This window comes from Budorcas taxicolor, chromosome 11, assembly GCF_023091745.1.
Source record: "Budorcas taxicolor isolate Tak-1 chromosome 11, Takin1.1, whole genome shotgun sequence".
In the NCBI taxonomy this organism is placed as follows: Eukaryota; Metazoa; Chordata; class Mammalia; order Artiodactyla; family Bovidae; genus Budorcas; species Budorcas taxicolor.
This window is the reverse complement of record NC_068920.1, coordinates 158,299,165-158,438,771: the sequence shown is the minus strand read 5'-3', so window position 1 is coordinate 158,438,771 and position 139,607 is coordinate 158,299,165. Positions and strand designations below refer to the sequence as shown.

Below are 139,607 nucleotides of genomic sequence, written 5' to 3'. Positions count from 1 at the left end.
CCAGGAGATTTGAGAAGCATTGGCTAAGACTGACCCGTAACCTACCCCAACCACTTTGAAATCTCTGTAGGGCCTGAGCTGACCAGCCTGAGGGCAGGGTGCTTAGGAGAAGTCCACAAGTCCTGTCCCACCCCAGGCATCCCTTAGCTCCTAGAAGGCAGTGTGGTGCCTCTTTGACACAAAGAGGCTGCAGTGAACATCACTCCCACCACCAACCCAGAGGCTTAGTGTGAGTGGGAAGGCTGTCCAGGGTTCAGGATGACACCTGGCAGCAGTTTTCAAGGGCCAGATGGAGTTGGATAGAGACTGGAGGTCTGAGGACGAGGGGTGGTTCCCAGCACTGCACTGGGACCTGCCCCTGCAGGATGTGGAGCCCCTGTACTTGGGCAAAGCACAGCTGCCCTCGCCCTGCCTAGACCTGCCCAGATCCTGCTAGGTCAGGATCTCTGGGTGAACCTCACGTGCAACCAGTTTGGGGACCACCAGTAGACTCAGGGGAAGAAAAAGGCCTGGGTGGGCAGGGAAACAGTGAAGGACTATGTTGATGAAAAAGAACAGAAGGTTCTGGGGGTCAGGCCTGAGCTGATTCAGGGAAGCTCCTAACCACAGATGCCCTGGTGCTGAGACGTAGGAAGGAGGCCTGGGGAGGTCGGAGGGGGAGGACAGGGGGCTGAAGGCCTTCGTGGCCACAAGTACCATTTTCTGGGTACCCCAAACACGCCGGCCACTCTGCCAGCCACTTGGCACACATCATCTCATTCAGTGTCAGCAGGATGGTTAACATTTGCCAACAAATCCAGCAGCCTGATCAGCTGAAAGGAGCTGGCTGAGCCCACCCCAGTGCAAGCCCACCCTCCAATCCTCTTTCTCCCATTGTCTCCAGCAAGGTTATTGAGCACTGCAGTAACTTTAAAGAGGAGAACATGGACACGTCCAGATAAGGCCTCCGCCCCCATGGCCCGCCACTGCTCTGGACCACGAGGTCGAGAGGAAGCGCGCTCAAGCCGCCCAGCTGGCAGATCCCTACACCCCGGGGAGCCTCCCACTGGACGAAGGGACACAGGGGAACTTTTGCACAGCCGACGCTTTTCCTTAACATTAGTGAGATATATATATTATATATATATATATATATTATTTTTTTTTGGTTAGGAAGTGTGAAGTTTTGTGTGTATGATTTCTGTACAAAAACAAAAGAAATAACCCCCTGAGTCCTTGCAGCTTCCCTGGCCATCCTCAAGCCCCTACTTTCAAAGCCTTCATCGCTGCCACACTCACTTCCACCCCTGCCAGACTAAATGCCTCTAACATTGTGAGTGTCTGGTCCGTGCCCTGTAATCTCCGACCCTGGCCTCGCTTCCCATTCAGAGAGGCAGTGGGGCCCCCAAGAGCCCACTCCAGCCTCCTAATCCGCCCACTGAAGCCTGAGAACGCCGTCTAGGTTCCTCAGTGCAGCTGATGGGGTTTGGGGATTAAAAACTAACCCCACTGGGTCTCCCCAATGCCTTGGTGCTCCTGGCTGTGGGCCTCTGGGGTAAGGAAGTGAGCCGTACCTGCCTCGGTCCAGGCAGTCCCAGCCCCAGAGGGCCTTCAAGGCGCCCAGTGGCTCTGCTGCCCTCTGGCCAGGCCTGCCTGAGGCCACGCTGCTATGGAGGCTGCGTCCTAGTCTCCCACCAGGCCCCAGGTTGTGGAAGGCCCCAGCCCAGGGCTGGTCAGAACCCGGGCAGACACCACTGCCCCTTCCGCCAAACATACCCGGAACCTGCGCACCCCACCACCCGCCTCCTGCCCTGGAAGCCAACAGCTCCAGGGGCCAGGGGCTCGTTCTCTCCCCACCCCTCATCGGCCTGCAGCCCCCACGGTGCCCAGGCACCCCACCAGCAGAACTGAGCCTGCCTCACTCGCCCCTGCCTGCCCCGTGGCCCAGAGGAGCCCACACCTTTTCTGCGGGCAGGGGGGCTCCCCACGCCAGCCTGGCGGCCACAGGCAGACACCTCCAAACCAGCATCCACCCCCTCCCGCCTTGTCCCAAGGCTTCCCCTTAGAAACCTTTGTGTTGGGTTTCGGAGAAGTGTGTGAGACACACAAATGTATCTCAAAAACACCTTGTGGTCCTCCCTTGACATCACTCCGAGTTGCTTCTCACAGCACCGACAGCGGGGAGGAGGCCCCGTCTGGAACAAGGGGCCAGGGAGCAGAGCCAACTGCAGGTGGCCCTTAGGGGGTGGCTTTTCGTCCCTCCTTCCCTGGGCCTGTGCTTTCGATTCTCCTGGCGTTCCTGCCTCCAGACAGAACAGGCAGGATGAGCAGCCCAGGGGAGAGAGAGGCACCCGGTCTTCTTCCCCTGGGGTCTTCCCCCCACACCCCAGCCCTGGGAAAGGCCAGCTGCCCTGTGGCCCCTCCGCTCAGCACACGGGCCCCATCTGCCCTCCCTTCCATGCTCACGTGGCCTGCGCCAGACCCCAGGCAGAGCTCACATCGCATCGCTTTACCAGCCGGGGCCCGGGTAAATGTCTGTACTTTGGGATGTCACAGAAATACATTTTTGTGCAAAGTGGAGAAGAGCAGAGTGTCTCTTTTTTTTGTGTGGAAGGGATGGGGCCATGGAGAAGAGGCCTGGGCCGGCTTGGGCGGTGGGCCTGGAGTGCAAGAGCAGTGGCGGGAGGGTGCGTTGGGTCAGTTTGTGGGCCCAGCCCAAGGGGACAGGTGGCAGTTTGGTCAGTTCAGTTGCTTAGTCATGTCCAACTCTGCGACCCCGTGGACTGCAGCACGCCAGGCCTCCCTGTCCATCACCAACTCCCGGATTTTACTCAAACTCATGTCCATTGAGTTGGTGACGGCCAAACAACCATCTCATCCTCTGTCATCCCTGTCTGCTCCTGCCTTCAGTCTTTCCCAGCATCAGGGTCTTTTCAAATGAGTCAGTTCTTCATATCAGGTGGCCAAAGTATTGGAGTTTCAGCTTCAGCATCAGTCCTTCCAATGAATATTCAGGACTGATTTCCTTTAGGATGGACTGGTTGGATCTCCTTGCAGTCCAAAGGGCTCTCAAGAGCTTCTCCCAACACCACAGTTCAAAAGCATCCATTCTTCGACAGTGGCAGATGGGGCTGGAACACTTGCTTTTCCTCTGCAGTCTCTCCACACCCCGTGCCCAGACACTGAGGGTCCAGCTGGCCACAGACCAACAGGATCCCTGCCTCCAATGGCTGTCTGATGGTAGAGACAAATGTTAAATACAAGATGATGACGGTGTGTGAGGAGCGGGGAGAAGGGAACGCAGAGCAGGCCTCTCGGGTGGGCCAGCAGGACTACAGGCAAGGGACGGTGTCCCAGTGCAGGCAGGGGAGGCTTCTCACAAGGGGAGACCTTCAAGCTGAATCCAGCAAGAAGACAGGGCTGCCACGCCTGGCTGTAGAGGGCCAGGAAAAGGGGGCTCCTAGACAGAGGGGCTCTGCCAGGAGAAGGGCCTTTCAGGGAGAACCGTGAAGCAGCCCCCGTGGCTGCAGCAGAGGGAAGGATCGGGCGCCAACGGAGGGAACGAAGGAGCCGGGGCCAAATCGTGAGGTGACTGGGCTTTGCCCAGCAGAGTCTGCGTTTACACCGGCTGTTTGTCCCAGAGTAACTCTCAGCAGTGCTCCCCATGCCCCCGAGGTAGTACTGAGGCCGCACCCAACGGTGGAGAGCTCTTCCCCAAGACTAGTCCAGGCACTGGTCCCAGATTAGGTGGACCTGTTCCCACACGTGCCAGGTGGGTGTGTCCCCAGCGCCCAGTGAGAGATTCTCTGCTAGACCAGACTGGAGCCAGCTCCATGCCCTCTTCTCCACCAGGCCTCAACCTCGGCCTATGAAAACTACGAACTCTTCAGCTCCAGGGATTTCATCCACTCCCTCCTCTGACTTCACACCTAGTTTCTAACAGCCCTGGGTCACACCTGGAAGATGACCCTACCTGACACCCCCCATTAAAGCGCCTGCCCGAGAAACCTCCAGGCTGCCAAAAGAATTTACCGTTAGGGGCGTCTCTTGTGATTCAGTGGTAAAGAATCCGCCTGCCAATGCAGGAGACACAGGATCGATCCCTGATCCAGGAAGATCCCACGTGCCACAGAGCAACTAAGCCCGCACAACTACTGGGCCCACGTGCCACAATGACTGAAGTCCATGCTCCAGAGCCTGTGCTCGGCAACAAGAGAAGCCACCACGATGAGAAGCCTGCACACCGCAACTAGAGAGAATAGCCTCTGCTTACCACAACTAGAGAAAAGTCCATGCAGCAACCAAGACCCAGCGTAGCCAAAAATTAAACAAATAAAATTATATTAAAAAAAAGAATTTGTTGTTTAACATCTGGACAGCCTTTCTTAGAGCATGTACTAAAAACAGCTTAAAGTTGTGAATGCTTCCTCTGTCCCTCTGCGGTGTACCTGTACCTCCTATAACTCAGCAGCATCTTTCTCAAGGACCTGAAAGCCATCCCTTTAAAATGTAATCATCAGGAAGGATCAGGCCTCTGTCTCCCAGTCTCCGAGGGAGGACAGAAACCTAACTTCAGTTGCTGCCAGCTAGCAGACACAGTTGGCATTAATGAGCATTTACCCTGACCTGCTCTTTGTAAGTCTTCACTTCCCTGAGTCATCAAGCCCCTGCCCTTCCCCATCTCTACTCCCTCATTCTCCCGTTAAAATACCCAATCACCTCTGTACAAATCAAAGTTACATTCAGTTCTTGTTGGATCCTCTTCCCTACCGCAATAGTATATTACTGAGTAAACTCTGTCCTTACAACTTTAACTAATGTCAAAACTTATTTTAATCTTTGACACCAGCATAGCAGCTGACTCGTGGAATCCTCAGGATTCTTTCTTTTTTAAAATGTATTTATTTTTGCTTGTGCTGGGTCTTCATGCTGTGTGTGGGCTTCCTCTTTCTCACTGTAGTTGCAACTCTTTGTTGCCACGTGTGGGCTGCGGAGCATGGCTCTGTGGCATGCAGGCTTCACTAGTTGCAACGTGCGGGCTCAGTAGTTGTGGGTCTCGGGCTCTAGAGCACAGGCTTAGTAGTTATGTCTCACGGGCTCAGCTGCTTCAAGGCATGTGGGATCTCCTTGGACCAGGGATCAAACCAGTGTCCCCTGCATTGGCAGGCAGATTCTTTAGCACTGAGCCACCAGGGAAGTCTCATAATTAGTAGAAGTCCCCACTTGGCACACTAAGCCACGCAACCATTGCGGTAATTAAGACAGCTGCAAGTGACAGACACTCAAACACTTACCTAAGTTAGTCAAAGGTAGGAGGAATTTCATTCATTAATGCAACTGGGAATCTAGTGTTAAGATCAGCTTTAGTAACAGTTGGATCGAGGGGCTCAGACCATGTTTTTAAGACTATCTCTCCAGACTTTCCTGGTGGTCAAGTGGCTAAGACTCTGCACTACCAGTGAAGGGGGCCTGAGCTCAATCCCCTGCCAATGCAGGGAACACTGGGTTGAACCCTGGTCTGAGAAGATCCCACATGGGGTCAGGGAACTAGACCCCACATGCCACAACTAAGAGTTCATATGCTGCAACTACAAATGCCTCATGTTGCAACTAAAGATCCTCCATGCCACAACTAAGACCTGGCACACCCAAATAAATAAATATCTTAAAAAAAAAAAAAAAGACTGTTTCTCACTCCCTACTTCAGTGCTGGTTATCTCTGCATCTCTTTATAGTCGGCCTCCTCTTCTGCCAGAGTCTCTCACCACAGAGCATAAAACCGGCTGCCAATTGCCATTATATCCTATTTCTCATGCTTGAGATCCAAAAGAATGCCCCTTTTTCTCTCAGCATCTATAGTATACTCGCATGGAATGATTCTGATTGACCCTGCCAAGTCACATGCCCACCACTTAGGTCCAATCACTGGGAATAATGAGATGAGGACCATGTTTGCCTTCTAGTCACATGCCCACAGTCTCTCTCCCACCACCCTCTAAGTGAGGGACATAGTTCTTTCAGATCCACACAGAATGGAGTCAGTTCTCCAACAGAAAAGGGGATGCTGAGCTGACAAAAGCAACAAATGTCATAAGAGTATACTGCGGAGCCAGGAGGGCACTAATCTGATGGAGGGAGGTGGATGTTGGTATCAGTGGGAGGAAAAGAAGGAAAGGCAGGGCTGGATGGGAAAGGAATGTAAGCAGTGAATGACTAGGCTTTATGGTAAATTAGCCTGAAACCCTAGGTGAGGCAAGTCATTGGGTGTAGGTGCTGGTTTAGAGCTGAGGTGACAAGTCAGTCCTGTACTAGACACTATTTCCAATATTTAGTCCTCCAGCCACCTGAAGAGGAGTACTATTATCATCTCCATCATATAGACAGAGACAGAACTCCGCGTGGTTTTGTAACTTGCCCAAGAGCACACAGGTAGGAAGGGGCAGTGCTGGGATTTCCGGCTCTGACCCAGTCGGGCCCCTCATAGCCAGAATCTGCTACCACGTACCTCCACTCTGCTCTCACCCCGTCTGCAAAATCTGAAAATGAATAGACGGAGGTAAAGTTATCACCCCGGCGTCACTTTGGGCTAGTCCTGCCTCTCTTGAGCCTTCGAGCATCTCATCTCCGAACCGAGCGCAATTCTGCCACCTGGAGTCACAACACTTGGATCTTCCTGGACGCATGCGTGAGGCTGTGGCCTGGGGGCGGGTGGTGGAACTCCAGCGGGACTGGATCGGGACTCGCAACGGGAGCTAGATTTTTGAAAGTTACCTGGATGCTCAGGTCGGGTGGGGTGGGGGATGGAGCTGGGGGAGTTACCGGCTGCGCGCGCGCCGGCCCCGCCCTCAGCTTCTTCAGGCACCTGTTGGCTCGAGGGCCTACTAAGCCGCAGCTGTCGCCCAATAGGCGGCCTCCCTGGCCCAATCCGGCCACGCCCACAACCCGTATCCGCCAATCCCCGGGTGGCCGCGAGCCCTGCTCCTCGGAGGGCCCGCCCCTCTGAGCGCTTCTTCCGGGTGGGGCCCGGGGCCGAGGCGATGGCGCCCTGGGTGCTCCTCACCCCTGGGGTCCTGGTGCGGACTGGGCATACTGTGCTGACCTGGGGGATCACGTTGGTACTCTTCCTGCATGATACTGGTGAGCCGGAACCCTCTCGACCCCGGACCCACCCGATCCCGCGTGATTCCTCAGATGTTTAGGTCTCACTGAGTCCCTTGGCGAACCCCCCGGAGATCCTGGGATTTCCCCGACTCCTCCCGCGCCAGAGGCCCTCTCCCCACCTCTCATTCCAAGAGCCACCTGCTTTCCGCCTAATACCCAGTTGAGCCCTAATTAATCCCAGAAGCTTCCTGATCCCTGCCAGATACCCTTGTCTGTCCCAGGACCCACCCGGTGCCCACCGGTCGTCGGTGCTGATTCGACGACCAGCTCGAGCCCCCATCTTCCCTGATCCTGGGACCCGCCCGACACTTTCCAGGAACTGACTCCCAAGATTCCGAGGATCAGCTAGATGAAGGGATGGCATCCCTCCCACCCCATCCCTGCGTGGCCCTAGCTGCCCCAAGTCCGGTCCCCCCACCTTCAGGCAAGAGGACACGGCATAGGGGAGCAGCCTGTCCCTCCTTTTTTCATCCCTGTGAGCGCTCATTCATTCCACCCATCCACTTCCATCCGTTCCCCTCTTTACCTGCCACAGGCCACCTCCAGCACAGGCTTTAGCCCTTCCTCACTACCACCACCACAAGCCCCACCCCTTCCTCCTCCCTGCAGCCTAACCTCCTGGACCAGGAGCATTCTCACTTTCTTCCCAAGACCTGAGTCTCCACTGGCTTCACCCCTTAGCCTAAAAACCTGCTCAGTCTCCCCATCGGAAAGAAATCCCCCACTGCAACCTCCTTTTCTTCTCCACTCCCTTTTACAGTCAAGGGGCACCTGAGTTGTCCACACTCTGGCTGGCTGGCTGTCTCTGCCTCTCCCTCCTCAGCCCTCCACCCCCTTCCCCCAAACCTTCAGTCACCTCCATGGGCTGGACCCTGGAGGTGGCCTGGGCTCCCCTACAGCATTCCAACCTGCCAGCCACACCCTTCTCTATCTGTTTCTTGTGCATCTCTGACCTGGCCAGCCTCTTCCCTTCTCAGAGCCAGAGTCCTCCTCCTTGTCCCCCATATCCAGCCAAGTCTGGTCCCATCACCCCTTACCTCCAATCTGGCCAACCCCCTGCCATTACCCTTGCCCAGACACACTCCTCTCTGTGTCCTGGATAGCCTCCCCTCTGATTCATCTTTACTTTAGCACTAAGAAGGCTTTCAGAAACATGCATGCTAAGTCGGTTCAGTCATGTCTGACTGTGCAACCCTATGGGCTGTAACCCACCAGGCTCCTCTGTCCATGGGATTCTCCAGGCAAGAATACTGGAGTGGATTGCCATTCCCTCCTCCAGGGGATCTTCCCCACCCAAGGATGGAACTCGAGTCTTTTATGTCTCCTGCATTGGCAGGAGGGTTCTTTATTGTTAGCGCCACCTGGGAAGCAGTTCAGAAATATATCTGACCCTGTAACCTTCCATGGTTCCCTACTGCCCTCCAGAGATAGTGTGGATTAATTGCTTTTTTTCTCTTCTCCCAAACCTGAACGTCTCCCTCCTACACCCTATGTAGTGGCCACACCCGACCATTCATCAAACCCCATTTCCAGGCCTTTGTTCAGCCAGGGACACATTTCCCACCTCCAGTTGCACCCTCCCCCGCCACGCCCGTTCCACAGTCCTGGCCTCACTCTCCCGCTCTGGCCTCTCCAGCACTTCGGCAGTGGGAAGAGCAGGGGGAGCTGCTCCTGCCCCTCACCTTCCTGCTGCTTGTGCTGGGCTCCCTGCTGCTTTACCTGACCGTGTCACTCATGGACCCGGGCTACGTGAATGTCCTGCCTCAGCCCCAGGTAACTAGGAGGCCCAAAGCCCTCCTCCCTCCACAGGGAACTCAAGACTCCAGGGAGTCTCATGCTAGACTCAGCTGAGAGCTTTCCTAGGGAATCCCAGGGAATCATCTTGCCAGACCTAGGGCCCTGTCCTACAATGAGAAAATTGCCAAGGTCCAGAGGGGAAGTAACTGGCCAAAGTCACACAACCTTGCAGTCCAGGGCACCCTGCCCCACTCTACCACCTCGATGACGCATGTGATGGGCCCCCAAATGTGCACACCCAGAGCTAAGCTGGCCCCCAAGGGAGACAACCACAAATCTCATCTGCCTCCCAAGGGACCCCCATCTCACCCTCTGTCCCCCGTTTTTCAGGAGGAGGCCAAGGAAGAGCAGACAGCCATGGTTCCTCAGGCCATCCCCCTTCGGCGCTGCAGATACTGCATGGTGCTGGTGGGTGATGCGGGGACCTCCGTGGGAGGACTCGGGCAAGGCCGAGACTCCTTGGCCTCACCCCCCTCCTCCAGGAAGCCCTCCCAGATGCCAGCCCTGACCTCCCACCCTCATTGCTGGGCCTAGAGGGGAGCCAGTGTTGAGGCCCAACTCCCTCTGTGCCCACAGCAACCCCTGCGGGCTCGGCACTGCCGTGAGTGCCGCCGCTGTGTCCGCCGCTACGACCACCACTGCCCCTGGATGGAGAACTGTGTGGGCGAGCGCAACCACCCTCTCTTCGTAGCCTACCTGGCGCTGCAACTGGCGGTGCTTCTGTGGGCCCTGTACCTGGCATGGTGGGTTTCCCTGGTGCCCTGGGTGTGGGGGAGGACCAGCACCCCCCAGGCTCCCTCTTCAGGGGCCTTGGACCCTCTCCCAAACTGCTGTCCCCTCGGGCGACCCCGTCCTTGTCAGAGAGACAGCTCTGGGTCCTTGTTGCTCTCCTTCCCTTGCAGGTCTGGCCTCCGCTTCTTCCAGCCCTGGGGGCTCTGGCTGCGTTCCAGCGGGCTCCTGTTCGCCACCTTCCTGCTGTTGTCGCTCTTCTCCCTGGTGGCCAGCCTGCTCCTGGCCTCGCACCTCTACCTGGTGGCCAGCAACACCACCACCTGGGAGTTCATCTCCTCCCACCGCATCGCCTACCTCCGCCAGCGCCCTGGCAACCCCTTCGACCGTGGCCTGACCCGCAACCTGGCCCACTTCTTCTGTGGATGGCCCTCGGGGTCCTGGGAGACCCTCTGGGCCGAGGACGAGGAGGAGGAAGGCAGTAGCCAAGCTGTTTAGGGTCGCTGGAAGCCGGGGCCACCATCTTGTGCCTGAAAACCAGAGAGGCTGAACCCAGAGGGGTCGACCCTTCAAGGGCCTGGGGCTCCTCACTCCTGCCCACTCCTTCCAGGGCTCAGAGTGGAGCCGAGGGACTGTACCCTGCCTCGGTGGGCAGCTCTGCCCTCCCCAGGCAGAAGAAAAGGAAGAGGACCCATGGTGGAGGCTCAGGCACAAATAGAGACCTGGGCTTCAGGAACCTCCATCCCACCCCCAAGCCAGGCTGCGTCCAGTGCACAGTTTTATAAATTTAATGAACCATAAAGCAAGTCAAGTATTAAAAAAAAAAAAACCATTCCTCACTGCGCCATGCTTTCTGGTCTAGGTCTCACAGCGGGCAGGGGAGAGGAGGTTGGGAGAAGGGGGCGGGCAGCACTCGCCCGGTGACTGAGCAGTGCCCACAACAGCAGCCCATGTCCACCACCTTGAGCCCCAAGGGCCCATCAATCCCAGGGTGCCCAAGTGGGCAAAGCAGAGGCTCAAACCGTCCAGGGTGGGGGAGTGGGCAGGGGGTGGAGAGGCCGGGAGGCCTCAGGGCTCCAGGAATCTCTCAGACACGAAGTCGAAGTCCCGGAAGGCAGCCTGCTGGCGGGCGGTGAGGGGGCTGCGGGGGTCGGGTGGGGTCAGGGCAGGCGGCAGCCCCGTGAACTCCCCCTCGAAGTAGCGCAGGTCTGTGGGGCCGCAGAGGGTGGGCACAAAAGGAGGCTGGACGGCGCGGGCGAGCAGAGCCTGCCAGTCGGTGGTCTGGGGGCAAAGGTGTACCTCAGATGATGGGAACAGCAGCCCCCATGGGCCTCGACCCCTCCCTCTGCACCAGGCACCGGGACCACCGTGGCCACAGCCGCTCACCCTGAAGAAAGGCTGGGTCTTGATTTCCTCAGCATCTCGCTCACCCGCCCCCAGGCGCTTCTCGGGGCACTTCTGGAGGAGCTAGGGGCGAGGACAGGGGTTCATTCAGGGCAGTCAGCCCCAGGCACTGCCCGCCTGCCCCCAGCATCTCGGGTAGGGAGCCCGGAGAGCCACGAGTAGCCCTCTGGCCCAGCCTGGGACCCGGCAGCAATTACCTTCTGAATAAGCTCGAGGCCTTGCACCGACAGAAAGCGGGGGTATGGGGCTTCTGCATTGACGATGCAGTCAAACACCTCCTCCTCGGTGTCCCCTGGAAACGGGCACTGCGGGGAGGGGGCTCAGCAGGGAGCACCAGCCCCCGACCTCCACCCGACCTGGGGGCCCCAGCAGCTCTCCCCATCCAACACTCACCTCGCCCACCAGCATCTCATAGAGCAGCACGCCCAGCCCCCACCAGTCCACAGCCCGCGTGTAGGCCTCCTGAGTCAGCACCTCGGGGGCCAGGAACTCTGGGGTGCCGCAGAAGGTGCTTGTCCGGTCCCCGAAGCCAATCCCTGCCAACCAACACCCACACTGATGCCAGCGTGCTGTGGCAGCCACAAGAAACCTCTGATTGTAAGAATCAACTACCAACCCTTAGGACCCCATGCAAGGAACCTCATGCTGAGCCCTGCCCCAACATCCTTGGAGATGGGAACGGTTTTTATGCCACCTGATAGATGAGTCTCAGCAAAGCCTGTGTGTCAGCCATGCAGAAAGCAGAACCCAGTGCCCTCTCCCAGCCTAGGCTCTCCCTCTGGCCGAGGGCAAGGGGGTCTTTCCAAGTTTTTAGGGCAGGGAAGGACAAGCCAATGCGTCTAGCTGGTCCCTGGAAGGAGAGCTGGGATGCACATTTCCTGGAAGATGCCACTTGCTCGCCACCCTGCTGGCCTCGGTGGAGCGAGCAAGGCAGAAGGACACAACTCTTAAATGGGAGGCACCCACCTTCCTTACAAAGCCCAAAGTCCGCAATCTTCAGGAAACCCTGGGCGTCCAGGAGAAGATTATCCAACTTAAGGTCTCTGAGGGCAAGGCAGGGCAGACCCCGAAGGAGCTGAGAAGCGCTGAGGCCCAGGGAACAGCGGCCCCGCCTCATAGCAGCCCAGGAGGAGGGCAGCCCCTGACCCCCTTGCCTACTCCCCCAGAATCCCGGGGCAAGTTACCTGTAAATGATCTTCTGCTCGTGTAAGAACTGCAGCCCCAGCACCACACAGGCCAGATAGAACCTGGAGGGTTGGTGCAGGGGGGAGTTCAGGCCCAGGACTGCTGGGGGCAGGGCAGGAAGGCACCAAGACGGCCATGGCCTGGAGACCCCCGATGTCCCTGCCAGAGTCAGATGTGGGCGAGAGGCTGGGAGGAGCCTCATGGGGCAGGGGTGGGGCTCCTCCTGATAACAGCCTACCCTTCCCAGGCCCTTAGCTTGTGCCAGGAATGACACCAAGTGTCTACATGCCCATCCTGGCATCCTCCTGGCAGCCTCCGTTGGTGCCCTCATGCCTATTTTTTTTTAATTTTTAAAAAATGTTATGTATATTTTTTTGACTGTGCTGGGTCTTCGTTGCTGTGCATGGACTTCCTCTAGTTGCGGTGAGCAGGGGCTATTCTTCATTGTGGTGCATGGGTTTCTCATTGCAGTGAATTGGGGATAATGATAACTGTTTCATAGGTTTAGCTACAGAGCATGGGCTCGAGGTGTGTGGGGTTCAGTAGTTGCAGCCCTTGGGCTCAGTAGTTGCTCTGAGACATATGAGATCTTCCTGGACCAGGAATCGAACCTGTGTCCCCTGCACTCGCAGGCGGGTTCTTAAGCAGTAGACCAACCAGGGAAGCCTCATCATGACTGTTTTTTTAAAAGGATCTGAGGCTCCTGGTAAACAACCCACCCTGGGTCACAGAGCTAGTGGTAGGGCTAACACGTGAATCTGGGCTCCAGAGTCCACACTCTGGTGGGCAAGACATAACAATGCCATCTGTCAGTCCCTTACTGCTCACCAGTCCCTAGGCTCTGCAATTTTAAATGTTATGTCCACCAATGCACCAAGCCTATGAAGCAGTTATCATTATCCCCAATTCACCGCCATATACACTAAGGTCTGAGGTCACAAAGGCTGTGAGGGTTTGATAACCAGGATGTGAACCCAGACCTCCCTGACTGCATGTGCTCTTTGGCTGATGAGCACCCTGGAGGAAGCAGGATGAAGGGGCCGCCAGGGACAGGGGACCCAGGGAAGGCTGGCGGAAGAGGTGAGAGGGGGACCCACCGGGCCTGGGGCTCAGGGAAGACGTCCTCATGGATCTGCATCATGAGGTCACCGCCGGGTGCAAACTCGGTCACGAAGCAGGCGTGGCTGGAGGTCTGGAAGCAGGCGAGGAGGGGAAGCAGGAACGGATGCCCTGTGCAGCCCACGGCCTCGAGGATTCGCTTCTCACAGTACAGGCTGCAAGAGGAGGGCGTGGGTTTTATAGGCAAAGAGGGAACCCAAAAGGGAACTAAGACCTCCCGTGGCTGTGCCCTGTCACCCACACAACTCCCCTGGGTCACTGGCTCTTAAAACTGCCAGGCAGGTAGAGTGACGGTTCATATGTACCCGGGGCTGGCACAGGTCTCGAACTTGTACCCCCACCCGTTCTCATTTCACAGATGAGGAACCTGAGGTGCACAGAGAGGAGACCTGCCCAAGGGCACACAGCTCACAACTGCAGTTGCTAATAAAAGAGCCCAGGCCTGGCTGGCCCCATAGGGTCACTTCTTCGAAGCCCCAGCAGCATTCAGCTGCCTTCTGGAGCCACCAGTGAGCCCCCCAACCTCAACACACACCTCTCAATCTCGTCCCGGCTCAGCACCTCCTGCTTCTTCAGTGCTTTGATGGCATAGTATTGCCCCGTCCCCTTGAACTGGACCAAGAGGACCTGGGGACCAGAGAGAGGTTTGGGCTCCAGGTGGGCAGTACAGGAGTCTGCTTCCCCTGCCCACTGCCCCCCAGAGCCCAGAGCCCTCTAGCAAATGTTCTGGGGCCTGCCCACTCCCTTAGCCCCTTACCTTCCCAAAGTGGCCCCGGCCCAGCACGGCCAAGCAGCGGAAGTCCTGAAGCCGGGGGGGTTTCCTGCAAGAGAGAGGGTACAGGAAGCCCCCAGGACAACGAAGGGCTGGGCCTCCACCAGGAGTCGCTCCAAACCCCCTGTGTTCAATCCTGGGTGGTCCCCCTCTAGTGGGGAGCTGCAGAGCCCGGGGTGGGGCAGGGTTCCCGGGACTGCAGTTTCCTGGGGTCTGGCAGGCAGGCTGAGCTCAATAATGTGGGTTCAGCGAGTGAGAACCTGAGAGCAAGCCAAGGAGCCTGGGGTGAGATGTGAACATCTGACATGCAAAAACCCAGATGAGTGGATAAAATGTCTCAAACACCGAGGTGAGCCCGCTGGGGTACCTGGTAGCCGGGGCTGGCAGAGGCGGCTTGTGTCGAATCCTGGGCTCCATGTGGGGGCGTTTGGTGCGCTGCGAGGGGAGAGGGTCTCAAGGCAGAGCAGGGCTTCCTTCCCTCGAGCCCTGCCACCCGACCTGGGCAGCACCCAGGGTGACCAACCCTGCCCTGCTGCCCCTCACCGGCATCTCTTCGGGGGTTGGCTCCTGGGCCAGGTAGAGGCGAGGGGGCTTGGGTGGGGGTTGGATCTCTTCTCGCAAGGGCGTCTTCTTGGGTGGGAAGTTACTGTGGGGTAGAAGCAGACATATACCGGGCACAGACAGCTGGAACAGTGGCGGGCAGGGAGGGCGGGGGTAGACACACAGCCCACGCGGGACAGAAAGACAGGTCAAAGGGTGAGCCATGGGGCAGGCACCATCTGCGTCTGGAGAGAGGTGACTCCGCAGAGAAACAGGCAGCCTGGGGTGAGCAAGGCCCCTCACCTGGGCGAGTCGGGATCGGTGGCCCGCTGGGGTGTGGCTGGGGTCTGGGAGCATGTTTTCGGAGGGCTGATGGTGCTTGGGGAGCTGCAGGGGGGCAGCAGGCTCATGACCAGGCGCCCCCAGGCCGCCATGCTGAGGTTCATCTGGGAAGCCCTCAGGAAGTCCTGACCTGGGGCAAAAGCGGGCTCAGTCTCGAGGTTTCCGGAGGGGCCCAGCCCTGCTCCCTGCTTGCCAGCCTTCCATACCTCTGCGTTTTGAGAAAATGCGTTTCTGCCTCTGCAGTCGGGGCCTCCTCTCAATGACGGGGTCACAGAAGGTCACCTGTGGAGGCAGGGGGCAGGGCTGAAGACCAGTCCCCTCCCACCTGCCGACCTGTCCCGGGAACCTCCTCGGCCTCCAGGATCCCAGCCTAAGCCCGTTGTCAACAGATGCGAGAGCTACAGGGACTCAGAGAGAACAGATTCGGCATCTTCACTGGTACCGGGGGGAAACTGAGACCTGGAGAAAAAGGGACTTGTCCAGGGTCGTGCATGCGGTGGGTCGGTCAGGACAAGGAGAGGCCGTTCCTCTCCTGTGAAGTCCTCAGAGAGCGGCTGGGAATCTTTCACCCCTGGAGAGCTCCTCCCTCAGGGCCTCAATTTCCACTCCTAGCTGTAGGTTGGTTGGGGGGCACAGTCTCCAAGGCCTCTCTCGCGCTAACAGAGCCAGGGGCCCGTGAGGTCAGAGGGCAGGGGCGGGAGGCACCTGGGCGAAGAGCAGTCCCTGTGGTACCAGGCTGAGGGACAGCTGGTGACAGGCATTGTCCAGGAAGTCCTCCAGCCTCAGGAAGGCCACACCGCACAGCTGCCTCCAGTCCCGCCAGTGGACCCCAATCTCCAGCTCCCGGGCCTACACAGGGAGGCCAAATTGAGTCAGGGGGAGCCTGGCACCAGCTACTACCCATCCAGCTTTCCACCCCGCTGCCCACGATCACCCCAGTCCACACAAGGGCAGCCTCACCCGCTCCAGGGCGATAACAAAGGTCTGGTCCCAGGACTGCTTGGCCACAGGCCCCCAGCCCGTCTGGCCCACAACGCGATTGTCCACCTTCAGCACAGCGAGCACCTCACCTGCAAGGCCAGAAGTGGGGCTCAGGGCAGGCCAGCAGTGGTGGGGGGACCTTCACGCACCCCAGCTCCCCGGGGCCCCTACTCACTAGCTAGCTCGCCTCCACCACGCTGCTGCTTGGCTCTGCTCCGAAGCCAGCCTTGGGAGGGGCTCCCAGCCAGCGCGGCCGCGGGGGAACGTCCAGGCACCGCTATCAGCAGCTGCTCACAGCCCAGGAGGCGGACCTGCAGCGTCCCTGTCGGGGAGCGTGGTGAGGAGCCATCATCGGACACCATCCTCCAAGGGGTCGCTGGGACCCCAGGAATGCTGCCTTCTCATGGAGGTAGCAAACTCAGAGCCTGCTCACCTTAGGCCTCGGCAGCCACCTGGGGGCCACCCTGCGGGCCGACCAACTGATCCTCCCCCTCCTGCCAGCCCTCTACATGTGGGAAGAAGCAGGGACACAGAGGCAGAGGAGTCAGACTCAGACCTCAGTCTGCATGCTGCCCAGGGCTCTGGACCTAGGGAGCACCATGCCAGGGACGAAAGCCCCAGAGGAGCAGGGTGCCTGGCCAGCCACCTCTTCCCAGGGCCTGCTTCCCCGTCCATACAGTGGGAAGGAGTGCCAACTCAGCCCCACTTCCTGCCGTGGGTACCACTGTGTTTTGCCAATCAAGTGGGTTCATTTTGAAGATCAGTAGAGATTTGTCCCTCCAAGGGTAGAGGAAGCAGTAGGACTCTAGCAGCTCTTGAAGCCATCATACATGGGGCCAAAGAGCCCCATTTTGGGAGTCAGGGCCTGGAGGGTTATACTCCGATAGACTTTATAAAACGAGGCAGTGCTCAGGATGGGAAGGTCATCCTAGAAAGAATGACTGGAGGAATGTGGGTGTTTAGCTGGAAGACAGCTTATGGGGTGGCTTCAAGTACCTGAATTTTAGGCCTTTTAACAAGCCCTACAGATGGTTGGATAGCATCACCAATTCAACAGCCACGAACTTGGAGAAACTCCGGGAAATAGTGAGGGACAGGGAGGCTTGGCGCGCTGCAGTCCATGCAAAGACTCAGACACGACTTGGCGAGGGAACAACAAACAAGACCTTGCCCTCACCTTTCCCAACTTGTTGACTTGGTCAACTCCCATAAGCCCTTCAAGGACATGCCTCCCCCTCCAGGAAGCATTCCTTGGTTCCCCAAGGCCAGGTGAGGGGGCCCATGCAGTCCCTGTACTTTTCCCCTTCAGCTCTGCTCACAATGGGATGATTGTGTATCTATTTATTGTGTATCATCTATCTATCATCTATCTATTCTGTACCAGCTCTGTGCAGGCAGGGGCTGGGCCCTTTAGTTGGCACTGGGTCCCAGGTGGGAAGCTCAGGGCTTCCATAATGTCAGATCCACTTGGGATAAGGAAGAACTTTCTAATAGTGAAAACTGCCCAGAACTGGGTACGAAGGTCTCCAGGGCTGTGAGCTCCCTAACACTGGCAAGTCCAGCCTAACACTCTCATGGTTCCTCATTGAAACACGCTGGGGAAGAATTTTGGAGATTTTCAATCCTGGCTTCACCATCCCTTAGCTGTGTGACCTTGGGCGACTGACACGCCCTCTCCAGACCTCAGTTTATCACTCTGTCAAATGGGAGTGATAACATCACCTATTTCCTAGGGTTGGTGTGAAAACTCGAGCACTTCACATGCAACAATTCACTGAATTGTCACACCAGTCCTATGAAGTAGGTGCTGTTATCACCCCCATTTGACAGAGTGATAAACTGAGGTCTGGAGAGGGGGTGTCAGTTCCAGGCTCCTCCCTGGAAGGGAAGGAGAGCTCTGAAGTAGGATGGGCTCCCAGGTACCTGTCATGGCGGTGGGCTTCACGAGTGTCCCTGAAGCCTGTGGGTTCCCAGACGCAGCAGTCCTCAGCTCCCGGGCCACTCTGCCGCGCAGAGGGTGGGCAGGAGGCAGTCTCTCCAGCAGCTGCTCCAAGGCCAGCCGCAGAAGGTCCAGTTTCTGGCAGGACTCCTGGAGCTGGGCCTGAGCCTGCAGGAGGGAGATGGGCAGGGGATACAGGGCCCTGGGGTAACGGCGGGGGCAGCGGCTCAGGCCACCCAGAGGCACCCTGGATGAGGTCTAGACTAGTGGTCCCCAATCTTTTTGACACCTGGGACTGGTTTTGTGGAAGACAATTTTTCCACGGACTGGAGGTGGGAGGGATGGTTTCAGGACAATTCAAGTGCATTACATTTTTGTGAAGCTAAAGCTCCAATACTTTGGCCACCCGATGCAAAGAGCCAAATCATTAGAAAAGACTCTGATGCTGGGAAAGACTGAGGGCAGGAGGAGAAGGGGACGACAGAGGACAAGATGGTTGGACGGCATCACTGACTCGATGGACATGAGTTTGAGCGAGCTCCAGGAGACGGTGAAGGACAGGGTAGCCTGACGTGCTGCAGTCCATGGGGTCGCTAAGAGTCAGACAGGACTGGGCAGCTAAACAACATTTTTGTGCACTTTACTTCTGATCTAATGCTGCCGCTGAGCTGACAGGAGGTACTGGTCCGTGGCCTGGAAGTTGGAGACCCCTGATCTAGACAAGAATGTGTCTTCTGGGCTTCCCCGGAGGCTGAGTGGTAAAGAATCTGACTGCCAGTGCAGGAGACATGGGTTCGATCCCTGGTCTGGGAAGATTCCACATGCCCTGGGGCAACTAAGCCACGCACAATTATAGAGCCTGTGCTCCAGAGCCGGACAGCCACAACTACTGAGCCCTGAATCCCTGTGCCCTGCAGCCTGTGCGCTGCAACAAGAGAAGCCACCACAGTGAGAAGCCTACGAACCACAACTAGAGAGTAGCCCCTGCTCACCACTACAGAAGAGCCCGAGCAGCAACAAAGGCTCAGCAGAGCCAAAAAGAAAAAAGAAGGAAAATTATATACATATACATAAGCTGCCTCCTGTTTCCTCACGGCCATTGCTCATGGCCCGGTGAGCACTATCACGGCCACTACAGAGGGTGGTACCGGTCAGACACAAGCAATGGGAGGGGCCCACGGTCTGACCTCGGCCAGCACCTTGCGGTCCTGCGTTCGCCGGCTACCGAGCAGTTTCACCACGTTCTTGGCGCCCTCGGCCACAGCAGCCTCGATGCGTAGACGGTGCCGTAGCTCCTCTACCATCAGCTCAGGACCTGGGAGGAGGAGGGGTCAGCCTCAGGGCCCTGCCCTGCTCCGCCCTGCCCAGCCCCCTTGGTCTGGCCTCACCTGGCTCGGGTGACCCGCTGGCCTCCAGGCTACTGATCTTCATTCGCAGCAGGGCCACCTTCAGCTGGCTGTCCTGGAGCATCTGCTGGGCGGCCGCCAGCAGCTTCCTCTCCTATAGGGTTGCGACACATACCCCATCAGGCCAGGACTAGGCCAGAGCCTTCCTGGTCAGACTGGGGACTGGACCAAGCCTCCTCCATCAGTCTGAGTTGAAGCTAAGCCTCCCTCAGTAGACCAGATAACTACAGCCAGTTCAGCTCGGTTCAGTCGCTCAGTCCAGTCGCTCAGTCGTGTCCAACTCTTTGCGACTCCATGGACTGCAACACTCCAGGCCTCCCTGTCCATCACCAACTCCCGGAGTTTACACAAACTCCTGTCCATTGAATCGGTGATGCCATCCAAACATCTCATCCTCTGTTGTCCCCTTCTCCTCCCGCCGTCAATCTTTCCCAGCATCAGGGTCTTTTCCAATGAGTCAGTTCTTCACATCAGGTGGCCAAAATATTGGAGTTTCAGCTTCAGCATCAGTCCTTCCAATGAATATTCAGGCTTGGTTTCCTTTAAGATGGACTGGTTGGATCTCCTTGCAGTCCAAGGGACTCTCAAGAGTCTTCTCCAACACCACAGTTCAAAAGCATCAATTCTTCAGTGTTCAGCTTTCTTTATAGTCCAACTCTCACATCCATACCTGACTACTGGAAAAACCATAGCCTTGACTAGACAGACCTTTGTTGGCAAAGTAAGGTCTCTGCTTTTTGATATCCTTTATATTTTATTTTTTTAATTATTTATTTATTATTATTTTGGGGGGCCCAGGCCACATGGCATGTGAACATCTTAGTTCCCTGACTAGGGATCAAACCCACACCCTTTGCATTAGAAGTGCAGTCTTAACCAGGAAGCTTCCAAATCTTCCTTTTTAGACCTACACTGCAACAGAGCCTCCCCCATCAGACTAGACAAGGAAGGGCTCAGGTCAAGCCTCCATTATGAGATCAGGGCGAGCTTCCACATCATGCTGGGAGTTGGGACAGGAGCTGGGACTTCCCTACTAGACTTGGGGTTGGGCTGGGATTTCCCATCACCCTGGTGTTTTGCCTTCTTTGTTAGACAATCGATTGGAGCCAAGATGAGATTTGGGGCCTGCCTCCCCCATCAGACTAAGGGTAGAGTGTCTCCCTTACAGGATCAATCGCTAGGCTGTATTTCCCTATCTGATTAGGGGCTGGATCACTACCTTCTGGAATAATCTGAGAACACAATCTCTTCCCCCCAGGGGGCCTTACCTTGGGAGTGCCGCTGGCATAGGTGTGGGTCATGTTCTCAGCCCCCTGCTTGACCTTCAGCTCCACCTGCAGCTGCCTCTGTAGAGCTTCCAGGTGCCGGGCCCTTGCCTGCTCGGCCAGTGGCCGAGGTCCTGAGGCCGCAGGCTCTGAGTGCAAACAGTGTGGGGCACGTGAATGCCTCCCCCAGAGCCGACAGCCCCGCCTCCCTCAATGCCTCGCTCACTCCTCTCCAACCCTCTTGGGCGGGGTTCTCTCAGGAGAAGCCAAGATCAAGGAGCTGGGTCAACCTGTCACTTCCCGTCCCGAGGGCCTCCTCACACTCCTCACTCACCAGCCGGGCCCAGCCCAGGCCCGGGCAGCAGGATTCGGGCGTGAAGCTCCCGCAGCTCCCCATGCAGCTGCTCCAGGCGGCGGTTGGAGGACCGCAGCAGCTGCTGCACGTGACCCAGGTGGCGGCGGTCTGTGGCCACCCGCCGCAGGTTTTCCACACCCTCCTTGATCTTCAGTTCCTTCTGGATGGCCCGGCGGATCATCTCTTTCTCATCCTCCAGGGGCCGATGGCCTGCCCCAGGCTGTGGGAAGGCAGAGGGATCAGGCCTCTGGGACACCACTTCCAAAGCCTCTGCTCATCACAGAAGGAGGGCGGGGAGAGAGGCAGGTGTGGATGGCACCCAGGACTGACTGACCCACAGGGTCCCTCTCTGACCTCAGAGTGGGTATCCCTAAGCCAGATGGATGCCCCAAGGCTATTTATCCAGCCTATGCCATCAGAGAGAAGAGGAAGAGGAAAAAAAAAAACTGTTAACATTTATAGGGTGTTCTAAGACCTGTGCAGACATGAACCTGTCGAAACTGAGAGCAGCCCCGTGAGGTAGGTGCAGTTATCAGCCCCATTTTACAGATGAGGAAACTGAGACACGGAGAGGTGACATAATTGCTCAAGGCCGCAACACAGCGACGGAGAGGCACTGTCTCTTGGGCCCCAGTCTTTCCCTGCTAGCCACATGTAATCAGGCTGCTCTCAAGCCTAGGATCCACACTAAGGTCTGACGGCCAGAAAAGAGACCCGGGGGACTTTCCTGGTAGTCCAGGTTAAGAATCCGCCTTCCAATGCAGGTGACTCAGGTTCGATCCCTGGTCACAGAACTGAGATCCCATATGCTGCAGGGCAAATTAGCCCGCACGCCATGACTAGAGAGCTCGCAACAAGAGAAAAACCCGTGTGCCACAACAAAGATCCAGAACAACCAACATTTTTAAAATAACTTTGAAAAAGAAAGGGGGGGCTCAGCACTGAGAAGGGACCCCCCGAGGTCAGACAGACAGGGCAGTCTGTAGCCTGAGTAGAAGAAGCCAGGGCTGCTTCCTTGAGGGTCTGACCCCTCAGGTGGCAAAGCAGAGGCCCAGTGGGGCTGAGGAGGTCTCCAGGGGCCCACTCCCAGCACAGCTCAGCTCTTGGGAGGAGGTGGAAGGCTCTCTCACCACTTCACCCCAAGTGGGAGCAAGAAAAGGAAACCTCTTTCCCAGAGGCCGTTTCAAACCAACCAGTGCCAAAGCTGACTTCAGCCCAGGGTAACTCATGACACCCTCACCCCAAGGACTCTCTGAGATCTTCCACCTTACCTCTCCGAACTCCATCTCCTGCGCCCAGTGGAAGGGGTGGCCACCCCAGTCTCAAGGACCCCCACCCCAGGCCTCCTCTTGCCCGCTGGCCCGGCTGTCAGAGGGCAGGGGCGGGCCTCAGGAAATCCTTTGAGGGCCCTAGGCCAGAGGGCCAGAGCCAAAGGCCTGAGCAAACAAAGATCTCATGGAGCTGGGGGCCCGGCACCGGGGTCCTGAGTCACCCAGCTGCCGCTGCTGGGCGGAGATTAACAGGAAATCGGAAAATGTGTACAAGCCACGGCGGGAACAGGCCGAGGGACCTCCGGAGGAAGGGGGAGGGAGAGAGGGGGCAGACGCAGTCCTGAGTTGCCCAAGGGGTGGGGGCACTCAAGGAGTCTTCTGGAGAACACTTCACCCGTGAGCCGAGCGGAGCCCGCGGTCCTTCAGGCTCTGGGCTGGAATCCCGCCAAGTGCGCACACACCTCTCCTTTTCCGCTGGGCGTCTGGGGCCCGATCTTGTTGTACACAGACGTCCCCATCCCCGTTTACTGAGGGCTAGCACTTCTCCTCGCCACCTCCCCCCTACCCCCACTCCGCCGGCCCCAATAACGAGACACACAGCCTTAGTTCCAGGGCCCACGGGAACCTACTACTGGAACCCCGCCCCCTCGCCATTTGGGCTGCAAGCCTCCGTGCACCCGGAGGTTCCCGCCCGGGCCGCTGGACTATGCCCCTCCCCCGGGGGTCCCGCCAGCCCCGCCTGTGTGCTCCGGGAGGAACCCCACAAACTACGCGGGGTCGGCGTCCTCCGCCTGCTGATCACATGCTTCTCTTCCCCTCTCCCCCAGAAGTGGTCCCCGTGTGCCTGCACCCGCCCCCTTTGAGGTCCCAGCGGGTGCTCATCGACCTTAGAGTCCTACCTGGAAGAATAGATTTTAAGGAAACTCTCGGGCCCACCCTTGGTGGCCCTGAATGCAGATTCAGATGTGCTCATGGGCTGGCCCGACGGAGGCTCTGAGTCACTGGGAGGTGATTTGGGGACATTTCCGGGGGGGCAGAAACCACTTACACAACCACCCCAAACCCCCCAGGGCTCAGATCTGCTCTGCGGAGGTGTAGGGGGCCCAGGGCAGGGGACTGGGAACGGATACGGGAAGGGGTCTGGGGGGCACGGCCGGAGCCGGGGCAGTTAACGAGCGCCCCCCCCCCAATCTCCCCCATCCTGGCCCACGCCCGCACCCCGGGCGCCGTTCACCTGCCGCTGCGCCCCCTCCTCCATGGCGCCGCTCCGGCTGCTCGGCCCCTCCTCTCGACCACTCCGGTTCCGGAAGCCCCGGCCCCCACCGCCAGGGCTTTCCAACTTGAAACTTCCCGGGAAGTCGCGCCGGAGACGCGGGATCCGGCGCCCCCTCCCGAGCTCCGCTGGCCCTGGCGGGAGCCGGGAATCAGCGCCGCCCCTCGGCAGCGCGGGATCGAGCCCCACTGCAGACCCCGAGGCCCCGGATCCGACGTCCCCGCGGAATTTGGAACCCAGGGCGCCTCATCTGAGGCCGAGGTTCCCGCTCCCGTGCGACACTGGGCCCCGCCCCGGGATACAAGGCCAGAAAGGTACATTTCCCGGGCCGGGGGTTCTCCAGTCGCCGCCGGGTCGCTGCAGCCAGAGGGGCAGGCCCAGGTGCGGACAGCGCCGCCTGCCGGCCTCGGGGCAAGGCCTGTGTGGCCGGTCCACTCCGGGCCGGATCAGCCTCCTCTTCCTCGGAACCCCGCTACGACCTGACTCCCTCCCGCCCGAAGAAATCTCTCCTTCTCTCCCATGTCATTGGTGTAAAATGGGCTAATATATCTGTCGCCCCCTAAGAAGTCTTGGCCCTGTCTGTAGACACTGTAAAAATGTATGTGTGGGAAAACAAAGCCTTACCCAAATGATACCAAATTAGGAATGAATCCAAAATCTCTCAGGACCTCCCCCCCACCCCCTCCATCATTTGACTAGACTGGAACTCTGGTTCAGCCAGTGCTGTTCATTCAGCCTTTGCTCCAAAGCACTCATCTAAACAGAATACACATTTAAACCTTGAGGAGAAAAAAGAAAAAAAAAAAAAAAAAAACCATCTCAGGAAATTAGGCTGAGCTAGGTATTCCGGCAATGGCTTTCTAGGGGACCCTGGTTCTTTATTGCCCACTAGTCTAGGATTGTCTGGAGAAGGGAATGGCAACCCACTCCAGTATTCTTACCTGGAAAAACCCCATGGACAGAGGAGCCTGACAGGCTACAGTTTGGAGGAGGTAGAGGTTTAATCACTAAGCCGGGCTACAGTCTATGGGGTCACAAAGAGCCAGACAGCCAGACTGAGCAACACTAGGGTTGTAGCTCCAATACTTTGGCCACCTGACAGGAAGAGCTGACTCAATGGTAAAGACCCTGATGCTGGGAAAGATTGAAAGCAAAAGGAAAGGAGGGCAGCAGAGGATAAAATGGTTAGATAGCATTACTGACTCAATTTAAGCAAACTCCAGGAGATAGTGAAGGACAGGGAAGCGTGGAGTGCTACAGTCCATGGGGTCACAGGGAGTGGGACACAACTGAGGGACTGAGTAACACAGGGTTGTTCAGCCAATCCATCATCCTATGCTCACCAGCACCTTTTGCCATGACTTCACTGGAAGGAGCCTCCTCCACGGGGCCAGAAGTGAATAAGGGTCAAATACTGAAGGTGGCTTATTTGCTGACTTTGAAGAGGTACCCTCCAATGCTTTCATAGCAGAAACCATGTCAGTTCCTCTTTGACCAATTCCTTCAGTGAATGAAAAGTGAAATGTGGCATAATGTGGGCAATCCTGGGATAGTCCTGCAATGGGAAATCAATCAAATTACACCAACATATGCAAAGGCAACATGGTTCAGAAGGGGAAATGACTTCATAATCAGAGACAAGGGACACTTTTACATATATACAAACCAGAATTGTTTAAGGCTAGACAAATATTTAACACCTAGTAAGCTAGAAGGCACATGGTACTCTTTCAGGTGGGGTTTATTGAGGTGCCCTTAGCTGAATGTTGATGCTAACAAATAACTGAGAGGTTACGATAGCACCTGAATTATGTAGAACTCAATGATTTTTAGTTTGTGTTCAAGTGTTTCATTGCTTTGTGGCTACTAAGGGAAAAAAGGGTTCCAAAGTAGAATGCATCCACCTTTCCTAAAGAACCCCAGGCTGGACAAACCTACAGCCTTCAGCTGATGGCTAAGTATGAAGAGAGAAGTGCATCTTACGTAGATGTCTGATGGGTGATGGTGTTTCCTAAAATCGTTAATACTTAGGAAAACTGAAATTCACATTTTTAACATCCAGAGGATAGTGAACAGCCCAAACCAACTCTGGCTAATGAACTATTAAAGTTGTGTAACATCAACTTGAAAAGAACTGTCCCAGCAGGCTCCATGAGTGAACAGCTACCCCTCTCTGGATCTTTTTCCTTCTGGGTATGGCAGACATCACTCCATCTACATTTAGATTTGCCTCCCTTAGATTTGTATCTGAGTATGCAATGTCTCTAACTAATCAAGTTGGCACACACCCTCCACTTCCTATTCTTCTCATCACAAAACTGTAGTTGCTTTCCCAAGATTCATTAAAAGTATAACTGGTAAATCTCCATTAAATACAGCCATGCATATAAAAGGGAATAGACTTTTGCTATGGTGAGGGATAGACTTTTCAAAATGAGCTGTTGTCCTTTAAACAACTGAAGTAATTTGTTATTTATTCACCTCCTAAAGAGTTTGTCTCAATCTTCAAGAAATCCTGAACCATCTTCATTTCCCCCCGCCAAAGAATTCCATTCTTGCAATAACTACAAACGGTTTATAGCAAAATCTAACAAAAAAGGCAGAAAAACCAAATCTGTTTATGAGCTCAAGTGAAACCATGAAACCAGATGTTATCAAACAGTAATGATAAAGATTACTAAATTAATTCACAAACACAAATTATACATTCATCCAAAGCCTGCAAACAGCTAACAGTTGTGAAGCAGGCCAGATGTTAAAGCAAATTTGTCAGCCCAAGACATTTAGGTTAGGGTTACAAACTGCATATCAGAGTCACTTGCTTGAAATCCTAAGTACCTGTTATGGCGGTCAGACCACCTTGACTGCAGAGAATCCTTGAAATTTTTAAATGTAAAACACATAAGCTACTATCCTCTATGTCCCAATTTACGTACTCAGCTCTTCTCATAAGCAGAGTATGGCACAGCTTGGCAAGTAGATGCCCCAGAGAAACTACCACAACAGGCACTATTCCCTTGTTTAGATGTCCTGGTACCGAAGGAGCTTTAAGCCACTCACCTGGTAGTTTTAGAAACATACCCAAGGGCCTGCCCAAAAACTCTTCTTGCAGTTGGGAACAATGCAGACTACTTTGTGGCCTTAGTTTTTCCAGTAAACTAAGTCTGCCCCTTCTGCCTTCTCACAGCCTAGTACTCCTTCATTGGGAATAAGGGAATCTAAAGGGTAGTCTCAGTAAATTGGGATGAAATTCCCTTTAAGGGGTCCTATCTTTTGAGCACATCCCCCAGAAACAGCACCAGCATACAAAAAAACAAATGGTTGTCACTTTGTGAAACATAAATCAGTTATTACTTCATGAATATTGTTTCAAGTGACAATTTTCTTTTCTCTAGCAAAAAGCCCTTCAAATGTTGAGACCTCAAAATTGAAGACTGAATCCCCTCAGGAATTGACATTTCAAATAAGTTCATTTGTCCACAACTTCCAAACATACCTTTCCATGTAGTTGTATGGACCTATGCTATACCTACTGAACTACTTGAAGGGGCAGTTCTCCAAATTTCCCAGTCACAATGAACACAAATAAAAACAAAGCAGAAAAACTAGCTTATCATCTAAATCCAAAAGTAAGTAGCAACATTTCTCTATGAAACAAGGAGAATGACCCCAGTCAAAAAAAATATTTATGTTCATTTATTGGAGCAAGATTCCTGACCGGTATACAGTGATGTATTTGCTACAGAAACCTGTGCAGAAATTACACACTATCCATCTAGACAGGTTTTTGTTACACTTTGCCTACTGATGGAGTAGTTCCATTTATAAAGTTTTATACAACAAAAAGCTTTGAATTTGACCCGGCTGTCCATTAATTCATCTCTGAAAAAGCTAAGTGGCATTTAATTTTAGCTACTGTATTTTACAGCATTAAAAAGCTTATGCATTAGGTAGCTTCTCAAAATGTGATTTATGCACAATGGCATTTAGCAGAGCAGTCCATCACTTCCTTCGGATTCACACAGACAGGTCTCACTCGAGAGCTATATGCTAAAAAGCTGGTACTTTGAGATAAAAGTACTCCTAACCTGAGTTTCTTACCACCAACACGGACTTTTTACTCTGAAAGCCTGTCTTCTCCGCCACATCTTACAGTGCCAGGGAAGACATGCGAACAATTGCCCTGTGTTAACTCGGCAGAGGAGCACCAGATCTGTCTGATGGTGGTGGCAGGCACTATTAATATCTAAGTAAATAAAAGCCCGTATTTTGAAATGATGATTTGAGATACAAACCAAAGGTACAACACATTCAGAACTGAGTTTTCAGCAATCTGGTATCCCCAATGATGTGAAAAATTTCAGAAACTAATGGCAAATTGTACCCATGATGGGTTCCCAGCTATGGAGACATTAATAGATTGATTCAAATCCCTTTACTCAATCAATATAGCCCTGAGGTCATCCTGCAAAGTGCGTTATCAAAAAATACGAAGATAGGGTGACAAAAAGTTTGACAATAACGTTACACAAGTCAAACTTGGAAAGTCATATTAAGTTTATCTGAGAGAAAAGCATCAAATCCTTTGTGTACACATTTAGTTTTATTGTAACAAAGCAACTTGTACACTTTTAACGTTTAAAACTGAGCATCATCTTTCCTTTCCAGTGAAACAAAAAGAAAAATTTAAAAATAAACAGGAACAAAATTACAATAGAGAATGTCAATTGCAAATAAGATCCTACAGGTTCTGCTGATTCTCCCATCGAGTGGCAGGGCTCAAGTCATCATTAGGAGAGAATTTTATTTTAAAAGTGTCATCTTAAACTGCAAGGATGTCCGTTAAACATCACAATTAAACATGCCAAAGGAGAAGCCATGTTGTCAAAATGCCCACTTAACCCACCCAAACATCTCAAACCCACCCTTTGCTGACCTTCTATAACCCCATTTTTTTAAGTTTTTTTTTCTTTTTTTAAACAAGAGAAAGTAGACAGATACATGTTGGTAAATGCTAACTGTCCATATTCACATAGAGACACAGTGTAATCTCTGAGCCCAATATACAGAGAAAGGAGGAAAAAAGCTAGAATTCTATGCACTACTACACAGGGGCCTAGCACCCTCCAGCTTCCAGCAGAGCTAAGGGAGCAGAAGGTTTTTCTTTTTTTCCCACAGAGCATGGTGGTGTTGATTCCATAGTTTTTGTTGAGACAGGAAGGGATAAAAATGAATTTGGAACAGAAAGGGGTAGAGATTCTTGTCCCACTGAATTCTGCTCAAGGTATTTCCCCCCCCCCAAAATAAGTTGTGAACCATGGTATAAAGGAGAAAAAAGACCTCAAAAACAGGGCGACTGAGCACAAGAGGAGGAAAAAAAAAAAATAAAGACTGCAACTTGCTCCCAGGGACTGGAGAAAATTAAAAATGGTTGGAATCCATCAGTGTTCCATTAGTCATCTTCTCCTTCATCTTCCTGTAAGAAAAAAAAGCAGGCAGTTGGTTAATCTTTAGGATTAATTCTAAGGTCAGTCCCCAATATTCATATGGACCATGATGGACCCCACAGAACATAATCAAATGCCAGCAGTAATGAATTTTATGAACCCCCACAGTGGTCCCTTGGTATGTGTGAGGGATGGTTCAGAACCTCCTCCACAGACAAAAATCCTCAGGGATACTTCCCTGGTAGTTCAATGGTTAAGACTCCATGCGTCCACTGCAAGAAGCAGAGGTTCAATCCCTAGTTGGGGAGCTCAGATCCCACATACAGCTCAGCACAGCCAATACAAATTTTCAAAACAAAACAGAACACAACCCTCTGAATGCTCAAGTCCCTTAAATAAAAGTACATAGTACTTTCATGCAACCTACTCACATTCTCCCATTTACTTTATCCCAGATTAGTTGTAACAGTACACTGTAAATAGTTGTGAATACAATGTAAATAGTTGCTAACACTCAGCAAATTCAAGTTCTGCTTTTTGAAACTTTTGAGAATTAAAAGAAAAGAGTCAGCTGTTGGTTCAATCTGAAGAACAGGAAGGGACAGATACAACTGATATCAAGGGCCAACTATACACCAGTCTGCAGCAACTACTTTTTCCCCCTCAGGCCACGTAGCTCACAGGATCTGTTTCTTGACCTGGGATCAAACCCGCACCCTAGCAGTGCGAGGGCTGAATCCTACCCACTGGACCAGAGAACTTCCCAATCTGATTCTTGAAAGACCTGGTGATGTTTCAGATGTATTAACTTCCAGTACTAATCAAATCAGACATCTTTCAGACCAAGTAATCAAACCAAAACCTAATCTATCTCAATCTGACTCAAAGAATTTTATAACAGCTTGTCCAAAACATGCCTATTTTTGTTATTTGGGAGATTTGTCAGAATTTGGGCAGTTGCAATGTCCACAGTGCTTACACTGAGTACTGGCTAGGGAATGACATAACTGACTAGCCATAAAAACTAACCACAAAAGTAGAACTAATTAAATCAATGATATAATAAACTTATCAAAATTTCCTTAAATCCTGGACAAAACAGCCTATCCTTTCTACAAATCTTCCCACAACTAGTACAATATACGTAATCTCCAAAGTAACACAGTGAATATTTTGGTTATCTGTTTGGACTTAACCAAATCTTTTTACCTCTCCTTCCTCCCCCTCATCATCATCTTCATCTTCTTCACCTTCATCCTCATCCCCTTCTTCATCAATGTCTTCCAATCCTTCTTCCTCTTCGTCGTCGTCGTCATCCTCTTCTCCTTCCCCTTCCTCATCATCCATGTCAGGAACCTAGAGAAAAACCAAGACCGAAGGTTACCTTAAAAACTCACTTTCAAACAAATGGAACAAGTACAACCTTAAATAAAAGAACATTCTCAACTCACCAAGTAGTACTGTAATGGATTTGGCCAAATATCATCTTTGATGACCTCTCCTAACTCATCTGCACCTGCATCAGAATGATCAGTAAACCAGGTGAAGAAGCTTTCTGGTTCCTCATGCTGTCTCTTCCTGCTGGCTTTATTCTGTGTTTGACTTGATCGTTTCGTCAAATCCTAAATGAAGATGGAAGAAGTTATGATATATAGGCTCTCTACACCTCGTCTCTACATCTTAAATAAGGTTTTTAACCCAAAAGCAGAGCAAAATCTGGACATTCTATTATTCACACTATTATTCTTATCTGAAATTATGAAAAGTACAGTTAATAAAGAGAAGAAACCTTAGGATTTTATGTCTGCAAAGAATGCTATCAAATTTGTATGCCACCTTTTCTTGAAAGTTACTGTCTAGATTTGGTTTTTTAATACATATAAAATTAGTTCTACTTCAACAAACCAGTATCTTGAGACAGTATAATTTAAAATATTTATGTTTACTACTTAAATGCAGACAGAAATAGGTTTTCGGAAACAAAGCCACCAATGTAAAATTCAAAATGATTTAAGTCCATATCTACAAAAACTTGCTCCATAAACTATTGTATTTGGCCTTAACACAGATCTTTTTTAAGGATCTGCATTTAACACATCACCAAAACACCAAGAATTAGTTCAATGGTTCAACTAAATCAAACTATACAAAATATTAATGCACAAGTCCTCAAATACCTTTCCCGATTTCCATTTGATTTCAGTGGACTTTGAAGATGGATCACCACTCTCATTCAGATGAAATTCTTTGGAGAGAATTTTATTTTCGAAGTAAGGGTTTTCATCAAAATACTACAATAAACAATAAGAGAATCAGAAGTCAATACAAATAGCCCTTCTAAGCAAAGCTCAAGTTAATTTCCATAGTGACAAATGAGTTACAGATACTTACAAAATCTATTCTGTAACCTGATTTAATGTCTTCAAATTCTGTCACTTCAACTCTTGTCAAATAATGCAGCGCCTCTTCATCCTCCTCCCCAAGCAGTGCAGACACTAGACCCGAAAGGAGACCAAGTGATTATACAAACGTACAACTCAGTGATCCCTTTTTAAGATTTGTCCAAATTTGGTTTCATAAATCCACTATTAACTGAATAACCAAATGGCTCAGAGTCAGAGCTACCATCATTTTATCAAGTAATTAAACACAACTGTACATTAGCATGTGCTCTCTTCTAAACAGAAGGCATTAACTGCAAGCCTCTCCCTGTTTGAACCTCTGCAGGTAACCAACATGCAGAATCAAGTCCTCAACCAAGATCCCTCCCCTTTACAACAAGTGGACATCCCATATCCTTCAATAATGCCCTGCCATCACATACCTTGTGGATGGTTAACAAATGTTGTTACCCAAAAATTTGGGATTTTGGCGATCAATTCTGACCTCTTCTGAAAAAATGGTTGGCGGAGTTTGTTATATTTCTGTTCTACTTTCAAAATCTCCTCACTGGCTTGTTCATTAAGTCTGAAGCAAATGAAGAGACACATTGACCAACGATGGTACTTAAATACAAAAACAGCTGAGATTAAAATTATTGACTCTTGTTAGCCTTAGAACAATGCAAAGTACCTACTTGTAATAACCAAATCACCTAAATTTTTGCAGTCAGAGACTCAACTCAAAATTGAGATGGCAATCTAATCAGCTTTGCCAACAGGCACTCAATAACTGACAGTTCTTATTAAAGTGCCAAAACAGCATTTTGGTAACATTTTATACTTTATCTAACTCCATTACTAGGCTAACCTCAATTGTTTCTCTCAAGAAAAAGCTGCCAATCACGTAACAAAGTTATTAGGCAAGTCAGAGCAACACTAACGCTGTAATACTACACTATCAGAAGTCCACACACTGCAACAATTCCCCACCCTATGAAAGGAATCCCAATCTTTATACAAGGTCAATGTACTTTCATTAGCAACTTTTTGGTGACCTACAAATATACCACAGAAAAAATAACACTGAATCCTAATATTTCCAAGTTATAGTCATCTCCACTTAGCCAGTAGATACAGATTTACTTGGCCATAGTTTCAATGATTACCAAAACATAATCAGGTCAGAAACTTCAAAGTAAACTGAGAAAAATTTTACCTGTCTATTTCATTTTGTACTTCATCAATATGTTCAATTGCTTCTTGCTGTTCTTTTTCTGCAAGAAAAGGGTGCATGAAGAAGACTCAATACTAAATTTGAAGATAAATTTAACTAGTTTTCCTTCTTGATGTTAACAGACTGTGACGTGAATTATATCAATAAAGCTCTTTTAAAAAAAACCTGCCTACTACTACAAGACATGCTCTCCACGTGTTCATGCATGCAGTTGACAAACTACTTTTCAATTAGAAGAGTGCTCACAAATCATGCTGTTAAGACTACGGAAGAGTAGCTAGAATAGGGAAACCCACAACAATATCAAAAATTAGGACACCACCTATCTCCATGTTGGAAGCACCTTTTATAATATTGAAAATATTGCTCAATATCGATTACTGTTAAGACATCAGACATGCCTACAAGACGGGGAAGGCCTTAAAACTACCCCAACACTGTAAACACTCCAATTTACCTTCCAACCCAATTTTCAGGCGGGCTGATCTCAGAGGCAGCCCCACATGACTTTGGAGCACACTTACAACGAGCAAGCATGCAGTCAGAAACTGAGCCAAAGAACCGAGAGAAGCAAAGTGGGGGGTGGGGGGTGTGCTAAGGGAAAGGTGCCCTTTTGTCGGGTGAAGACCGCAAAACCTACAAAGCTAAGTGGGCGTGAAGGGGCCGGATCGCGCGGTTCATTTCCGGCAACCAGCCCGGGTTGGTGTAGCCCCCCTGCCGAGAAAAGCCTTCACGGACAAGGCCAGGAGGTTTTGCCAACGAGCCATTGTAAAGACCCTCCTCCGACACCCCAGGGCCGCCGCGCCGGGTTTCTCAGCGCGCTGCCGCCACGGGGTTGGCCACCCCACGTGGGGGACGGCCCGAGGCCGGCCAGAGCATCCTCCGAGCGGCCCCGGGTCCGCGGTGCCGCCGGCCGCGTGCTTCCCCGCGCCCCTACCCCGCCCCAGCTCGAGGCCGAGGGCCGCGCCGGGGCCGGCCTCCGGGATGGGGGTGCGGGGGGCGCCGCCCGCGGGGCCGGGCGCGGAGGGGCCGGCGGGGTGGCGGGGGATAGCCGCGCGAAGGCCCGGGCGCGGGGCCGCGTCCGGCCGCACCATGTGGCGGCGGCGGCGGCGGCTGATGGGAGCGAGGCATCATGGCGGAGCACAATAAAGAGAGGCTTCTCGGGAGGGAGGGAGGGGGAGGAGAGCGAGGGAGGGGGGGGGAGAGGAAGGGGGGGTCTCCTCCGCCCGCGCCGAGCAGGCCGCAGCGCCCCCGCCTCGCAGCGCCGTTCGCCGCCGCGGCGCCACCCGGCCCCGGGCCTCGCGCGCACAAAATAAAAAAAAAAAAAAAGGGCGCCGAGGCGCGCGCCGGCCCGTCCGCCCGGCTGGGCCCCCCCCACCCCCCGCCCCGCGCGCCCCGGGCCCCGCCGGCGGCCTGCGGCCGGGCGGACGGCGAAGATGGCGGCGCGGGCCGGCCCCCGCCTCGCCTGCTCCTCACCTGAGGTCTCGTCGGCCCCGTCGTGGTTGGAGTTGAGCTCCTTTTTACTGACTTTGGCCGCCGGCGCCGACATGGTGCTGCTCCGCGGTCGGGGGGGGAGCGGGGAGGGGGAAAGAAGGGAAGGCGAAGGGGGGGCGGGCAGCGGCTTCCCCTCACGCCACACGCGCGGGCGCTCGCTCGGTCCGGCCGCCTCCTCCCGGCGCTCTTTCGCTCGCTCGCTGTCCCTCCCCCTGGGCTCGCGCGCGCTGCCCTCGCGGCCTGACGACGAGGGAGGGGCTGTGGTGGGGGGGCGGGCGGCGTGCCGGGCCCCGGCCCGGGCTCCTGCTTACGAAGGAGAGGCGGCGGCGGCGGTGGCGGGCGGGCGGGCAGGCGGCTAGGCTCCCTCACTCACGCTCCGCGCTCCAGCTCGCTGCTCGATCTCCCCGAGCCGCCTCCTCCTCCACCTCCTCCTCCTCACGGCGAGGGGCGGGCGGCAGGGCGCAGGCGCGCCAGGCCTCGCGCGCACGCCCCGCCCCCGGCCGAAGAGGCTCGCGCCGCCTCGTCATTGGCTGAGGGCGCCGGGACCCAAGGGGGCGGAGCGGCGGCGAGGAGACACAGGGCTTGGCGAAGAGGCGGGAGGAAGGAACGCCGCGACGTACGGGGCCCGGCCCCCCTGCGCCGCGCTCCCCTCCCCCGCTTTCCCCTTCTCCAGCCCGACCCGGGACATTTGCGCGCTACGGGCGCGCGGCGGCCCGAGGGGCGGGGCCTCGCCAGGCTGCGCGCAGGCTCCCGGGCGGGTGCCGTCGCGTGGTGGCTGAAGCGTCTTCCCTCCTCCGCCGGGGGTACGCGGGGAGAGGAGTGTCCGCAGACGCCCCCACCAAAAAAGGGCAGGCCTCGGAGTACCCTTGCTTCAGAATAGCTGGCCCAGAAATATATCAACCCCGGGTTCACTGGGGCGCCCCTTTTCCCGGGTGAAGCAAGGCGGCACCTCCATCCTAGTTACGAGACGGGGAAGCTGCCTTCAGACTCAGGCTTGCCATTGACAGAGCCTGAAGCTGCCCAGTCCACAGGGCACAGGGCCTTTTCCTTGTTCTTAGTCTCAGCTCTGCCCAGCAGGCTGTGTACACCTGAACAAGTCGTTTGCCCTCTATGAATAACCTATTTCTGCTAGGAAATTATAAACTTCACAGAAGACAAACAAAGTGGAAGTCCTCCGAAGGCATGGAGTGGCCACATTCATCTCTGGGTCCTTTTAGCCCAATTCAGTAGGCAATTCACAGAGCTTACGAGAAACCCGACAGCGCTAAGCGCAAATCCCAGCTAAATGCGCCCGCGTCTCATTGAGGCATAACTGGAAGATGGGGTCGAAAGTGTTCATTTTAAATTTAATTTCACTGTGTCAGAGGATCAATAAGGCCTGCTTTAGAGGTCAAGCCCTGAAACACGAAGGCCAAGGCACTTCTATTTCAAGTATGTGCTTTCCAAGTAACATACATGAACTACTCAAGGCTTTACTCTGTCCAGCAGAGCCCCAAGACATGGACCTCTGAAGGCCTGAAATCTCTTTGGGTATTTGTAACCAAAACCAAGGGTTGGATTATTTGCCTCCCAGGAGTCACATTTTACTATCAGCTCTTAAAGCTCAAGCAGTGTCTTTAATGTTCAAGCTCATCCATTGGTGGGTGACTGATAAATGTTAAATGGCGGACCATCCATGGGTAGAGAAAACAGATGTCTTCTTGGGACTTTCCCCAAAACCCAGAAATTAGGAGAAATCTCTCTCCTCCAAACCTTGTTATTCTGAATTAGCTCAATCCATACCTGTCCCAGCTGGACGCTTTTTAAGGGAAGAATTATTAACACCAATAAGAAGATGGGAAACTTTGACAGGCAGCTCCCAGAAGAGAAAAAAAACACACCAAAAAACTCTGATTGTAGCATTGGCTGACATCAGCAGTGTATAAATACTCTCACCAAGGCAAATTTCCTGCTACCACTTTGATGCCACTGAATAGAGCTGGAAAGAAATACCAGGCTCCAGTGCACTGCTGAAGCATGTAGCATGGACCACAGACTGTAATAAGTATATGCATTTCCTTCTTTTTTAATCCTCACAAAATACAAGATAGGTATTAATATCCTCATTTCACTCAGCTTTTTTGATACATGTGGCAGAACCGAGGCTAATGAACAAAACCCCTGCCCTAAGGACAGAGCTTTTGACACTCAAACTATAGTAAGAGGTGGGCTTTCCCAGGTGGCTCAGTGGTAAAGAATCCACCTGCCAAGCAGGAGACATGGGTTCAATCCCTGGGTCAGGAAGATTCCCTGAAGAAGGAAATGGCAACCCACTCCAGTATACTTGCCCGGGAAATGCAATGAACTGAGGAGCCTGGCAGGCTACAGTCTAACGGGCTGCAAAGATTTGGACACAACTGAGCATGCATGTGTGCATTCGCGCACGTGCACACACACACACACAAACACCTACAGATAAAACAATGCTTACCCTCACTTGAGTGTGATGACTCTTTTAATCTATTTTATTTTCTTTAAATGCAGGTCACTATCAACTAAAATGATTTCATAACCCACAAGTGGGATGAAAAGATCTGAAAAACACCATGCTAAAGGCTACTGCTTCCATACACTAAGCCTGCTCTCACTGCTTGGTACCCGTGACCCAGAGCATCTCCTGAGTACCAGATCTACTGGTGTCTCTCCTGTGTGGGGAGTGGCTCCAGGGAGCCTTCCAAAGCTTTCTGATGGGCAATGGGCTTTCAAGGCTTCCATCCCAGCCTTTAGGACTATCCCGTTCTTCCTGACCTTTCCCACGGCACTCCTCAAGATGAATTCAAAGAGCACACACTAGGAAGTAGAAGAGAAAGAGAAAGCAAAAACAGGCAAGAGCTTCAGTAAACAAGGGAGTGGCGTGGACGCACTGAGAGATAATTCACCCACTGTGAATTATTCTCTGTGGTCTTGGCCTCCACCATTAGGAGTTCTGCATTCTCTCCTTGGCCTCTCACCTCACCCTCAGAATTCTTCGCTCCTCTCCTTCCCAGCTTTCTTTGAAGGAGGAGAACCCCACAACTTAAAGATTGGAACAGAGCGATGTTGGCATGCCCTACAAGACAGCAGTGTCCCAAGAAGAACCACCATGGAGGGACTGTGGTTACACCTTGCTATCCCTTCTGGTCCTGTTAATTCTCCCAAGAAGCTAAACAGAAGGCGACCAGAAGGACTCATCCACATTTTGCTGCTCACAAGTGGGAAGGAATTTACTATCCGTCTCAAGAGCACTGATCATGAGCCAATTGCTGTTTTGTGTTTCACTTCCACTTCGGCCTCACAGCAAGCCTAACATAATGTTGAGTCCATTTTACAGAAGAGGAAAGAAGCACGGGTTATGTCGCTTGCCCAACAAGGTCACACAGCTGGACACAGCCAGGCCGCAAACCCTGGCTGTCCAGCTTGACCACATTGGGGTATAATCAGCTGGGCAGGAGGTCTTTGCATCTCATTTTGAAGGGGATTAACAGACTCCTTAAATTTAAACTTGCCACATCACCCAGCAAACCCACAGGAGTTCTGCAATGAGGACTCATTTTCCAGTGCTCCTTCCACAAGCAAAGCTGGCCTCAGTCAGGTCAGCAAATTAAGAAGATTCACTGGCTCCGAGTCCCTCCCCTCTGCACTGAGCCAGCCTGCTGTCACTTCCTGGGACAGTGCTTTCCTGCCTTCTAGGATCTATCCAAACCCACCCCAACTCCCCCCAACCCCGCCCCCAGAACGCTCCACCACACCCCTAACCTATCAGGGAGGCCTCCTCACCAGAACAATGCACTTTGTTCTCTACTTCAAGCCTTGTGTCTGCAAAACACAGCCCTCACCTCCAAGTTAAGGGTTAATGCGGGGGTGGGGCAGACCCTGAAACCAACAATTAGAATGTCAAGGCCAGACTGGGGTGACTCTGGGTGCTGCAGGGTCAGATAGGGGCTCCTGCTAGGGGCCACCTAGCAGCTGTGGCTCAAAGGTAACTTTTCAGTAGGAAACTGCAGAAGCAGAAGGAATGCACAGGTAGGGAGAGGGGAGTGACCCGGGCAGAGGACTGTGGGTTTTCCAGACCCCAAGGTGAGAGGAGCCCGAGGAGGTGAAAAGAGGGTAAAGGTGCTGAGAGAGCCTGAACCGGGAGAGGTCCTCAGAGACCAGGTGGGCAGCGCCCCGGAAGTCTTAGTCCATACCTCGAGGGCGATAGGAAGGCCTGGGAGTCACGTGATTGGCTTCGCAGTGGCTGGAAGGGAGGAGGAGGAAGCCGGAAGCAAGATGAGGAAGAGGTAGCAGTAATCCCGGCCAGAGTTTTGGGCTGGCGGCCACAGCAGGAAAAAGAGGTGGATGGATCTGATAACCATGAAGGAGAGGAGAGGGGTCACCTATGTTTCCACCAGCCTCAGGCTGGCTGCTGGTGCATTTTAACTAAGAAACCAAAGGGAAGAGTTTGCGGGCTGGAACATAGGTGTGGGGTTAGTGCCAGGACTGAACTCACATGTGCTCCAGGCCTCCCACTTTTCACCCCTTCTGGTTCTTTCTAAACATAAACCTAACCCATGTGCCCCATGCTGAAAACCCTTCAGGGGAGTTTGCAGTCACAACTCAAAAGGTTTGAGGGGTGGGGGGAAATGACCTGAAACTCAATCCTTGCAAATCCCTTAAATCAGTAAAACGTGGCGCTGGGACATACCTTCCTTCGGCAAGTTTGAAGAAGCAGATGCCTCATCTGGCCTGGAGGCAGGAGTCGGCCTGGCTTTCTTCAGTTTCTTCGCTTGGGGTGGAAGAGAAGACTGGTGTTTGGGGGCCATGATGGGGAAAAAAAGCCAAGAATCCTCCCAGGAGAAGAGAGAGGAACTGCGAGCTCAGAGAACTGAAGCTGTCCTAGGTGACAGAGGTTTAAATATGCTGGGAATGTGCCTGGAGGGGATATTTACAAGACAGTAGGACACACCCCATTCCCCCGCCTCTACTGCCCACCCTCCAATCAAAATCAACTTCTTTTCCTTGCTCTTTACTCTGCAAGGGCTTTCTAGGCCGCGGGTGGGTGGGGAAGGTGTTTTCCTTGGGCAGGGAGCAATTCTCTTCTTTCTAGGACCCTCTTGGTCTCGACTTGAAACCCCGATGACACATCCCCCAGTCCTTTCTCAAATCTTCTCTGGAGGCAGCACTGCCCTCATTGAGAACTTGGACCTGTCCTCTTTTTTTCCTCTGGCCTCTGCAGGATTTCAACGTGCCCTCGCCTTACCTCAGCCTATAACATTCTTCCGTCTCTCCATTCCCACCCCTATGTCTGGGTAACTACTTCCCAGGTAGTGAGATCTCAGCTTGGAGGAATAAATGAATGTTACAGGAATCCAGTCAAAAATTACAAAGGAAGAGCAAAAGCAGTTATCCTTGAGACAACTGGGCTCAGCCATCCATCCTTTCAGATACGATTGGAAGATTAAGAGTTTGAAGAACCTGCTGGGACTTCCCTGATGGTCCAGTGGCTAACACTCCATGCTCCCAAGGCAAGGGGGGCCCAGGTTCGATCCCTGGTCGGGGAACTAGCTCCCACGGGCCTCAAGTAAGGGTTGGCATGTCACAATTAATGATCCTAAGTGCCATAACTAAGACCCAGCACAGTCAAATCAATAGATTAACTGGAGGGGAGAGGGGGCCGTTAAAAGAACCTGTAGAAGGCATCTTGTCTGGGAATCCCCAAACCCAATGCCTTTCAGAGCTTGTCAGGTAATAACTGAGTAAGGAAGCAACTGGAATTCACAGCAGTTGAAGAAAGATAGGTTGATAGAACCACTCTGGAAAACCATATGCAGCTCTACCCGTGCAGAGCAGCTGTACAGCTGGCTGCATGCCCAACAGAAGTGCATACCTGTGTGCACCAATAGGAATGATAAATGTGCACAACAGTGAATGTACACAGCCGTGAGATTCATAACAGTCAAGATCTGGAAAGGATACAGGTGTCTACCAACAGCCGAATAAATAGGTTGTGAGATAAGTACAATGGAATGTATTAAAACTATGAAAGCAAATGAACTACAGCTACATCCATAATGAGACTGCAGCCTGCAGACAGAATGTTGAGTAAAGGCACAAGGCACAAAATAGGACAGACTGTGAAAATAACGCAGAAAAATGGGCGAAACCGATCTATGCTGTTAGAAGTTTGAATGTGGTTACCTTCGTCCTGGGGAGGGATATCATCTGAAGTAGGCATTTAGGGCCTTATAGAGTCCTTCCTGGAGATCCAGTTTCTGGATCCAGGGTTTGCTACACCAATGTGCTTGGTTTGTGAACCCCAAGCTGCCATATCTCTGATTCTTCTCAAGATCAGGCAGAGATACACATTTTTATATGACATCTCTATTCTTTTTGTTTTGTTTGTTCAATCTCTAAGTCATGTCTAGCTCTTCTTGACTCCGTGGACTGCAGCACACCAGGCTTCCCTGTCTTTCATTATCTCCTGGAGTTTAGTCAAACTCATGTCCCTTGAGTTGGTGATACCATCCAACCATCTCATCCTCTAATTAAACTGTTTTTTTAGTTAAACTTTTTAAAACATACTTTGTGGCACTCCCTGGTGGTCCAGTGGCTAAGGCTCTGCCTTCCCAATGCAGGGGGCCTGGGTTCAATCCTTAATCAGGGAGCTAGATCCTACTTGCTGCAACCAGGACTCGGCACAGCCAAATAAATAAGTATATATTAAAAAAAAAACTTTGTGGACCAAATAAAGCCTGTTATCAGGCCACTTGCAGCCCACGAGCCATGAGTTTCCAACCTCTGAGATAGTGCAATTTTTTTTCCTTTTTTTCACCAATTAACTACCCTTTTAACAAATGAACATAAATCAGTGATGTCAATACTGATAAAAAGCTGAGCTGTTTTCTGGTGGAAGACTGCACACCACCATCACCATCTCTTGCTCGCCTTCTCTAACAGCTTCTGGGGAACTTTGGGCTTCTTCTAAGACATTTTGGAAGGCTCAAGTGTGTTGGTTTACAAGTGGGCAAACTGAGACCCGAGAGAAGGGATTTACTTAAGGTCATGGATGGAATAACTGAATGATGGTGGGAACCACAGTTCTGGGGTCACTTTCTCAGAGGGATGTAATTTCTAATCAGCCTAAGTGTCAGTGTCCACACCTGTAAAATGGGTGATAATAATACTAACGTCTTTGTTTTAGGATTTTCAATATAAGGACAGTCAGTCATTTTTTCCCCTGTTTTTACCAACGAAATTGTCCTTAAAAAAAAAAAAAAAAACTGTGGAAAACAAAAACTCTCTTTTGATGAAACTGGGAGTCAGCTAACCCCCAAGTGACAGAATAGGTGGCTGGATGGTCAGAGCAGTGGAGAAGGAGCAGGATGTGTGCAAGAAGAGAGGAGAGATGCTCTAGCTGCAGATTTCTGGAAGTATCAGCAAAGGACAGTTCTGAAAGTTGAGGAGCAAACCCTAAATCCCTTGCTTGTAGCAGCCAGAGGGTGTGAACTAACAGGATTCTGCACTGGCTCAGTTTTTAGAAACAAAGAACAAAGGGATCAACTAGCAGTAGCAAAAGGAGCTTCTTGAGACCCATACGCTGCTGCTGCTGCTGCTAAGTCGCTTCAGTTGTGTCCGACTCTGTGTGACCCCATAGATGGCAGCCTATCAGGCTCCGCCATCCCTGGGATTCTCCAGGCAAGAACACTGGAGTGGGTTGCCATTGCCTTCTCCGTGAGACCCATATAGATGCCAGCTATCTTGAGGTTCCTTTTTTCTTTTACTCCTCCAATCTGAGATCCAAAAGTTTGAAAACACTTTACCTGGAAGATGGCCCCTTAAATAGATACAGTCCCTTTGGAGGGCAATCCAACCATCAGAGTAACTATCAAAAGTGCAGACGTACATACCCTTGACCCAGAAATTCTCCTCCTAGGTATCTATCTTATAGGTAAATGAGGTTGCACCTGTGCCAGGCAATTCATTGCACCATCATAAAAGTGAGAGATTGGAAACAACCTGATAACTTCTTTTGGCTTCAGGAAACCAAAAGGGGTAACCCATATAGTGGAGTGAGCTGCAACTGTGGAACCAAATGGAGAATCAGAGCCAGGTGGTGAAGTGAAATAACAAAGTCCTACCAAGTAGGTAGAATGTTACCATTTGCATAAAAGGGAGGGTAGGAAAAAAATACACATTCACTTATTTGCCTGTATACCTGTAATAGCTCTTAGAGGACTCCTGTGACCATGATAACTTGGTCATCCTTGGGGAGGGAACTGGGTGGTAAGAAATGAAAGGACAGGGATGCAGGGAGATGTTTCACTCTTCACCCTGTTGTACATTTTGAACCTTCTGTATCTATGTTGTTTAGTCACTAAGTCGTGTCTGACTCTTTTGCCACCCCATAAACTATAGCCTGTCAGGCTCCTCTGTCCATGGGGTTTCCCAGGCAAGAATACTGGAGTGGGTTGCCATTTCCTCCAGGAGAATCTTCCCAACCCAGGATGGAACCTGCATCTCATGAATTGGCAGGCGGATTTTTTACCACTGAGCCGCCAGGGAAACCCCTCTGTATGTATCACATTAAGGCAAAAGAGAAGATTACCTGAGCTCTGGTGCTTGGAGGCACTTAAATCATCTAAGTACAGCACATACTTGGTACTTGTCAGTTTAAATTCAAACACACAAGACCCCACCTTTCCTTTCCTCCACAGCTTCCAAAACTTGAACTTCCTGGATTCCCAGAGGTGTTACTAGGCAACGTGTAACTCTGCTCCAGAACTGGCTGCAGAAAAGGTGTCAAGGCAAAGGCCTCCCTCCGCCCCACCCAAAAGTTGACAGGATCATGATGTTCCATAACCCTGAGGCTAGGCTGCCTCTGGGAACCAGAATTTTCCAAAACACCCCTAATACCCATAGCTGTATGAGAGGATTTCAATAGCATTATTCTTTTAAACCCTCCCTATCAACCTTTCTAGGACAGTATTATGTCCTTGCTTTTACAGATGGGAGAATCAAACCAAACGAAAAATTGATACTCAAAGAATCTTGTCCAAAAATCAAAGGAACAGGGTTAGAAGAGTCAGGATTCAAACAAGTATCTTTCTGGATTTCCTTGGTGTTCCAGTGGTTAAGACTCTGTGCTTGCAATGCAGGGTGTACAGGCTGGTCAGAAAACTAAGATCATGCCTTATGGCATGGGAATAATAATAATAAACAAACAAATAAGTGTCTTGGGCTTCCCTGGTGGCTCAGTGGTAAAGAATCCACCTGCCAATGGGGGAGATGAAGGTTTGATCCCTGGGTGAAGATCCCCTGGAGAAGGAAATGGTAACCCATTCTAGTATTCTTGCCTGGGAAATCCCATAGACAGAGGAGCCTGGCAGGCTACAGTTCAGGGGGTCGAAAAGAGTTGGACATGACTTACCAAGTCAACAACAACATTGTTACACCATTGAAGGGTCTTGCCATCACTGTGAAAAAACAAAACAAAACAAAACACCAGTGTCTTTCTGATTCCTCTGCACCAATGCTGGCCTTAATATGATGCAAATGGGTTACCACCCAGAGCACGATTGCCAGGTGAGCCCAGAACACACCAAGGATTGTCTATGAGATGGTAGATGGTCTTTTCCTGCTAAATTTCCTGTCATACTACACAAAGGAGACACAGGGATTAAGGCAGTATTTTATCTTAAATGAGTGCCAGAGCCTGAAGGTCATCTGAGACCTCTTTCATTGCCTTCTCACTGTGCTCTGGCTCCTTCGTACTTATTAAAAAGTTCATAGTAGGGAACTCCCTGGTGGCCCAATGGTTAGGACTCAGTGCTTTCACTCCCAGGGGCCAGGTGGGAGGCAGGGGTGGGGCTGGCTTTGATCCTGGCTCAGGGAACTACGGTGTGGCCAAAATACAAAAAGTTAACAATAGTATTTGTCTTAAAACTTAGAAAATTAAGAGGCCTTCCCTGGTGGTCTGTGAGTCTGTTTTGTTAATAAGTTCATTTGTGTCGTATTTGATTTTATTTCTATTTAATTCATTAATTGACCTCACTGCGTGACTTACAGGATCTTAGTTTCCCAACCAGGGAGTTTGTGCCACCCTCTCTGGGGCCCCCCAGCAGTTCTAAGCACTGGGACCTCCAGGGAATTCCCTGTGTCATATTTTAGATTCCACATATAAGTGATTTCATGTGGTATTTGTCTTTCTCTCTCTGACTCACTTCACTTTGGTATGGTAATTTCTAGGTCCATCCAGCTTGCTGCAAATGGCACTCTTTCACACTTTTTTTAAATGGCTGGCTAGTATTTCATTGTATATACATACCACGTCTTCTTTCTCTTTTCATCTAATGATGGACATTTAGGTTGCTTCCATGCCTTGGCTATCATAAATAGTACTGCTGTGAACATAGGGGTACATATATCTTTTCGAATTACAATTTTACTCAATGTATACTGACTTAGTCTTTTTATGAGAAAGCTCCAGTTAAGAGTGATGGCAAATGTAAGAATGGATGGGACATAAGCCATCTCTCACTGAGTAACTGAGGTTCATAAGGTTTAATTTTACCCAAATAACTGTTTACATATCACGTTTATTTTCAACAGAACTGGTGCTACAATTCATAATGTTGACAAAAGAAACACTGGGATTTACATATTTAAAAGAAATTTTGATTACATGGTACCGTATTCATTCATTCAATCAGTCAGTATTTATTGAGTGTCTAATATATGCCAGGCAGCAATGATTATGAAAAGTTCTATGAACAAATACAGATAATAAGGTAAGGCCTTTCTAATGAGCTGGCATTTGGGGAAAGACCTCAAAGAAGTGAGTAGCAGCCTTGGTGACCTTCAGGGAAAGAGCATTCTAGACAAAGAAACGAAAAAGACTAAGGCAGGCACGTGTTCCAGGAGAAGCAAGGAGGTCAGGTCATTGAAATGGGGTACATGATGGCTGCTGAGCTCAGATAGTATTAGAGGCTCTGGTCTTGTAGGACTTGTGGGTAGTAATAGGGTCTCTGTTTTCTATATTGAGCATACAAAACTCACAGCTGATTAAGACATGCCTGTGTCCTGAATGAGATCTAGTTCATATCAAAAACTGTAACAGATATGAGCATAGTTCTATAGGACTAGAGAAAACAAAGCAAACAAATCTACCGGCAGAAATCAGAGGTGAGATAGATGTAAGCTGGATCAGCAATAATTGAGTGGGTGGTATGGGATTTCTTTTCAGGATGATGAAATGTCTTAAAATTAGTTGTGTTGATTGCACAATTCTGTGAATATACTAAAAATCATTGAACCTTACATTTTAAACAACTGACATATGGTATGTGAAGGAAAGAAAGAAAAGTCACTCAGTTGTGTCCGACTCTTTGTAACCCTATGGACTGTAGCCTACCAGGCTCCTCCGTCCATGGAATTTTCCAGGCAAAAGTACTGGAGTGGGTTGCCATTTCCTTCTCTAGGGAATCTTCCCCACCCAGGGATCGAACCGAGGTCTCCCACATTGCAGACAGACGCTTTACTGTCTGAGCCACCAGGAAAGCCTATGGTATGTGAAGTATATCTCAGTAAAATTGTTGGAGTTAAAGAAGAAGAGGAATGAGTTCCAAGTAGAATGGATGTACTTTTAGGTCTTCATTGCAGCGCAGAGGCTTTCTCTAGTTGTGAGTGGGGCTGCTCTCCAGCAGCAGTGCACCGGCTTCTTTTTGGTGGCTTCTCTTGTTGCGGGGCATAAGCTTCAGTAGTAGCAGCTCATCGGCTTTAGAGCATGGGCTCAGTAGTTGTGGGATCAAACTCATATCCCCTGCATTGGCAGGAAGATTCTTAACCGCTGGAACACCAAGGAAGTCTGGATGTACATTTTAGATAAAAGCTTTGGTTTGGGGACAGTGTTTGCAAGGAATCTTTTCTTTAAAAGATGAGAATTCCTTTGCCTGAGACTTTGAAAACTGCAAGGAATTTACAGCTCAGCCTTTTGAGGAATGGATATTATATGTGGTCGGGCACTAAGCTAGGCCTTATAGTTGCACAGATGAAAACGATATGGTTCCATCATTCAAATATCATAGACTAGGGACTTCCCCTGTGATCAAGTGGCTAAGACTCTGCGCTCCTAATGCAGGGGGCCCGGGTTTGATCCTTGCTCGGGAAGCTAGATCCCACATGTTGCAACTAAAGATTTCACTAAGACCTGGTGAAAGTAAAAGTGGTTCAGTCGTGTCCAACTCTTTGTGACCCCAAGGACTATGCAGTCCATGGAATTCTCCAGGCCAGAATACTGGAATGGGTAGCAGGTCCCTCCTCCAGGGGATCTTCTCAATCCAGGGATTGAACCCAAGTCTCCCACATTGCAGGCGGTTTCTTTACCGGCTGAGCCACCAGGGAAGCCCAAGCATACTAGAGTGGGTACCCTATCTCTTCTCCAGTGGATCTTCCTGACCCAGGAATCAAACCAGGGTCTCCTGCATGCAACTAAGTAAATAAATATTTTGAAACAAAACTCAGAGACTAGTGGAGAGCATGTGTTCAAAAGGATTTGAGGGCACACTCTTTACTGAGCAATTTAAGTAGTCTACTCCGTTCTGAAATATTGCTTTTGACATGCATTAAACATATACTTAAATCTGTTTCTGGACTTGCTGTTCAGTTAAATTGATACCTATCATTATCCCAGGGCTTCACAGGTGGCACTAGTGGTAAAGAATCCACCTGCCAATGCAGGAGACATAAGAGACATGGACTTGATCCTTGGGTCGGAAAAATCCCCTGGAGGGGGGCATGGCAACCCACTCCAGTATTCTCGCCTGGAGAATCCCATGGACAGAGGAGCCTGGAAGGCAACAGTCCATGGGGTCACAAAGAATCTAACATGACTTAAGTGACTTAGCATGCATGCCTGCTGTGATTATCCCAGTATCAATTCCACATTCTGTGTTATTATTTTATTTTCTCTTTTTTTAATAGTTTCATTTAGGTGTAATTTATATGCCATATACTTCCCTCATTTTAAGCATACGATTCAATGATTGTTGGTAAATTCACAAAGCTATGTAAACATTACCACAATCTGATTTTAGAACATTTCCATCACCCCCAAAAGAAATCTCATGCCATTCTCACCCCCAGCCCCAGGCAACCACTTTGTGTCTCTATAAATTTGCCTTTTCTGGGCATTTCATATAAATAAATATGTCTGGCTTTACTTTATTTCTTAATATGTGGTGAAACTGGCTTCTTTCATTTTGCTTCAATTTTCGGAAATTTTGAGGGCATTCTCATGGGTTTATTCTTTTAAATGAACTGGAACAAAAGTCGTGTTCACAACCCATTTTATAAATCAAAAAAAGATCAACCTTTTAAATCCTAATTTAATCGTTTATTTTGTCTCTGAATAACTCTGGACTCTCAAAATCAAATCCATCTTCAAGGGACAGAGGATATTTTTATTTTTGAGGGCCATCAAACTAAAAAGATTGTTCCAGAAGAAACTGTTATCACACGGAATTAAACTCTAGCCCCAGAATAAATGCATACCTGATAACCTGACAAGGTAACTGATTGAAGGGCACTTCACGTATTGAGTTCTGGTTTGCTTTCTAAAAACAAAACAAATCTATATACTGGGCTGCATGGCAAATCATTCTTTATTTCTAAACCGCAGCTGTTTGTTTGTAACCTGTATAATGCAGACTATAACATTTGGAATGGTGACTATCCACTTGCTTTACCCCCAGTCTCCCTCTGTAGGGTCACACCAGCCCCCAAACACAAAAAGCATGCTCAGAACCAGGTACTTTAATTACAGCTACCTTTAGGCCTTCAGATGCCCTGAAGCCTCACAGTAACCGGACGTGGCCTGTATTTTAATCATCCCACGTTCTGTGTATGCAGTGAAGTGAAATGAAAGTCACTCAGTCGAGTCCAACTGTTTCCGACCCCATGGACTGTACAGTCCGTGGAATTCTCCAGACCATAATACTGGAGTGGGTAGCCTTTCCCTTCTCCAGGGGATCTTCCCAAACCTAGGGATCGAACCCAGGTCTCCCACATTGCAGGGAGATTCTTTACCAGTTGAGCCACTAGGGAAGCCCAACAATACTGAGGTTGGTAGCCTATCCCTTCTCCAGCGGATCTTCCCGTCCTAGGAATCAAACCAGGGTCTCCCGCATTGCAGGCAGATTTTTTAATCAACTGAGCTATCAGGGAAGCCCCTTATGTGTATGCAAGGTGGGCACATACACTGATGACCTACCTACCATGGGTGAGCACTGGCCTGGCACAGGTAAACTGGAGGCCAAGGAGACAGTGGTCTCAGCGTGCAACAGAGTAGGTAGACATCGCAAAAGGTGGAGAAGGCAGTGGCACCCCACTCCAATACTCTTGCCTGGAAAATCCCATGGACAGAGGAGGCTGGTGGGCTGCAGTCCATAGGGTCGCTAAGAGTCGGACACGACTGAGCAACTTCACTTTCACTTTTCATTTTCATACATTGGAGAAGAAAATGGCAACCCACTCCAGTGTTCTTGCCAGGAGAATCCCAGGGATGGTGGGAGCCTGGTGGGCTACCGTCTATGGGGTCGCAGAGTCGGACACGACTGAAGCGACTTAGCAGCAGCAGCAAAGGAGGAAACGAACAGTGACTGTGTAACACCAAATTAAGAATGCTGCCAAGAAAGCAGTCAAACAAGATTGCAACGGAGAATAACAAGGAAAGACTCTTCCAATCAAGTCTTCAGGGAAGACTGGTCTAAGAAGAACCATCTTCAATCTCAGATTTAAAAAATAAAAAGAATTCCTTGGCAGTCCAGTGGTTAGGACTGGGTGTGGAGTTCAGTCTTTGGTTGGGGAGCTAAGATCCTGAAAGCCATGCAGCTTGGCCAAGTTGAAAAAAAAAAGAGCCAGCACTTTGCAGAGCTAGGAAACAAAAACATTTGCAGAGCATCAGAGAAGGTCAGGAAGTATACAAAATCACACAGCAACTGTACAATAAGCCAAGGTTTTAAACCCCAATGCCAGATGCCAAACTCTCCTCCATGACATTCTAATAACCATCATTAACTGGGCTAGCATAGGGGTTCCCACACAGCAGGTCCAAAGAGAAAGCAATGCCTTATTTGGTCCTGAGGGGACGGATTGCTGCTCCAGGATGAGGCTGAACCTACAGCAATGCTTGTGAGTACCAGAAGGAGGATTTATCCTCCTGGGCCCCCAGCTGGGGAAGGGGCGGGAATTTTACCCTATTGTCCTTCCCTTCCTTCCAGCTCTCCAACTCCAGCTCTGACAAAGCTGTTTTAATGAGTTTATTAAGGCTCCTTTGTCTCAGTCCACCTTTGAGCCGGGCCTTTCCCGGTGGGGGTGGGATGGAGCCAGTGCTGGGAGGAAGCAAAGGCCAAGGGGCAGAAGGAGGGGCGGCCTGGGGGATTGAATTGACTTCTCAAATGTCACCTCCTCCTAAAGGCCTTCCCTGTCTGCCTTGGGTAAAATTCAGTTCAGTTCAGTAGCTCAGTGGTGTCTGACTCTTTGCAACCCCATGGACTACAGCAAACCAGGCTTCCCTGTCCATCACCAACTCCCAGAGCTTGCTCAAACTCATGTCCATCAAGTCGGTGATGTCATCCAACCATTTCATCTTCTGTTGTCCCCTTCTCCTCCTGCCTTCAATCTTTCCCAGCATCAAGGTCTTTTCCAGTGAGTCAGTCCTTTGCATCAGGTGGCCAAAGGATTGGCACTTCAGCGTAAGCATCAGTCCTTGATGAGTATTCAAGACTGATTTCCTTTAGGATGGACTGGTTTAATCCCCTTGCAGTCTGAGGGATGCACCCTTATCCTTCTCTGTTTCCCTCTCTTGCTTTTTTCCTTCTGGTCCTTGGCTTACGGTAGTCATGCAGTTAATATTTGTTGGATAAACTGGTTATTTGTGCTCTTCCATGTGAGAGGCCTGGGGTTGGGCCTTTTATCACCACTTCCTTCCCACCCCACTCTCCATCACCCCAGTGGCATGACCTTAGGCTTCTTCCAAGCTTTCTGCCCTGTAATCACTTTTTAGAGTGTAAATTCCAAGAGAGCTGGAACTGGTGGTATTGGCCACTCTGGAGCACAGTGTCTGACTCTCAGGGGGTGTAGGATAATCATTTGATGAATGAATGAGTGGAGAAAGTAATGAAGCCCTTACCTGGGCTGGTAAAGGCCTCCCAGGACTAAGCTGGGAAGCCTGCCATGTAACTTTGAGGTAATGCCTACTGCCTAGAACTGCACCGGATTTTCCTATTCCTAGCTGTTCTTTCTCTGGTACCTCTTTTACTCTAAATAGTTCTAGAATTCTTCTTGAATAAGTGACTCTTAAGTGTCAGAGCACAAAAGAATGACCTGGGAAATCCCAGAGCCCAGCTTAGAGATAAAGAATTAGTAGGGCTGTCCTGGTCTAAGGGAATCTAGTTGTTCACAATCCATTCTGCAGCCAAGGATCTTATTAAAATATATGAATCCAATTAAGTCACTCCCTTGCTAAAAATCCATCACTGGTTTCCTGGTGATCTAGTGAGAAAGTCCAAACCTCATGTCCCTTTAGCATCCTCATGACCTGGCTCCTGTCCACCTGCAGCATCAAGGCACCAGGTTCTCTGTCACCTGGAGACTTTTGTACGGAGTCCTTCCTTCTGCTTGGAAGACTCCCTCCCTCTTTCTCCCGCCCCCCGCCCCCCCCCCCGCCCGTCTCCCTCTTTCTACTCCTATTTTCACCTTCAAGTTGTCGTTGCCACACTGACTTCTTTTTCTTCAGACCTTGGCCTAGAAGCCCTCTCCTCCCAAAGGTTCTTTCTGATCCCAAACTGCAGAGGCCCTCTGCTGGTCACACGTCCCTGGCCATCACCCCGAGTGGATGCAAGGCTTTATTATATGATCGTCTCTCTCGTGCTGTAAGCTTCTAGAGGTCAGAAACCACCGCAGACCTCAGAACTAGCATGGTGCCTAGCACATAATTGGTGTCACCTTGGGGACAGATGGCGCTTATTTAGATGACCAGTTGTGTTATGTGTGTATGTGTGTGTGTGTGTACACCGAGAACCTACACTGTAACACAGGACTAATCTCTCCCGTCTTTTAAGGCCCGGTCTCCCTCTGTGTGGTCTCTTTGATCCCTTACGGCTTGGTGGTAATAATAATGGTAATAATTGAAGAGTACTGATAAATACTGATAGCATACTAGGCGCTGCTTTGTGTGCTTCCTTTCCAAGTGTTAACTCATCCAGTCCTATTTCAACCCAATGGGATAGGCCTGGCATCTCAATTTTATATAAGAAAATTGAGGCATGGGGTGGTTTAAAGAAAGGAGCATAGGCCTGCCTAAAGAAAGGATCGGGCAGTTCTGGGGTTTTTAGTCCAACCTCCACTTCACCAGCTATGCATGACCATGGGTAAGTCACAAAGGTCTCTGAGCCTTCATTCTTCTCTGTATCTGTGAAATGTGCATTGTAACAATACCTGGTCTATGAGGACGTTGTGAGAATTCATGCAAAGTGCTTGCAGTGCATGTTGAGAACTCCATACTCCAGGAGGTGTTATTATTATATAATTAGTTGTTTCATCCTTGGAGCACGGTATCAGTTCAGTTCAGTTCAGTCGCTCAGTCGTGTCTGACTCTTTGCGACCCCATGAATCGCAGCATGCCAGGCCTCCCTGTCCATCACCAACTCCCGGAGTTCACTCAGACTCACGTCCATCGAGTTAGTGATGCCATCCAGCCATCTCATCCTCTGTCGTCCCCTTCTCCTCTAGACACTCAAAATTTGAGTTGTTTTACTAAAAAGAACTGAAAGTTCCTAAAATAATTGCCACCAGGGTTTTAAAGTGAGGATGGTTTCTTTTTTGAGTTTTTTCCCCCTTGAATATATTTAAATATTCTCTGAACACACAAGGACTTCCCTGGTGGCTCAGACAGTAAAGCATCTGCTACAATGCGGGCGACCCGGGGTTCAATCCCTGCGTTGGGAAGATCCCCTGGAGAAGGAAATGGCAATCCACTCCAGTATTCTTGCCTGGAAAATCCCATGGATGGAGGAGCATGGTAGGCTACAGTCCACAGGGTTGCAAAGAGTCAGACACGACTGAGCGACTTCACTTTCTGGACACACCGTTACTGAACATTTTTTTGACACCAAGAAGTAGAAGTAGGAAGCAGGAGGCTTCCTTAACAACCGGGTAGGCAGGGTGAAGCCTAGTGGAGATTTACAAGGGTCTCTGGCCTCAGGCTTCCCAGGGGGTGCTAGTGGTCAAGAATCTGCCTGCCAATGCAGGATACAGTAAGAGAGGTGGGGTTCAATTCGTGGATGGGGAAGATCCCATGGAGGAGGGCGTGGCAACCCACTTTCTTTTCAAGAATACTTTCTTGCCTGGAGAATCCCGTGGGCAGAGGAGCCTAGCAGGCTACAGTCCATAGGGTCTCAAAGAATCAGACTCGACTGAAGCGACTGTGTTCAGGAATTCCCTGGCGGTCCAGTGGGTAGGACACCATGTTTCCACTGCTGATCCCTGTTTGAGGAACAAAGATCCCAAAAGCTGCATGGTTCTGTCAGAAAAAAAACAGAGTGGGAGGCTCTGTCCTATGTATAAGGCTGGAAACTGTTCTTACTGATGGTTAGACATACATTCAATTCCTTTTCACTGTGTGTTCCAGGCACTGTGCTGGGCTCTGGGGACAGCTATGGTCCCCGTGATGGGGGAGCTGACCTACTGGGGCAAAGCCATGCGTTACTACCTTGTCACTAAATTACAGTTTTGAGGAGCACTCCAGAGTGGAGAAGCTCAGTCCCCTGAGAGTCAGCAATGGCTTGGCATCTGGTCCTGAGGTAAACAGGAGAGCAGGGAGGAGTGCTCCAGGTAAAGGGAAGAGACAGGGAGGCGGAGGTCGGTGGAGGAGTTTGAATGGCTGTCAGGGTAACAGGGAGTGTGGCCAGAGAGCCTGTGTCTTCAGGATGGGGGAATGGGAGCCGAGAAATAATGCAGGTATCCCTACTGTCCCCCAGCTCCTTCTTCTCCCTTCCTCCTCCAGTGAGTCCTGGTCTTCATTTGAGTACCCTCATTTCTAGCACATAAGCCTGCTCAAGACTCTCTCATCTTGGAAATGTTCCCCCAACTTGAAACAGGAGGGAAGGGGGCAGGGCACAACTTTTGAAAGAATGACATCACCCCAGGACAAAACATAAACCGATTAGAATCAAATGGGTCCAAGATGGCAGACCTAGATCCTCAGTCAGCAAGCTAAATGACACACCCAGAGGTGCCATGACAGTTTCAAGGCACTGTCAAAAGACCAAAAAGTGGGCGGTGGCCCAATTCCTGGAAATCTCCACCCCTTCCCCCAAATATGTTGGAATATTCCTCCCACTCATTAGCCTATGAAATTACCAGGCCCATAAAAATTAACCGTGCCACATTTCGGGGCCTCTGTACTCAGCCTCTGCGGAGGCCCATATTCTTGTGTGCTCAGTGTGTTTCTCTGTGAATAGATCCACTTCTTACCTATCACTTTTTCTCTCATTGAATTCTTTCTGAGATGAGACATCAAGAACCTGAGCTTCATTAGGTCCTGAAACCAGGTCTGTGATCTCAGTTGGAAGACCATGAGATTTGGGCTCAGTTTGAGTTTCAGCACATGGGTTCAAGTCCCAGTCTGAGGTAAACGGTTTCAAACTGTCCTGCTCATTCAAGGTATAATACTTTCACAAGCACAGCTAAGCGTTTGTCTGTTCATTCATTCTCTCTTTTCTTTTCACAAATAAACCACATAAAACTTTAACCCTACAAAGAGAGGAAAACTTTAATTACCCAGACGCAACTGTTATCAATATTTGAATCTATAGCTCTGAGTTTTTTTTGAAACATATTGTTATAAAACCAGGATGCATGCTAAGTCACTTCAGTCCGGTCCAACTCTGTGTGACCCTATGACCCGCCACAATCCTCTGTCCATGGGATTCTCCAGGCAAGAATACTGGAGCAGGTTGCCATTTCCTTCTCCAGGGGATCTTCCCAACCCAGGGATCAAACTTGTTTCTTTTATGTTTAATACATTGGCTGGCTGTTCTTTACCACTTCCACCACCTGGAAACAATGTATATAAATTGCATTTTCAGTCAGTTCAGTTCAGTCACTCAGTCTTGTCCAACTCTTCGCGACCCCATGAACTGCAGCACGCCAGGCCTCCCTGTCCATCACCAGCTCCCAGAGTTCGCTCAAACTCACGTCCATCGAGTTGGTGATGCCATCCAGCCATCTCATCCTCTGTCATCCCCTTCTCCTCCTGCCCCCAGTCCCTCCCAGCATCAGAGTCTTTTCCAATGAGTCAACTCTTCGCATGAGGTGGCCAAAATACTGGAGTTTCAGCTTCAGCATCGTTCCCTCCAAAGAAATCCCAGGGCTGATCTCCTTCAGAATGGACTGGTTGGATGTCCTTGCAGTCCAAGGGACTCTCAAGAGTCTACTCCAACACCACAGTTCAAAAGCATCAATTCTTCACCGCTCAGCTTTCTTCACAGTCCAACTCTCACATCCATACGTGACCACTGGAACAACCATAGCCTTGACTAGACGGACCTTTGTTGGCAAAGTAATGTCTCTGCTTTTTAATATGCTATCTAGGTTAGTCATAACTTTCCTTCCAAGGAGTAATCGTCTGTTAATTTCATGGCTGCAATCACCATCTGCAGTGATTTTGGAGCCCCCCAAAATAAAGTCTGACCCTGTTTCCACAGTTTCCCCATCTATTTGCCATGAAGTGATGGGACCAGATGCCATGATCTTCGTTTTCTGAATGTTGAGCTTTAAGCCATCTTTTTCACTCTCCTCTTTCACTTTCAAGAGGCTTAAAAAAAAAAAAAAAAAAAAGAGGCTTTTTAGTTCCTCCTCACTTTCTGCCATTTTATAAGAACCTTATTATGTTGCAAACATTTTGCCACATTTAAACAGCAGTAACACTCTTAATGGCCACCTGAGACTGTGTTCCACCTAGCACACTTAACTAAAGCCTCACTGTCCATTCTTTCTCAATATTTAGTGAATACCTGTTGTGTGCCATGACTTTGCCTGGAAATTTAGGCTGGCTGCAGGATCTTGCTATAATTCTACTGTGAATGAATAATTGCTGAATATCCTTGGCTTTCAATATCCGTATGAATCTGTAATTGTTAATTCAAGAAAAATTACCAGAAGTAGGATTTCTAGATTAAAGAGGAGGCACACTTAAAGGTCAAATTATCCTCCAATTAGGTTTTACCAGTTTACACTCACAACTACTTCCTATGTTGAACTTCCCAATAATGTCCATTACCTTCTCTACTTTCTCCATTCCTAAACCCTCTGCAAGCTGGTTTTTGATCCCACTACTCTACTGAAGTTGTTTGGGGGTGTTTAATACCTTGGGCCACCCTTCTTCTTAAAAATATTTTATTTATTCGACTGCACCGAGTAGTTGTGGCATGTGGAACCTAGTTCCCTGACCAGGGATCAAACCCTGGTTCCCTGTAATGGGGGCACAGAGTCTTAGCCACTGGACCATCAGGGAAGTCCCACCCTCCTCTTCTTGAAATAGTCTCCTTCCTTACTGCGATAAAGCAGATTCTACTAGCTTCAACTTGATTTTATCTATTTTTATAGCTGGGAAACCAAAGTGCAGAGAGGTGTCAAGTCTGAGAACAGGACATAGCAGTGTGTAGTCTTCATATCCAAGCCTCCTGACCCTCACAGCCTTGAGTTTCTTTTTGAACATGAGTTTTGCATCTTTGGTGATGCTTGCAAACTTTTCTAGTGTTAACAGGGCCTTACAAGGAGAATTTTGTCTGGTTCTACTTTCTTTCTAGGAAGAAATTTCTATTGCATTTTGTCTTTCCAGTGTCGCTAATCTAATCGGGCCTCACGGGCCTTGACTTGAACTGAGTCCTAACGAGCATCAGTAGTGAGGCGGTGCAGAGGAGCCTCTGGGCGCGTTTCCTTAACTCTGAGAGTTCAGGGACAGGAAGAAAGCAGCCCAGAGGACCTGGCCAGAGGATTCTTGCCAAGAAGCTCAGAACCGGGTCTTGGGGCCAAGCAAGGGTCTGTAGGGTCTTAGACAAATGTGATGTGGCCTTTATGGGTGAGCTGGGAAAATTATTTTTTTGGACAATCAGCACCCTCAAGCGACATATAACATTTGATTTTTCATAAAGTTATTTTAAGATTTATTAAGATCAACATATACGGTAGACACTCAATAATTGGTAGTTGTTCCAGTCTTTAACTTCGGTTTAAACTGCATTTTTTTCTACGTTCGATTTCATTTGGGCCTTCTCAAGCACACTCTGGATCCATATATGGATATTTAAAATCGCCATTCTATTGAGGCAGAAATCGAGGCTCAGAGACCGAGCACTGGGGTTCGAGGTGGCCGCCAACTGGGGCTCTCCTGGAGCGCTCGGCTGCTCCGCCAGCTCGGCACTCCCAGGCCCCATAACTCTAAAGCCCGCTGCAGCCGCTGGCTCCCGCCTTCTCTTTTGCGCCGGGCCGCTCGGCGCCATCTTTGAACTTGGCACGGGCGCCTGGCTTCCGTACTTCCCTCCCCACCCAGAGTAGCCGCGAAAGCCCCAGGCGTGCTCCCTCTGCGGCTGGAGAATCCAAAAACTGGCAGTGATTGTCGCATCAAGGGAAAAGAATAATTTCTCTCTTCTTCTCGGGTGTTGGAGCGTGCTCTCTGACAAACTGAAAAATGGCGCCGACAGCGTCACCGCCCGAGCCTTCCGCTCTGGAGGCGCGGGGGCGAAGGTCGCGGCGGCCTGCGTCTGCGCGAGGTGGGGAGGTTGGGGGTGGGGTGGCGCCGGCGGAGCCGTCTCCATGGCAACCAGCGCGCAACCTGGGCAGCTCGGCCTGGCGGGAAGCGCGGGAGCTGAGGCGCTGGCGACAAGCGGGACTGCGAGTACGGAGGGCCCCGAGCGGCCCGGGCCGCTTCAGGACGAGACCCTGCGCGTGGCGTCCGTGCCCTCGCAGTGGAGGGGCGTCCAGGGCATCCGCGGGGAGACGGTGAGGGCGCGGGTGCGCCTCTGGGTGACGCGGGCGGGAGGGCGAGGGACGTCGCGGCAGCTGGGCCAGGTTATTTTTATATTTTAACCCACAGAAACGAACCCTTGGGGGTACTCACGTCTCAATTTCCGTGGTCTTTGAGTAGCAACCAAAAGAGTTTTTAAAGACTCCAGGTTTTGGAGGATTTTGTGTGAACTGCAGTTTTTAGGCATTTCAAACCTAACTTTTACTTTAAAAAAAAAAAAAAAGACCAAACTGCATCTTAAGGTCGAGATACACACGTTTTCTAGTACGTCGTTTAATCCAAAGCACACAGACGAGGTTGTCTGAAACGAGGGCAGGGCTTCTGGGTGCCAGGGCTCCTGAGGGGTCTCTGTGTATGGACTTTGAGCACTTCTGTGCCCCTGGCGATTCCTCAGTCATCAGTGGGTGAGCTCCCTCCTGGAACTTATACGGGGCGCTTGTCTGCAGGGGACAGAAAGTAAAACAGTGCAGGTAAGAAGTAAATATACAGTGTGTTAGAGGTGAATAGTGCCATGGCTGAAAGAAAAAGGGTGAGGGATTAGAAAGATTGGGTTGCGGAGTGAAAGGGTTGTTTGCAGGGTGGTGGCACCCTCATTGAGAGGGTGATGTTCCAGCAGATTTGGAGCAGTGAGAGTTAGTCAAGGTTATTTGAGGTGGAACGGCCAGGGGAGCGCAAAGGTCCTGCGGTCCAAGCAAAGCTGGTGTGTGTGAGGAGGCAGGTGGGGCTGGAAAGGAATGAGAAGGCACGGATGGTCACAGGTGAGGCCGGAGAGGGTAAGGAGAGGCAGATCAAGTTTAGGGTTTGCAGATCATTTTAAGGATGTTAGCTTTCCCTCAGTGAAAATGAGCATTGGAAGGGGGCTGCATTTTTCCCACAGAGGAAACTGAGGCTTTGCTTTCCACACAGATGAGAGGTCCTGCAGAAGACCATTTCCTCACCAGCACCAGTACCGGTGAGATTTCCATGAAGTCTTACCCTCTCTCCTTTTTTAAAATTTTATGTTTGGCTGTACCACACAGCATGTGGGATCACAACCTGAGCCCCCTACAGTAGAAGCTCAGAGTCTTAAAAACACGGGAACACTAGGGAATCCTTAAAGTCCTAACTCTTGATTAACTCTTGAGGATGAAATGGTTGGATGGCATCACTGACTCGACGGACATGAGTTTGAGCAAGCTCAGGGAGTTGGTGATGGACAGGGAAGCCTGGCATGCTGCAGTCCATGGGGTCGCGAAGAGTTGGACCCGACTGAGCGACTGAACTGAACTTGAGGACAAGTTTCTTGCCTCAGGCCAGCAGTCTGCAGGTCTCAAGCCAAATTTGATCTGGCTTCAGAGCACTTCCCACTTCACCATACTGGATAGAAAAGATTCTAGTTAAAAAGCAAAGGCAGGACTTCCCCAGTGCCCCAGTGGTTAAGACTCCTTGCTTCTAATGCAGGGGGCACAGTTTGATCCCTGGTCAGGGAAGTTCCACATGCTGTGTGGTATGGCCAAAAAAAAAAAAAAGCAAAGGCAGGGGATATTTTAGTTATTTCTGTTCATCTTTATTGAAGGTTAATGTGTAATTCACATTCACTGGCTTTTAAAAATACTTGAAATAGCTCTTATTTGCTGAAGATTCAGATTTTAAAAGAGTTCAGATTGGGAACCACTGACTCAGTCAAACTTTTTACTTTTTTTTAAAAATTAAAACAAAGAATGAGATTGAGGCATATTTTCTTATACCTATAATTTGAACCAGTAGGGCTCCAAGAACTGATTCTAATACTTGAGGTATAAAAGCTTTCATCTTAGGGGGTTCATTTGAATCAGTCTATGCTGTTTTATTGAAGTGTATGTGTGAAAGTCACTCAGTTGTGTCTGACTCTTTGTGACCCCATGGACTATACAGTCCATGGAATTCCCCAGGCCAGAATACTGGAGTGGCTAGCCTTTCCCTTCTCCAGGGGATCTTCCCAACCCAGGGGTTGAACCCAGGTCTACCACATTGCCGGCGGATTCGTTACCGGCTGAGCCACAAGGGAAGCCCAAGAATACTGGAGTGGGTAGCCTATCCCTTCTCCAGAGGATCTTCCTGACCCAGGGATTGAACCGGGGTCTCCTGCATTGCTAGCAGATTCTTTACCAACTGAGCTATCAGGAAAGTTTTACTGAAGGGGATTCTTAATTAAAGTCAGTCCTAAGAGTATTGGGAGTTCCCTGGTGGTCCAGTGGTTAAGACTCTGCCTTTCCGCTGCAGAGGATACAGACTTGATCCCTGGTCAGGGAACTAAGATTCTGCAACCTGCCTGGCGTGGTCAAAATAAAGATTCTAAGACTGTTGAAGGGGTCCAAAGAAAGAGTTAATTTTCCAGATTAACTTGTTTCTCTTTATAAAAGTTTCTGTGTCCAAAATTTATTTGATTAATTATTTATTTTAAATATTTATTAGTTTGGATGTGCCGGGTCTTAGTTGTGGCATGCCAGATGTTGTTCAGTCGCGACGTGCGAACTCTAGCTGTGGCATGTGGAATCTAGTTCCCCGACCAGGGACTGAACCTGAGCACCCTGCACTGGGAGCTCAGAGGGGAGGACCACCAGGGAAATCCTGGTATCCAAAATTTAGGAAAACATCTGGATAAGGAAAAACTGGAAATAAAAACCACCCCATAGTCTCATTTTCCGGCAGTTTGGTTTATACCTGCTCCCTCTCTGTTTTGTCTGTGTTCCTCCATTTTTTTTTTTTTTTTACAAAAATGAAATCACATTGCATAATATTTTGTAGACCCACTTTTTCACTCACTACTATAACTTCATTTTATTTTAACCGGTCCCTTTTGATGGACTGTTTCCAATTTTTCTCTTATCAGAACCCTGTGATGAGTGTTTTAGCTAAATTAAATAAAAAATTTATATGTTTTAATTTAAGGTTAATTGCTTTACAGAATTTTGTTGTTTCCTGTCAGATATCTTTAAGAATCAGCCATAGGTACATCCATGTCCCCTCCCTCCTGAACCTCCCTCCCCATCCTACCCTTCTAGATTGTTACAGAGGCCCTTAGCTATGTTTTTATATGCAGCTTCTTAATTTTTTTTTTTTTGCAACTTCTATTGGAAAAGCCAAACGTTGTTCTTTGCTTGGCTCATGTAGTGATGCGGTATTGGAGTGCAGTTTTATGTTCCAGTGATGGATTTTTGGTTGTCGTTGTTGAAGTAGTAGTGATCTTTGGCTTGATTTAACTTTTCTTGCTTTATCTCGATTTATTCACAGAGGGACAGGGTCCTTGACTTTGGGTTCAGACCTGACTTTGAGTGCATGGGGACTCTTTGGGGTCTTGGCCTTGGGCCAGTCAAGTGATCTGCAAAGTGGGTCTTGTTAGAATACTTAATGTGGGATTAAATGAGACTGCTAATAAGAAAACAGTTTGAGACTGACCCCCAGTACTGTTCAGGTTTGGGGGGGCTCACGTCTAAGTGTTTGAGATGAAGGGCTCCTAATCGCTTTAATCCTGGTCTCTGCTTTTTCAAACGTGGCTGACACTGAAATGCCCTGGAGAGTCTTGAAAAATATGAATATCTGGTCCCTACTTCCAGGGATTCTGGTTTAATTGGTATGTGGTGTGACCTGGGAATCTGGTTTTATAAAAGCTCCTCAGGTTATTGTCATATGTGGCAAAACTTGAGAACCATTAATATAATCCACCCTCCTTTCCAACAGTGTTACCTTTCTGAAGCCTATTTGAGTCCTCAGAATGTAGAGTGGGGGACTTCCCTGGTGGTCCAGTGATTAAGACTCTGTTCTTCCAATGCAGGGAGCGCAGGTTCAATCTGTGGTCAGGGAACTAAGGTCCCAGATGCCACAGGGTGACAAAAAAAAGGATATAGGGTGCATTCTTTTCTTGTGGTAAGATACATACATATTTTACCATATTAAAGTGTACAGTTCGGTGATGTTAAATACCTTCACGACGTGCAGCCATCACTACCATTTAGTTCTAAAACTTTTTATCAGCAGATGCATTCATTTTGGGCTTTCAGGTCTGTCCCTGGACTGTGAGCTCCCAGAGGGCAGGGAGTGGGTCTTGTGTACTTTTGCATCTCCCAGAGGCCTCCGGGAAATACTGAATGGAATCCTTTTCTGGTGTCCTGTCATCCACAGCCTGATTCTGCCGAATTTCTCCCCTCCTGCTTTGAGTTAAACTTGCCTATCTGTCCGCTCCTCCCTCTCCCTGGACCCGGGGCTGCTTCCTCGCCTTCGTGGGTTCTGTAGCAGATGACACCCCCTGCTGGAGGTGTTTGTTTTTAACCTGAGGTTTGGCCTCTCACAGGTTTTCAGGAATTGGATTTGTGGTTCTCAATCATTTGGAGTTTGCTAATAGTTTTGATACTAAACATTTTTTTTTTTTTCAAGACACACGTGAAGACAACACCAGAGTAGCTGGCAATAATTAGAAGTCAAAGGTGTTGTGGCATAACAGGGCCTCCCAGCTTCGGTGAAAATGTTGATCATTGCTGTCTTCGTTGGTTGACTCTCCGCTCCAGGTCATCCTTTGAGTAACTGTTTGCTACCCTGCTATACGGCCTTCCCTCATAGCTCAATTGGTAAAGAATCTGCCTGCAGTGCAGGAGACCTGGGTTCAATTCCTGGGTTGGGAAGATTCCCTGGAGACGGAAGTGGCAACCCACTCCAGTATTCTGGCTTGGCGTGTCCCAAGAGTTGGACACGACTTAGCAACTAAACCACCACCACCCTGATATACTCGAGGCAAGGCCAAGTAAAAGGAGGTCATAGCCTGAAGTACTTTGATACTGGTTCTGGATTCAGTTGCCCTCACACTCTTGGAGGCCTCATGTGAGTGAGACACAGGAGACAACGGAATGGCCATGTTGCATCATAAAACCCACTCAACTCGTTTTTTTTTTTTTGCTGTGCTGCGAGGCTTGCAGGACCTTAGTTCCCTGACCAGGAATGGAACCCGGGCCCCAGCAGTGATAGCGCCAAGTCTTAACCACCAGACCGCCAGGGAATTCTCGTCAGTTTTGTTTATTTATTAAACTTTGGCTGTGCTGGGTCTTGGCTGCTGCTCGCGGGCTACTCGAGTTGAGGCGAACAGGGGCCACTCTCTCGCTGTGGAGCACAGCCTTCTCGTGGTGGCTTCTCCTGTGGAGCGTGGGTTCTAGGCTCACGGGCTTCAGTCGTTGCGTGGCATGCGTTCAGTTGTGGGCTTCAGTCATTGCGCGGCATGTGTTCAGTTGTTGTGGTGGCTTAATTGCCTGAGGCAGGTGGAATCTTCCCCAGGCAGGGACCGAAGCGGTGTTCCCTGCATGGTGGATTCTTAACCACTAGACCACCAGGGAATTCCCAGCAACATTGTATCCAAGATATTCCCATGGTACAGTCTCTGCTAGTTAACATCAGAATGTCTCAAAGGCATCACATTTTGTTGGTGTGCTGATAAAGAGGTGCTTAGTTAGGTCAGGAACCATCTCAGCTCCCATCACGCCCGAGTATCATCACGTGTGTGTACAGGACTCAGAAAGGGAAGGACGTGGAAGGGCTGGGAAGGGGGACTTTGGGGAGCCGTGCTCACGCTGGCAGCATTTCTCAGCCGGAGCCCTGTCTCACCCTGTCCTCCCCAGCTGCCCTCCTGTGGGCCAGCTCCCTCCCTTTGGGGTCTCTTAACACTCGCCTGGTGCTCGAGCCCAAACAGGAGAGAATGGGGGTCCGGGCCCTGTCGCTGTGCTGTAGGTGCAGGTGCCTGGCAAGCAGCCACGTGAGGAGAGCCTCTCGTGGGTGACAGGAATCTCAGTCGTATAGGAGCCCTCGTTTGGTAAAGGTCGGCCGTGTCCTCCAGAAAAGGAGGAGGCTGCATCTCCTTCCCTGATGTGATGTCTGTCCCTCTGCCCAGCTAAATGGGGGACAAGGAACTGGAGACGGGTGGCAGGGTGGAGAGAAATGGCAGCTGGGGAGCAGGCTGCCTCCCAAGCAGCTCCCCATAGACATGCATGCGTCCTTTGATCACAGGACACCTTGGAAGGTGCCCCGGTGGAGAGGGCTGCGGCCAAGGGAGGGAGAGAGGGGTGTCCTGCTTCCCCAGGTGAGACCCGGTCCTCAGATCAAGGCGGGGGTGGAGGGGGCTACGTGAGTGCTGTCTGCACCTTGAGGGCAGAGGTGATGGACTCTGGGCCCTGGGGTGTGGCCGCAGGAAGCATATAGATGGGATCTGAGTACCCGCCCTGTGGCATCACCTGGGGGCTTTTTTAGCAAAGACCCCATCCTAGACCAGTGAACCAGAAGCTCTGTTGATGGGGAGGGGGCAGCAGGTTCTCCCTTACCCAGCCTCCTGGTGGTTCTACGACCTTGTTCAGGGAGACCACCCGTCTAGCGTGGTCGCTGAGGTCCTTTTCCACTCTGGAGTCAGGTGTGCAGCTCAGGTGTGTTGGGAGGGTGAAATGAGGGGCTGTGTGCTCCATATTAGCTGGTGGTGGTCACTGCCCAGGGGAGTGAGGGGGCTCAGCCTTCAGCCACACAGTGTCCCGGACCTCTATCTGTTCTCTGTGTGCCTCTGTATGTCCTCAATTTAGAACGCATCTCTTCAACCTCTATTTTAACAGGTATTAAAAGGGGTGTGTCTCACAACTGATGTGTACACTTAATACAGTTTCCTCCTGAAAAGCTATTACTAAATAATTGGTATGTTTTATAATCGATAGTCAAGGAGATCTGTTAACAGAAGGTGTGTATATATATTTAATTTCTTTTTATCTGGCTGTGCTGGGTCTTTGTGGCATGTGAACTCTTCACTGAGGCATGTGGGACCTAGTTCCCTGACCAGGGATTGAACCCGGGGCCACCTGCCTTGGAAGTGCGGAGTCTTAGCCACTGGATCACCAGGAAGTCCCTAGGAGGTATATTTTTAATAAGAAAGTGACTGTCTTCTACTCATGACCTTGAAGTTTTCCCACTGCCTGTTGACACCACGTGAGTGGGTTTCTCTGGCTGGAAAGGGTTACTCCCTGTGGGTCATCTCCACCCACACCACACCAGTTGGGTTCCTCCCCAGGAAGATGGGCTAGTTACTAGAGGAAGGGGACAGTCGTCAGGCAGACAGAGTGAGCAGTGTTCCTTTTGCTCAAGGATGAACAGCACCTGTGGGCGGGTGAGTGCCTGGGCAGGTGGTGCTGTGAGGACAGCTGGCTGGTGACTGCGTTTCAATCTCCTTCTCCAGAAAAGTTGCCAGACGGCCAGCATTACCACCGCTGAAGCGTCCGTGCAGGCCCGGAAGCATGTGGATGCTGAGGTGCAGACCGAGATCCCCGAGCCGGTCAGCCTGCCGTCTGTGCCTCGGTACAATGGCCCCCGGCTTGCGGCCTTTCTCCGAAAAGTGGAGGCCATGGTTACCCGAGAGCTGAACAAGAATTGGCAGAGCCATGCGTTTGACGGCTTCGAGGTGAACTGGGCCGAGCAGCAGCAGACGGTAGGGATGGGCTGGTACGGGCCTGGGATGCCTTGGGTTGTGTCTTTAGCTCATCTTAAGTCCTTCTTTTGTGCCACCCAATAACAGCATGCATGCCAAGTTGCTTCAGTCGTGTCTGAGTCTTTGCGAACCTGTAGATGGTCTCGCCAGGCTCCTCTGTCCATGGGATTCTCCAGGCAAGAGTACTGGTGTCGGTGGCCATGCCCTCCTCCAGGGGATCTTCCCCACCCAGGGATCGAACCCGCGTCTCCTGCACTGGCATGCAGGTTCTTCACCAGTAATGCCACCTGGGAAGCCCCGGCCCGCCAAGTAATAGGAACACCAAGCTCTTACTTTTTGCCAGGTATTAAGCTAAGAAGTCACTGGGCCTTCCCTGCTACCCTTGGTGGTGCCTTGTTATTTCCATTCACTGTAGTAGGCAGTAGAGGCAGGGTTTGAGGCTGGACAGTCTGACTCTGGGTCTTATTTCCTTGATGACTCAGCTCTGTTTCCCCAGGCACACTCTGTGCCAACTCATTGATCCTTCTGGACAGCTAGTTCTTTACTGATCTCCATCTTATATTTATTTTTTGTCCACGCTGAACAACCTGTAGAATCTTAGTTCCCTGACCAAGAGTCTAACTCGGGGCCCTTGGCAGTGAAAGCGCAGGACTGCCGGGGAGTTCCTTCGATCTCCATTTTATAGATGAGATTCAGAGAGGCTAAGGGACTTGTCTGCAGTCACACAGCTGTAACTGGCTGAGCTGGAGTTTGAGTCCCAGTCTCCCTGGTTTCACTTTGGCGCTCTAGTGACTTCTGCATTGCCAAGCCTTTTCTGGTCTGGAGGCAGAGCTCAGAGCAGTCACCCTGTAATGTCCAGTTGGAGCCACCATTTGAGATCAGGAAACCTCTGAACGAAGGCGAAGGCGGGCCCTTGACCTCTGCTCCACCCTGCTGGTGCCTGGGGACAGGCTGCTGACTGAGCAGTGAAGGCTTTTCTTATGCATTGTTTTCTTCCTCGAGAAATGGAGATGAGTAGTTCTGTATTCAGAGGTCATAGCCCTTCTCTCCCGCCCTTCCTCTTCCGTCTGTTTTTGGATATACAGCTGTCCTGTTCCCACCAAATCGTTGATAGGTTTGGGAGAGTGTATTTGTTTGAGAGAAATCCTCAAAAGCCCTCTGAAAAACATTTGCCAAGGCCACAAGTAAGTGTGGACTTGTTGTTATTTTTAAGTGGAGTGCAAGAAGAAGGTCATGAACGTTAAAATCTGGGCTCAGCTGCCCCTTTTTACAGTTGCATTCAAAGAGGGTGAGCTGTTGGTTTTTTGTTTGTTTGTTTGTTTTTTTGCTATGTGTCTGAGTCTTAGTCGCAGCATGTGGGATCTAGTTCCCTGACCAGGGATCAAACCCAGACCCCCTGCATTGGGAGCACGGAGGCTTAGCCCCTGGACCACCAGGGAAGTCCCAAGTGCTTGTTCTTCATTGTTAAGGCTTTTCCACCTTTCTGTGCCTTTGGTCCACCTGTATATTACTTTCTCCCCCTTTAGAAAATACATACGGTGCGATGATCCTCTTCGCAGGGCAGCGAAGGAGACGCAGACATAAAGGACAGACTTTTGGACACGGGGTCGGGGGGGCGGGGGGTGGGATGATTTGAGAGAGTAACATTGAAACGTTCACGTTACCATATGTAAAATAGACAGCCAGTGGGAACCCAGAGGTGCTCTGTGGCGACCTAGAGGGGTGAGATGGGGAGGGAGGTTCAAGAGGGAGAGGACAAGGACTTCCCCGGTGGTCCAGTGGCTAAGACTCCGTGCTCCCAACGCAGGGGGCCAGGTTCCATCCCTGATCAGGGAACTAGATCCCACATACCACAGCTAAGATCTGGTGCAGCTAAATAAATAAAAATAAATGAAAAATAGAAGGGACGTATATATGCCTATGCGTGATTCATATTGATACATGGCAGAAACCGTCACAATTTTGTAGTTACCCTCTGATTGAATCTTCAAAGCAGGAAAAATAAATACTCGTTTCTGATTACAAAGCACTACACGTTCATTTTAACAAACAGTCGCTGCAAAAATACGGAACATGTACTGCGAGTGGGAGCAGTGGTTCGCAGGCCTTTCCCATTCGACCCTGACACACAGCGCGCTGCTGCTGTTGTTGCCATCAAGAGCATCTTAGACGCAGGTGGAGAACGCTGTCCAGGCTGTTTGCGACCTTTCGCGTTCAGCAGAGCTTTCCCTGCCAGTTCCTGTAGAGGAGGGGCCCCAGACACCCCAGAACCTGCGTGACGTGCCACTGAGCGGACAGGCAGCCTTCTTGGGGTCCCCATTGGTGGACATCTCAGCACAGCATCGCTTCTAGAAGCATGTCTTCCGGAAGCAGTGAGCAGGTGGGGGGTTAGGCAGCACCCCTGGGTGGCCGTGGGGCATATGGGCCTCTCGCGGCCCTGAAGTTGCTTTCCTTTTTGAGTGTGGGGCAGAGGAGTAGTCTTTGCCGGTTTGCTGCTGTGTGGCAGAGCTAAAGCGAGGCTGTCTCTCCCACTTTGGTTTTCCTTTGCATGAAATTCTTGATTATTTCCCCAGTGGAGTCACTGCATTGGCTGAGGCATCAGGCTGCTCTGTCTCTGCTCCAGCTGTCAGGGAGTTGGCCTTGACATTTCCCTGCTGTCCGTGGCTGTCGTAGCCCCAGAAAGGCTGAGCCGCTGCTCTCAGTCAAGCACTGCACCTTCACAATCGGAAAATCAGTGACGACTTGGCCGAACACTTCGGAATTAGAGATGGGGAGGAGGCCACCTAGGGGAGTGCACCCAGGAGGGCACCCCCTGGAACCTTTGGCCTCTTTGCCTTGTCCTGCCCTGGCCCTTGTTTGCACGTGTGGCTGACAGCGGGGAGGCACTGTGACCAGTCTGGGGTCTTTTCTCTTCAGAAGCAAAGCCTGTTCTGTGTTGTCAGGTTGCTGCATAGACTTCACCTGTGTCTTTTTAATTTATTTATTACCATTTTTATTTTATTCATTTATTTGGCCGTGTGGTATATCTTGTGGGCTCTCAGTTCCCCACCCAGGAATTGAACCTGGGCCCCCAGCAGTGGAAGCGTGGGGTCCTAAACACTGGAGCACCAAGGAATTCCCTATTATAATTTTTTTTAAGTGAAGTATACAGTTAGGTATTTCCATGGTGGTCCACTGGTTAAGACTCTGTGTTTCCACTGCAGGGGATGTGGGTTGGATTCCAGGTAGGGGAACTAAGATCCCATATGCCATTTGGTGTGGCCAAAAAAAAAAAAAAATTGAAGTATAGTTAATGTTATATAGCCTCAGATGTACAGCGAAGTGATTCAGGGGTGGGTGGGTGGGTGGGTGTGTGGGTGTGTGTGTGTGTGTGTGTGTGTGTGTGTGTGTGTGTGTGTATGTAGTGAAAGTGTTAGTTGCTTAGTCATATCCGACTCTTTGTGACCCCATGGAGTGTAGCCTGGCAGGCTCCTCTGTCCATGGAATTCTCCAGGCAAGAATATTGGATGGGTAGCCATTCCCTTTAAAAATTAAAAGGGATCAAACCGGGGTCTCCTGCCTTGTAGGCAGATTCTTTACCATATGAGACAACAGGGAAGCACGTGTACATATATATGCTCAGTTTATACACATATCCAGTTTTCTATATATGTATAATATGTGTATAAATGTGCATTTTTGTTTTGAGGTCCCTTTCCGTTATAGACTCTTGTCCTTTTTAAACTGCTGCGCGATGCTTCACCATAGACTTCCATGGAGTCAGGTTTGCTGAGGTAGGTTTCCCACACAGGTAAATTCACGGTGTGCTGTGTTGGGTCTGGGCAGACACCCAGCAGTGAAGGTGGGGAGCAGCCCATCTTTCTGTCCCTCTGCCTTCTTATCTTTAGATTTTAAAGTGTACTAATCGTTGCAGTTACAAATGCTGTTTTGATACATAATGCTTGTAGTTTGTTTTTTAGTACAAACTTTTATTGAATTCATAAAACGTGCATAAACACAGGCACAGATCACAAGTGTTCGGGCCCATAATTTTCACACAGTGCAAACATTCATGGAACCAGAACCCCGAGAGTTTTTCTCATGCCCCCTCTGCCTCCTGGCCCCACCGCATGGCTTTGTTTTAAAATGACAGATTTGCCGAGGACTCCCCTGGCGATGCAGGGGTGAAGACACCATGCTTCCACTGCAGGGGGCACAGGTTCAACCCCCAGTTGGGAAACTAAGATCCGAGTGGCACAACTGAAAAAAGGAAAAAAACCCAACAAATTTACTGAGATATAGTTTACAACCCATATAATTCACCCATATAAATCATTTAAAGTGTGAAGTGGGTTTTAATATATTTCCAGTAGGGGCTTCCCTGGTGGCTCAGACGGTAGAGTTCGCCTGCAGTGTGGGAGGCCTGGGCTCGATCCCTGGGGTGGGAGTGTCTCCTGGAGGAGGGCATGGCAACCCACTCCAGTATGCTTGCCTGGAGATGCCCTGTGGACAGAGGAGCCTGGAGGGCTACCACCCATGGGGCCACAAAGAGTCGGACACAACTGAGCGACAGAGCGCACGGCACAGAGGTATGTAAGCTTTGCCACAATCCATTTTAGAATATTTTCATCACTTCCCCCCCAAAAATTCATATCCACTAGCAGCCACTCGCCATTTCCCCCACAGCTCCTGGCAGCTGCTCACCCCCTCTGTCTTCAGATTTGTCTTTTTGGACATCTCACGTAATGGACTCATAACAGCTGATCATGTAACTGTGTCTGCCTAGCAGAGTGTTGTCGAGGGTCCTTGTGTTGCAGCGTCTTTCGGGACGTCATTCCTTTCTGCGGCTGAACCGTTCGCCGTGGTAGGGATGTACTGCGCTTGTCCGTCAGTCGCTGGACGTTCTGGCTGTCATGAACGCTGCTGTGGCCGCTTGTGTTCAAGTGCGCGTGTTGGCGTGTTCGTTTCCAGTCCTCTTGGGCATGTCCCTCGGAGTGGCATTGCTGGTAACAACATTTTGCAGAACCGCTGGGCTGTTTTCCACGGTGTCTGGACATTCTGCATTCTCACCAGAGGCCCACAGTGCAGCTTCTGACAGAGTTCGGACTTTTTTTTACCATTGGATGGTTTCTCTATTTGGGGTTATGAGGTCAAGACGGGTGAGACTTTTCGCAGGAGTTTCGGCCTGTGGTGCAGATTAGCCCCTGGAAAGTGTACCAGACCCTCACTGTGGCCAGCACTGCTGGCCTTCTCGTTCGCTGCTGCTGGCAGCTGTGGGCTGAGCCACAGGGTGCCCGAGCTTTTAAAAAAGTGTGTGTTGAGATACACCTAACATGAAACGTGCTCCTGTGACCGTTTTTCACCTGTGTAGTCATGTGGCATCCAGGATACTCTCACTGTCGGGCAGCCATCACCCCTGTGCCACTCCAGAAGCCAAGGCTTTGGAGATTTTGTGTGGAACAGACGTGAGTACAGGGTCCAGCTCTGACCTGGAGCCTGGTGTCCATCTCAGTTCCCAAGGCTCTTCCTTCTGGAAGCACCCTGTTGGGGGGAGTGATGGGGTAAAGGCTCCACACTGTCCCCGGGCTAGGCAGTGGCCTGGAATCCTGACTGGAATCGGGAGCCCCACACCTGTGTCTGCCTTTTACTCCCCTGCTGGGTGGCTTTGGGATTCGGAGTTGGGGATGGCCTGTCTCTTGCAGGTGACCTGCCTACATACCCTGAGCTACCCCCCAGCCCAAGGACAGGGTCTCCACGTGACTGGTGTCTCCTGGAACTCCACTGGCTCTGTGGTGGCCTGCGCCTATGGCCGGTGAGTGGCAACAGGGGTGTGTGGGAGCGATAGGACGCCCTAAGACCCTTGTCTGAATCTGTCTCCTCGTCTGCGCAGAGAGGGGTGGGCCCAGAGCTGGCCTTTGTGGGAATCTTCCTTCTCAAGGCTGCCCGAGCCTTGGGTTGGCAGGAAAAGACAGGGAAGGTTCTCCCAGTGCCCAGCTATCAGCAGTGGGCTGTGAGCCCTGTGCCTGCCTCGTCTCTCCCAGGCTGTGTCAGACATGCCCAGCTTCCTCCCCCTGCCACGTAGGGCCCTGTCCCTGGTTCCTGGAGACCCTTCTCCGGGGAGAGTCATGGCCTTGGGGTGCCATATAGGCGCCTCTGCCACTTGGGTGCCCAGCACAGTGTGTGTGATGGGGACAGAGACTCATCTGTGTCGGGGTGAGGTGGGTCGGGCAGTAGGAGCAAGGTGGGCTGGGGTGGCGCAGGTTGGGATGGAGCCCAGGCCTCGGGCTGAGCTCATGCGGGTGTGTCTCTGCAGGCTGGATGACGGGGACTGGAGCACGCTGAGGTCCTTCGTGTGCGCCTGGAACTTGAACCGGCGAGGCCTGAGCCCCCAGCAGCCGTCGGCGGTGGTGGAGGTGCCCAGTGCCGCCATGTGCCTGGCCTTCCACCCCACGCGGCCGTCTCACGTGGCAGGTGAGCCCCCCAGCCTGTGTCTCGGCTCCGCATCCTGTAGCGGGTGGCCGAGGCCCTGCATTTGGCCCTCAGCCCCTGGTCACAGCCAGAAGCAGGGACCACAGGGGGTCCTGAGCCCTGGGCTTGGGTGGGGTAACTGGGCGTGGAGGAGGAGGAGGAGGAGGCAGGTCCTTAGCTGAGTCTTGGGTGGTGCGGGCCATGTGGAGGTACAGCCTGGTCAGGATGTGAGGCTGGGCGAAGCAGGCAGTCTCAGGGCGCTGACCATAGTGATGTGTGCGCTGGGAAAGGGGGCAGGTGAAGCTGGAGGAACGGCGGGTGTGGGCAGGGGAGAGCAGCCTGGTGGTGGGGGAGCTTCCCGGGGTGGGCACCGCTGGATAGAGCGGGCGGCCTGGGGACCAGGACTCTTTTTGAGGAAGCAGCCCCACGTCCTAGCGCAGTGGACGAGAGGGGGCGGGTGCCCGTCCCCAAAGCGAGGCTGTTGGCTATGGGCGGCTCCCCATGCCCGCTTGGCCTCCAGGTGGACTGTACAGTGGCGAGGTGCTGGTGTGGGACATGAGCCGCCCCGAGGACCCACTGCTCTGGCGCACGGGCCTGACGGATGACACGCACACGGACCCCGTGTACCAGGTCAGGGCAGCGGCCCGCCGGGCGGGGTGGGAGGTAACCTCCTCCGGAGCCAGGCCTTGCCGTCCGGGTGTCTGCTCCGCAGCATGGAGCAGGGGAAGGGGTGCCTACTGGCCACCACCCAGGAGGAAGGTCACCAGGGAGTCAGCGCTTGGCCAGCTGCCTCTGGCATTGTCGGAGTGTATGGGTCCAGAGTCACACTGGCCCCCAGAGGGAGCCCCCTGGGCCTGGCCCTGCTGGCCGCCCCCATGGAGCCTCTGCCGTCTTGGGTTTTCTGCTGGGACTTGGGGGTAGCTGGGAACCCTCTGGGTCTACCCCCTGGTGGGTCAGGTGGCTCCCAAGCCTCTGCAAGAAGTCTCCCTTTTTCTTTCCCTCCTGGAAGAGAAGGGGAAGGTCGTGTGGAGGCTGACAGCTGGCCTTGCCGGGAGGTGGGGCAGGTGTCCTTTCGTGACCTGGCTCCTCTCCTGGTTGCCCAGGTGGTCTGGCTCCCGGAGCCCCGGCACAGCCACCGCTTCCAGGTGCTGAGTGTGGCCGCTGACGGGAAGGTGCTGCTCTGGCAGGGGGTCGGGGCTGGCCGGCTGCAGCTGAGCGCGGGCTTCGCCCTGGCCGTACAGCAGCTCCCCAGGAACACGAAGCTGAAGAAGGTATAAGGGGTGAGGCTGCCACCCCGGACATAGGCCCACAAGGCAGCGCTGGGCCTTGGGACCCCCCGAGCCAGTGCACCTTGGGGGCGGGTGGGCAGGTGGGAGTCCCCGAGGGCTACAGCGGTCACGCACGTGCCCCAGGCTCCTTGGGGCCACCGAGCAGACTCCCCCCAGCTCTGCCCTGCTGCTGTTTTCCTCCTCAGCCTTCCCGTGGGGAGACTGAGGTGGGCGCCACGGCGGTGGCTTTCTCCAGCTTCGACCCCAGCCTTTTCGTGCTGGGCACAGAAGGCGGCTTCCCGCTCAAGTGCTCCCTGACGGCAGAGGACGCTGCTGTCACGCGGATGCCCAGCTCTGTGCCCCTGCGGGCCCCGGCGCAGTTCACCTTCGCCCCCCACGGTGGCCCCGTCTACTCTGTGAGCTGCTCCCCCTTCCACAGGTAGGGAGGGCCCATAGGGCCTCTGGCACAGGGAGGTCGGGGGAGTCCCACCAGGACCCACACAGAACTGCCTGAGAGCCTGCAGTCTCCCCTGGGCCCGGGTCTTCCCCACTGAGCTCCAGTACCCACAGCTCCTGTGGTTGGCTCCAGGGAATCGGCTCCTTACTTTCCGGAGCCCAGTAGCCCATGAGGAGTCCGACAGAAAGGCCCCAGCCACACCTGGACCTCAGTGCTCACCCGCCGCCTGCCCTGTGTCCCATCTAGGAATCTCTTCCTGAGCGCAGGGACGGACGGCCACGTCCACCTGTACTCCATGCTGCAGGCCCAGCCCCTGACCTCTCTGCAGCTCTCCCACAAGTACCTGTTTGCTGTGCGCTGGTCCCCAGTGCGCCCCCTGGTGTTTGCGGCTGCTTCTGGGGAAGGTAAGGCACGGCCCTGGGCTTCGCTCCACTGAAGGGACATGAGCCCAGCGTGTCCCTGCAACTGTGGGCTGGGGAGGCTGTGGGCAAGGTCACGTGGGACGGAGAGCTGAACTGAGTCACAGCCTTCTCATGTCTTCGGGAACCGAAGAGGCTCAGAGGCTGCGGCTCTGGGCCTGTCTCACCCCACGACTCTCCCTGAAGGTGATGTGCAGCTGTTTGATCTGCAGAAAAGCTCCCAGAAGCCCGCGGTTTCATTCAGGCAAACCGAGGACGAAAGCCCTGTCTACTGTCTTGAATTCAACTGCCAGCAGACTCAACTCCTGGCTGCTGGTGATGCCAAGGGTACGGTAAAGGTGTGGCAGCTGAGCAGTGAGTTCACTGAACAGGGAGCCCGGGAGACAGAGCACCTGGACCAGCTGGCCTCGGAGGTGGCCAGTTGAGGTCAGGGAGGCTACCTCTGGGCTGTGTGTTTTTGATGGAAGCTGAATGAAGACGACATGACAAGCTTTTGGGGGAGTCAAGTCATTTATTTGTCTTTTACATGAAAACAAAATTGAAGGAGGGCGAACAAGAGGGGAACTAGCCGGCTGCTCAGATTTTTTTGTAGTCGGAATGGGGCAGCCGGCCTTGAGACAGGAATTGGGTCCCTGCAGCAACGTGGCAATGGCAACTGGACCTAAAGCCGGTTACTGAAGCACCGTTTTCTACTAAATCTTAAACCAAGCTAAGCAAGTTAAGGTTACGCTGGAAAGCAACACTGTCTGGAGTATTTTTCTTAAGAGCACAGAGAGGAGTTGACATGCAGCAAGGCGACGGTAGGGCAAGCAGCGTGGGCCAGGCTAACCTAGGAGCAGAGGATCAGTTCACGAAGAGCGAGCGGGTGAACTCGACGTAGTCGAAAGCAGTGGGGAGTTCGCGGCCCTTGCCATCCACGTAGGGCTTCATGTGGGAGACGCAGTAGTCGGCTTGTTCCCGAGTCAGGTTCTGGAGGGAAAGGTGCACGTCAGCCGAGCCCTGACCAACCACGCCAACTGTGCTGTGGGGGGCGGTGGGCAGTGGGCCTGACTTCAAAAACACCTGTCTGAGCTTCTGGATCTCTGCCATTAATGGCCTTTGGCCTGGGCTGAGTTTCACTTGAAAACGGGGTAAAAGGGTCTGCACACAGCAGCTGAGGCTCAAGATGGGGGCTGCGACTCTAGACAGCTCTGCCCCCAAGCTCGGGGCCAGCCTTGCCTGGGCTTTTCCTTTCAAAGGACACACCCACCCCCCAGCCCCAGAAGCAGAGCCCCAGACCTGGTATAGCTCCTCCTTGGTCACATAAGGCTTCCCTTCGGAGCTCAGGGCCCGGAAGGCGCTCTCAATCTCCTCGCTGGACTTGACGTTCTCGGTCTCACGGCTGATCATAAAGGCCATGTACTCTTGCAGGGAGACGTGGCCGTCCCTGGGGTGGGGGGCAAGGTGTAGTGAGTAGGGAGGGCACAGCAGGAGCCTCGGGCAGAGCCGCTTATGCTCCTTCCCTGACGGTCACCTGTTAGGATCGACAGTATCCAAGATGGCCTCGAACTCAGGGTCGGGCTCCCCTTCCTCCACCATGGGCAGGTCATAGCCCAGGGAGCGCAGACAGGATTTGAACTCCTGGTGATTCAGCCGGCCGGACTTGTCCTTGTCGAAGTGTCTGTGGCAGAAAGCTGACGCCTCAGCCCAGAGGCCCTGCTACTGAGCCCACCTTCCCCAGCAGGGAGAGCGCAGGGATACTCACTTGAACATCATGCTGAATTCTTTGAGGGCCTCTTCGGTCACACCTGTCGTGTTCCTGGAAGGAGGGACAGGGTCAGGGACGGGTCCTCCGGCCCAGGCGGCTGGCAGCATGTGCCCCCGCCCCGCCCCCGCCCCGGGCACCTGGCCTGGATCTGCTGCTCCAGGTTGTGCTGCATCCGCATGCCCAGCTGGTCGAGCTGGTCCCACTGCTGCGCCAGGCCCACGGTGCTGTGCTCCGTGTACTTGTTGTCCAGGATCAGCGCTTCCTCCATGGCCGCCCCCAGGTCTTCAATCTTCTTGAGCTGACTTCTCATGGCTCGAATCTCCTGGTGTTTGCGCTGCAGGGCGAAGGGCAAAGACACGTGGGTCATAGGTTCTTACCTCGGTCCCTGAGCTCAAACGCCTCCTTAACAGCCCTCCTCAGTCTCAGCACCCCAGCCTGAGGCCTGTAGGGCTGCCTGCAAGGGGAAAGGAGGGACTGGATGAAGCTAAAACCCTACAGCCTCAACAAAGGAAGAGGCTTCAGTGTGAGAGGCACCGATCAGCGGGTTGACCTGCCAGGGCAACAGGATATAGAAGACCCAACGAGCCTCTTCCTGTCCAAGCAGAGCTCCAGGCAGCAGCCTCTAAAGTGACGGCGGTCCTGGGCTGCTTTAAGGCAAGGGAGAAGGGGGGGCATCCAAGCAGCCCACCTCGTCCCTGACCTGCAGCCAAGGAGGCCTGCTGGCAGAGGTGGGCAGAACGGGCACTTACTTTGGTAGCTTCAAGCTGCGATTCGAGGGTCCCAGATTCTTCCACCATGCAGGACCTAAACACAGACATGCAGTGAGGCAAGAGGCCTGATCGCGAGCGTGAAGTTAACTTTCCTCAGATTAAAGGACCTGCAGTCTCTAATTTCTTTTACTGAGGGAACAAGACCTATCTGCTATTAGCTATCTTTTCTCAGCAGCCCTGGGAGCCAGGGAGGGCAGGTACCACTACTCCAGTTTCAGGGCTCAGAGGCTGCGGCCCGAGCTGGCATTCACCCACAGGTGAGGTGGGCTGAGCCCCACCCGGCCTGCTCTCTGCTCCCTAGCTGGGACGCTTCCGCATGCGGCTGGCTCCTCAGGCCCAGCCAGGCTGTGACATGGTGCCTGAACCAAGCCAGGCCCTCGAAGGGCACCTGAGGAGCCGACTAAGCTCCCCCGGGACAGAGAGGGGCTGTGGCCACAGGGGAGGAGGGCACCTGCACTGCCCCGCCACCTGACCGGAGGCCTGAGGGTGGAGGGGAGGCCGGTGAGCTGACAGCCACCCAGGGGTCCCCAGGGCCTCCTCAGGTCCCCGAGGAGAGCACCCACACTCCACGGGAAGTGACAGCAACGGGGATGCAGGGATGCGGTCAGAGGGCCCCTCGACATGTAAACTGGGATGCCGAGATCATGGCCAGACTGGTTTTGAAAATTATTCTCATTCTGCCCAAAGGAGGAGTGGCTGTGACTAAACCCCAGGTTCAGGTTCTGTCATCTAGAGAAGCAGCACCAGAGGCTCCTTCCAAAGCCAAGTTTTGAAGAGCGAGGGGCCTCTGGGGAGCCTCTTCCTGACATAACAGTCATAACAATGTGAGGTCACAGAGGCCACCAGTGAACAGACAAATGAGGTTACGTGCAGGGACAAGTCACACTGTGCACGTGTCCTTCATGGGGTCGCGCCCGGCCTCCCCTGTATCCACATTTGCCCCCACCTACCCTTTTAACACCCAGCGAGCCAGCGTTAGCTCTGGAATTGCCCCAAGTTCAAAGTGCTCTAGCAAGGCAAGGCACCAGGCTTCCTCCTACCCCAGCAGGTCAGACTCCCAGGCACGCCACGTCCCCCCAGGAAAAGCAACCCCCCCCTGGGACCTGGGGGCAGGAGGGTGGGCGCTGGTGCAGTGGGAGGACAGGCCCCTCCTGCCCACGTGGCCGCGGGCGGTGGGTTAGTCAGAAAGCAGAGCCACCTGGGGGAGTCGAGTGCATCGGTAAAACCACAGTGAGGTAAGAAGAGAAGTAAGAGAAAAACCTTCCAGACAGATCATCCCCAACTTCATACTGATAGACACGAATGACCCGACGATACGCTATGCTATTCAAAGAAAAGAAACCAAATGAATACACCAGAGGAAGGGAGGCGAGAGCATACCGAGACAGACACACCACAAGGCCCAAGCTGGCAGTGCACAGGCAGGGCCACCTGGTGCCCCGGCAGGGACCCGAGCTGATGGTCGGCCTGGGAGGGCAGGCGGCCTCGCAGGGGGGCAGGTCATGAGGGGACCGAGCAAGACGGGACAGGGCTGGGAGGAGCCACACGGTAAGGGGAGCAGGGCACCTCGTGGACACAAAGACCAAGACCAGCAGACATAGCCACGGGCACTGGGTGGGGAGAGCGGGCACCAGGGCGGCACACGAGCTCCAGCTGAACCTAGAGTCTCTAAATCCCCCCTGCTCCGCCTTCCGCTGGTGCTCATCAGGGGGCACCTTCTCCTGCTGCCTCCTCCAACACCTGATGGACCCGCCTGCTGGGCCTCTAGAGCGCTACTCTAAGCCACCGTGGTCCTGGGAGACAATGCAAACGTGCCTGATCTGGGCAGAGGCCCCAGCCTGGAGAGGAGGGCCCCCGGGACTGGGCAGGACGGCCCTACGCCTCTCAGGGCTCCTCCCAAGCCCTCTCCCCCATCACTCAGAAACCCTGGGCCCTTACACTTTCTATGAAGGCGGACGACAGCCTCAGGCCCCACGAGTCACTGCGCAGGGGACTCAGCATGCCAGCCCGAGCCCCCTCAACACTGTCGTCCTGTCTCATGCCCCTGACCTCTGCAGGACTCAATACGGTCCCATCAGACATGGTGCAAAAAGGCAGAAAGTCCAGCATAATCCTCACAGCTGAACGAGCAGGGGGACTCTCAGCTCTGGCCTCTGGCCTAGTCTCTCTCCCTCAGGGAACCTTTGGAACCTGAACAGGAACGTGGGAGTGGTTCCCCTTCCTGGACCACAGGCCATCGGGGCAGGGGGTGGGTGCCAGGAGAGGGGCAGGCAGGGGAACGTGCAGCCTGCCCGGGACGGGAAGGCCCATCCCGCGATCCTCTGCAAGCCAGGCCACGATGGGACGGAGGGCAGAGAACAAGCACATGAGACACCACCACACCACGAGCCCGCAGAAATAGGAAGTCAATATTAACCCATCGAGGAGATACGTTCTGTGGAGGCAGGATCCAAGCAGCCACAAGACAGGGCGGTGTCCGGACAGCAGCGATCGCGAGGGGCAGAGACAGACACGAGAGAGAAAGAGAGACAAAACCGAGATCGTCAGTACCACGCCGACTCGACTCTGCACCTCCGTCACCGTGCGGGGCAGCTGCGCTCAGTCCCACCCAATCCAGGACCAGCGACTCATCTCGGGAACAGTTTCCTGGCGAACACTCCTCAGTCTGCCCACCCCTCCAGCCCCAGGGCTGGGCACTTGGACCGCTGGACGCGCTCCCAGCAGTGGGGCCGCACCTGGTCTCCTGGATCCACTGGTGGAAGGCGTTGGCATGCTGGGCGAACTCCTGGCGCAGCTTGTCATTCTCCTCCTGCCGCCGCTGCTCCTTCTGCAGCTCCAGCTCCCTTTCCTAAGGACCAAAGAGGCAAGCAGAGGATGAGATGGTTGGACGGCATCATCAATCTAATAGGCAGGAATCTGAGCAAACTCCGGGAGACGATGAAGCACAGGGAGGCTGGGCGTGCTGCAGGCCATGGGGTCGCAAAGAGTTGGACACGACTGAGCGACTGAACAACAAGGAGGCAGAGGCGTGTCACCACGCCCCTTCACAGACAGGCCCAGGCTCTGCTATTGCCAGCCTTAGCATCTGATACAAACAGGAAGTAGTTTTCTGAAAGTGGACACAAGATCCACGCCCTTGGGGGGCCAGGGAGGACAAGCTATTAACCTCAGCCCAAAGACAGCACAGCAGGCGTCTGGGAGGCATTCAGAGCTCACATCCCCCAAGACGCCACAGACTTGGGGTGGGGCAGGGGGACCCACACACAGTGACTTGTGATAAAGGAAATCGCCCTCCATCCCGACTCCTCACTCCTCACGGAGGAAGGGCTTCCTGCTGGGGCCTGGCCCTCCTGCGGGGAAGCACCTTGATGATCTTCTGAAGGTTCCTCCAGGTCTCCTCCAGGGCCTCCATGGTGAACCAGGTGTAGGGGTTGGAGGCCACGCGGAAGCTCTTGATCTGGCGGTCCAGCTCAGCCAGCTGGTTGAAGTCGGCCTGGGCTGAGCTCAGCGAGGAGCGGAAGGCGTCGTGGGCCTCTCGCAAGGCCTTGATCTCTTCCAGGGAGTTGCAGCGCACTGGGTCTGTTAAGTCCTCCTCTGCATTTTCAAACCAGCTGTTGAAGGCTGAAGCCTTTTTGGCAAAGGTCAGGAAGAGATCCTCCACCTGAAGGCAGAGGTGACTGAGTGAGCACAGCTGCAGGTGCCGTGTGGGGCCGTAGGGACCATCCTTGGTGGGCGAGCGGGCGGGCAGCAGTGTGGGGCCCAGGAAGGCGGGGCTCGTTCCCAGGGCATCGGGCTTGCTCGCTTGCCGCTCTGCCTCCCTTCTCCCACTGCTGAGGGGCCTCCATCTTTCTCCCGTGTTCCCCCTTCTGGGATGTGCAAGCTCAGTGTCCCAGGTGCTTCCAGAGCAGCAGCCTCATGAAGACAAGGGCCCCACCTGGCTGGTTTATGTTGATCCCACGCCCCCGAGCAGAGCTGGGTTTGCCGTCCACGTGTGCAGAGCTGGCCGGGGCCACGCTTACCTTGCGGAAGTGACTCTGTGCCTCCAGCAGCTTCTTCTTCCGGGTGGCCGAATTGGCCAGGAGCTGGCTCCATCTCTTCATGAGGGCAGCGTGGCGGGCCTCGATGGCCTTGGACTGAACGTGCTTGGCGGCCAGCAGCTGATCTTTGAGGGCAGTGATGTTGGCGATGCCCTCCTGCTGGAAGGCCTGCAGGCCAGCATCAAAGGTTTCCTGCAAGGAGGGGCGAGAAGGCAGGGACCGCGTTGGGGCGAGAGATGACTGCGCTCTGTCCAGCGCCCCGGCTAGGATGGCAGCCTGAAGTCCCCACCTTCCCCTGACACTGGGTCAAACCTGGCTGCTTTTCTGCATCTCCTCAAACCACAGGTCCTGTGGCAGCTCCTCCTCATCCCCGCTTTTAGCCTGGGGCTCATGCACAAGGGCGGACTCGCCCTACTACCTCTGCCAAGAACGCCCACCTGGCTCTCTCTTGACCACTTTCAATTCACCTTCCGTGATCTAGCTTAGATGTTGTCTCCTCTGGGGAGATGCTCCCATCAACCCTTGCCTGCTGGAAACCGAGGCAGATACCACTTGGGTGAGGCCCACACCCTGCGGTGCTCAGCCCTGTTAGCACCCAACAGGCTGCAGCTCAGAGGCCTCGTCTGAGAGCGTCCTGAGGACCAGGCCTGTCTCTCACCAATCATCCCCAGGGCCTAACATAATACAGTCAAAAAAACATGCTGATCGTCATTCACCCACCAGGGAATACTATGTGAGTAAAATCCAATCATCAGTCAAAGAGCTGTGACTGACCTGTTTGGTGAGGAGAGTTTGGACAGAAGACAGATCTCGACCATAATCATCTGTCTTTAAGCTGTTCTCCTTTTCACCTGGAAAACCAAGCAAGAGTAATCAACTACCCTATCTCAATTTAATAAATAAACTAACAACAACAACAAACCAAAAGACAAGAACACCCAGGCACCTACTGTCTTGCTTAAATTCCAGTACCACTGACAGCAGTCTCCGAACACACCTGAGCTGGCTCCTTCCTGCATCCAGGCCCCTCTCCTCCACATCCCTGATGAAGAGGTCCCTCCTCCAGCCTGTGCTGGGTGTGGTTCAGTTGCTACTTATGAGACAGCCATTACGAGGGTCACGTGGGTCCTGAGATCAGTGTAGGTGCCCTTGCCGGGAGGCTGGACCACACATACTCTGGGCCCGTGTAGCTCAGGGGGCAGTGCTGATGCAGGCTGGTCCTGCTGGTGTGGCCCTTGTGCTCTGATGCCCAGGACCTTGGTTTGGTTAACCCCCACACTGGAAGGGGCATCACTGAGGCCCGGCACTCTGCCTCAGGACCCTGTCTCTGCTGTTACTAGTGGTCTGCCCAGTGGAGAGGGTCTCTGGTACGCCCACATCCCGCCAGTTTCTTCTCCACAGAAGAAAACCATCTGCCCAGGAGGGGATGAGACTGTGGTGGCACCGAGGCCACGCTTACCAATCCAGGACTCCACCACATCGGCCTTCCAGTTGAACTGGAGGAACGCCGAGTTCTCGTCGAGCTTTGCCTTCCTCTGGGAGGCAGCCTTCTCCAAGTCTGACACTTTCCCGTTCAAGCCCTTCATCTTGGAAGAGATGTTCTCCTCATGGTGATTGTTCTAGGACAAGGAGAAGGCAGCCGCCGTCAGTCTTGCCTCCGCCGTGGTTACCTGATCTGCACCTCCCGGTGCCCGGCGGGCTCGCAGCTGCTGAGACGGGCCGCGCCCCCTCTGCCCCCCGCCCCAAGGATGCGCAGAGGCTTTCTGAGAACAACAGAGTAAGAGTCTCACAGAGATGAGCACTAGCAATGCCACTCTTGCAAATAATAATGTGGAATGTGATAAAATGTTTGGTCACAATGAGGTACTCACTCGTATTATTTTTGATAGCAAAAAACGAGAAAAAGCCAAAACAATTATGACTTATTGGCTACTATGTGTATCCCATAAAAACAATGTCTCAGAACAATATTTTCACACTGCGGATATTAAAAAGTATTAAGCTCCAATCGCTTTGATTCAGTCTTGGTTAGAACTGTATGTGAAAACACAAACTGTTAAGTCAGCATAAGATTTAAAAAGAGCAAATGAAGACTGTTGTTGGGAACAGTGCACCAGGCTCTTTGCCAGGAGATCAAAGAACAGTGGAAAGCGCCGTCTCACAGGCTTACAGGACAGAGAACGCTGAGCGGGCGCACGAGTGTGGCGAGTCCTGCACGCGCCTCGTCTTTGTGTACACTGGTCTGTATCTGAGATTAGCCTCTATCAGGTTATTTGCCCATGAGGGCAAGAAAGAAGTAAAGCTCCTCAGCAAACATGGATTTTAACTACACTGTTACCACCTGTGGAGCAAACACCAGGAGCAAACCTCTAATCTGATCGCCAGGGCAAATTCTGTGATGAGGAATCTTAATCACTCATTACATGTTTGAGACAGGAAATCAGAGTTGGTAGAAGTCATCTGTCTTGTGGAGCTCATGACAGACTGAGGGCACTGCATTTAGCCTGGATTTCAACCTGGGAGTGACTTCACTTCACTGCTGCTGAGAAAGTACCAAGATGTGTCTCGCCTATTTTTTGCTTTCACCCTAAAGGCTGTTTGAATGCAATGAACTTTGAGTTTTAACAGATGCGTTTGTCTAATATCCTGGAGAGCAGCTGGGTTTTACCCTCAATGTACAACAATTCAACAGGTGCCTTTTAACTTTGTGGGTGGCTCTGCACAAGGAGAGAGTCTGGGAGTGGGGGGGTCCAACCCAGAGGTGTCAGCTGGGTCCATCTCTGGTGGGGACTTTAGGGGTGACGACCTGTCTTCTGCCACCTCTATAAAGAGCTGAATTCCTGGAGAAGAAACTAGAAGAGCAGCCCCATGGCAACGCCAGTGTCCCAGAAGGACCAGCAGGGCTACTGTTTTGCCTAATTAAGGCGGAAAAATTCAAGTGCTGCAGAGTCAGCTTTACTTGCTGACTTTGAAGAGGACCGGATTTCCTTGGTGGTCCAGTGGCTAAGACCAGGGGGCCCCCTGGTCAGGGGACTACATCCCATATGCTGCAACTAAGAGCCTGCACGCCGCCACTGAGACCCAGCAAAGCCAAATAAACAGATATTAGCAGAAAAAGAAAGAGGGACATCCAGTTAATCACAGAACACAGGGATGGAGCTGCTACTGGGAAAAGAGGCTCGTACCCATGGGCCAGGCTCACCTTCTTAACCAGGTCTTGTCCATTAGTGCATACGTCATTTACCCGGTCCTTGTGGACAGTGAAGTCCGTCTCGAAGGCTTCGTGTTTCTTCAGCAAGCCCTGCAGTGGAAGCAGCCAAGCCAACTCCTGAGAGCCTGGCATAGGTGGTGGGCAGGACTACAGAGGAGCAGGACAGGGGGTGCCCTCACAGGGACCCCAGTCAGCTGGGGCAAAGACGATAATGGATGCAGAATAAACTGGAAATCATAAAGTGTTAAGCGTGACTAGAGGTGGGGGAGCCAGGGAAGGCCTTTCTGAAGAGGGGAAGCTCTTGCCAGTCAACCACCACAGGCCTTCTGTTCCCTGCAGACCACAGAATGGACACGGTGGAACCTTCAGATAAGCACCAACTGAACAGGGATGCCTGCCCTAAGATTTAACTCAAGCATGTCTCCTGGGGGCCTTCAAAGTCTTGTCTTTCCCTCCACACAGCTGAAGCACTGGAGACAGTGCCCCTTGTGTTGGCTTTCAGGGAACTCAGCAACGCAGAGGACAGGAGGCCACTGCCTGCCTCTACTATCCACCTGCACCCCCCGACCACCTGGGGGGACTCCCTGGCAGGAGCGTGGCTCAGGGGCCGCTCCAACAATTGGGAATGCACACTCTGCTTCCACAACTGGGGGCACGGATGGAGAACACTCAACTACAAAGTGCCACTCCTCCTATGAAGAGGGAAGCCGGGCTGCTCTGTACCACAGGCCAGGCCTTAAAGCCCCTGCAGCCTGGCCTTGGCCTCCGTTAACACTGCCCACAGAAGGTGATCTAACTTTGCTGGACAGTGAGGCCACTGAGACATCCCAGTCAGAGCCACGTGAATGACGTCACCATGGACTTAGCCCAGCGGCCCCCTGCGTCAGTGCAGCTGTGTGAGAGCAGCTGAGAAAATGCCCATCAATTCACAGATTCACGGGAAAGAACTGTTCTCTTTAGTGTCGTTCCATGGCAATAGCTAACCAATGTCCTGAGGAGGTGTGTTATGGGTTGAAACGTGTGCTCAAGATACCAAGTCCTAACCGAGCACCTAGCAATGTGACAACGAGGTCTCTGCAGATGCGACTGAGTTAAGACTCGAGTGTCCGGGTGGCCCTAATCCAGTATGACTGATGTCCCACATGTGTGAGAAGAGGAGAATCCGAACATGGACACACCCAGAGAGAATGCCATGGAAAACGCAGAGGGAAGACCAGCTCCTGGGAGAGCAGGACAGAGGCGGGGCTGCACTGCTACAAGCCGAGCTCCCGGAGCTGGAGGAGGGACCAAAGTGGGACAGCAAGGCCCTGCTGACACCTTGATCCCGGACCTCTGCTCCCCAAACCAAGACAAAACAAGCTCCTGTAGTTTTTAAAGCCACCTAGCTTGTGGTAACTGTTAAGGCAATCACAGGATGCTGAAGAGGTCCCGGAAACCTGTGGTGGTGATACCAGTGATACTGCTGAGCTGACAACAGGGTTCCAAGAACCCCATGAATCGAGGCAGACAGAGTCACCCCAATTCTGTCTACACAAAGGCAAGCGTCTCTGACATGGGCTCCTGAGGACTGAAAGTCGCCAAGGAGACCTTGCCTGACAGCCCTGAATGCTCTCCCGGTAAAAGCATGGCCACTGAGCAAGCTGGCGAAAAGGGTGGTCAGCGGGTAGCAGCCCTGGTCTCTACCTGGATGGCAGCAAGAGTGTCTCCGTAATCCTCACTGGCCACCAGGGTCATCTTCTCATTGATCCAGGCTTCCTCCTCCTCCACGTTGGCTACAAACTGCTGATATTCCAAAGATTCTTCTAGCCGCTGGCCCCTAATCGCAGGGAATAGTTAAAAGAAAAAAAAAATCAGCTATAAGCTCCTCTAACTTGGATGCTTAAAAACATGAGTGCTGAGTGTGGGTTGTAAATTGTTCATTCAAGCCCTTCTCCTCCTCTTAACATGAAACAGCCAGTGCTGATGAAACAGGAAGCTCTAGAACCACATGTGGGGTCCAGCTCGGGACTACACGTAATGGGACCAGCTTAGCCTGGGGCTGTCAGAGATGCTTCTGAAGCAAGGTGACTGTGGCACGTGCACCCACAGGAAGAGGTCCCAAAGGGCTGGAGGGCGCAGAGCCCTAAGCAAGCCCCACCCACTGTGCCCCCAACCCACTCACCGGGCAGCTGCCAGCTGCTTCAGCTCCTTCCAGTGCTCCACGAACTGCGCCAGACGCTGCTGAATCTCCTCCTTCCCGATGGTGTTGTCATCAGACAGCTTCTTTCCAGTGTCCAGGACACCCTGACAGGCAAGAGCAATTAGACTCAACAGTGATCGCGCCTGTGTCTACATGTTTCCAGGAAAGGGTCTCAAAATCTGATTCAGACTTTCCCCACCGCTCTCTGGAACGAGGGGCCATAAACACTGCAGAGACCTCAGTGAGACGAGCTTGTCCAGGCCTGTTCAGCCAGGAGGCGGCCCCTCACCTGAATGGCCGGCTCGTGGGCAGCCAGCTCTGCCTCCAGCCGTTTGTGCTTCTTCCTCAGGTTCTGGACGCCCGTCAGGTCGCGGCCGTAGTCCTCTGAGCTCACCAGCAGCTTCTTCTCCCTGGACAACACAGGCAGGCAGTCAGCCTCTGTGTCAACTGGAGCTGTGTGGTCACAGAGCTGTGATGTTCACAGACCCCACAATCTCCTTCCTTGCACCTACCCACCCCTTCAGGAGTGTCTGCGCCACTCTTCTGGGGAACAAAGCCTCCACTTCCCAATACACAGAGACCACGCACGTCTCAAGGAGCACCCACTGTGCACAGCTCTGCAAGGGCTGCAGGAGAATAGGAGGAGCCACCGCAGACGCCCCATCGATCCCACCTTATCAAACATATGCCTGTGAAGATACTACTAGAACCAGCTTTTTTTAAACAACTTTTTTAAAATTTTGGCCTCATTGTGTGGCACATGGGATCTTCGATCCCGGACCAGCGATGAAAACTGTACCCCCTGAAGTGGAAGCACCAAATCTTCACTGCTGGACCACCAGGGAAGTCCCATGAATAGCTTTTTAAGGAAGTGAGGAACTGAGAGGATATTGGCAAAAAGAGAATCGGGTGGCAGAGGATGAGATGGTTGGAAGCCATCACTGACTCAATGGACATAAGTTTGAGCAAACTCCAGGAGCTGGTGAAGGACAGGGAAGCCCGGCATGCTGCAGTCCATGAGGTCAGAGAGTCGGACATGACAAAGCAACTGACAATCAACTATCACAATCTGTCCTTAAAAATGGTCTGCTTACATGCTGTATCATCCGAAAAAAGTACATGAGAATTCTGGGGGCGGGATGTTTCCCTTCCCCCAAGCAGCAGTCTTCCCCAGGTGGACCTCACTAATGTTACCAGTCACCTCAGGGCGGGGTCTAGACAAGCCCTGGGCGCCATCACACACACTACCATATGGAGTCTGTGCTGGTCACCATCACCAGACACAGGAGGGGAAGCAGAACATCCCACCACAGATGTGTACCAAGGCTGGGCCGAGCTGGGCCCAGAATCTGACCCATGTCCACCTCGCCACCAGGATCCAGGAGAGAATGAACCCCAGGGTTCCTAAGGCTCTGGGGACGCCGAGCGGGAGCACGTACTTGATCCAGGACTCCTCATCGTCCATGTCCCGGAAGAACTGGTGCAGGCGGTGGGACTCATTCAGCCTAGCTCGCCGGGAGGCGGCCATGCTCTTGATCTTCTGGAAACGGCCGTTGATGGTGTCCCGCTTATCCTTCACCTGGGAGGTGTCGAAGGCGCTGCTGGTCATCAGGCTGTCCGCCTGGCTGTTGAGGTCCTTCAGGCGGTCCTGGGGTCAGGGACACAGCAGAGGGTCAGAAACCTGGGTCTCCCGCGAGCAGCTGCTTGTGAATCAGAACTTCTTCACTGAGGGGCTGGTTTAGGGGTGTGGACCCCTGAGGCTCTAAGAGATCAAAACTATTTTTATAACAATACAAAAACACTGCCTTTTTCTTCTCTTTTACTGTGTGAACATTTGCACTGATGGTGCAAAACCCACAGTGGGGGTGCCATTGCTCAAGTTAGTGGCAAACTATGAGCAGAAACCTGACTCTTCACTGCCCCCACTTTTCACCAGAAATCGCTCTTTCACTTAAGCACATCCTTAAAAAAGAAGCCAAGTTGTTAATTTTATTACACATCCATTTTTAAGTACGTGTCATTTTCATATACCATATGATAAAACGGGGATCCCACACAAAGTACTTCTGTGGGTGCTGAAGTCCATGACTGTCCAAAGGAGAAGCACGTTCCGAGCTGAACTGGCCACTTCTTTCACAGACCATCATTTTCACTCGGAAGAACGGCCAATAAACTATGGTCATTCTAACTTTGGGAGTGACAAATACTTTATCGCGGATGAATAAAGTGAACCTGTCACTTTAAAGAAAACTGAGTTTGCTGCTAATGATAAAATTCAAACTTTCATGAGAAAATTAGAATTCTGGACAATTGGCATCCACTTCCAGGAGCCTGACAACTTTCAGATACCTGAAGACCTTTTTCCCCTTGAGACTGACTCTAAAGGACCTGGTGCATTTGGGGAAGGACAGCAATGTTCATCCCTGAGTCTCAGAGCCATTTTATACTCTAAACTACTACTGACAACCCATAGGAGAGTTTATATAGATTTTACATGTCAACATTTGTCATTAAAAATTAAACGAACTGTTGAATTAAAAAAAATGTTTAAGTCAAAAAAATCTCAGCATGTTACCCACTGTATGTTCTCATTTACCTGACACCCTCTAATGATGATCTACAGAGATGGCGAACAGATCAGCGGTTGCCAGGAGTTAGGGACAGGGTAGGGATACAACTAGAAAGGTTATAAGGAAGCTCCTTTGCACTCACAGAACAAGGCTGTATCTTGAATTTGGTGGTAGTGACACAGATCCACACACTTAATACAACTGCGTGGAACTGAGTGCATATACACACAGAAACAAAACTGTGTGTACAAAAACTGTGAAATCCAAATAAGGTCTATGGATTGTAGCAAAATAAGATAGCTGAGAAAAATGTATTAACCTGGTTAAAATAAACCCATCACAAGTTAATATAAGTAACATTTCTTAGGCATAATTTCTCACTTTTGCATGTATAATGGCCCAGACCCTTGCCTGGGCGCCACTCTGCTCACCTCGTGGGCAGAGATATCTGCCTCCAGCAGCTGATGTTTTTTTAGCAAGTTGTTCACAGAAGCCAGGTCTTTGCCATAATCCTCAGAGGCCAGCAGGGCTTCCACCTGGGAGTGAAAGGGGAGATTACTGTTGCCTGCAAACGTCTGTCCACACGCTGCTGCTCTGGCATGGTGTGACCAGCCCCACTGCCCACGCCTTGCTTGTCTGTCAGGCACAGACTCAAGGGCCTGTGAGTGTGAACACTCCAGCTGCCTTCACTGCGGCACGGTGGTGGAGCACACAGCAGCCCCACTCTCCTGGGGAGCCTCCCCTGGGCAGAAAGCACCGGTGTGCCCAACGGCCCAAGAACGGCACGGGAGTGCTCTAACCATGCCCACGCTCCGTGACGGCCTGAGGCAGTTATTCAAACGTTCACCAAGAGCTTTTCATGACTTGAAATAACACTGCCAATACAGACCAGTGATAAATTACTCATGGGCTCAAACACACATGGAGCCACAGCTAAACAAAAACTCATGGAAATAAGTGTGGACCAGATGTATATAGAAAGTGGTCTCTAAAATTTTCTCTTTAGACTTTCTATAATCTCCACACTGTCTACAGAGACTGTATGACTAACTCCAGCTTCCTGGCCCTTTACTGTCCTATTTCCACCTGGGCGTAGGCTTGGGGGAGCGGCCTGCACACAGACCCGACCACCTCCTCCTATTCCCATTCTTTGTGGAGACAAGTGATCCACATCCCACACAGATAAGCTCTCTCTTCACTACATTCCCTCCCTCTACTTAGAAACCCGCCGGAGCACACAGCCCACACCTGACGAGGAAGTTTCCTGTTAAAGGGGATGTCGGGGAGAGCCCTGCCTGTTCACGGAACCCCCTGGGGGGAAGGGAGCCCCAGGGTCACCTCAGAACCCCCCTGGGGGGAAGGGAGCCCCAGCATCACCTCAGAAGCCCCCTGGGGGGAAGGGCGCCGCAGCGTCACCTCAGAAGCCCCTGGTGGAAGAGAGCCCAGTATCACCTCAGAGAGCCAGAAGTCGAAGTCCTTGATGCCAGTGTTGAAGTTCTGCTGCTTGTTGGCTTCTTTCAGCTTCTGGCTCTTCTCAGCTGACTTCTGCACCAGGAACTGCCACTGGTCAGCTAAGGCGGCCAGCCGGGCCTAGGCCAGAGAAGCAAGTCGTCAGAGACAGGCAGCCCCACAGCCAGCGCCCTCCTGGGAAGCCCTCCTCAGCGAGGTTGATGAAGAGGCTCACAGGCGCCGCTCTCGCTAGCACCCGTCAGCAGCACAGACAGAAACCTGGATATTTTCCTAAGATTGCGTTTCAGAGTCACCATCAAGTGGACTTTAATGCTGACAGTGAAGCCCAGCACCTCTTCTTTCCGGGCCAGGAGGAGGGGAGCTGGGCACCGTACCTTGACGGCATCCTCGCTGCCGGCACAGGCCCCGCGGTCAATGAGGGAGTTGCCCACGTCGATGACCCCGCGGATCCGGTCCGCATTGGCGTGCAGTTCTGCCTCGAAGGCCTGGTGCTTCTGATGCTTGCTCTGAAAACATCAAAAACACCCCCCCACCACCTTTCAAAACCAGGTCCTGCAAGGTAGTGTCTTCAGGAATAAGGGGTTCTCAGGAAGGAGCGGTAGCGAACTTAGAGAACTAGGGGCAGGCAGCAACACTTTTCTAGAAGGCAGTCACAGAATCTGTGAGAAACACTTCTGGAGTCAGTCTGGTGGGAGTTCAGAGAGAGGAAAGGCACCAGCTCAGGAGCAGGTGAGCTGACTCAACTCCTGATCAGAGTGAAATTCTACAAGCAGATGCTTTCCAACACTTTTGCAGGAAGCGGCAATGGCCAATTGTAGTTCTCAATCTACCTGTGCATCAATTTCTGTGCACGGCTTCCTCCTTAGGGGACAGAAGCACTAAGAAATAACACAGCTGGCCTCTCATCACCTAGGGCGGCAGTCCCCATGACACCAGGCATGCGAGGGTGAGCCTGCCCCGCCATCCACAAAGAACCCTGAAGCCGCTGTGAAACTGGGCTTTCCTGGCTTCTCCTCCAGCAGTGGTCATCATTCAAAACGCCTGGATTTGTCAAAATCCAGGCTTGACTGTAGGTAAGAACTTCATTTTGCTAGAAGAGAGGGCTGGGAGGACGATGGGCATCTGAGGGCAAGGGCCTGATGGGGAACTTAAGAGATACAAGCTGCAGGGGTGCCACAGGGGACAACCGAAAGGACACAGCTGTGGGGCAGCTCTGGGCGAGGAACGCGGGGTCTCGGGCGAGGACGGTATCCAGGGGGTAAAAATAAAAGGAAAAAGCAGTGCAACTGGGGAAGGATTCTGCATCACATGTTTCATTTCAGGGGCAGCAACTGTCAAAAGATGGAGGCACGTGGCTGGTGAAATGCAGTGTCAACATAAAGAGTCCTGGCCACATACTCTTAACGCTCGAGCCCAACTACAAAACAGAAAAAGGTCTCAGACACCCACATACCCCGGCAAGAGCCCAGGTCCCCTCTTTTCCTGATCGCTCCTTGGCTCAATTCTCATCCATTTAAGCCACTTCTCAGCTACATGTTGACTATGAAGTCTTTCGCTGCCCCTTTGGTGATGTCCACTTTGATCTTAACCTCTCACCCCAGGCTTCTTGTAGACTTGGAAGCGTTATCACCTGCTACTCTGTGGACCTCTCGCTGTCCCTCTCCAGTGACCAGCACTTCTGGACAAAAGGTCACATGGGCAACGAAACTCTCCCAGCTGGCCCTGCCCCCACCCACCGAGAGCCCTGAGTCCACGGCAAGAAGAGCCCAAACTTAAACAGAGAAAATTAATTTCGTTTAAAAACAGTGCATCTTTGGAAAGAAAGCAGTTCACTGCTGCCCCCCAAATCAAACACTGTACAGAACCTGCCTAAGTGATGAGCCGGGAGTGGGGAGGGAGGAGAAAGGGAAGGGCTCAGGCTAATTACAACAGAGAAAGCCACATCCCGCAGGGATACTTGGATGGAGTGTGATGGATGATTAGAAACAAAAAGCACAGATGAGGAAGACACCAGCAGACTGTGACCATGATTATGAGAATCTATACACAAGAGCACAGACACTGGAGCTCATTTAACTAAAACTCTTTAAGAAAACATAAAACTTACCAGCAGCTTGGAAAGCTACAAAAACAGATTAAAATGACAAGAGTTCAGTACACTGATGTGAATATGCAATATCACCTATTCAACAGAAACTGTCAGACTTCCCCTGGGAAGGTCAGCATTTAGAAACAGCGGTTTTAAGGGGGCCTTTTCTACAGGCTCTAACACAGCCACAGCTTCAGCAACATCAAGTGACGGGAGCAGCTTCTTAACTGGCTCTCATCATTTAGGGGAGGTCTTCCCACCAGTTCACTTACTAAAACACTTTTTCTTGGCATCATTGTGAGCAGGAGGAGGTACCTAGAGATAACTCTCCCTTCTAAAGATGCCTTATTTTTAGCAAGAGCTACTCAGGAGCACAGGCTACTTTGGAGACACACACCTCACGGGTTCAGCTCACCTGGATGTTGGTGGGGTCCTTATATGACTCATCACTTGCAGTCTGTAATTTTTCACTGATCCAAGCTTCAATCTCGTCTACATCCCGGCTGAACTGCTGGAGGGTCTGCGATTCTCCCAGCTTTGACCTCTTCTCAATCATCTGAGCTTTTAGACGGCGCCACCTGAGAAGGTGGAACCGAGAGCAAAGGTGAGCACCCCAGAGAGGTAGTCAGGCTGGGGCTCTAGCACAAGTGCAGCAGGACCAGTCAGCTGCACCGACCACCCACCTGTCCAGAACCTCATTGCGCCGGCTGGAGATGTCGCCTTTGGCATAGTGACCGCCAGCAATGAGCTGGTCAGCAAAGGACTGCAGGGCAGCAATCTTCTCCTCCTGTCAGCAAAGAGAATCGTGAGGTCAGGGCAGGCAAGACGACCGCAGGTCCAAGAAGAGAACAGTTATTTTGGGTGACTAGCTGGTGACGGGATCCGAATACACCGACACTTTAGAAGCAGGAGTGTAAAAAGCCAGAGGAAAGCTTGATTTCAATCATTATTAGAGTAGAGTTTACCTCAAGAAGGTGCCAGGTCACGCTGGGGTGGGGCTGGGGTTTGAACACCAGCAGACCACAAATGAAACTAGGCTTCATCACATATGAAACGTAGTCCACTGGAGAAGGGAAATTGGGCTTCACAGGGAATTAATTCCCGGGCGGTCCCATGGTTAAGACTCTATGTTTCCATGTAGAGGGCACAGGTTCAAGCCCTGGCAGGGGAACTAAGATCCTACACGACTCAAGGAGTGGCCAAAAAAATTTAGGCATCACAGAAAAAAATCATCAGATTTTCAACAAAGCGGTTTATAAGCCAAAGACTTCTGCAACTTTCTGGTTCATGTTCATATATGCACTTACCTATCCACAAATTTGTTTTTCTTCCCTTTCACTGTAAAAAATTTCCCCTGTGGCATCTGTTATCAAAATCTTTAAAATGCCAGAATTTATCAAGTTTAAAAAAACGATTTACATATGTCACTTTTTCTCGACTGCACAGGTTTGCACTGTGTAGTCAACACCAAGTACTTTATTCCTGTATTTTCTTTTGGCTGTGCTGGGTCTTTGTTGCTGCATGTGGGTTTTCTCTAGTTGTGTGTGGGATTCTCATTGCAGTCACTTCTCTTGTTGCGGAGCACAAGACTCTAGGCGCTCGGGCTTCAGCAGCTGTGGCACCTAGGCCATAGGCTCAGTAACTGCAACTCGTGGGCTTAGCTGCTCCACGGTGTGAAGAATCTTCCAGACCAGGGAGTGAACCCACGTCCTCTGCATTCACAGGCAGATTCCTATCCACTGCGCCACCAGGGAATTCCCACCACCAAGTATTCTAATTTGAGGAAGTTGCCAAAGCTCTCCAGCTGAGTTAAGCAAGCAGAAACTATCTTTTGTTCTAATCACTGAGAGCAGGCAAAGAGAATATGCCAACAGAAAGAGAAGACATCAATCTGGGAAAACCCAGATTCAGGATCTAAGGTACAAAGGCCTTCTTGCTCACGTCTAGTCCCTCAGTTGTGTCTGACTCTTTACGACCCCATGGACTGTAGCCCACCAGACCCCTCTGTCCGTGGGATTTTCCAGACTAGAATACTGCAGTGGGTTGCCACTTCCTCCTCTGGAGGATTTTCCCGACCCAGGGGTCAAACCAGTCTCCTGCACAGCAGGTGGATTCTTTACCGCTGAGCCACTGGGGAAGCCCCTACCTGGACATTAATTGCTTTGTCAAAGTCCTCGTGTTTTTTGATCAGAGCCTCCACGCTGTCTAGCGAGTCCCCTTTGTCTTCCGTGTTCAGGAAGGCCTCCCGGGCAGCCATCCAGTTCTCGGCCTGCTCGCAATCCCGATGGAACAGCTAAAGAAGGGAAGAGGGAGGTGAGGAGACAAGGAGCCTCTGGCACAAAACACCTGGTCTGAAACCCTGTGGCAAACAGGAAGCTACCATCCAGCGCAGGTACCTGCAATTCAAGGCACTGATCCAGCATCATCCTGCGCTGGACCCAGGCCTTCTCGAGGTCTGCACGCTCCTGGTCTAGAACATCGAGCTTCTCCTTGATCTCGGGGCTGGCGTAGTGCCCATGAGCCAACAGCTGCTGCCCAAACTGCTCGAATGCCTGGAAAGTGCCAGCTCTGGCATCAATTTCTGTCCGGTGTTCCTGCCAAGAGGAGGGGAGGGATTAGGTAACTGGCAGGAGGAGCTGCCCACTCTCATGTCAACCACTGAAGTCCTCCTGGCCTGGCAGGGTCACCATGTATGCGTTGCTCAGCAGGCCGACCCACCTGGTGTCGCTCCAGCAGGGCCTCAGCTCCGGTGACATCCTTGGCTAGCTCGTCTGAGGACACCAGACCTCGGATTCCATTGATCCAAGACATGAGGTCCCTGGAAACCAGAGCCACAGAGGAATGGCTATTACATTCCCTGGCAAGCGGGCCTTCTGCCCAGGAAAAGAGAGGACTCCCTAAGTCTTGTCTCAGAAAGTTATTTGGGATTAATCTATTGATTGGGGCTAGAGCTCTGAGTAAATTATTTTGAAGCCTCTTGTCTTACTGAATTAATAACTTAAAAAAACCAAGAAGTCCTCAGAGAAAGAACAAACGAGTATACAAGATCTTTTACTCTACAGAATAACAGGAGGTAACATAGACAAGTAGCTGTGGTAAAGTCCCCTACAGCTTCAAATACAAATGCCTTTCTTTAGAATGAAACCTTTTTTCTTTCCTGGCCACATTGTGCAGCTTCCAGGATTTCAGTTCCCTGACCAGGAATTGAACCTGGGCCCTCATCAGTGAAAGCACCAGGTTCTAACCACTGGACCACCAAGTAATTCCCAAGATCAAACCTGAGACGTGTTCAGCCTATGCATGCATTTCATCCAGCTAGAAAGGCCTCTGGCCCGAGCTTGCTTCTCACCGGAAGTCGCTGAGGAAGCGCTGCAGGTCGTGGGAGTCACCCAGCTTGGCCTTGCGCTGGTCGGCACGCTTGCCCAGGCTGCTCCATGCCTGGTTCAGCTCAGTGCACTTCTCCTGCAGGTCCTCTGCCGACTCGGGGTGGGACTGGATCAGGCGCTCGGCTGTCTCCCCGAGCGAGTTCACCTGGGGAAGAAAGAGGTGAGAGATGGGGAAAGGGGGAGTGTGGCCTCCAGCAGAATAGAGGAAAGCCAGCTCTGCGTCTGTCCGCCGCCTCTCACCTTGTCGCCAAGGGCCGCGAGGTCCCTCTCGAAGCCCTCGTGCTTGCGCTGCAGGGCCTGGACGCTGGCCAGGTCGTGGCCATAGTTGTCTGTGTTTAGAGCCTGGTTCTTCTCCTCGATCCACTCTTTGGTTTCGTCAGCATCTCTGTAGGTAATATTCACATTCACGTTCATATTCATATTCTGTTCACATTCACGAGTGCCGAGGATGGCTGCCTTGACCCCGGTGTGCTTCACTGGCACGTGTCAGTGGCCCACCAACTGTACTCTAAATGGCACGGAACACACATCCACCCGCTCAGCAGTACTGACTGAGCACCCATCAAGTGCCAGAGCACCAGCACGGACAAGATCCAGCTGAGGTGAACCTGATCATCGCCGGCTCCTTCTCCTGCCAGCCCGGGCTGCCCCTCACCTGTGGAGCCTGCCCCTCATCCCCCATTGCCACAGGACCACTCCTGCTGGCAGAGCCACCCCTCACCTGTGGAACCGCTGCACTTCATGGGCGCTGCCCAAGAGTTGGCTCCGCTCCTCAGCCAGCTGCTGCAGGGACCGCCAGCGCTCGTTGAGCTCCTGCCGGAGGACAGGAGGCATCAGCTCACACCCAACTCCAGGAAAAGGGCAGAACCAGAGCCCTGGTGGCTTCACGAGAAAGGAAAGCCTGGGGCACCGAGGACTTCCTGGTTCTGACCTTCCCAGTTTAATCCGTGAGCACACCGTGATAGCCAAAGTCCAGAAATTCAGATCTGGCCACAGCTCGCCAGACCCCACGGTGCAAACACTCCACCAGCACCCGGCTTGGAATGGCAGTGGAAGCGGCAGGAGAGAGGAGGCTGATCTGTCCTCATCTCAGCACCTAGCCTGGTGCCACCTCACAGCATCAACTTCGGAACAACTGCTGAGTGGACAGAGTCCCACATCTGCCGCCCCAGACTGATCTTGGTGGCACCACCAGCGGGGAAGCAGCCCGAGCACAGTGTGGCTGTAGGACCCTGTCCTCGGAGGACAACCAGCCTGGGGCCCAAGAAGGAGTCAGGAAAGGCCTTCACTGCCTTCCAGATAACACGCTCCCCACAGCGCCCAGCCCTCCAGGAGGCACCGGCAGAACTGGGTGAGCTGATCGTGGCTCCTGCCGCCCACGGAGAGTAACAGCGACCAGGACACCCTTGGAGCCAGGAGAGTGACAACTGCTACAGCTCACACAGCTCACGAGGACAAGAGCCTTGCTGAAGACGGGAGCAGGACACGAGGAAGGAGACCAGGGAGGACCAGGGAAGCCGCCCTGGTGTCTTACCTTGATGGAATTAAAGGTGGCCACGGTGTGAACCATCAGGCGAGCAGACTATGTGGGGAGGGAAGCAGAAGAGCAAACTAATCACGTGTCTGCTGATTACAAGAGAAATCTGAGATGCAAGTGCCATTAATTAGGGCCCAATTGTCCACCAAATGATTGTAAAAGAATACTGTCAAATTTCTGATCAGAGCAGCAAGAAAGTACCAACAAGGAGAAAGTCAGGCAGAAACGCAAGTGCACAATCACATCCAACTCAATGATTAATTTTACATGAAGAGTGAAAGAACAGTGGAAACCACAATTAAAACAGTTGACTGGACAGAGAAAAGAGGCTCAAAGACTACTGACTGGTATCTTTTTCTTGTTCCTACTCTAGGAGAAGAGTCCAGAAAACACACTCAATGGAAGAAATGCTGCCAGCTGAGACTATTTAAACACTCAAGTGCACCCATAATTTCACTTCTACTTATGGTTACTGGATCATTACTCCTTCTAACAGTGGAACCTTACTGGATGAGAAAGAAAAGACACTGATGAATTAGCTTCCTCTCATCAATGTCACTTTTAAAAATCGTGCCCCTTGGGCTCTCAGAGCTGACCTGGTTGAATCAGAAAGAAACCCTACTTGGCAGGCTTGTGAGGCCTGTAATCCTCAAGTACATAACAAAAAGGAGGAGCCGAGTGTGTCTGTAGGGAAGTCAGGCTCCTCCAATGTTCCAGGGACACACCCAGACAATGTTTTCAACCAGTGTGGGTGTGTACAGGGGTCAGAAAGCAGACACCCATTGTTTCCCATTCTTTTCAGAATCAGGAAGTACTGGTGTTTATCAAGTCATCTGACATGTATTTCTGAAAAAATATCTGTTACAAGAAAAGCTCTGGCGAACTCTGCCAGATGTCAAATAGCTAAGGATGCTGCCCATTCATGACACCAATGACTAAATTTTGTTATGTAAGCAAATTAAGACAGAGAAAAAAGGAGAAAGCGGAATAAAAGGAAACATGCATCTTTCCAAGCAATTTGCAGTCTATTTAATAAGCAGAATGGTGAGAGCCTGGAGAGATAAGGAGGCCAAAGAAACAAATCCCTTTCAACCTAGGTCCCCACGACAAGCCAGGTGACAGGGCTGGGAAGTACCAAATGAGGGACTGGGGTGAGGGCCTGTTTTTAGGTTTTCATGCTTTCTTTATATTTTAGAAAGGTATGACTTCATGAAGAAACCTGCTTTTTCCAGCTTGTCTATAACTTAAGGGACATATTCCTGAAGAGCTGAGTCAGGAGGAAAGATGCTCCAACTGGCATTGAGCAGCTAGTTCCATAATCATGGCTATAAGCACTACACATGAGAAGGCTCCCTGGTCCTGCTGGTCAGAGTTACGTCCACCTTGGCTAAGCACCATTCCAGTCTCTGTGAACAATGTCTACTGCAGCTTGTAAACATCTCTCCTCAGGACATAGACTTTCCATCAAGCCTTTCTTAGGCACCAGGAGAAAGCGGTCAGCAGATGTTTAGAAGAAAGTCTTCTCCCCTTTTCATCTTCATGTCATTTCCTTTTGGGCGGCAGTCCTACTGGTGGGACCATGCCTCACTACGCAGTGTGACCTCTGCAAACTGCAGTCATCCCCATATCCTTGGTTCTTAAGGGGGAAGGGTCCCAGGATCCCCCAAGGTACTAAAATTCATGGATGCTCAAGTCCCTCAGAGCTGGTGCCCTGTGTGCTCAGGTCCTGAATCCTTGGATTCAACCAACCATGGATCGAATGGTGGCATTTTCAATTGCTGGTTGGTTGAATCCAAACACAGATGGCCAACTGTACACTCTGGCAGAGACAACGTGTGACAAGCTCGACCCCCACCTGAACTTGTGCTGAGCATCTGCAGGAAGACATGCTGCTTCTGTGTCATTAAGCATCATATTTCAAGACATGGCCAATTCAAAGAATATCAACACCAGGGTCAGAAAGACACCAGGCCACACAAGGCCAGAAATGACCACAGTCAGACAAGCCTAACTACTCAGAAACATGCACACTAGAAAAGGACATGAAACATTTCCGGTCCTGGAAAACCTCTGGAATTAACAATTTGCAAAGAAACTCTTACCTTCCACGGGGAGGCTGTCTTGGAATCAGATTCATCCTATTCAAAGAAAAAGAGAGGAATTTAGGCAGCCGAGAAACTGAGCACAAAACAAAGCTGCATCAGCTTATCAGCTTTTCCTCTGAATGATGGGAAGTTCAGAGAAATCAGAACAGTGTTCCCCACTGCGAGTCAGAACTTATCACTGGCTGGCAGCAAATTGCAGGGCTGACTGGGGGAAATGAAGCAAACAGGAGTGAAAAAGTCTCTCTTTTTTAAAATGCAGTAGGAGAGATGAAGAGATTGAGGAAATTTAATACAATTTCCAGCTTCTCTTTATATCATTCTCAGAGGATTCTTTGAAAAGGAATAAATAAGTAACTGCTGGCGGAAAAGTTCTAAGAAACCAGAGAAAAACCTTTTGGTTTTTGGAGAAAGACAAACAGAAATCAACTTATTTCTTTTGCACAGGCTTTTACACACAAAACGCATCTCTAGAGGTTCAAGAACAGAAATCTTCATGGGACTCTTGACTATATACTCTTCCCAAGAGTTAATCCTCAAGTTCAAGTTATAGACGGGGCACCTGACACTTACCCTGGGCATCGCACCATACACCTCCTACAAGCAGAGAAGGAAACAATCACGTCATTAGAGGAAACATCAGTAACACCTACCACTGTCAAGTCAAACTGGAGGCGCGGGAGAGTTGAGAGACAGGCAATGTGACTGGCCAGAGGGACTATTAAAGTCTACAGGATGACCAAGTGTTTCTACACAGAGCCTTTCATTTATTTAAGGAACTGCATGAATTTATTACCAGTTAAGGCCTAAAGAAAGATTCAGCAACTACCATGATATTTAAGGGGCCTAAGAAGGAGACCCGTTTTTCCCTCCCGTCGAAGGTAAACGAGACAGTGCAGGCCACACGGAGAACCTGCACCCTGGCCACACGGTGCACCGTGGGGCACGTGAGCTGGGCTATAGCACAGGCCAAGGGGGAGCCAAGCTGCTCCCGAGCAGGCTCCACGCAGCAGCCAGACCCCCACCTGCTGCTGCACGGCCTGCACCTCCTCCGCCATCAGGCCTTCCGACTCCAGGTCTTCAGCCACCTTGTTAATGTCCTTCAGCCGTGACTCATTGGCCTTGAGATCCTTCAAAGAACAAAGACAATGTAACCAGAACTCATAACAGCAATCCAAAGGAGGACACAGATACTCATGAACTCCATAAATTTCTATCTGACAGGTATCCCATAAGTAGTTTTTCTACTCCTTGACAGTGACCTAAATCAGAAAATCCTGCTTGCTGCTACTTAAGAAGTAAGAAAACCACATGGCATTAGAAATAGCCTGTCTCTTACTTACTAAACTAACTGTAGTTAATGAAAAACTATTCTGGTTGGAGATTTTTTTAAAACCTTCATCGGGGAGAAGACATATTAAAAATGTGATGAAATGTTAAAGCTTGCCACTACAGGAGAGAGGCACCCCCCACCCAACTGAACTGGTCATAAAAATATGTATATGCTTCTTGGCCACACTATGCAGGCATCTGGAACGCTGCTAATCAGGGATCAAACCCCTACCCCCTGCACTGGAAGCACAGTCTTAACCACTGGCCAGACAGGGAAGTCTCACAAGAGTATTTTTAAACTGGAGGAATGGATACACAAGATGCGGTGTATATATACACACCACGGAGCATTAGCCAATAAACGCTAGAAGATCACTGATCCATCGATAATGACAAGACTTTCAAAACCCTCTGTGAAGCCCTCAGTCACAAAGTAACATAATATGTGCTTCCATTTATATGAAATGTCCAGGACACATACATCCAGAGACAAAAAGCAGCCTGATGTTTGCCAGGTGTTGGTGTGGAGGCGGGCAGGGGGTAAGGAGAGGCTGCTTCATGGGTCTGTGCTCTCCTTGCGAAGTGACCGTGTTTTGGAAATAGAAGTGATGGTAATAGAACACTGGGAACAAACCAAATGCTTCTGAACTACATCCTTTATCACAGTTAACTGTCTGTTACGGGGAAGTCGCTCAGTCACCTCTGCCTCTCTGCGACTCCACGGACTGGAGCCTACCAGGCTCCGCTACCCATGGATTCTCCAAGAAAGAATACTGGAGTGGGTAGTCACTCCCTTCTCCAGGGGATCTTCCCAACACAGGGACTGAACCTGGGTCTCCTGTGTTGCAGGCACACTCTGTACCAACTGAGCCACTAGAAAAGCCCAATGTTATGTGAACTTAACCCTAATTAGGAAAACTACTTTTACACATTTTTGTATGATAGATTAGGAAAGTTCTTAAAACAACATGTAGAGAAAACTGCACGTATTGATGTCTTCTCAGAACTAAATGGTGCAAGAAAAGTTATGATTAAACTTGTTTAAAAATGGCTACAGAGACAGAGGAATATAATCTCTGTAATTTTCATTCCAGAAATCCACAGTCAAATGTCAAGAGATCCAAATCTTTGAACAATTTTCCACTCAGCTGCAAGACCTCCCGTACCTTCTGGAAGTCGTCAAACTTCTTCTGCAGCACTTCGACCTGCTCCAAGTCCGCGCCAACCTCCTCGCTTGTCAGGGCCGCTTCTTTCTCATTGATCCACTGCTGCAGCTCGTTCGCTTCACGGAACAACATGAACTTCTTACAGCTCTTCTCCAACATGCCTTTACGCTTCTCTCCCAGTTCCAGCAGAGAATGGTACCTGAAGTAATTCAAGAGGGTGACAAGAGGGAGCGAGGGGAGGCGGGTTAACTTCCTATGGAGGCAGACCACCCGTGTCTTCAAGAGGTGGTCCAAGGCTGTGTTGATAAGGACGATGCCGTGGTGGCAGAGTATCAGACAGCAGGTGGAGACACAGGCCCCGAGGACCCACGGACAGCCTCCGGGACAAGCCCACACTGCACTGTTCACAATGGGGTGGCGGGGACGGCCCGGCACACTCACCCCGGGGCCGCGTGTGCACTGACACCACCACAACCACAAATGACCAAAACCAAGCGTTTAGCACAACACAGGCTCCATGCGACTACAGCTGCCAGATGAGAGATGATTTGCTGGGCGTGGTGTATACAGAGGGCCCGTTCTCCTGTCGTATGATTCTGCCAGCAGCGCCCAGGTGGTTGGGGAAGGTACACTGAGCTTTACAACAGCCTCATTCAGAATGTTAGTATCTCTGGAACAGTAGGGAATTCCTACTGTTTCTAATGTTAACATACTTATTTCTCAGGAAGTTTCGGCCACTTTGGAAGGAGAAATCACGTAAAGCACATTTCGTTAGCTGAGGGTTTCTTATGAAGAATCCAACAACACTCGAACTCTTGGGAACCAAAATACAAAAGGCTGAACTCCTGGCATCCTTGCAGATGTGAAAATAGCAAACTTAATACAACTGAGTTGGAAGCTAAAGAGACCCAGAACAGAACCTAAGTCTCCAAAAGGGAAATAAAACAGGAGCGCATTACCGAGAGTCAGAGACTTCAAGAGGCAGCTGGCTTGCCGCCGACAGAGGAGCACTAGGGCACCGGCCGCCGCCTGGCCCGCTGACAGCGGCTAGTCCAGGAAGAAGCCGACAGCAGGCGCACCGAGCAGGCTCTGAACGCACGGCTGCACAGAAGCACCGACGAGAGAAGCGGCCACAGCTGACACGGCTTCACCCAAACCCCTTCCCTCGTGAGCCAAAGCTGCTGCCAGAGACGGGCCCTCCCGCCACCTCGCCTTCCTCGACCAGCGAGCGCCTTCAAGAGAAGCAGGGAAGGGAAGATGGACAGGGGCGGCGGGTGGTGCTCGGCAGGGCTTCCGGCCTACTCACAGTTCTTCCACCTGTTTCATACGCAGAGACACGCTGCCGGCCTCCTTAGTTACGCGCGTCCTGCACGGGGGGGGGGGGCACAGCAAAAGCACGCATGGATTAGTGGGTTAATCCACGGGGTGGGAGGCAGCGGCTCCGATGGGGGCCAGGACGGTGGACGCTTCAAGGGGAAATGACGGAGTCATTCGAGAGCTCTTGGAAGCAGGCTAGGCCGGGAATGAAGTCACAGTAAGGAAAGAGCAGGAAAATCAAATCCAATGACACGAGAGTTAGTTCACCTTTGTTTTCCTGTCTGCCATGCTTAAGGCAGTAAACATTCCTCGGCTAGACACACTGGTCGCTTCACAAAGCCAGGCCAGGGGTACAGTGACCGCCCTGAGGAAGAGGTTTTCCTGACGGCTGACACGCAACTGGAGTCAGGTATCTGGTCCACTTTTTTGCTCTCATATTTACGATCTAAGCCAAAACCTCTCATTCTTAGCAATAACAGAAAGCATCGGTAAGTGTATAAAAACTGACCTCTGCAGGGATCAACAGGGTCAAAAAAGTTCTACCATTCCAGCCTCTCATCAGAGTGTACTTCCTGGCTGTCTGCCAGGTGTCCAGAGCTTTAGATCTCATTAGTAGTGCAAGATGTGCCCTAAAAAGAGGGACACGGGTCCTTAAGGGAGCTTAGCCATAGGAAAGGGTGCAGAGCTGTTTCCTAAAAAATACACTCCACTCTCACAGCACAAAACCATGGTAGAGAAACACACTCTATGCAGCCTTTTGCAGAGGACAGAGCTCAAGAGGTGTGGAACAGCTAAAAACCCCATTTCAGAGAGCACCTCCTGAACTGGAGAACAAAGATCCAGATGGTGACAATTAGCAAACGTTGTTTAGGAAAAGCAACTGGCAAATGCAGGGAAAAAAACAAATGAAAGGAAAAAAAAGGGACGGGTCAGGGATCATAGGTTCCTGGGGTTGGAGCTGTGTGGGTAAGCTATGCCGTGGGGACGGTGGGGGAGAGTACACCTTAGAGCGCAGATGGGCACTGGGAGAGCGCTCGCCCTGGAGCCTCAGCCCCTCAGGACGACGCACGGCGCAGACCTCCGCTGGCCCTCTGCCGCCACCCGCGAGGCCCTTACTGGTTGTCAATCTGCTCCTGCCGCAGCGCAATGCTGCCCTGCTCTTCCAGGAGGTTCTCCCGGGAGGCCGACTGCGCTGGGTCCAGCTTCTTCACGTAGGCGGCCGGCACGAAGCCCTGCCGGTCGTTCACTTCCACTTTCCACCAGTCCTACAGGGAAAAGAGACTATCTCCATGGCAAATTCCTCCCCTGACGGAGGGAGAACCCAAGGAGGCCCATGTATACACGCATGCACACATGAAGAAGAGCTCTAGTCACGGCATGAGGATCCCATGACGGTGCCAAAGTCACCTGGTGTGAAGATGGGAATTTTGGTCCCCTCGTGACCTGCCGCGTATAGGGAGGGTCATGAGTGAGACAGCCATGACTTCACTGGAGCAGGAAGGCCACCTTCTCTTCGCACAGATGCTCCAGGACTGTGCTAACACGGCAGCCTCGAGCCATACTTCAGGAAATTAAATAAAACCTCAGATGCTCTGGGACCTCTGAAGCCCCTCGTGGTCACCTTTGACTAGTGGCTTCTGTGGGGCCAACACAGACACATAGTCTGCCATCACGGTGGCTTCTACTGGCGAGGCTGCTCTGGAGTGAACCAGAGTCAGACCAGGCAGTTAACTTAGGTTTAGAGTCAGCAGAACGACACTGGCCAGGGTTTCCTCAAAGTCCCATGACCAGGTGAGCTGAGTGGCTGGGAAGAGGAGGTGCCTAACACTTCTCCAGCCTACACTAAGACAGGGGGCAGGATCCTGGGGGGCTCGTCAGATGATGGCCTCATTCCAAGGCCACGGCCAATCAGAATGCGTTAAGAAAGACTGATGAACCAGGTAGCACTGAACTTGGAGAAGATGAGGAGGTGGAGCTTACAGGGTGACGCTGGAGCCTGTCTTCAACCCTCTGCTGCGGCCCTACAGTCTAGAACCAACAGGTACCAGTGACAGAAAAGCAGACTTCAGCTCAAAAGAGAAAAAAATTCCACTTGGAAGTGGTCCATGATGAAAAGCTCTCCTTGAGAGTAAGAGTCACTACCCTAGCTCTCAGGTATTTACGGAGACAGACTGGTCATCTCAATCACAGGCAAAACAGTAAACCCACACGACATGGGAGACTGACCTGGAAACTCTAATAACTTCAAGGTTTAAACCAGCCTCATCCTGGAAAGACAAGCTCCCAAGACACCTAATACGTGGAAACCAACCCCCGGTCATCCTCTGTGCTTGCCTTGTTGGTGCTGTTGAGTAAGGTGAGAATGTCCCCTTTCTTCATGGTGACCTCTCGGGGACTCTTCTCCTGATAGTCATAGAGCGCCAAGACCAGCTCCTTCCCAGTCTCGTCATCCATGGGGGCCACTTGTTGCTAAAAATCCAAAGAAAGGGCAAACACAGTTACGGGATGTCTCCAGAGTGCCGTCTCAGCCACTGCAGATCCCAGCCTCAGCAGGAGACCCACATCCATCAAACATACACTGGTGACAGTTCTCCTCTGAAGCCACCAACAAGATCTGACTCAGGAAGCTCAGCTGTCTGGGACCTTTAAGCCCATAGGAAAGTCACCCACGGGGGCCTTCCTGGTGGGCCAGTGGTTAAGAATCTGCCTGCCAATGTAGAAGACACAGGTTTGATCTCTGGTCCAGGAAGATCCCACATGCCTTGGAAAAACTAAGCCTGTGCACTCAACTGTTGAGCCTGGGCACCCCAACTACTGAGCCCACACGCCCTAGAGCCGGTGCACCACAACGAAGAGTAGCCCCCGCTTTCTGCAACTAGAGAAAGCCCATGAAGCAATGAAGAACCAACACAGCTAAAAATACATAAATAAAAGAACGTCACCCAAGATCATGCCACCTGCTGTCAAGCATCTGGGTCTTTCGGCCTCCCTGCTCCCTGGCCCTGACCCAACCCCTGGGATCTTGCATGCTGACACGAAAAGCCTCACTTACCCGGCACGACTGGGCCTGCTCTCGCAGGGCCTGGATGCTGCTGCCATAGGCGCTGAGATCCGACATCAATGCCTCGTGCTTCTTTAGCAGAGCCTGAAATCCAAGTCACACACAAAGCGACCCTGAGCAAGGAGCCAGAGCAGCCCCTCTGCCTCCCCAGCACGCCGTCTGCCTCTGAAATCTGTTTAGCTACCTGGTGACTTGATGACTCTCTCTCCCTTTATTTGATAAACACTTAACATGGAGAAAATATCATGTTTTCTATTATCTTTTCATCCATACTTATGCAACCCTTGAAACAGATGAGAAGTCATAAAGAACATCATCACATGTACAGTGATCCACCACCCATCCTGAGAATTCAACACTCCTGCTAAGTGGCAGCTGGGCACATGCCGCCCTCCTCCAAGAACCCCCTTCCCACCACCCTCCGTGCTTCCTACTTCTCCAAATCCTATCAGGTCGGGTCAATACTCAGCTCAGGACAGTTTATGTGAAGACAGGCAAGAAAAGGCAGGCACACGGCTACACCTAGATCTTTATGAATAAAATTTAAGAATTCCATTCAAAAAAGATGACTAACAAAAAAATGTGCTTATGTACACATAGGTATACAGAAAAAATGAAGTAAGATCGGAGACATGGTCACGGCTAACAGTGAAAGGCCAAGGCTGCCTTCTCTCTTTTGTGAGCATAAGAGAATTACCAGAGAAAAGTGGAAAGAGATGCTGAAACACCTTAAAAGCCATGAGACTGCACTCTGCACACGTGGTCGTCCTCCTAACCAGCCCCAGCCCGAGCCCGGTACCCCCAGTATGCATCACCTCGGCAGAGTCCTCATCTTTGCCATAGTCGGTGCTGCCCACGATGGGCTCCTTCTCCCGCATCCAGGACTCGGCCTCGTTGGCATCGGCGAAGTACTGCTGGGCCTGCAGCGAGTCCTCCAGGTCCTGCCGCCGCTGGGAGGCCTTGGACTTCAGTGACTCCCACTTCTGGTTCAGTTCATGGAGCTTGGCCTTCACATCCTCGGCGGCAAAATGGCCTGTAGGGCGGGCAGGGGAGGGAGGACAATGAGAAACATGGGGACAAACAAGGTCCTCTGAGCGCTCACAGCCTCTGCGACACTATGTCCAGGGAGCCAGGTCCCTTCATGTTACCAGTTTTATATGAGGCCCAGGTTCCAACCCTTTAACAGATCTCCTCAGACCACGATGTCTGTCTAGACTCTAAGAAGACAACCTTAGTTGGCATTAGTGATGTCATCATAAACAAACAATAAAACCCACAGCCCCTCTGACCCTCTGTCATGGAGACTCGTTGAGTGCTGGGCACTGTCTCAGGCTCCTCAGTATCTGACCTCATTCATTTAGTCTTCTCAACTGTGGGAGAAGTTGAGAAGCTGGCGGGAGGTGGGGGCGGGTTAGCTCAGGCTCAGAAAGGTTATGGACTAGTCAGGGTCACAGTCAGAAGACTGGGGGGGGTTCAGTCTTCAACCCCTAGCCCAGCCTGACCTGCGACCATGTACTCGGCAGGCGCCACGACAAACGAGAACAAAGCCACCTCCTGACGACACTCACCCTCCTCTACCATGGCGTTCCCCTTCTGTGTGACTGCTTTGATGCGGGGCTCGTGGCCAGCAATTTCTGCTTGTAGCGCTTGGTGTTTCTTTAGCAGGTTCTGGACTCCAATTAAATCTTTGCCTGAAAGAGAAACCACTCCCAAGTCAAGAGAAAAGCCAACTCCATCACTCTCAGCTGTCCCCACGGTTTCACTTAAAAACCCAGTTCAACTGAAACCTGACTTTGCTCATTCGGACACGGGTCCCCCTCCTGGACCCGTGTAAGGGTAGGCCCTTTCCTAACTGGACTTCCGTCTGACAGAGGCAGGCTGACCTCTGTTGGTGGAGGCGGCAATGGGTTCTTTTTCCCGAATCCACGTCTCCTCATCCTCAACGTCACGGAAGAGCTGCTGCAACCGCAGGGAATCGGCCAGCTTCTGCTTCCGGGCAACCATGGGCTCCTTGAGTGCCTCGTAGCGAGCTACCAGGGCCTCCTGCTTCTTCTTGATGTTTTCAGCATCAAAGTGGCCCGCATCCTGGAACTGGCGGGCTTGGATAGTGATGCCATCGATGCGATCCTGGAGATGGGAAGGACAGAGTGTTGAGAGCCTGGCCAGAGGCCGGCCGAGTGCGTTCTGGACATCTCTCGGCTGACGTTCTTGCCTCAGGCGTGGTTTGCTCTCACACCAAGAAAATGCACATCGTTGTTTCCCCACGCTCTGGAGTGCGCTTCCAGCCGCCCTTTCCCCATTTGGGGCTCCCAGGAAGCTCCAAGGGCAAGCAGACCAACCTGAACAGAAGCCAAGTGGTGCAGCCACGATTCTCTAGGGCATCGACACACTTCATCCCCCACCGAACCGGTTGGCCTTGGCTGACCAGCCTCTCTCGCTCCCGTGCCCACAGCCCCACATCCGCGTCCAGGGCCCGTACCTGGTGAGCGGCCACGTCAGCCTCCAGCAGGGCATGCTTTTTCTGGAGGTTCTGGACATTGGTGAGGTCTTTGCCGTAGTCATCTGAGGCCAGATGACCTTCCACTTCGTACAGCCACAGCTCGATGTCCTCAACGTTGCGGTTAAACTGCTGCTGCTGGTTAGCCTCACGGAGCTTTATGCCTGGTCAAGGAGGCAAGGTTGAGTCTGTGAGTATCACCCTTCTGCCAGCGCTGCTCGTAAACAGCAGCACCTCTCGTAAGGATCACAACAGGGCAGGGTTTCAGTGACGCCTTCACGTCTATCACAATGTGAAGGAAAACTGCAAGCTCGGCTCTGCCTTCCAGATGCGGAGCTGGAATGAGCCCCATGGGTTAAGTGCTGATGAATGGTTAAGTGCCCTCGGCTCACAGCTGACCTCTTCTAGTGACGAGGCCCCAGCCAACCAGGGCCACTGACCAAATCAGCCCCTCCTCTCTCAGGCTCCCCGACCAGCCAGTAAACAGTCACATCTGCCAGCCCTGCACATCATTAGGCACCCACACAGCTGACTCCCTCAGGAAGTGAGCCCCAGTGCCCAGTCACCTGGTGCAGCTCACCTAGGTGGCCCAAGTACCTAAACCAGGGAACCAGGGATGAGCATTTAACTCTCTAAACCTCCCACCACAACCCCGTGCATGCCTCCCTTCACCTTTCAGCTCCGTGGCCTCCAGCAGCTTCTTCCACAGACTGATGACTTCATTCATCCGAGTCGCCACCTCGTCCTTGGCATAGTGGTCAACGTCGATCAGCTTCTGCCCGGCTTTCTCCAGGGCGTCGATGCGGCTCTGGTTTGCTGAGAGCTCAGCCTCAAAGGCCTGGTGCTTCTGCACTTTCCCTTGTAGGTTGGATGGGTCCTGCCAAGAAAGAGGTTCTCTCTCGAACCACTGGACAACAAGTTACGCTGCACTGCACTCACACATATCTTCACAGGGGACATATGAAACCGCCAGCTTACATTCAGTAGTGTGTTTTTGAAATTTCCAATCTCTTTCTTTAGCTACATCTATTTGTAAGTGTGGTGTCTGGCTTATAGACCAAGGGCTACATGACACTGCTGACAGGATCTTACTTTATAAGCTTCATCTGTGGCTGTTTTCATCTTCTCGTTGACCCAACTCTTGAGCTCATCAGAGTCACGGAAAAACTGCTGCAAGTGGAAGGAATCTGCAAGCTGGGCACGGCGGTACATGGCTCTCTCATGCAGGGCGTTGCGGCGGCTCAGCAGCTGGAAGGCAAGGGCCCCGTGAGTCTCCACTCTCACCCCTAACTGACCTGCCTTGGGAGGGACACCCATGGATGGAAAGGAGGCTAGTGAGGAAGTTGCGCACTCACTGCGTCTCGCCGGGTGGCCACATCTTCCATCGCGTAGTGGTTGTTCTGAATCAGCTTGGTGGCAAACTCATCTAAGGCCTAGGAGGAAGAAGAGGGCTCATCACAGCTCGGCCCCTAGAGGGGAGTGCAGAACACAGCACAAAACGCTCCAGACCCCGTCAAGGACTTCACTCTGAGGTTTGCTACGACAACTTTTATCCCTTAACTTCTGAGTTTTTACTTGACGTCCTCAGTCAGATGGCTCAGTGTAATGCTAGCTTCACTCAGGACTGCAGACACTGGCTGCAGTTAATGTCAGGGCAGGATCTGACGGGGTCAGACACAGATTAACAGCGTTTCAATTCCTAATTCTTTTTTTCAGCCAAACCGCATAGCATGCAGGATCTTAGTTCCCTGACAGGAATCGAATCCATACCACCTGAGTGGAAGCTGAGCGTTGTAACCACTGTAACTCCTCAATTCCTACTTCCAAGATCAGTGCTCAATGGGGAAAAAACCTCTTACCTTAGTTTTTTTTTTTTAACCTTAGTTTTCAGCTACTTTAACAGGGAGGAAATCTCAACCTGGAGGTTTACATCAAGAGAACAGTTTCATTCTAGAAGCTGTGCTGTGTCTCCAGCAAGGTGGTTGATCACCCTCGCGAGGGTGTAAGCACCCAGAGACTTCTCTGACTCTGCTCAGAAGCCTCTCAGAACAAGAAGAGACCTCCACTGACGCTAAGGATCATGTGACGGCACGGACGCCGGAAGGTGTCTTACTGTGATCTTCTCCTCCTGGGCGCTGAGGGACTTCTCAAAGTCTTCGTGCTTCTTGAGAAGCGCTTCCACACTATCCAAGGAATCGCCCAGGTCTTCGTTCAACAGGAACGCCTTACAGGAGGAAACACAGTGTTGACATAATGTCCAACGCCCTTCACCTCGCAGGGCTGGAAAGCAAAGGCTGCTGAGGCCAAAATACAGAAAGGAGGGCAAGAAAGACTATGGCCATGAAACTCTCAGGTCTCCCCTGGCAGCCAGAGGTCCTTCCAGATTCGCTTAAAAAAATCCAGCAAGAGCATGAAACTCTCGTTCTACCCTCCATTGAACTTCGCTCCAAGAGCTTTCATTGCCTCTAGTAGATTTAGATTACGCAAAACGCAAAGTTCTACAGGAAAAGAAAATCTAACAAAAAACTTTACACCATCACAGTCCTCTGAAAAACCAGATCCTTTCCCGAGGCCCCTTCAGTTTCAGCAACAGGAATGGTGCTGGCAGGGCCCATGGAAGCCGGCAACTCTTCCCTCCGCATGACGCAGAACTGAACCCACACAGAACGGGCCAGCTGAACAGCACGGCACAGGTGGCTGGCTCCCCACCCCACTCACCTCCTGCTTGCTCATCCAGTTGTCCACCTGCTCCGTGTCGCGGTAGAAGAGCTGCAGGTCCATGCACTGCTCATATTGCTGCCGTCGCAGCTCCCAGAGCTCCAGTAGTGCGGCCCGCTCCTCGGACAGGACGGTCAGCTAGGGCGGTGGTTGAGAGGAGGAGAGGGGAGGGGACGTCAGATACAGAGGCTCCCGGCATTTCTAATCCTCTGCTAACCTTCAGGCCTTGGTTCTGACTTGCACAAGAAGGATAGCATTCACTCACGTGTCAGCCAAGTCACACACACAAATCAGAGATCCTGAGGATTTGCATGGTCATGCTAAACCTAAGAGTTGGCCCTGTTTGAATGAACCTAGAATTATTAATAATTTATTGCCATATTATCACATATAATGTTAGGTAGACATGACAAGTAAACCTCTGGTGGAAGAAAAAGGGCAAGCATGTAAAAGTGAGGCAGCATAGGAGGAGCAGGGACTCTTAGATGAGAGATATCAACTGAGTGGGTTCTCCTCAGAACACACTCATTAGATCCATCAAAGCCTAAGACTTAATTTGAAGGCTGTAAAGTTAACGACAATAAAGTGTGTCTTTAAAATGTCTCTTCCTGGTCTATATAGTATTAAAAACATAAAAATCATTATCTGATGTGCCTCAGGCACCTTTACAAAGATACTTTGAAACTCTGGAATTATATACACACATACATAATTTAGTAAGAATGTTTCCTCTCAGCTCCAGCTACTAATGCAGGAGTCAGCTCTCTGCAAAGTCCCCATTCCGTAGGAAATATGCTGCATGTGGCCCGCATCCTGGAGCTTTCTCTACTCAATCGCCGTGCACCTCCTTCTTAAATCTCTGGAAGTTTTTGCTGCTTCCTAACTTCCAGGTGGAATCTCCTGCGTTAAGTTTTCTCTGACACTATGGTGAACGCAACATCTGGATATTTAAGGACGGATAACAGTTTCCAGAGACTTTTATTAAAAGACCCTTTCTCCTCTCATACCTTCTCCCTCACTTCATCTGAGGCATAGTGACCAGCTGCAAGCAGGGCCTGTCCAGACTCATCTGCAGATTTAAAGCTATCTTCATGAGCGTCAATTTCACCCTAATGGGGGGGAAAAAAAAGGACAATTTATGTCCAGCACTTTGTAACAAAGAGTAAGTTGTTGAATTTTGTATAACCATTCAAATCAGGAATATCACAACTAGAATGAGGAACAAAGCAAAGATATGCCAGGTTTGCTAGTATCAGCCCAGGGAACCAAACCGGAGAGTATCGCTTACTAAGAAGTCCGTTTCCTACTGGCTTTTCATGTCATCTGTCAAACCACCAAGTGTCCACGTTATCTACAGGGCCCGAGCTCTCCATCGTCTGTTCCACTGGTCTATTTCAGGTCTCTGTGCCAGATAAACTTATGATTTTATAATACCCGGTAGGAAGAGTCCCTCCCCTGTTCTTCATAATTGTCTCAGCTGGTTTTAATTGTTTTTCTTCCAAATTAAATTACTTTCACATTTATTTATTTATGTGGCTCTACCAGTTCTTGGTTGTGGTATGTGTACTCTTAGCTGTGGCATGTAGGATCTAGTTCCCTGACCAAGGATTGAATATGGGCCCCCTGCATTGGGAGTGCAAAATCTTAGCCACTGGACCACCAGGGAAATCCCTTCCAATTTTATTTTAAAATCAGCATGTTTCATATCAGAAACAAAGGCCTCTGGGCTTCTGCCTGGAACTGCATTGAATGTATACATCTTGGGGAGAATTTGCACCTTTACAAGCAATCATTCCATCCATGCCCATCCCTTTATTCTGTCTCTCCCCTTTCCTCAAAACTGTGCAGCTTTCTCCACAGGCGTCTTAAACAGCTTTTGTTAGTTTCCCAAGTACTTTATATTTTCTCACGTGACAAATTAGTATTTTTAAAAATTACACTTTTAACTGTTGCTAGTCCACAGGGGGCTGTATGACTTTTGTATATTGATTTTTTATTTCTAGCACCTCAGAAGATTTATAGCAATGATTTTTTAAACCTTAACAGTGTTTTCCAGAATTACTTAGCCACAGAAAACCCTTTTCTTAAGGTATAAAGCCTGTTAAGATCTCATAAAACTAATTTCCCATGGACATACTTTGGAGAAAGAGTTTAGATTTACCCAAATCAACCATGAAGTTTAGCTTATAAAGATTTTCCAAGATGGCACAGGATACACACGCAAAGCAGCAGCATCTCAGCCCTGTTAGAACTTGGCCCTTCGCTTTTATGAATCACGGTTAAATGAGTTTCATATCAAGAGAGTAACCATCTATTAGAAGCAGAAAAAGCAAGACTCCAAAGGCAAAACCAGCCCCATCCCCATGGTGAGAGCCACCTGTGAGCAAGGTTTCAGCCACTCCAGGCTGGAAGTGACAGAGCTACAGCCACGCACTATTAACCCACAGCTTTACTTCTGGAAGATCCTGGAAACCCTACCTTGTGCTCCTGATGCCTATCCAGCAGGGCTTCGGCCCCGGCAACATCGTTGGCAAGTTCGTCTGCATTGATGAGGGCTTTCATCTCAGTGACCCAGCTGGTGAGGTCTCGGAAGTCAGCAAGGAAGCGCTGAAGCCTGGGAAACCAAAAGTCCATAAGCAGAGGTCTCTAGGGGAGGCCCTGGGTGGAAGATGTCACCCCAGACCTCCAAATTCTATGTCCGCAAGAGTCTAACAAGCCATACAAACTCTAGCCTTGGGAAAGGGAGGACTCTTCCAATCTAGACTACCAAGACAACTGAAATCAATCCTTCAAAATTTAGGCTCTGTCCATCACTATAATTCCTTGAGCTTGTCTCTTATGTTCAACTTCCTTGTCATTCCCAAATTCAATTCCCAGTTACTAGTAAGAAATACTATTTCCCTTTCAATTCCTGATTTACTCAATTTTAACAGAATATTTTACACGGTGCTCAGATTGCTAAATACTTATTGCTAACAGGTATTTCCATTTATATTGGTTCTAACAAAGTGATATAGGCTGGAAAAAAGACATTTATAAAGTTATCAATACTGTGCATGCATATACAAACACTACAAAGTTGTCAAGTCTCTAAATATAATATAGAAATACATTAATATACAACAAGGAAATATATAACAAATACAATAAGAAGAAGTCTTCTGCATCTTCTTACTAGAAGAAAGCTATGAAGCTATACCAACGCTGTAACACGTTCTCCTTGCTACCGAGAACTAACCATCAATTCTGACCTCAACTCTAAAACAAAAGCTTCACGGTACAGGCTGTGCAGCCCTGGAGGAGCACTTCTACCTGTAGGAATCGTTGAGACGTGCATGTCTCTCCGCGGCCAGGGTGCGGATCTGCTCCCAGTTGGTGATCAGCTCCTCTCGCTTCACTTGGATCTGGGTGGCACTCAGAGGGTGGGACTGCTGCAGGCGGTCAGCCTCGGCACACAGGGCTTTGACCTGGAGAGACAAGCTCATCAGGGCTGCTCTCCCGACCCTGGCGAGTAACTTACTCACAGAATCAGCTGCCTTTCAAACCCACCTTGTCCTCCAAGGCAGCAAGATCTCTCTCCAAACCCTCGTGTTTCCGTAGTAGAGCCTGGACACTGGCCAGGTCCCGGCCAAAGTCATCAGAGGCCATTAACTGTTCCTTCTCCTTAATCCAGCTAATGGTCTCGTCCACATCCCTACAACACAGAGGCACCCGTTTGTCTGTAGCTACGTCATCCATCCAGGACCGGGATGCCACACAGGGCCGAGACCCAGTCAGCCCTACATGCTCTTCAACTCCCCGTAGGCTTCACCACACCTGGCCGGGAGATCCCATTCCCGCGAGCCCCCTTGGGTTGGTACCTGTTAAAGCGTTGGACCTCAGCTGCCCCGAACAGCTTCCCCTGCCGCTGGAGGGCTAGGCCCTTCAGCCGCTGCCAGGCCGCATTCACCTCGTCCTGCTTTGTCTTGATCAGCTCCTCCTCAGGGTGCTGCTCCTGAGTCAGGAAGGGCAGACACGACACTCAGACCCGCACCTATGGCCCCATCACTGCTCACCTGGCCTTGGCTCCCTGACGTCTGCCTCAGCAAAGCTGACTGTTCTGAAGAATCACTGGCTTTTTGTGTGGAATGGAGGGAAGCTCCTTCCACAGGAGCTTCATTTCTTGTTCTATAGAAAGGGGACAGCCCTTGTCTGAGCCCAGGAGCCATGTGGTGCTTCTCCAGAGCAGTTCTGGACATCTGTCACAGCCTGTGCACTGACACCCTGCAGTGGCAACTGTGTGGGCGCCTCATGAACAACTGCTCGCCCGTCTGCTCCAAGTTCAGGGTGTCCGGCGTCATGAGGCTACCGAGAAGCATGCCTGCCCAGAAACATGGCTTTCAGATCTGTTCCTGACTTCACACTGGAGACACTCCTTTCAAAGTCTCCTTGCTCACTAACCACCTTTTGTCTTGTTTAAATAACAAGTCAAGTGATAAGGCAAAGCACTCCTGGGTGGTGGGACCCGCTGTGGGATCTGGGGTTTGGCCCGCCTGCTCTCCTTGGCACGACCTGGCGATGGCACAGGATCCTGAGGATCCCATGATCCTGTCATGTGGAAGGCAAGGTTATGTCTTAGGAATGCTGGTTCTCCTTTCATCACTGAGCCAAGAGGAAACAAATGCCAGTCCTGAAGGATCTACAGGTTTAAAGTTTGCACCCCCACCCCCACCCCCAAATCAAGTGTTCCCTAAAGCAAAAACTCCTGCGGTCACTGTACTGAACATCTCCGGAGCCCTGCAGGGCGGGCAATGATAAAGCAGCAGCGATAGGCAGTCCCACTCCCCTCTGGCTGCAGAGCTCCCAGGGGAGAGCCTTGTTTCATTACAGGGCTCCCCCCTCGCAGGAGTCCAGGGAAGCTCCGATTCAAGAAGAGCACTGAGGTGGCGGTGGACTCCTGCCAACCCTCTGCAACTTTCGCCACCACACCCTAGTCTGAGAAACCCTGACGCCCAACTTCAACAGTCCATAAAAGCTTCACCAAGCCCTACCTGAAAATGGGTGGAGGAAGAGATCAAATGAACTCTGCCCTTCCTGCCCACAGTCACAAGTTGAAAAGTGTTTTCTAATGTAGGAGTGAGCAATACTGCTGCCTTACTGAGATCTAAACAGGACTCAGACATGCTTTATCAAAACCTGCTCACCCAGAAATCAGGCACCTAATCAAAATTTTCCTTCTGGAAAAATTAATGAAGTTGTATCACATTAATGTTAACGTAAAGGCAGTTACCATAACGCTGCTATGAGAACACACAGCACTTCCCTATTTACCTGAATGAGCTTGGCAGCAAACTGGTTCACTTCATTGACCCTCTCTTCGTGGGCAGCCATGTCTGTCTGAAACTCTTCGAATTTCTTCTGTAACACCTCCACGTGCTCCAGGTCCTGGCCCAGCTCCTCAGATGTCACAATGGCTTCCTGTTTGGGGACCACAGCAGAGCCAGAGTCACCAAGACACAGTCGGGCACAGTGGCTCCCAAAACCCATCACAAAACGGATGCCGGAGGGGCCGCAGCCACTTCAGGGGACGAGCAGTTAGTTTACTGTGTGCTCTCTCCTGGTTAGGAGGTCAGGGTCATGGCGTCTCCCTCCTGCTCTAACATACCTTGTCATTGATCCAGTCCATCACGTCCTCACACTCCCGCAGGTACTGCACCAGCTTCTGGGCCTGCAGCAGCTTGATGCCTTTCTCCCGCATCTTCTCCAGAAGCAATTCCCACTGGCGGTGCAGCTCCATCAGACGAGTCTGGAGGTTAAAGAGCCCAACAACCCCCACATGAGAGCCACGTCTGGGGGACCTGGCTCCTCCACGGGGCTCCAAACAGCTAGACACCTCCCAGAGCTCTGAACCAGTCTTTTTCAAGATAATGCCTACACTGAAGGGAAATGGTAAATTGAAATAAGAAGATGTAAACACGTACACTTCACAGTGTTTTGGTAGGTCTTAAAGTTGACCTACCAAACAACTGACCTTTTGTAAGTATATGTATTCTAGTTTACTCCAAAGAACTTACTATTATCTTATAATTACCAATTATTATTGATATATTATTGGTAAGTCTTTAGGTAATCTTTTTAGTTCTTATTAATTGTTAAGCTATGAAGGTGGGATTTCTAGGTCAGAAGATTTGGGAGGGAAAGATGAGGTGTCATCGAGGAACAGCAGCAGGAATCACTGAAGGGTGTGTCCTGAATTCACAGAGGTAAAATGGAAAGAATAAGAGGTCCTGGAGGCATCATACATGTAAAGAAATAATTACAAGGCACAAGTGAAGAGGAAAACCTTAGTACAAAGGAAAAAAGATGGCATCCTCAAACACAGTCAACATTCAAAGAGGATTCATGGCCTAAGTTGTTTTGGTGCTTCTATGAGAAGCTACAGTGTGCGGTACACAGTTCATCCCAAGAAAGGCTGACAGCAAGCTACACCCAGGTGGCAGCCACAGGTCCAAGCAGTCCCTTCCCAGCATCTTGGGTTCTCATAACACAGCAGGACTCGTCGGGAACTGGGGCAATTATCATCAGTTCATGCTTAGGTGATGTGTTCTGGCATTCTAATCCAATTTCAGGGTGTTGATTATGCCTACCCAAGATACTGGGAGTTTCTGGGTCACACAGACAGAAACAAATGACACACACACACACCCTCCACCAGGAGAGAAGCCTGGGGTCCACCCATCGTCGAGACGCCACTCCCCACAAACTGAAAGAGTGAAAGCCACAGGCGAGTCAGCGTGGGTGGATTCTCTTAGAAACAAGTTCGGGTGGTTCACTTGAAAGGAGAAAACAGTGGGAGGAAAATAAATGCTCGCACAATTCAACTTCCACCACGACAGTCACTTTCATCGCCGATGGTTAAACCGGAGTCCACCAATGCGAAGGAAGTGACGGGCATTCCCAGACAAGCAGGGGAAAGGCAACCAACAGCAAGTCCATATCCACCTACTCGGATGTGGGAGCCAATGTGCGTGGCGGTCACTATGGGGCGCCATGCCGTCCGGTATGGTGTGAAAGTCTAAACCGGTGACAGACAGGTTATCCAGGACAGGGTCCTTCACACACCACCCACCTTCCTCTGTGTTAACACTGACTGCCCAAACTAGGCTGCTGAGTTAGCGGGCCAGACCAATTACCAAGTGGGATGACCCTGGGATCTGGGAGCATGAACATCAGGCTTCTATGAGAACCTTTTACTCAGGGGAAAAAAAAAATCTCTTCATTAACTTTGGGCCTCACTGCATGGCATGTGGGATCTTAGTTCCCCAACCAGGAACTGAACCTGTGCCCTCAGTAGTGGAAGCGTGGAGTCTTAATCACTGGACCACCCAGGAAACACTCACTTCACTCAAAATGGGGTCACAGAAGGCTCCAAAAATCCTTCCCTACAAGTCAGCTGTCAGTCCCTCACATCTCTCGCTGCCACACCCTCCAGGGAGAACCGGGGCCAGGCCTGTTTCAGGACTGAGCAGCTTCCCCACTGCCGTGCGTCTCATCGTTTCAACGCCACAGGTCTGACAGAGGCCAGTTTCAGAAGCTTACTGGCGCATGAGTGCGTGAGTGGGCAGGGCGGCAGGTGCACTGGGGAAACACGCAGACAGCTGGCGGGGTGGAGTGGAATTCCTGGCTGACTCAGGTGGGTTTCTCAACAGAGGCCTGAGCAAGCAGGAGCAGCTCTGAGGGGCAGTCAGGAGTGAAACATGGGCTGGGAAAACAAAGAGAGTAATTGTGACTGGAGAAAGGAGTAGATTGAAACACTGGCTCTGTCACCTACTGGCTGTGGGAATCTGGGCAAGTCACTCAAACTTCTAAGCCTCTGTTCCTACCCTTCTAGGCTATGGTTCCCTTGCAAGCTTCCCATGAAGATTAGAGATAACGGATATAAAAGTCCTGGTGACGTGTTTGCATCTAAATGGCTGCTCACGGCTTCTCAACAAAGAGTAGCTAGTGCTTTCTAATGCTGCTTTAGTAAGATGTCTTAAGAGAGAAGAGGGGACTGAAGGGAGCTCTGGGTCTTCTGCCCCCGGACTGATTACTGAAGCCAAACACGTGATCTGTAACTCACATTCCCTGTCTGTAACCTGGTTAAACTAGCCCAGAGCAGCCCCATTCACTCTGGCTGATTTCATTTACGGTAAGACTATACACAGAGTGGGGAAATGGGCAGATATATCTCTAATATTTTTGGCTGTGCCATGTGGCATGCAGGACCTTAGTTCCCCAACCAAGGACTGAACCCGTGGCCCCCTGAAGTGGAAGAGCAGTCTTGACCACTGGACCACTAGGGAAGTCCTGTCTTTGTATTTAATTGCAGAGACATGTATTACACTGCCCAAATGGATTGAATGTAGTAATTAAATGATTGATCATATGGCATTTAGAATTTACTTTTACTTCCCATTTACAATCATTCCTAGTTAACAGTTTATTATTAACAATATAAGGCTAACTGCAAGTCTTCAATACGAGACTGCAGAGTATATGAGCGCAAGAGACACAATAAGTATTTACTGCTAAAAACCACTAGACGAGATCCTAAGGGAATGACGTCCCTGTGGATGTTCCACCATGGATCTCACTCAGGGAACTGCGGAGGAAGGAACATTTCTAGCTGGGGCTGAAGAATGTAGCTTCCATCTCAGTCTTTGGCACTGCCTCGACACATCAAGGACTGAAAAGGCTGGTCCCTCAATGGAAAGAGACTTTGGATAATAAAGAACAAAACACATAGATAAGAAAGAAATCAAAGACAGAAGAGAGCATCCAGTCACGAGAAACGAAGTCTGCATACCTCGCCCTAAAGAGCCTTGTCTTCCCTTAATACCTTGGCACTGGAAAGGTCAAAACAAACAGAGAAAAACCAATCATGGCCCCAAACCCAAAGAATGGCACCCAAACAAGTCAGACAGAGAGTCTGAGGACACCTGCTTCATAGTCAGTTACACAGCCAGGGTGACCGACCAACAAGTAGCACACCGTGAGGTCGCTCCTCACAGCCGGACCTTTAACAGGCTTGCTGACCAGCCCTCAGTAAACCCTCCTGGGGCAAGGCAGCAAGATCCAGAGAGCAAGCTTCCTGACACAGAACCTGGTGGTGTCTGTGATTGGTCCTACTCATCTTTGTGTCCTAATCCCTAAATTCACCAATATGTTCTTCTATCCAGTCATCACTCTTCTTCACAGTCTAACTGCATCCTTGTTTGCTCTATACGGAGAACATTAACTTCCTCACCGAGTACGTGCATGCTTGTTTACAGGCACACTGAGTCTCTGTATTACAAAGGCAGGCTACGGGGAGCTCCATTAGGGTACTTCACAAATTCCTTTAACAAACTAGGAAAATCTATCTCCTCAGGAACCCAAACACACGGGTAAGCATTAACCCGCACCCATCCACCAGCCAGACAGAGGCAGGCCATCACGCCAGCAGGGCCCCAACTCACCCGGATGGTTTCGGACGCGAAGTGCCCTTCTGAGATCATCAGGTTACCGGTCTCATCCAGCTTCACGATGGCACCCGAGTTGGCCTGCACCTCGGCTTCGAAGGCTTGATGCTTCTGCAGCTTGCCCTGCCGGTGGATCGTGAAGTGAGCCATACCTGCCCTTCGGCACACCCTTCTGCTCCCCAGCCCCCACACCCCCGATTGTTCCCCCCCTCCTGCATCCCACTTCCTCTCACAACGGACCCTCACTCAGCATCCCACCCATCCCCCTGCCACCTCAATGACTCAAAAGCTCCGCCTGCATCTACACCTGCCCCCTGAAGCCTGGCACTGAGGACCGCAACTTGGCAGACAGCAAGATGCTACAGAATATCCTCATTTGCTTCTCTATCAGGAAACTAGCCTTTACGACATCCAATCCCTCTCAGAAGTACAGAACCATACTGAGAGCTTTTTCTTGGCATGTAGTGTTTATCCTTGACTAACCCACTCACATTCATTCATTACATGACACTTTTTTTTTTTTAGCTTGTTTTAGAAGCCATACTCTTTGACTGACTTGATTCACTACATTCCATTTCTCAGTACCTCTGTTTAATCACATGCAGAGCTGGGCAGGGCCTGCCCCTTCACCAGTGTTCATCATTTTCTCTTCTCAGATGACTCTGGCATAATAAAAGAACCATGGGCACAATCACTGCGCCACTTACTAAAAAGGAGTCTCTCACCAAAATCAACGAGAAGAAAGGCTTTGTCTTTTTTTAAAAAATAGCTTTATAAATTTTCACCAGCAACAACACTGTGAGTTAGCATACCTGTCTCAAAACACATACTCCAAGAGATCAACCCAGATCTTTCCTAAAAAAACTGAAGGATCACCAATGGTTGCCAAGCAGTGGACTGAGAACCATCAGCTTAAAGCATCCCCACAAGAGAAATTAGAACCTGCAGGATTCCACATTCATGCTCACTGATACAATCACTAAGGGCTTTCCAGAATCGTGAGTCAGTCCTTCCTGATGTCTGGCCTACATTCTCCCTGCCACTCAGTCTCTCAAGGTCATAACTCAGTACCTATCTTTGTACAAATTCTGAGTAATGACATTTGAGCTCCCATCTCAGACGCACCTGCAGGTTGGTTGGGTCTTTGTAATTCTCATCCGAGGCAATCTGAAGCTTTTCCTGAATCCATTTCTCCAGCTCCTCAGCATCTCTTTGGAAAAACTGGAATCGGTAGGAGTCTTCAAGCTTCTGGCGCCTCAGGGTCGAGAGCTCCTTGAAGCGGTGGTATCTGTCCAGGACCTGCTGCCGCCTCTCCTGGATGTCCTCGGCTGTCTCCAGCACTTTGACCCCGCTTGGGTCCATTTTCTGAAAAGGTAGCAAGCCCTGAGGTAAGTGCAAGACACCAAAATAGACTGAATGGAGATTTAATGGAATTAGCCTCTTGGAAGGAAATAAAGAATTCTGAGGGCCTGAGCAGATAATGAACTGCAGGCCGTCACGTCTCAGGATTTAATGGTGAAGCCCAGACCCCATGCTTCGTAAAGAACAGGTGCCCAGGTGGTGCCTCAGAGGACACCTCACCAGCACTGCAAAGAGACCAGGTGAGAGATGTGAAGGAGAGAACTATGATCTGTGCTGTCAGTTCTACAGAGCTTCGAGAATTCAAAGGGAACACCAACTTCGGAGCTCAAAGAATTACTGAGAAATTCACTCAACAGTCCTTTCATCTGGCCTGTGCATTTCATGGTGTGGAGATTAGAGAACATTTACTATTAACTCAGCTTTTCCATCTTTCTCCATCTCAGCCTGTTACTCAGTGAAGAAAAGGGAAATGATTATAAAGTAACAGTCTTTTTTCGGTGTTAAAAAATAAAACAATAAGTTCCCTTAAAAAAATCAAGTAACTGAGTCTTTACGATCACAAAGCAAGAGAATTTACCTAAAGTAGTGGATTTCTCAGTTACCGCATAAAAATCAATCCTACAAGTCTTCCTAGGGGTGCCAAGAGCCTGGGCAATGAATGGGCTTTACTTCCTCTGAGTGCACACAATTAAAAATCACAGTACATATTAAAAACAAGAAAGATAAGATGAAAAATTTGTCCTACCTGACTCTTACCTGCTCCAGTTAACCACAAACTCAGGCCAAGTGACTAGGTGGTACTTCCCCACAGCACTCAATCCACCTCAACTTTATAAACTCGGATTTCCAGACAGTTTCACCAAACTTTAATGTCAAAAAGAAAACCTGACCTATTTGTGGCAGAAAACAGTAACTGCTCATCTCAGGAATAAGCCATTTTATCCTCTAACCAAGGAAGGACGCCCAGTAGGAAACAGGTGGAGACTAACAACAATGAGCAATGCCTGTCAGTAACACGTGACCCCGCCTGAGCGGCCTTCCGCCTTGAGCCCAATTTCCCAGGATGACGAAAAACGCCAGGTGATAGTGAGATGGTCCCAAGACCCTTCTAACTTTACATTCTACAGAGAAGAGTCTGTGACTTGGGTGTTAAAACAAACAAAAAAAGACCAGTTAAGCTTTATGGTCTCTCCAGTTGTTTTTACATAACTTACACAAGGCAGAAAAATTGTGCTGCCTGAGAAACATTTGAGAGCTCTTCCCGTGATCCTGTTTGCCTCGCCCAGCCAACAGGAAAGGATTAGTGGGTCAAGGATTAGGTATTGAGGCCCCTCTGTGCTTCCACTCCCTGCCCCCACCAGCTGGGAGCTAAACAGCACTGCTGAGCTCTGGGCAGTTTCCAGCTCTTAAGAGATTAAAGCAGCTTCAAGAGGTTTCGAGAAAAGCACAGGCATGCACCCAGCCAACTCTGAGGACTATCTTTTTGTGAGGAGACCTGTCTTCTGAGGGAAAAGAATACGACGGCACTTCAGCCCTATCACTCACCATTCCTTCCAAGTTCCTCTCCACAGAGCAGCCAGTTATTTTTGTTGTTATTTTCCTACCACAAAGTCCAATTTATTTATTTGACTGTGAAGAGAAACAGATTCTTTGTCATGTCACTTCCACGTTTTGAAACCTTTCCTGGCTCCGTCTCAGAGAGGAAAGAACCCATCTTAAACTTTAGCTGGACCTTCCAACCTGGCCCAACACACCTGACTGGTAGGTCTCACTCACGGCCCCCGCCCTCCGTCTTGGCACAGAGAAATACCCTCCTCCCAAACACATTATCCTCTCTAAAGACTCCAGGCTGGTTGCTCAGGCTTCCTTTGCCAGAATGTTCTGTCTTTCCTCTGTCCAGATAACTCCCTTCAGGTCGGTACGAGCTGAAATGAGGAACTGCAGGATCTCGCCTCCTTACGAAGCTGCACTTGCTTCTTCCCTCCCTTCTTCTCGGACTTAATCACACTTCTCTGTAGATCTACACGGCACTTGCACATACTTCCCACGGTGTAATTAAGACTGAGCTACGCAATATATGTTGTGTCCTGATTCCTAGCAGACAGAGGTCATGAACAAATGTTTGCTGAGTGCTCCCGGAGCGGCAGCCCCGAGTTCACTGGTGAAGGTAAAGAGAGAGCTCAGTAGTCCACCTGGGTTTCATTTTCCACATTGTCCAAGTTTTAACAGCTAGATTCTGTGACTGCTAGAACGTGCTGACTGAAGCTACACCACGGGGTGCCAATCTAATGACCAGACCTGAATTACTGAGTTTGGGCGGCCCACACCCAGGACGGCTGCACTCTTTACCTTGGCAGGATGAGACCTTAGGAAATCTGGTTCAAGAAGGCACAGTTTTGAGCATCTGGTTGCTGGTGGGAGAGGTTGGGGAAAGGGAGAGTTAAGGAGTTTCGGATGGACGTGTACACTGTGCTATACTTAAAATGGATAACCAACAAGGACTTGCTGTATGGTAAGGGAACTCTGCTCAACGTAATGTGGCAGCCTGGATGGGAGGGGGGTTTGGGGGAGAATGGACACGTGTATGGCTGAGTCCCTTCACTGTTCACCTGAAACTATCACTACATTTGTTAACTGGCTACACCCCAATACAAAATAAAGTTTAATTAAAAAAATTTTTTTAAAGGCACAGTTCTGTATCATGAATAGATAGCCCATGTCTGAAACAGTAGTTTCTATTCTGAAAACAGGCTTCAAGAGTCCTTCATACCAAAAACTGAGGGTGGTCTGGGCAAACTAAACATCTGTTCAGAACAGGGTGGTTCTCGCTCACGCTGCAGCCCTAGATTAGCAGCTTCTTTGGGAGAAGGCTGACTTCCGACAAGGATCTTGACAAGAATCACTACCCTGTCCGCCACATTTAGTAGAACATAAACACTTCACTCATTCACCTGTGTTTTCTGCTCCAGGCAGATCTCGCATCAGACTCCCTCATCAACCCCGGGCGGGTCCACTTCCCTGACCAGAAAGTGGAAGTGAAGTCGCTCAGTCGTGTCCGACTGTTTGCGACCCCATGGACTGTAGCCTACCAGGCTCCTCCGTCCATGGGATTCTCCAGGCTAGAGTACTGGAGTGGGTTGCCATTTCCTTCTCCAGGAGATCTTCCCAACCCAGGGATTGAACCCAGGTCTCCAGCATTGCTTTACCACCTGAGCCATCAGGGAAGACGCCCTGATCAGAAAGCTCCCTCTCAAATGTTCTCTCCTCCCCACTCCCAACCTGATCAGTTAATACCATGAATGGTATTAACCCCTCCAAGCCTGAGGCAGGTGCCTCATCCTCTCCTGAAGCAGACGCCCTCACTCCCTCTCCCCCGCCCTTAGAGCATCACCACGTCCCATTCTGCCATGTGGTTACTGTTTTCCCTTTGTGTTTTGGTTAAGTTCTCTAGGGAATTCCCTGGTGGCTCAGATGGTAAAGAATATGCCTGCAGTGCCGGAGACCTGGGTTCGATCCCTGGGTTGGGAAGATCCCCTGGAGGAGGGCATGGCAACCCACCATAGCATTCTTGCCTGGAGAATCCCCATGGACAGAGGAGCCTAGCGGGCTGCAGCCCACGGGTTCACAAAGAGTTGGACATGACTGAGCGACTAACCACAAGAACTGGGGAATTTAGAGTTCCTAAGGAAATATTTTTAAAAAGATCTTCTCTTCCTCTCTGACCACAGAACGCGACACCTATTTAGAAAGTCAATTACACGCTGAACTTGGAAATAAAGAGGCGGCTGTCACTTCACTATTAAGTGATCAGGAGAAAGAAGGTTATCTAATAAGCAAGTGGTGGAGCTAGGGTGACCCAGGATGCTCTGGTTCCCAGAACAGCATGCTAGAAACAGGGATTCTAACGTGATCGGAGCTGATGCCGTTACTTTTTAATTCCTTTTACTACCGCTTATCTTGTCCATCCCCACCTGAGGGGAGGAAAAAGGAAGGAGGATATATGAATTATTTTATAAAAAAATCAAAATTACTTTGTTTGAGATTGAGCCTTCCTTTAAATTTTTTTTTTTAATGTGGACCAGTTTTAATGTCTTTACTGAATTTGTTACAAAATTGCTTGTTTTATGCTTTTTTTTTGGCCACGAGGTATGTGGGATCCTAGCTCCCTGACCTGCACCCCCTGTACTGGAAGGTGAAATCTTAACCACTGGACTGCCAGCAAAGTCTCAAGGCTGAGTCTTCTTGAAGTTAGTAAACAATTAGGGTTAAGAATAATTTATATACTTGCTCTGTTCTCATGTCTCCGGAAACAGTTAAGACGGAGAAACAGCGGGAAAACTGTGCGTCTACTTTGTTCGGTTATAACTTTCCAAGGCATGTACAGTCAGCTATACCCGCGACAACAGCTCGCTCCACTGCGGTGCCTTTCTGCAAGACGTCCCAGTCTCTGGAGTTTGTTCTGCCGCCCCTTATCAGAGGGTTCACTGCACTTCCTTTAGTTGTTGTGGAAATCTCTGATCACATTTGGAAGCAGCCCTTATGATGAATAAAAGAATGCCCATCATAATGCTGCAAAGGGTCCCCCTGAGCAAGCCCCTCTGCGGGGGTTCCACCTGCCCATCTGACCCTACCAATCCAGGGAGACAGTCCAGCGAGGCCCTGCTGAAATTAACCAACCTAAAAGGCCCTCTTTGTCACCCCAGTGAAGTAGAACAAGTCAATTCTATACCAAGTGCTCTGGGCAGGCAATAATGGACTTTTCTTTCCTGCAGTAGATCAGCTGACGTCAGGAGGCGGGAGCTCTGCCAAGTCTCCAAGGCAGCCGGGCATCTGCAAGCCAGCCGCGCTCGGCCTCTGCTGTAATCACACCAGACCCCAAAGACAGGCTCGCGGCGGCTCCTGCTATCCCTTCGCCTGACAGGGAGCTGTCCCTATACAAGTTCCAGTTTCTCTGGCTCCTAAGAGGGCCATTTCCACAGACTATACTGAACACCAGAACAAATTTCGTATCGACAACAAACTATTGCCACTCCAAGGCACCAGGGCCTCTGGCCCCAAACTCTGAGGGTTGGTGGATTTTCCACCAGGGTGCTGCGCACACTGCGAGGACTCCACCCCGAGCCAGAAATCCGCAGCTGATAAGATGGCTCCACAGAGAAAGCTCTGAGCTGCTCCCAGCCTTAATGGGATTAACACCTTTGGAGAGCTAGAAAGGAAGACTTTGGGAAATGTGCCATTAAAACACACACACACAAGCCAATCTCCAACCATACAGACCTATCTACAGACTCCACTAACTGCCTAAAACCCACAAAGGAGCCAAATTCCAGGACACTGATCAACTGCTTATCTCAAAGCACCAGAAGGACTCTGATTTTGTCAATCAGGTCTATGTTTGTGGAGAATGAAGGAGGGGAAGTGAATGGCTGGATGTATTCTCTGTGTAAGGACAGCTTCCCTTTTAAGGTAACTGAAGGAAAAAGGCTCAGATTTTGGCAACTAATTATTAGAGAAGACTGGCTATTTTTAAATGCTGCAATGCGGCAAGAGTGTTAGCTGCATCATTCAGCAAGTAATGTGAATTGAGCACAGGGGATAACACAGGAATTACAACTATGTCCTCTACTGTAATAAATAAAAAGGACTTGTCAACATTTGTACAACACTGCTATATCTCTGGGAAGAAAGGGGGTGTCTAAAGATGTGAATCTTGGCTAGAAAGTTCTAGTTCAGTTCAAAGCCATGCATGAGAAGGATTCCTCATAACCAACACCAACTTAATACACATTATCAACTGGAAATGATTCCTACGAAAGAAGCTGGCCATTAATTCCTATCTTTGTCTTCCTGATGATCACCCACAGACAGCTATTTGAGGCACTCTTTGGTACCTAGGGAATTCTGTAAAGCCTTACCCTAATCCACAGAGGCTACAAAACCACGATGTGAAGGGAGGGGTCTGTCCCTGGAGAGTGGGGAGTAGGAGTGGGAGAGGATACTGTTAAGCAACGGAGAAGACTGCAGAGACTCTCAAACCAAAGGTCAAACGCTTTGAACCCTGCACACCGGGCACCTGCAGTGAAAGAGCAGCTTAGGACACCTTCACGCGGATTTCACAGAGTGGAAGAATCCAGTCAGGAGAGTTTCTCTATGGAACCTCAGAAGAGAATACAATTGTGTCCAAGGCCAGAGGAGTCACTATTTGGAAACAGGGCGGGGACTGCGGACATCTTAGCGAACTGAACATCTTAGCCAGCTGAGCTTGCCGTGAGGGCAAGGGCATTTGACCACTGCAGAATGAATTCAGACCCCAGACAGGGCACCAGACACACTGTTGTTTTTTGTGTGTGTGCAGGCAAAGGGGTTTTCGGGACTAACAGGATGAGATCATTTGGCTCTACAGAAAAATTCATAAACATCACCCAGAGCAGAAGATCAGAGGAAGCGTCCATCGGTTTTGTGTTTGTTGCTTAGTCAGACCCCAAAGGTGCAGAAACAACAATGCCCTTTCTCCCTGGCTTAGAAAGCCAGCACATTTCCAGAGCAGGAGAACGGCATCCATGGACGTGGAAGGGCTCCCCCAGAACAAAGCACCAAAAATTAATTAGGGCCAGCACCCATAAAATTTGATGTTAATTGATTCTCAGATTAAGTGAACTGACTCAAAACCAGCTCAGCTACAGATTTTAGTGGTAGGCCTGAGGGTAAGCAGAGAGGTAACTAGTACATAACTTAAGAATTTCAACCATGGTAAAGCCGGAAATATTTTTGCTTAAACCACATTCCAATCAGGATTGTAGATCTGCACGTCAGCGTTCAGCTTGGTTAATTCATTTGAACTTGTTAGAAGGATTCTGCAGAGGTGAGCAAGGATTAAGCTTAAAGCAGCAAAAGATTCATTCATACTGCACTGCATCAAAATCCAGAAACATGGTTGAGAAAACTTACTCCTGAATGCCTCAAACACTACCTCGCTGCTACTTACCTTTTATAACCTGTAAAATTCAGATGAGAGGTATTTAAGTGCAAAATACTGTTACTGAGATTCAAAATATGAAAAAGGTATCATGTGCCCATTTTTATAAACCTTGCTTAATTATCCAGTCTGATTTATAAAAGGGCTTGCCTTGGATTTATCACCCATAATCACAGGAAATTTGCACAGTTTAGAGTTCTGCTTATGGGATATCAAGACACTAATTTTAAGCATTTTTCTTTTGGAAAAAGGTCCAATTTAGCAAACACTCAAGTACTGTATGTGTATAAAAACATATATAGTGAGTTTTTTAAACACGATAATGCAAGCTCCATTTCATTGTAAGAATTGTGGCAAAAAAAAAAAAAGTCAGTGGAAACAGGGAACAAACCCAAGTTTACAATATTTGTCAAACTGAAAAACACTATTTTTACATGTTTTCAGATTATACTTTCTAAATATCTAAGGTAATGTGTTTAGTCCCTTGGTTCTTAAAAACCAAGTAACCGTAATTAAAATTTTAAAAAAATTAGCAAACACTACATGCAAACACCAGTAGGGTGGTAAGAAATTAATATATTCATGCCTTAATAAGAGGAAGGTAAAAAACCAAAAAGCTTTGCAAATTTGAGAATAAATCTACTAAGACTTTTGTTCAAGTAACACCAGAGGAAAAAAACAAAAGCCCATACCCTATGCAATGTGCTTAACAGAAAGGTCATGCAGGCAGGGATTTCCCACCCCCCCTCCTTAGGATCATTCAACCTTTGCGACATATGGTCTTCACTGCAAGCCAGGCCAAACCGTAAAAGTAACACATCTCCTGCATGCTGCTCAAATACCTGGACTCTGCGTTTACGAAACGATGACAGCATGATGGAAGAATGTGGTGTCTAAAGAGGGAGCAGGGAGAGCAAGATAACAAGCTTCTAAGGGCAAACTGAACACAGTGATTTCAAAACGAAGAACACAGATCCTGAAAGATACATGAATACAGGTACAAATCAAATTTCAGATATTCTCCCAGCGCCCTTTTCATTCTACAGAGCTTCTAAATCCCACTAGGGACTTAAAACGTGAGAAAGAACCAAGGTTCCCTGGTATTAGCAGAGGTGCTGCCTTGGCCAAGTCATACCCTCTTCTGGGTCTCAGTCTCCCCCCTTTTCAAATAATCCTGAATACTACTGAATATCCTTTTTAACACTAGACATGCCCTCCTGCCCAACCCACATCCCGATAAATGAGCTGGGATTGCCAGTACTAGGTGATTTCTGTATTCCTTTCCATTCAGTCACAAAACAGTGTAACTTTGTGAAATCATCAGAAACGAGAAAGAACTCAAGCTACAGAGATCTAACCTGGGCCTAGTTTACTGGGACACCTCCTTCACAGAACACTATTTCCTGTTCAAAGCCCCTTTGAAAGGAACATGCAAAAGAGGTACAAGCGGAAGGGAGGTACAAGTGCAGCTGTTTGGGTCCACTGGCCCCCCAAGTGCTCACTCTGCATGCCTCCCCCGCATTCCTGGAGTCAGCATTTGCCATCAGGACGCTGCATTCTGCTACCTACTCTGACCACAGCTGATGGACCGCAGCAGACCCGGCGCATGACTAGCAGAGTCCTCGCATAGCCCACGGAGGATAGATTACAAGGCCGGCCTCACGCCCACTGTCCTTAGCGCAGGTTCAGCAATGCCAGGACTGTGGACTATTCCTGACACCCACTTCTCAGCACCTGCAGTCGGCAGCCCCCACAAAGGGAAGAAGGCAGGTAAAGGAAGAGCAGAGGAAATTCTAGCCCAGGGAACCAAAAGATATACTTAAAAACCAGCCCTCCCCATCTAAACTTGCTCATCAGATTGCTTGACAAGCTCATATTCGGAGCCTGTGACGTATCAGGTTTCTCTAATTATTAGATTACTATAAACACCCTGCCAAAGACCAAAACCATATCAGAGAATGTTACCCGGCTGATGGTTCACTGCAGGCATGCCTCACACCTGCCCAGCAGAGAGCGAACCCACCGGCTCTCCAGCTAGGTCCCTGGATAACAGCTAACACACTTTGAAGGTCCCTGGGAGTAATATTGGCCCAGTTACTAAAAAAGGCTTATAGCTAATTTCCTGCAGAGGTCTTTCCTGCAGCACATTTCCAAAACTTGGACTTCAACCTGACCTTTCAAAAAGCTGACATTAGCTGCAAACAAAAGGGAAAATACATGACTAGTCTGATGAGCTGGAACCTTGGCTCCATGGTTTCATACAGCTGAGTGTTCCCACTGCTGTTCTTCAGATTTTCTGTTTCCTGGCTGCAGACACCCCCACCCTTCCATCTTTGATACATTCTGTTTTAGCAAAGTCCAATTGCTATGACGACGCCATTTCTCAACACATTATGAAAATATTTCATATGCTCTCTCTTCTCTTCTTCCATGACAGCCATCATTTTAAGTTCTTCTAAAATAACATGAGGAAGACAGAACAAAGAGCCTACGTAGTTTAGGATCTATTATATAAAAGAGATTTGACAAGGTGTTGCACCATTTCAACCCAGCTTTCTGAGCCATTTAAGCTTTTAATTTAAAACACATTCAACCCTTAACTTTAACAAGCCCTTTGTTTAAAATACATTCTATCCCAGTACATCAAAGAGACTTTTCAAAGCAATTTTCTTTGGGAAGCGTCTAAACCAAATTCGCAGGGACGTCTTTCAAACAAAAGGCTGCTCTGTCATTCAACACTGGCAAGGCTGCAGAATTTTATACAAATAATATTATGTCCTCGACTCAAAAGACTTGGTCTGTCGGCACGAGGCGGGGGGGGGGGGGGTGCGCGGAGAACTCTTAAAGCTTTTAAGTTATTTGATTTGGGTCTCATACAAAGTCAAGCGCCGCATTTTCCTACTATCCTCATGCAAATTCCAGTTGGGGAAGGAAGATATGTTTATTACAGGAAAGAAACGGAGATGGCCAGTCCTGGACCCTTCGGCGTCCACAGAAGGCCAAAGAACCGCCACAGAGGATGAAATTAAGGTCAAAGAGCCCTTTACTCCCAGCTTTTCCTCCTTCCAGGGCTGGGTCGGCATTGCTGGCGGAGAGCTGGGAAAATGAGCTGCTGAGGTCGCTCCCAACCAAGGGAAGGGACTGGGGGCGGTGGGGGTGGGGGGAGCGTTCTGACGGGAGGAAGATGGGAGAAACGAAACGATCGGGGCCACAGCCCCCGCCCCACCTGCGACTACCGGATGGGGCCGGGCGGGGCCGCAGTCAGGCTTGCCGGGCGGGGGTGGGGTGGGGTAGGGTGCGGGGGGGAGGGACTCGGCGGCCTCGCCGCCCCCTCCTCCCAGTCAATGACATTCCAGCGGCCGGCGCCCAGACTCGGCCCCCAGGCGCCTTCGCAGCCCACGCGCCGCCAGCCGGTCGCCGCCGGCTCGCTCGGCTCCCCGCCCCACACTTGAGAGCTGCGAGGCCCGCCAGGCTCACCTGTCCGCGGGCCGGCCCCGCCCCGCCTCAGGGGCTGTCCGGCTCCCCCCCTCAGGGGTTGGCCGCCCTCGGGCCCCGCTCCCGCCCCGAGTTCGCCCGCTCCCCTCTCTCACCGGCTCCTGGGGGTGAGGGCAGTGGGTGCGTCGGGCCGGGGGCGGGGGTGCTGAGGGAACTGACGGGGCTCGGCGGCCTCCGCTCCTCTCCGTTCCCTTCCGCAGCGGGTAGTGGCGGCGACGCGCGCGCCCCGCCCCTTTTATAGGCGGCCGCGCGCGTTCCGGCGGCGGGCGGGCGCGAGCGCGGGGGAAGCGCCCCAGCACGGCGCGAGGGGCGGGGGGCGGGCAGCGCCGGCGGAGCAAATGGGGCGGAGCTCCCGCCTGCTCGCCGCCCGATCACCCGGCGGAAAGGGCCGAGCGCACCCGGACGTAGCCGAAGCGGCGATGCAGGGCGGCGGGAGGATGGGCAAGGAGCGCGCGCGCCACGGGTGGGGGTTGATGGTGCAGTGGAGGTCGCTGCCTCCGCCCGGGATGGTGGAGATGCTCCAGCCGCACCGCCCTCCCCGCAGCTAGGATCCTCCAGACCTGCCCCTCCCCGCCCTGCAGAAAATCTTCTGCACCCCCACCCCTCCGCCCCTGGGAGCCCTTCCAGGACTGCAGTGAAGGGCGGGGCAGGGCCATTGCTGCAGTCGGCCTGGGGATGCTGCGCGCCCCAGCCGGAAAAACACCCAGTCCCAAAGGGTGAGATCACTCGTGTGCTTCTCTTCTTCCTGTGCCCTTTCCCTAGGAGGCTTGTGCCCGGGACTCAAGTCAGCTTTCTCTCTGGTGAGGTTGGGGCAAGGATGCAGTTTACATCCGTCATTCTGAGATTTGAAGAGTTAACGACTTTTTATATTCTTACATCGAGCTTTCTGACAGTTCGCCAGTAGAATAGGATGCATTAGTTCTATTTACAAAGACGTTAAGACTCTTCTTGCCACAGTTGACTTTCCTTCATGTACCAGGCACTATGCTGACCATTTCAAGTGTGTTACCTTTTTAAAAAATGTTTTTGCAATAATTTTATGATTCAAATATTATTTCCTCATTTTACAAAAGAGCAGTCTGATATGGAAGCTGGGTCTCTTGCCCTGGGTCAGGCAGCTAGCAAGAGGAAAAGCAAGGATTTGAATCTGGGCAGTCAGAACCTTCTTAAACAGTGTGCTTTGCCATAGGAAAGGGAGGCATTGTGATGGTGGATGCTAGGATGCCGAAAAGAGAAACAGAGGATTTCTGGAATTTCTGTTCCTTACAGTCTTAGCAGTTTAAGGGCCTGGCTCTGTAGCTAGAAGCCCTCGATTAGGAAGCCCTTTCCCCACCCCCATTCCTGGCGACAGCTGGGCCTCAGCCATAGCGAGTAACACCCAGATCATTCCTGTGCAGTCAGGCAGACCAGGAGCTCTGCAACTCAGGAAGGCCTCCGCCTGCTGGTTACCAAGCACCGTCCCCTTTAAATAAATATAAAGGCAGTAGGCATTGCAGCAGGACTTGGGCCCAGGGCCCAACCCTGACCTTCTTGGTCCTCAGTAGTTTTGGCTTCTTCCCTGTAACTGGGATTTGCAATCAAGTTTCTAAGCTGCTCTGGCTTGAGCCCTGATCATGAAGAAAAACTCCCTTATTCCCTCAGAGAAAAGAAAAGGAGTGGCCACACCTCAAAAGTGGCTTTACAGAATCTGGAGGAAAAACGTAGGAGGATGAGAGGCATTTCCTGCAATCCTCCATGCAGAGAAAACAGGCCCGGGTAACTCCTCCCTGGGGTGTGCATTTCTGGGAACAGCTGATGGCGTCCAAGGCCTTTCCTCCAGTGGGTAGCAGCAAAATGTTTAATTGAGTATTCAGGTCTGGGTGCAAAATGGCTAACACAATCATGGCTCTCCAAAATTCCCAAGACCTCCTGCTCCAGCAAAGAACCAGTCTCAAGGCCATGGACAGAAGCTGTAAAAAAAAAAAAAATAACGAAGGATTTTTCTTTTAAATCATTCTGGCTTCTTAGTGATAGGGGGGTTTGGCTGCATTTACCAGATGCAAAACAGATTTGAGACCTTCAGAGAGAGCTTGATACAGAAACGAAAATCTTTCCCTTTGATCCTTTGTCTGATCTGAGCCATGGCCAAAACCCAGTCTCTCCAGCCTTCTGCAGTGCCCACCCAACTCATCTGCCCTGGTCGGCATCTGGCACTGGCTCTGGAAACAAGTTGAAAAAGCTGGGGTTCCATTGTCTGCCTCCCTCACCTCCCACCAGTTTCCCCACATGCCTAACACTCTGCTAGGTGTGGGGAGGGAGATGATAAAGCAGATACTGGCCCTCTTTGTTTTCTGAGAGACGCTCATTCAGAACAAAACTAAAAGAACAGCAGAGCAGCTCTGTAACCAATCCAGTCTGTAACCAATCCAGTCATGTCCATCCCAGCCTCTTGAAAAGTCAGTGAGAGGAGAGTGGGGGATGACCGAATCCAAACTCCTTTTTCTTTCTTTCCTGTTTTCTTTTTGTTTTTACTGCACTGCACAACTTGTGGGATCTCAGTTCCACGACCAGGGACCAGGGATTGACCCCGGGCCACAGCGGTGAAAGCCCAGAATCCTAACCAGTTTGCCATGGGGGCACTCCTCCAAGCTCCTTTTTCTATTCTAGCAGTTTTAGGAAGGTGTGATATGTGCCCTTTTGATGCTTTTGAACTGTAGTGTTGGAGAAGACTCTTGAGAGTCCCTTGGACTGCAAGGAGATCCAACCAGTCCATCCTAAAGGGAATCAGTCCTGAACATTCACTGGAAGGACTGACGCTGAAGCTGAAACTCCAATCCTTTGGCCACCTCATTTGAAGAACTGACTCATTTGGAAAGACCCTGATGCTGGGAAAGATTGAAGGTGGGAGGAGAATGGGACGACAGAGGACGAGATGGTTGGATGGCATCACTGACTCGATGGACATGAGTTTGAGCAAGCTCTGGGAGTTGGTGATGGACAGGGAAGCCTGGAAGATGGGGTCGCAGAGTCGGACATGACTGAACGACTGAACTGAACTGATATGTGCCCTTAGGCGTTTATATAGTCTCAAAACCTTTTCATGTCATTCAAGAGGTCAACTATTGGGAAACATACTAACTGTAATGATGTTTTAAGATAATTTCATTTTAGGGGCTTCCCTGGTGGCTCAGTGGTAGAGAATCCACCTGCCAATGCAGGAGACAGGTTCTATACCCTGATCAGATCTCATATGCCATGGAGTAACTAAGCCAGTGGGCCACAACTTTTAAGCCTGTGTGCTAGAGCCCAGGAGCCACAACTAATGAGCTCATGTGCCGCAACTACTGAAGTCTGTGTGCCCTAGAGCCTGTGCTCCACATAAAGAGAAGTCACTGCAAAGGGAAGCCCACACACCGCAACTAGACAGTAGTCCCTATTCGCCACAACTAGAGAAAAGCCCTCGCAGCAACAAAAACCCAGCATTTAATTGTGGCTCCCAGGCTCTAGCACAGGGGCCTTCTCTGGTAGCTCAGCTGGTAAAGAATTTGCCTACAATGCAGGAGTTCAGTTCAGTTCAGTCACTCAGTCATGTCCAACTCTTTGCGACCCCGTGGACTGCAGCACACCAGGCCTCCCTGTCCATCACCAACTCCCAGAGCCTACTCAAACTCGTGTCCATCACGTCGGTGATGCCATCCAACCATCTCATCCTCTGTCGTCCCCTTCTCTTCCCACCTTCAATCTTTCCCAGCATCAGGGTCTTTTCCAGTGAGTTGGTTTTATGCATCAGGTGGCCAAAGGATTGGAGTTTCAGCTTCAGCATCAGTCCTTCCAATGAATATTCGGGACTGATTTCCTTTAAGATGGACTGGTTGGATCTCCTTGCAGTCAAAGGGACTCTCAAGAGTCTTCTCCAACACCACAGTTCAAAAGCATCAATTCTTCAGCAGTTAGCTTTCTTTATAGTCCAACTCTCACATCCATACATGACTACTGGAAAAACCATAGCCTTGACTAGACGGACCTTTGTTGGCAAAGTTATGTCTCTGGTTTTTTAATATGCTGTCTAGGTTGGTCATAGCTTTTCTTCCAAGGAGCAAGCGTCTTTTAATTTCATGGCTGCAGTCACCATCTGCGGTGATTTTGGAGCCCCCAAAAATAAAGTCTCTCACTGTTTCCATTGTTTCCCCATCTATTTGCCACGAAGTGATGGGACTGGATGCCATGATCTTCGTTTTCTGAATGTTGAGCTTTAAGCCAACTTTTTCACTCTCCTCTTTCATCAAGAGACTCCTTAGTTCTTTGCTTTCTGCCATAAAGGTGGTGTCATGTGTGTATCTGAGGTTATACGCAATGCAATGCAGGAGACCTCGGTTCAATTCCTGGGTCGGGAAGATCCTTTGGAGAAGGGATAGGCTACCTACTCCAGTATTCTTGGGCTTCCCTGCTGGCTCAGTTGGTAAAGAATCTGCAGTGTGGGTTCTGGGTTCAGTCCCTGGGTTTGGACAATCCCCTGGAGAAGGGGACGACTACCCACTCGCAAAGAGTCGGACACAACTGAGTGACTTTCACTTTCACTTTGACCCAGGCTCTAGAGCACAGGCCCAATAGCTGGGGTGCACAGTGGGGTGCACTTGGTTGCTCCGCAGCAGGTGGGATCTTCCTGGATCAGGGATAGAGCCCTTGTCTCCTGCATTGGCAGGTGGATTCTATACCACTGAGCCACCAGGGAAGCCTGTAATGACAGACATTTTCACTTACTTTGGCCATGGCAAGTTACCTGCCCATGCTCCCTGGGGAATCTTTTCCTCTCTCTTTCTCTCTTTAACACACACACACGGCAAAGTTAACGGGCAAGCACTACTCCTTTTCCCCCCAAGAAGAGGGCTGAGTGGAAAGTCACACTGGCAAGTGGACTGTATTCTTCCCAGATGAGATTCTGCAGTGTCAGAGCTGGCAAGGAATAGCACAGCTCTTCAAAACAGTGACTGGAGGGAAGAACCTTGAAGACATTCTGCTAAGTGGAAGAAACCAGACACAAAAGGACAAATACTGTATGATTCCACTTACAGAAGAACTCTGGAACAGTCAAATTCATAGAGACAGAGCAGGGGTCGCCAGAGCTGCAGGCAGGGGAGAATGGGGAGCAAGGGGCGGAGTGGCTTTTGCAAGATGAGAAAGTTCTGGAGATGGATGGTGTTGATGGTTAACATAACAGTCTGAGTGTGCCTGATACCACAGAATTGTACACTTGAAAATGGTTTACACCAAAAAAAAAAAGGTTTACACTGTAAATTTCATGTTAAATTTTGAACTGTTAATTTTACGTTATTCTATGATGACTTCCTCTTTAATCAGGGGCCAGATTAGAGAAGAGGACTGATAGCTGCTGGGAGCATGGACTTGACAGGTTGGTTTGCTTAACAGGATGGAAGGAGACAGCAGGGAGGTGAACCCCTCCCTCCCTGGCACATATTCCTGATCCAGTTTGCTTATTTCTCATATGTACTCTCATGGGATTTTTTTCCCCCCACTTTTTGGCCATACTGCAAGTCATGTGGGATTTAGTTTCCTCACCAGGGATCAAACCTGTGCCCTCTGCATTGGAAATGCAGTCTTAACCACTGGGCCATCAAGGGAAGTCCCTCACGGAACCTTTTAAAGTCCCATGAGTGTCTCTCTCCTTCCTCTTCATCCTTAACACACAGAATTCATTTCGTAAACTATATGAAACCTCAAAAATTCTAGTAGCTTCCCACTGCCTACAGAATCACCCAGACTATTTTAATATTCTGGAGCCTCCACAGACATGTGCCAGTGTACCTTTCCACAGCATAATTTCCTAATGTTCTTCTCCAGACCTGATGTTAGCTGCTTCTGAAACAAGTTATTCTTCCAACGTCACGCTTTTGCTCATAATTTTCCCCTTAAATTAGGATGTCCTTTTTTCCTGACACCCAAAGATAAACCTAGGAATTGTAATAGTACAATGAACTTCCATCTGCCTATAACCCAGCTTCAACCAACACCAACACCCTACCATTCTTATCTCATCCAGTACACCTAGTTTACCTTCGACACAGTTAGCTGCCGAACTTCGTTGACTTCCGAACTCTTTTTTAGGATCCTCCAGAAAAACTTCCTGGAAAAAGCTGCCCTAAATGAAATGGAGCTATCTTCAATGCTATGTTACTTTTAGCTCAAACCAGCAAGCACTACAAGTACATAAATTATTCTCCATTGGACTAAAACTCTACCCACCATGTCACCTATTTCAGTTTAAGAGGGAAGCATTTGCAAAATCTGGTGTAGACTCAACTTTCCATCGGTGGTATAGGTTGATGACTTCGCCATCACCTTTGGAGTCACCATCCTGTTTTCAGGGTTGAATTTGTCACCTCATCAGAATTGTAGGCCTGATTTGTTGTTGTTGTTGTTAAGGAGGGGAGAGGATTATCTTTAACATTTTTCTCTTTTTGGCTGTGCTGGGTTTTCGCTGCTGTGCATGGGCTTTCTCTGGTTGTGGAGTGGGGGCTACTGTCTGGTTGAGGCACATGGGGTCCTCACTGTGGTGGCTTCTTTTGCTGTAGAGCATAGGCTCTAGGACCCACAGGCTTCAGCGGCTGTGGCAGGTGCTCTCAGCAGTTATGGCTGTTGGACTTTAACGTGCTCGGTTGCTCAGTCATCTCTGACTCTTTACAACCCCATGGACTGTAGCCCGCCAGGTTCCTCTGTCTATGGAATTTTCCAGGCAAGAATACTGGAGCAGGTTGCCATTTCCCCCAAGGGATCTTCCCTATCCAGGGATCGAATCCACTTCCTGCATTGGCAGGCAGATTCTTTACCACCAGGGAAACCCTAAGGATTATCTTTTAATTTTGAAATAACTTCAACTTTGTAGAAAAGTTACAATAATAGAAAGAAATCCCATACACCTTTCACCCAGATTTATCAATGTGTTAACATTCGATCACACTTGCTCTATTATTCTTACACATATTTGTAGATATATATTTCCCACCTGAATTTACTTGAGAATAAATTGAGGACATCATGTCTGCTTACGCACAGGTACATTAAGAACAAGTACTTTCATTATTATAACCACAATACAATGAACAAAGTCTGGAAATTAACATTGACATACTACTTTTTTTTTTTTTTCTGCACTATGAGGCATGCAGGATCTTAGTTCCCCGACCAGGGATTGAACTTGCAACCACTGCAGGGGAAGCACAGAGTCTTAACCACTGAACTGCCAGCTAGGTCTCAACATAATACTATCATCTAACATATAGACTATTATCTAACATATAGACTCTATTCAAGTTTTGCCAATTGTCCCCATGTCCTGTACAAGACAAACACACAGATCTTTTTCTGAACCAGGTTCCAATCCAGGATCATGTATTATACTTCGTGTAAACATCCTGAAGAAGAAAAAGGAAGACATTTCTTGAATACATCATCTGTAGAGCCTGATGTTTTTTAAAACAATGGAGCCTGGTTGTAAACTAGATAACGAATTCTTCTATAAGGGGTGCTTCTGGGAGACCATGGCTCTCATCTGCTTTCTGCAAGTCCACAGGAAACTGAATGAAAGCACAGGGATTCATTCGGTGGCACAGAGAAAAGGGAAATGAACGGCCAGGCCTGATCAGGCCCCTGTGTGAAGCTCTGTGGCTCTTTTGCTTTTCCTGGCAGAGGTAGAAGAGGTCCAAATCTAATCATGTCGCTGCTGGACAAGTGGGAGAAAGCCCGCAGTGCTGGGTGGGCAGTCTCCAGAACAGCTCCATTCTTCTAACCAAGGCATGTTCTGGATTTCTCTGCCATTGGAATTTTCAGTTCACCATCAGATTTACTTTAAAATGATGTAGGACAATGATAAGACAAAAATACGGGCACTCAGCCTAAGAAATG

The 139,607-nt window shown here is 50.9% G+C and overlaps 6 protein-coding genes across 15 annotated transcripts in view; 3 read left to right on the top strand and 3 right to left on the bottom strand.

The window, feature by feature from the left end:
• The window catches only part of ZER1 (zyg-11 related cell cycle regulator), a 29,677-nt gene extending 27,115 nt beyond the window's left edge, over nt 1–2,562 (top strand). For both annotated transcript variants that reach the window (XM_052647570.1, XM_052647569.1), the window contains exon 16: nt 884–2,562. In XM_052647570.1, coding sequence (XP_052503530.1) covers nt 884–941 — 58 coding nt within the window. In that variant the 3' untranslated portion in view covers nt 942–2,562. The remainder of the gene's footprint in view (nt 1–883) is intronic.
• A 4,439-nt stretch (nt 2,563–7,001) lies between these two features.
• Nucleotides 7,002–10,476, top strand: ZDHHC12 (zinc finger DHHC-type palmitoyltransferase 12). The gene is made up of 5 exons (XM_052647485.1): nt 7,002–7,116; nt 8,777–8,913; nt 9,268–9,345; nt 9,514–9,680; nt 9,840–10,476. Exons 1-5 carry the CDS (start codon nt 7,017–7,019, stop codon nt 10,162–10,164), a joined length of 807 nt encoding a protein of 268 aa, XP_052503445.1. The 5' UTR covers nt 7,002–7,016; the 3' UTR covers nt 10,165–10,476.
• PKN3 (protein kinase N3) lies at nt 10,445–23,571 on the bottom strand. Its single transcript, XM_052647484.1, has 22 exons — nt 23,480–23,571; nt 20,954–21,194; nt 20,623–20,768; nt 19,337–19,448; nt 19,136–19,263; nt 17,933–18,116; nt 16,185–16,331; nt 15,989–16,098; nt 15,734–15,877; nt 15,235–15,310; nt 14,990–15,158; nt 14,690–14,792; nt 14,514–14,581; nt 14,132–14,195; nt 13,910–14,001; nt 13,353–13,529; nt 12,255–12,317; nt 12,037–12,113; nt 11,464–11,606; nt 11,268–11,375; nt 11,053–11,133; nt 10,445–10,947 (listed from the first exon to the last, which is right to left on the bottom strand). The coding sequence occupies exons 1-22, from the start codon at nt 23,501–23,503 to the stop codon at nt 10,735–10,737; spliced, it is 2,670 nt and encodes an 889-aa protein (XP_052503444.1). The 5' UTR covers nt 23,504–23,571; the 3' UTR covers nt 10,445–10,734.
• Nucleotides 23,572–28,099: 4,528 nt separating this feature from the next.
• Nucleotides 28,100–34,499, bottom strand: SET (SET nuclear proto-oncogene). The gene is made up of 8 exons (XM_052647747.1): nt 34,057–34,499; nt 32,563–32,620; nt 31,790–31,932; nt 31,357–31,460; nt 31,143–31,256; nt 30,417–30,587; nt 30,175–30,321; nt 28,100–28,994 (listed from the first exon to the last, which is right to left on the bottom strand). The coding sequence occupies exons 1-8, from the start codon at nt 34,127–34,129 to the stop codon at nt 28,971–28,973; spliced, it is 834 nt and encodes a 277-aa protein (XP_052503707.1). The 5' UTR covers nt 34,130–34,499; the 3' UTR covers nt 28,100–28,970.
• A 22,444-nt stretch (nt 34,500–56,943) lies between these two features.
• DYNC2I2 (dynein 2 intermediate chain 2) lies at nt 56,944–73,680 on the top strand. Its single transcript, XM_052648561.1, has 9 exons — nt 56,944–57,129; nt 64,365–64,613; nt 70,295–70,404; nt 70,906–71,063; nt 71,581–71,690; nt 72,164–72,331; nt 72,535–72,767; nt 73,032–73,189; nt 73,391–73,680. Exons 1-9 carry the CDS (start codon nt 56,944–56,946, stop codon nt 73,627–73,629), a joined length of 1,611 nt encoding a protein of 536 aa, XP_052504521.1. The 3' UTR covers nt 73,630–73,680.
• Nucleotides 73,681–73,695: 15 nt separating this feature from the next.
• On the bottom strand, nt 73,696–131,892 carry SPTAN1 (spectrin alpha, non-erythrocytic 1). Of its 9 annotated transcripts, none has more exons than XM_052648552.1 (58): nt 131,804–131,892; nt 129,056–129,189; nt 121,001–121,240; nt 119,873–119,998; nt 116,038–116,178; nt 115,704–115,850; nt 114,254–114,387; nt 113,943–114,087; nt 113,706–113,860; nt 112,872–113,007; nt 111,401–111,502; nt 110,394–110,531; nt 109,789–109,899; nt 109,031–109,108; nt 108,768–108,923; nt 108,348–108,552; nt 107,658–107,839; nt 107,062–107,305; nt 106,747–106,869; nt 105,994–106,211; nt 105,170–105,262; nt 104,452–104,586; nt 103,234–103,382; nt 102,107–102,166; nt 100,801–100,999; nt 99,328–99,432; nt 98,876–98,899; nt 98,303–98,338; nt 96,198–96,245; nt 95,385–95,476; nt 94,904–95,048; nt 94,627–94,808; nt 93,996–94,095; nt 93,674–93,871; nt 93,424–93,570; nt 91,961–92,064; nt 91,693–91,855; nt 89,563–89,694; nt 89,171–89,308; nt 88,150–88,254; nt 86,588–86,796; nt 85,438–85,558; nt 85,131–85,252; nt 84,653–84,785; nt 82,961–83,059; nt 81,218–81,377; nt 80,533–80,609; nt 79,741–79,950; nt 79,086–79,382; nt 78,457–78,569; nt 78,138–78,155; nt 76,982–77,044; nt 75,701–75,755; nt 75,089–75,285; nt 74,949–75,002; nt 74,718–74,864; nt 74,483–74,630; nt 73,696–74,173 (listed from the first exon to the last, which is right to left on the bottom strand). In XM_052648552.1, the coding sequence occupies exons 2-58, from the start codon at nt 129,086–129,088 to the stop codon at nt 74,048–74,050; spliced, it is 7,518 nt and encodes a 2,505-aa protein (XP_052504512.1). In that variant the 5' UTR covers nt 129,089–129,189; nt 131,804–131,892; the 3' UTR covers nt 73,696–74,047. The 9 variants fall into 9 exon arrangements, with proteins under 9 accessions (XP_052504512.1, XP_052504520.1, XP_052504517.1 ...); XM_052648560.1 differs by having other exon boundaries at nt 129,056–129,106; XM_052648557.1 differs by lacking the exon at nt 76,982–77,044.
• Between the last annotated feature and the right edge of the window lie 7,715 nt (nt 131,893–139,607).

What these genes read in the sequence shown, in the direction of transcription:
- ZDHHC12 (XM_052647485.1), top strand. Translation starts at nt 7,017, where the DNA reads ATGGCGCCCTGGGTGCTCCTCACCCCTGGGGTCCTGGTGCGGACTGGG. An exon ending in GCAGATACTGCATGGTGCTG is followed by an intron (nt 9,346 to 9,513) that starts GTGGGTGATGCG and finishes CTGTGCCCACAG; the next exon opens with CAACCCCTGCGGGCTCGGCA. An exon ending in TGGGCCCTGTACCTGGCATG is followed by an intron (nt 9,681 to 9,839) that starts GTGGGTTTCCCT and finishes CTTCCCTTGCAG; the next exon opens with GTCTGGCCTCCGCTTCTTCC.
- PKN3 (XM_052647484.1), bottom strand. Translation starts at nt 23,503, where the DNA reads ATGGAGGAGGGGGCGCAGCGGCAG. An exon ending in AGGAGGGGGCGCAGCGGCAG is followed by an intron (nt 21,195 to 23,479) that starts GTGAACGGCGCC and finishes GCCTTCCCACAG; the next exon opens with CCTGGGGCAGGCCATCGGCC. An exon ending in CTGCCAGCCCCGGCTACCAG is followed by an intron (nt 14,196 to 14,513) that starts GTACCCCAGCGG and finishes TCTCTCTTGCAG; the next exon opens with GAAACCCCCCCGGCTTCAGG.
- SET (XM_052647747.1), bottom strand. Translation starts at nt 34,129, where the DNA reads ATGTCGGCGCCGGCGGCCAAAGTCAGTAAAAAGGAGCTCAACTCCAAC. An exon ending in CAGGTTACAGAATAGATTTT is followed by an intron (nt 31,257 to 31,356) that starts GTAAGTATCTGT and finishes TGTTTATTGTAG; the next exon opens with TATTTTGATGAAAACCCTTA. An exon ending in TCAAATGGAAATCGGGAAAG is followed by an intron (nt 30,588 to 31,142) that starts GTATTTGAGGAC and finishes ATCTTCATTTAG; the next exon opens with GATTTGACGAAACGATCAAG.
- DYNC2I2 (XM_052648561.1), top strand. Translation starts at nt 56,944, where the DNA reads ATGGCAACCAGCGCGCAACCTGGGCAGCTCGGCCTGGCGGGAAGCGCG. An exon ending in GCGGCCGTCTCACGTGGCAG is followed by an intron (nt 71,064 to 71,580) that starts GTGAGCCCCCCA and finishes CTTGGCCTCCAG; the next exon opens with GTGGACTGTACAGTGGCGAG. An exon ending in TGCGGCTGCTTCTGGGGAAG is followed by an intron (nt 73,190 to 73,390) that starts GTAAGGCACGGC and finishes CTCTCCCTGAAG; the next exon opens with GTGATGTGCAGCTGTTTGAT.
- SPTAN1 (XM_052648552.1), bottom strand. Translation starts at nt 129,088, where the DNA reads ATGCTGTCATCGTTTCGTAAACGCAGAGTCCAG. An exon ending in TGGCCACCCGGCGAGACGCA is followed by an intron (nt 108,924 to 109,030) that starts GTGAGTGCGCAA and finishes CTTGCCTTCCAG; the next exon opens with CTGCTGAGCCGCCGCAACGC. An exon ending in GAATTCAGCATGATGTTCAA is followed by an intron (nt 74,865 to 74,948) that starts GTGAGTATCCCT and finishes TTTCTGCCACAG; the next exon opens with ACACTTCGACAAGGACAAGT.